This window comes from Xyrauchen texanus, chromosome 6, assembly GCF_025860055.1.
Source record: "Xyrauchen texanus isolate HMW12.3.18 chromosome 6, RBS_HiC_50CHRs, whole genome shotgun sequence".
Lineage (NCBI taxonomy): Eukaryota > Metazoa > Chordata > Actinopteri > Cypriniformes > Catostomidae > Xyrauchen > Xyrauchen texanus.
Genome location: NC_068281.1, coordinates 16,599,350 through 16,715,394, shown reverse-complemented (window position 1 = coordinate 16,715,394; position 116,045 = coordinate 16,599,350). Strand labels below are relative to the sequence as shown.

The 116,045-nt window shown below is 37.4% G+C and overlaps 1 protein-coding gene across 1 annotated transcript; it reads left to right on the top strand.

Annotated features, from left to right (window-relative positions):
- Positions 1–221: 221 nt before the first annotated feature.
- lamc1 (laminin, gamma 1) lies at positions 222–114,553 on the top strand. Its single transcript, XM_052128526.1, has 28 exons — positions 222–873; positions 61,435–61,739; positions 76,392–76,522; positions 81,223–81,389; positions 83,457–83,645; positions 85,475–85,592; positions 85,775–85,873; positions 88,864–89,000; positions 89,179–89,301; positions 91,657–91,846; positions 91,950–92,062; positions 92,444–92,665; positions 98,489–98,677; positions 99,000–99,245; positions 99,522–99,675; positions 99,767–99,909; positions 100,689–100,867; positions 100,978–101,134; positions 101,803–102,008; positions 102,111–102,190; positions 102,276–102,413; positions 102,612–102,756; positions 102,854–103,003; positions 107,343–107,457; positions 108,671–108,870; positions 109,022–109,180; positions 109,276–109,375; positions 113,009–114,553. The coding sequence occupies exons 1-28, from the start codon at positions 504–506 to the stop codon at positions 113,263–113,265; spliced, it is 4,782 nt and encodes a 1,593-aa protein (XP_051984486.1). The 5' UTR covers positions 222–503; the 3' UTR covers positions 113,266–114,553.
- Positions 114,554–116,045: the final 1,492 nt, after the last annotated feature.

Genomic DNA, 116,045 nt, shown 5'->3' with positions numbered 1-116,045 from the left:
GTTCGCTTCAAAACTGACCGTTTGGAAAAGGCTGAAACACGCACTTCGAAAACCACGCCCACAACCATTACGCCACGCCCTCTCACGTCTCCCTGTCCATTCGGAGTTGCCTTGTTTAGAGGGTCGGCGGGCCATCAGAGCATCTTCCTGGCGGAAGTAGACGTAGGGATTTTTTTTGGAAGTTCTTTGACTTGCGCACTGGCTGTCAGGGTGTAGTCGGATACAGTTCCTTTTCTCCCAAAAAGTTTTTCTTCCATGGTGGTGGTTTGAAAGCAGTAACAAAGTGGAAAGTTGCAAGAGAGAAATCGAGAACAGCGAGAGGATTAAGACATAACGGTCGCTTTTTTTTGCGGGAGAAGCGATTACAACGGGTTTCCGCATGATTTTATTTATAAATTCTCAATCACGGTAGCTGGCGAGTTACCGCAAACTTTTAAAGGCTGCAAGGATTTAAGGGATCAAGACAGTGAAGTTATTCAAAGTCGCATTAACAAAAGAACACAATGTCGCTACTTGTAAACTTGTTATTATTGACTTTGTGGGCAGCGTGCGGTCATGGAGCTATGGATGAATGTACAGACGAATCCAATCGGCCTCAGCGCTGCATGCCTGAGTTTGTTAACGCCGCCTTTAATGTAACCGTGGTGTCCACTAACACTTGTGGTTCACCGCCCGAAGAATACTGTGTACAGACCGGGGTTACAGGGGTCACAAAATCATGCCACATTTGCGACGCCGGGGACCCCAGACAGCATCACGGCGCAGCATATCTCACCGATTACAACAACCAAGCGGATACCACCTGGTGGCAAAGTCAGACCATGTTAGCTGGCATCCAGTACCCGCACGCCATCAATCTGACTCTTCACCTGGGTAAGAATATTTGTTCTTTGTTTGTTTTCGTGCTGCACGAGGAACCCGTTTTCTTTGCTGTCATGTTAACGGCGCACGAGCGCAATACTGTCATTACGACATAAGCTCTCGTGCATAATTTGATCAGCACTGAGGTGACACATCCGCCTGTTTTAGTTTCTCTTGTTATATTAATAAATCACAACACCATGCCCTGTAGGCTAAAGGCGTTTTCAAATCTGCATCTCTGAGGGAGAGCAACTCCGAATCGTCCTAATTGACATCTCTGCAACGTTTTGGGAAGGTTCGTTTATGGTTATAAAACCTGAAATGAACGTTTCCAGAACGTTAGGAATTGGTTCCCAAAAAGAAACCAAATGTGAACCATATTCTTCTGTGTTTCCTCGCATGGCTCAAAGCAGCTACTTGCATTTAATTTCCTTCTTATTCTTGAAAATAGTACATTTAAGTGCACTACTGCATATACAAATATATTAGATTTGATAGATTTTCAGAGGACATAATGGCAAAAGTATTTTAATCCAAATTGTTTATTTGATCACCCTGATGCATGAATTAAGAAATCACATAGAAAAGTAATTTTTACTTCAAAAAAGAAGAATAGATTAATTATTTTCTCCCAAAATGATGTATATTGAGGTAGTTATACATCTGTCTACTTCAATAGATAATGGTCCTAATATATATATATATATATATATATATATATATATATATATATATATATATATAATGCGTGTACACATTAAAACATTTTTGTCAACTATTCCTTAAAATATTTGCCCACTGTTGTGCACGTCATGCATAAAAGGGTTTTAGCCTGATGCATAAACGCACACACAAGCACAAACATTGAATGTAGTAATCAAACTGAAGAACAAGCAAAATAACTTTGATATTGTAATGTCCCTGGATGTCTTTTACACAATTATTCATACAAAATGAACCCTCTGTTACGGACTTGGCATGGACTGACCCCTCTACTGGTTTGCCTCTGTAGGCACGAGTTCACGGGTGAAGTTGTGCACATTACGCAAATCCTTGAATTTCTGTCAGCCCAAGCAAAAAGATTGGGTTGCTGTAGGTGGTTGTTCTGGCTGTGGGAAAAGAGGACTAACATAAACAATTAGTAGTGTCCCATCAAGCTGTGACCTATGAAACCTCTCATTCCTAAGTAAAAGACTACACTACCGATTAATAATCATCATAGTCAAATGGAAATAATAAGCATGTCCTTTTTTGTCAGTGTGTCAATAAGACGTTTGCATTTGGAGAATGGAGTAGGAAGTGATTTCCATTTTAATGTCCCTATCACACACTTGACTAATTAGAACCCATTTGTTAGCACATAGCCTATAACAGAATTGCCTTTACATTTGAATTGTCTCATTAAAATGGTGTAAAAAGTGTTTTCATACTCAGTTTCCAGCTCCCACAAAATGTTAGGTCTTCTTTGATTATGTGCTCCCAAACCCTGGTTGAGCCAATATTGATATGCCCAGGTCTGGTCACTCGAACATATTTCAATTCCATTTTGTTTTCAAGAAATTACATGCTTCACTAGGGCTGGGTAAAAATAAAATTTTTTCGGAATAATCTCAAACTTTATTTAAACCATCTATATACATCGATTCTTAAAATCCCATGATCAAAAACATTTTAATTCAGTTTTGGTTGTGTTGATTATTAATATATATATATATATATATATATATATATATATATATATATACACTGTATTTAAAATAAATTGCAATTGAACTGAATAATTTGGGCCCTGGTCTAAATGTTTAAATTAATATTTATTGTTATAATTAATATGTTTGCAAAATGGACAGTATAACTAAAATATACCCAAACAAATCAGAATCGGATTAAATCTGCAAATTTTACAGAATACCCAGCCCTACGTTTGACCTTTTAAATACTTTTCATTGCCTTATACAGTGTCTTGAGAATGTCCAGTGATTTTGCTTGAGAGAGCAAAGGCATCCTGAGTGACAGATACGCATCCTAAATCTGTAATTACCGTGCTTTGATGCTCACTGATGATGGTCTGAAGTGGATTTACATACATGCACACACTCGCACTCATCTCTTTTATACCCTTTACAAAGAACTATGGCCAAAATCTCACAATTGTTGGTTTTGATCGCAAAGTTCATTCTCTTTTTTTCCAAAGTTATTCAATAGGTGGGAACCCACAAGAAGTCTGGGTCCCAGCCATGAGCATTCATTTTATGTGCTCTGCCTTTTGATGGCTTTTATGTTTATTCTGCTTTCGTTGGAATGGTCGAGGTGGAAGCAGGCATGTCTTAACTTGATACTGCTCAGAGTTCAATGAGAGTGTGGAGATTTGACCTGGACCAGCAGAGAGATGAGGTGGTAAGGAGGGATGAGCAGGGAATATTTAGAATTGAGCAGTTCTATATGTCCCAGAGTTCAGATGTGATCCTTGATGTCTGCACTCTTTATTCATTAACCAGTTCTGGCTGACCTGTCACTCTTCAAGAATGTGATGACTCAAAAACGTAAATCGTTCTCCATACTCTGGCTTATAGTCTTACATTTTAAATTACATTTATTAATTTGGCAGATGCGTTTATCCAAACAACTTACAAAAGAGGAATACATTATAAGCTAATCATCTTAAGGAGACAGTGTTTTGAAACACATTTTCTTTATTATAATTTTTTTTCTTCACATTTTAGAATAATAGTAAAGTCATCAAATCTATGGAATAACATAAATAGAACTATGAGGATTATGTTGAAAACAAAATCTGTGTTATATTTTAGCATCTTCAAAGTAGTCACCCTTTGCCTAGACATGTACTCTTGACATTTTCTCAACCAACTTCTTGAGGTATCACCCTGGGATGCTTTTTAAACAGAATTGAAGGAGCTCCCATCTGTGTTGGACACTTATTGGCTGCTTTTCTTTATTGTTTGGTCCAAGTCATCATTTTCTAAAACTTTTCGTTTTTTTAATGAAATAAATTAATATGGTGGCACAATTACATTTTTGTTTACAAAAACATTTAAGCGTACGCCAGATCAAAAGATTTTTAAGATCATGAGAAACATTTCTGTCAAGTGTTTCAAAACTTTTGACTGGTAGTGTAGTTTCAGAATTTCAACACTCCACACAAATAGAGTAACTGTGCGTTTTCTCTGTGTCGCTGCAGGTCATTAACAAAGCGTGTATGAACCAAGAACATAAAATGAATCTGGAGCGCTTTGCGTTCGCTATAGTTTATACTTGTTTGTTTATATTTTCACAGGAGTTTGGCTAAAGTCTTTCTAGCAAGTCAGTCCACTGTCAGCCATCTTTGGACGCTCCTGTGAGGCTATTTCCAGTTATGCCAGTGCAACTCCTATCTACTTGAATGGGGGAAACACCGAAATCTTAAAACATTTTTGCCAAGCTTATGTTAAAATTACATATTTCAAATCAGCAGTTAAATCTGCCAACACTGGTATAGTAAATTGTGCTTATTTACCTCATATTAGTGTTGTGTTTGAGTCAAACCAAGACTGAGTCTCTAAACAATCATTGTCCGATTGAATCTGTTTATGAATCTGAATTAAAATTTTAACCGTAAACTCAATGTCAATATTTTAAGCTTATTTTAAACCGTCACAACTAAGAAAAACAATTTGTCAATATAAATGCAACAAAAACACCTGTTGGATTTAATTCAGATGTTATTAGTATCCTGCTGAACAAACTTCAAATTGCTTTAAGAATGAAAAAATATGCTTTATGTGTGCAAACTGCAAAGACAAAACTGTCCTTCAACACACTTCTTAATGTGTTCTGTTGACTTTTTCAATATTTTGTTGATTTTCCCCTCCACTCAAACATAGACTAAAGAAACTGAAAGCTTCATTAGTTATTACAACCAGTTATTATTATTTAAAATGTAAAAAAAAATTCTGCTTCATTTACAATTTATCCATTCAATTTAGTTTAGTTTTATCTAACATTATGGGTGAAATACATGTAATTTAATTAATTATATACATTTAATATGTTTAATGCATTTAATTGATGGTAATATTAAAACATTTAATAATGCCCATAAAATTAAGCAGAAAAAAAACCAGAAAAGTTCAGATACCATTAGAAATGTATTTTTATTCTACTACACTTCACACTTTTCAGTCCTCCTGCTGTGTCCAGGTGTAGCCTACTTCCCTAAAGTGGGAATGACAAACTCTCCTTGAGCTGATGTGTTGTTCTTTTCACATTATATTTAGTATGGATAATAGGTGAATAGAGACTTCACCCCCATTCTTCATTGTATTTTCTGACATGAAACTTTGTAGATAATAATTTGCAGAGTTGGGGAACGTACTTTTAAAAGTGTACTTGAGTTATTGCTATTTCTGGATGGGAGTGGCAATCTCTTTCGCACACACACATACAGCACGTGCGCAGGTGAAAGAGAAAGTACTTTGAAAGAGTGCATGCTGCCGCTCTCAGCCAGAATAATCACACGTAAGGACATATACGCGTGAAAACTGATGCGCTATATCAAATACACAGAATGTATGATAGTCAATCTGTGCATCTTATCATGTGGCCCACGCTATTCTCCACTGCAACCACGCACAACTCAACACATGCCCCACCGAGAGCGAGAACCACACATTATAAGAGACCACGAGAAGGTTACCCCATGTGACTCTACCCTCCCTAGCAACCGGGCCAGTTGGTTGCTTAGGAGACCTGGCTGGAGTCACTCAGCACGCCCTCTTATCTAATAAAAATAAAATAACAATGATTATAAAGTTCAGTAAACTTGCATTTTTGTGTATAGCTGTCCACATTTTATTTTTATTCTTGAAAAATATATATAAAAAAATATTTAAGCAGATCTGTATTTCAAACATGTAAAGATCATATATCAGCCCACCAAGAGACCAAATAGTTGGCCTAAATTAAAAGGTGGTGAAGGTAACAAGTACTTAAGCTTTTAGAAGTTGAGTCAAGTCCATAAATAAACTTTAGCAAAGCGAACACTGATCACTCTGATGGTGACTTTAAACAAAACAACTTTTTACTGCAAAACACAAAGCGCTAGAACATCTATTAATTCAAAACCGATTGTTTACAAATTATTTACATGTCTTCATAAGTCAGTTTGTTGCAACAGTTCATATTGCTCTGCCTTACAAGGTTCCCACAGAATTTGACCCATGACTTCAACAAATGGATAACATCCTTAATGATATGAGGCTAAATAAAACATTTTGATTCCCACATATTTCCTGATTTTCTGTGGTGGAGCCTAGATTTATAGACTTACAACAGTAAAATTGAAACTTCCATTTCATAGAGATGCACAGTTTCAACAGTAAATGGACCAATCATATGCAGTTATTTTGCACAAAACATTTTGTCAACATGTATGGTAAGGTCATTATATAATACTATACAATCCAACATCTGATAACAATATTGCTTATGTATTTATGATATGAAAATAATCCTTGTCAATGAATCGGGAGGGGGATTTGGTTGGAGGGTCAGTGATCAAACTGAGCATGCTCAAAAGCCTGTATGTTCTACCTTCACCACCAACCTTATATTGTATGTGCTCCCTGTTTAAAAATGTAAATTGCTCTGACTTAAATGGCATAAAAGTTGACTTGATTGTTTTAAGTAAACTCAGTTTAGTCCAATATTATGTAGTTCTATCAACTTTTAAAATTGAGCTTATCTGACAAAATTGAAGTTGGAATTTTTTTTTACAGTGTAGATCAATTAACTGCTTTCAGATGGTTATTTAATAATTGCAACAGGCCTAGCGAGAGACGTATTTAACACTACCTTAGCTGATGTCATACCTTTAAATATTCGATTACACAATGTGTCATGTATTCTTGGACTGACCGATGAAGATGGTAGCTTGCTTACTCAAAACCCAGTATCATGATTATAACTGTATTGTGTACAGCACAAAAAAGCTTGTGTCAAGCTTGAGTCAGTTTGGCAAAACTGTCTCATTGTTGTCTATATTATTGAGCAGGCATCGTGTCTAAGTTTATCTTCAGAAATTCTTGAAAGGGCCAAACGGATTTCAGAAGAAAGTTTGTGGAGTGTGAGAATTTCCTTTCAGCTGATAACCTGCAAAAGATGGTAATTCATTAACTTGAATTCGTGAATGGCCCTTATCGTGCCCTATTTCCTCCCTTTCTGATTGAAAGAAGGAATCTACAGTGCTTGATGTGAACTGTCAGTCTGTCTGGAAAAGCTTGTTTTACTTGGAGCTAATGGGTATTTAGCATACTCTAAATTAAATAAGCTGGCCAAATGACCCTGATTTACTTTACAAGAGCCAAACATTTTGAGTTTTCTTCCTCTCTTTGTCACTTTCCTGTCTCCTCACTCTTTCTCTCTCAATTACTCATATGAGAGGAGACGATGAGTGCTAGCAGTGTGGGAAAGGGAACAGCCGAATGTTTTCTGGGCTCTGGGGTCCTTGTCTCTCATCCCGCACAGGCTTTTTCCCAAACTCCCATCAAAGAACTTGTCATTTCTGAAGAGGGACCAGATGGTCCAAATTATACCAATCTGAGTTTAGGGGGGTTGAAGTAGAGCAAGCTATCTGCGTAGAACCCATTGTTATTCTCTGGAAGGTATGATCTCAGTGTGGGAAACTTGTGCTCATAACAACCTTTGTAGTCCTGCTGTTCATGTAACAGCAAGATTTTGTTTTACTCCAGTTGTCATCAGTCTATTGCTTTTTCCCTTTGAGAGGATATTGGCAGCTCATAGTGAATTGGTTTGGAATTGCATCATCATAACAAAGTTATGACAAAAACAAAGTTTTTCCCCTTAACTTGATAAAGTCTTGTTTTTTGTTGACTGGAATAGTGGAATGAGCCCTTGGGGGCCACTGTTTGCTGCTCTTGCCATCACTGGTTGGTGCTTGTAACAAATGACTTGACCCCATTAAAAGTTTAGCTCTGGAGATTTAACGCTAGTTTGGCATAAATAAGCCTGCCTGCGTAATGGCTGATGGTTTCTACATTCCACTGTGGTGCTTTGATTTTTTTGTGTTGGATGCTTCTTGGGAAACATTTAAGAGTTATTCAAATATCTGCTTTTTATCAGTTTCACAGAGAATTTTCCAAAGTATAATTTAGCATATAAACACCTTCACCGGCGTGCTTACCAGTTTGATGAATCAAAGTGTGCTCTGCTCTGCCATTCTGCAAAAGCCCCATTCCTGCCTGCTCTAAATATTGGATAATTTAATGCACAAGTTGTGTGCACATTACTTAATAAAATAAAAAAAGAGAGATCCACATCGGATTCCCATTCCCATTCACATCTCACGACAGAACCGTCCATTCCCCTCTTCAACTCGGAATGTTAGCTCCGAGGGAATGCAGACCTCTAGCCCACATCACTTATTTTTCATTAATATTTATTTAAAAAAATTAATGCACCCATAATCAAAATTTTGGACAACAATGAAAACATAGAAATGGATGACTGCTTTTGTAGTTTTGAAACCTGACATACAAAAATAAAAAAATTGTGTTTGAATTAGAAAAACCAAGGTTTGCCAGTTATGGTTGATACCGATATGGTGTTGTATTTCCTCCCATATAGAGAGGAGCAAATTAGTAATTAGTTGTATTGCTGCTTTGAAATGTGCTTCAAGGACACATGGATACTTTCCCATAGTTGACCCTCCTGTATTTAGTTCGCACCTTTTCACACACACTCTGTATGTACAGATTTTCCTTGGTCTTTCAATAGCTTGAGGCTTAACAGGCTCAATGCTCTCAGCTCAACCTGCAAGCAGTACTCATCTTGTTTGGATTTAGCCCTAATTAGATGTCTTTGATTGGGCGAGTTGGCACTTAGGTACCGATAGGCCACCTTATTTAAGTCTTTGCAGGTGACAACATGCATTTAAACTCCAGGCCGCAGTGACAGCATATGTTTGCAGAAGGCTTTAGTCTCCTGCCAGCACTGTATTGTGAGAATCAATCATATGCTCTCATATCTAATTGTTTTGCTGCTCCATCTGATCTAGGCTGGGAGTCTAAACCTGTAGGCTAATGAAATGTAATTTAAAGCATGAATGTGACGGCTCAAACACGTGCTTGTGCATGAGGTGAATGACACTGTGGAGTGGTTAATGTCACATCAGTGTTATCAGGAGCTTGAAAACACTCCCATGAACACTAGAAGTGCATCAGGTGGCCTTTGGGCTGATGCCAGTGTTGTTACCTGCTGCAGAGTTGCCAAAACGAAATGATATCTGCTGTCTGATATGACCTGATATCTCCTATTTTGGCGTTAACCAGTTCATGTAGCATTTCAGTCTGACATACCTTGTAAATAGATAAAACCTGCAGGTCTCTTCCTTGTTTTGGTTTTGCGTTTTTGTTTTTACACAAGATTTCTGATATATTTTTTAAAGCATCTTAAAAATATTTTCCATACATTTTGAACCACAGACATTCTGTGTCATACTCTATTTTCATCAATGAGTTGACTTTTGTTTTCATCATTGACTGAAGGCCACTTTGCTTTTACAGTAAAGCATGATTTGAAAGTAGATCAAACTATGTGTTCTTTTTTGTCTTGTTTTTATTTATATATAATTAAAAACTGAATGTAAATACTAAATATTGATATTTTCAGTGGAAGATATTATATTTAGAGATCAACCGATAATTGGATTTTCCGATATATATTTTTTCTGATATTCAAGCATTTTTCTTTAATCTGATATTGTTTTAGTAATTTCTGGTCCACCGACAAATGGCACCATCTAACAGGAGTTTCTGAAATTGCACGCAAGATGGCCATTGCAGCAGTGTGTGTGTGAGAGCAAACAGTGCTGGTGGTTGTCCACAGCAGGTAAATTGCTTTTGCAATGTATTGCTGAATTAATAAATTGTATTAAACATACTAGCCATTCATGTTGTAGTGAGATGTGTTACATAAATGCTTTATGTGTAGTGTAGTAAAAAACAGAGATGAACTTAGGTTAAGACAAATCCTGCGAAGTTTCAAAGACAGAACATTACTTCACATTAATGAACTCGAAGAGCCTTGGATGAGTGTATGTTAAAAATATGACTGTTTAATTTAATTCTTTGTTGACTGTTTATTAGTCTTGTAAATGTGCTGTTCAGGTAGATGCTCATGTTCCATTGGAATGCCACCGTATGTCAGCACAGCTCTGAACAAGATACACTTGTTTAAAATTCCTTTTAATTATATTAACATTTACAGGGCTTCAGACTGCGACTATAATGCATATGCGACAAAAAATAATTGTGACTATAATTCTAAACTGAATGCTTCTAAAATGTAGTCGCCTTTGGCGACAGTTGGGTTGTGTGCATTCATATGCGGTTTCGTCAGATAACATCTTGTGAGTTTTTGAATACATCTATAGAGTGTGCACTAGTCTGTCTCGCGCCACTTTTCACCTGTTCTGGTGTGATGAGCTCGCTACACGCAACAACAAACCCAAGGCCAGAGAGTCGTGATCAAATGAATCACATGAATTTCATGAATCACCCGAAAGAACTGAGATTTTGAACTCAGGCGCTCAAATCAGATTCACTTTCTCAGAATCAGATTCTGAATCAGATTCACTTTCTCAGCGAATCAGCCATCAGTTAGCTCACAACTGAGAGCGCAGACATTTCAAAGTAAGAGTGCCATTTGTATTTCGAGCTTCTTTATAATTAAAAGTCCTGTATTGTGTACCACTTTTGGTAAATGTAATCAATTAATTACCACTAATTATTGATTACATTTACATTTAAAACCAGTTTTCACAATTCCTGACATTTAAGTGTTGAAAACATTCCCTGTCTTAGGTCAGTTAGGATCACTACTTTATTTTAAGAATGTGAAATGTCAGAATAATAATAGAGAGATTTATTTATTTAAGCTTTTATTTTTTTCATCACATTCCCAGTGGGTCAGAAGTTTACATACACTTTGTTAGTATTTGGTAGCATTGCCTTTAAATTGTTTAACTTGGGTCAAACATTTTGAGTAGCCTTACACAAGCTTCTCACAATATGCTGCTGGAATTTTGGACCATTTCTCCAGACAGAACTGGTGTAACTGTGTCAGGTTTGTAGGCCTCCTTGTTTGCACATTTGTTTTTTCCAACTCCCTTTCATGGTGAAATCGTCAGGATTCGTATGACTTCACTAAATTTGGCTAATTCATATGATATTGTGTGACTGCACTAGTTTGAATTCCTATGATTTACACTACAGTCAATGACGTCCCTGGACATCGTTTCCATCTAATACGCAACAATTACTTGCTTTTGTCACACACAACAGCTTCCTATCATGTTTACACACGCTAATGATTGGTTAGGTTTGGATAAGTGGTTTGGGTAAGGGCATAATATTAATAAGTATGTCTTTAACGCATCGTGCATGAAACTCGCACTTACTTCCGCATTAGACATTCGGGAATTTGTACGAGTTTATGCATGCAAGACCATACTTATGTTGTAAATTATGTATTAATTTTCATGAGATCGGGTTGTGCTTTTCACTTTTCTGAGAATGTATAATTATTCCTGTGAACTTTTTGCCTTCATTTTATTAAACAACACCATAACCTTTAAATTGTAGGCCTAGTTTAAAATAGATTACATTCATGCAATGTTTATTTATATGCTCCAAATTGTTTCTCTGTTGAACTGTAAAATAAAGATGAAATAAAAAATGTATTATATTAATAAAAAAATCTCTTCTGCATACACTCTAAAAAATAAAACATTGGGTCAACAAAAAAAAATGTTAACCGTTTCCACTAGAATTTCTAAGTTAAGACTGCTGGCAGAATTACATTAATTCAAAGCAATGTTTTGAGTATGGTGAATTACCTTTTAGGCCACAATAAAACACATTTTTAAGTAACATGAACTTAAAACATTATGTTGAATCAACTTAATTACTTGCATTCATGTTGAAAATTATTAAGTTCATGTTACTTAAAAATGTGTTTTATTGTGGCCTAAAATCTTCTTCACCTTACTTAAAACATTATGTTGAATCAACTTACTTAATAATTTTCAACATGAATGCAATTAAGGTGAAGAAGATTAGTCCACAATAAAACACATTTCTGAACTGAGGCTAAGTTTTTATCAACTTAGCCTCCTGCGAAACACAGGCTATCGCAATGCAATGCCTCCTGAAGACATTTGGGTCTTTGATCAAGAGAGTTGGAGATTTTTGATGGGACAATTAGGACTTCAGAGAGGAATTCAATTTTTAAAATATAAACAGACAACATTAATGATCACTTTTTTCCACATGATATTCAGGCTTACCATGTGCTGTGTCTGCTCTTCTGTCATGACCTTGAGAAAACTTCTTTAGCCAAGCTGAGCTGGAATCCCCGTAGCTACAGAGCCTTGCTGTCTCTGTGAAGCAAGAAGCAGTTAAAATCAAATGATTACAACACAATCTGAGGAACATAAGGATGGTGTGTGTGTTTGTTTGTTTGTTTGTTTGAGGATGCCTGAGGGAAAACAGCAAGAAGATGACAAACACCTTCTGAAAGGTTGCTATAGTAGGTTTATTTAGAGGCATGAGGGGCTGTCAAAACCTGGCAACCGAACAGCAAAAAGAACAGAAATTCAGATTGTTTAAATTAACAGTAGCACTAAATCCTTAAAGGGATAGTTCACCCCAAAATGTAAATTCTGTCAGTAATTACTCTCCCTCATGTTGTTCCAACCCCGTTAGACTTTCGTTCTTCGGAACACAAATTAAGATATTTGTGATTAAATCTGAGAGCTGGATCACTCCTCCATAGGCTTCTAAGAGATTGAAACTTGCCAGCCCAGAAAAGTCATTAAAGACATCGTTAAAATAGTCCAAGTGACTACAGTGACTCAACCTTAAATTTATTAAGTGATGAGAATACTTATTGAGCGCAAAAAAAAAACAAACAAAAATAACGACTTTATTCAAGTATTCATTTCCTCTCTGTCGGCTTCGAGATTTCACGTAGTGTAACAGCGTAGAAGTGCAGTAGATAGATAGTAAAAGAAAGCTCGGCACACAGACTGTAGGCCTACTGTAGGCCCTTGCACAGAGTCCGACATTTTCGTAGCCTATACGTTTTTTCGGATTCGTAATTCGGTGGCTCTGAATTGTCAAAACACCACTCAAACACCATTCAAACTGCTATCTACCCGAAAATCGAACCCGATCCAATTTTTTTTAACGAGGGACTAAAGTTTCGGCGGTAGTGTGCAAGTGTGATTGACATAACGTCGTATTTTAACGTGCAAAAATTTCAGCCGCGAATTTCGGACTCAGTGTGCAAGGGCCTTTAAGGACTTCCAGATTTCGGTATTCGGTTACAGTAGGCTATCATCACAAACAGAATCCTGAGCGATTGCATATTAATTAAGCATAAAATTACTTACCATTCACCACGCGCTTCAATGCGTTTCAGCTGTAGTCACTCGTCTGGCCTTGAACATGCGCGCACATGCGGGAAACTGTGGGCCGTTTACACGTCATCAAATTGTATTTTACATTAACAGAACTTAAATTTAAATTATTTTTTATTAACTGAAAATGTTAAACTCTGACAACTCATGATTGTATATTTAATCAATAGGCACAATTTGTGTGTCATCCAAGCTCAATAAGATAACAATTACAAGTAAAAACTGTAACAGTATCTCAGAACTTGATTTTTTATTTCACAACAATATATATATTTAAGTAATGACTAAAGGGCCTCTCTGTTATCGGTTATGTAAATATAAAAATATTTGTTTATTAGTTTTAGTTATTAATTATATTACAGTAAAATACAATAATAATTATCTGCTAGCTATTATATAGCTGTCAATTAACTGCTTTCCTTTTAAAACTCTCATTAATTAAAGTTTGTTGGGCTCTAATTAAATTCCTATTGAAAGCAGGCAGTGAAACGGCGGTGTAGTTTACTGACAACTTTAAACAACTTTCAAAATATATCAGATAGCAGGCCCTTCGCTCGGTTATGTTACAACAAATAGATCTTCAAAAGCTTCAAAGCACTGCATCTAGGTATTGAAGTTTGAAACCGATCTATCTGCTTCCTTGCAGATTGTCATTTGCCAAATACAGCTGTTTTCATACATAAACAGAGCTTGACCAGATGGGCACAGAAATTTTATCCCAACACAATGAGAAACATCAATGCGCTCGTTTAGTCTCCAAATGTTCCTCCAGCAAATCATCACGCTTGCACAAAATGAATGGTTGAAAGAGCATGTTCATCCTTTATTATAATACCCTTCCTCAGGCATCAGTGATGGCTTTTACAGTGAAGCAAGATTTGAAACTAGAGCAAACTGCGGTTTACAAAGAGATCATGAACTACATTGGTTCCTGATTTCTGAAAGTGCATGGAACAAAAGGTCAATATATTACCTGGTTCATTCTAACTAACGTACAAAGCAAGTTAATTAGTTTAAATTGCACAAAAGAATTAATATGGAAACTTTGCTTCTTACATTTTTACATAATATTATGCCTATTTTTAACTTGAGTATGTAGATACGGTATTAAAAAAAATGTACTCACTCAAAGCTGATTTTAGGATTAACTAAAGGTTCAATACAGTGTCAACAGGGTAAAAAGTAATACTTTCCTTTGTTAAATCTGGATTACACTAGGATGCTCAAACAGCATGCCATTTGGGAAAATATCATGTTCTTGTAAAAACAACATCATGCTGTTTCCTCTGGTAGCTGGGCAAATAGTTGTTTTAGTACTCTATACCTTGAGTTACAGTATGGTTTCCTGTGCTATGGTAATCTGATGTGCAGGAAAAACAAGCTCAATCTTCTCTGTCAGAATATAAGCAAATAATCTTCTGGCAGCTTATTCCACAGGAGAAAAGTAGGTCGTTTTTGGCATGTAATACAGGGGTTTGACTTAAGTCTATTAAAACATTTAGCTTTGGATCATTTATTGGAATCATAATAGTAATCAAAAGATCGACTATTTTCTTTTATCTTTGATGGTGACCATATTTATATGCCCTTAGTTCACCCAAAAATGAAAATTCTCTCAAGATTTACTTACTTTTGAGCTTACCAGATGTGTATGACTTTCCTCCTTTGCAGAACCGAAATGAAGTGTTTTATAAGCCCATTTCAGCTCTGTTTGTCCATACAATTCAAGTAAACGGGTGTCATCAGGATGCTGGCTGTTTGACAGTCTAAAAGGCATATTTAGGCAACATACAAGTAATCCACATGTCTCCAGTCAATCAATTAATGTCTTCTGAAGCAAATATATAGATTTGTGTAAAACAAATTTAAATTAAAAAGTTTTTAACATTAAGTAGTTGCTTCCGGGCCAGCACTGGACATTCATTCCTAAATTGTATACAAATCACGCGTTTCCAACTTCTTGTGTAAACATGCCATTGTACTTGAATCACGTGACGGTGATGCGTCGACTGCTGGCAGGAAGCGATTTTTAAATGTTATTAAATGTTATTAAAGTTGAAATTATCAATTTATTTTTTACACAAATGTATCGATTTGGTTCAGAAGACATTAATTGATTGACTGGTGTCGTGTGGATTACTTTTATGCAGCCTAAATATGCTTTTGGACCTTCAAACAGCCAGCAGCCTGATGGCACCCATTTACTTGCAATGTATGGACAAACAGAGCTGCAATGGGCTTTTAAAAATCTTCAGTTCGGTTCTTCTGAAGAACTCAAACACATCTGGGGTTTCATAAACGTAAGTAAATCATGAGAGAATTAAAATCTTTGGGTGAACTAACAATTTAAGACCTTTGTGGCTTTATGGGCAATCACATCCTCTGAACAACATTGAATTATGAATCAGTAATGTGTTAAAGTTAGCAGTTGAAAGTCTTACCATATTTGACTATTATTATGCAGGTACATTATTTGACTTATTGAAGTGGACACTTATGTCATAAGGGCAAAAGCACATGGTGCATCTTGGCTGCATGTCAGAACTCTCCGTACTAATTTTGAATGATATGATCCATGTGATTGCTGCTTGCCATCATGGCTTGTCTAGCCAATTTAGAAACAAGTGGTGGAAATAATAGCAGCGCTTAAAAGTCTGTTGAATACAGCCTGTAAGACTTAATATTTTACCAAATATTCAGTTTTTTAATTATATTTGCTAGATTTCTGATATATTCTGCAACATATAGACAGAATACAGATATTCTGTGCCATTCTCTTTATGTTCATTGGAGTTGACCAAAGGTCACTTTGGTTACTGGTTAAGAGAAAAAAAGTCGAGCTGTAATTGTAATACGAAACTCTGCAGTCCTTGCTTTTGTCTCCCTTGTCCAAACACGATCTCCTCCTGAGGAATAACAAAGACATTTCTGCACTTTGTTGTGACATTCTTCCTGCCTTTGTGCTGTATAATTGTCCGGAATGCACGTTTGCTTGTTTCTCCAAATGCCCTCCTACACCGCTGCAGTTAAATGGTGTGAAGTGGTAGAGAAAGCTAAAAAACTCTATCTAGAAGTGCAAAGATAAAGTATAGGCCATTGTTCATTTATAATCCAGTTCAATCTTATTGGTGAGAGTGCTCTTGCATTTCTCTAATAGTCTGTATGGTCATATGTGCCGTATTGTACTTTAAGCAATCTCTGCTGCTTTATTTGTGCATAGTTTACACAACGGTTGTGCATGATTTGCTCCTTTTTCTCAGCTGATAACTGCTTTCCAGAAGAGAATGAAGTGTTATCTTTCTCGTTTTTTACCAGTTGCTAAGTGATTATTTATTTTTTTGTTTGTTTTGTTGTGGAACTCTTGCAAAAACTCTTTAAAATATGCAGTTTTTTTTTTATCATTGTATCTAAAAATATTTCAACCTAATATCATGGAAAAACTTTACTTTGCCTTCATTTTTGCAGACTGATTTTTACGTAGCTTGTGGAATGAATCACAGCATTTTCCTGGTGAAATAAACACACAAGGACACTTCCACACTAATCACAAGAAAAACGATAGATTATAATTTCATAAAAACATACTTTTCGCTCTGTTCCTCACACAATGCTATCTTATAACATCAAACACATTTACGATAGTGCATGACTTGTAAGTCAATACATTTTAAAGTTTGCATTACATAACCAATTACATTTACAAGCTTATTTAATTGTGATGAAGTTGGTCAAACTGATTTAGTTTAGGGATGTGCAAGACTAGTCGACTAAACAGTTCTGATGCTGCTAATCGACACTAGAATTACTAGTCGGTTAATATTTTTCCCCATTAATCTGTTCAACACTTATATGTTTGGCTTTATATTTTTACAGAGGCTGCACTTAAATTAGTCATATTAATGTTACACATTTTAAATATAATTAATAATACAAACATTATTAAAAAACGAGGATATCGGGAGCAGATATAAAGTTTCATTTCACCGCAGAGCTGCGTGTGCTCTCTCTCACTCGTGGACCGCAGAGGAAAATGTCCTCTCGCTAGACAAGAAAACAGCAAAGTAGCTATGAAAATCACTTCGGTGGTGGTGCGGGAAGCAGATTTCCAAAATGTTGGTTGAAATTCGGATGTTTTCACATTTGAGTCTTTCTCATTGTAAGTTATTTTCTCGCTGAGCAGGCTTTTTCAAGCGCAGGATAGCTGCCTCAGGTGAGTCAAGTCCCCTCTTTCACCAGACCGCGTTGACGTGTTAATTTTGCTCATCAAAAAATGCTTTTGAGTAAGTAGCTTAGAAAATGACATGTTTTAGGCAAGGAATGCCATTTTTATTTTTATCTGCTGATTAACAATGCTATTTTCAGTGTGGTGCCGACTGCTTAATGGGTTAAACTATCTTTTATTCTGTGTGCATGTCATGTTTAGAATACATTAGGTTTATGTAGGCTACATCACAGGCCTATGTTTCTATCCTATAGCTGTTTTTCTACATCGTAACTGTTATTGGTTAACGTTCTTTACAGAACTGCTGTCATATTAGATCAATGGCTAATGCACGACCCCATGTCGCAAAATACGCACAGCTTTCAGCACATTTTTTCTCTCTCTCATAGATTTGGCTTAGCCTACCCGGTCCTGCACTATTCATTCAATTGTTTTCAGTAAATAAACCTGTAATTGCTAAAGGTGAATGCATGTTATGTTCTATATTTAATGTATAATGCAAGATGAGCAAGTCGCAGATAAATGCCCCTTTTCAGCAGAATTTAGTGTTGGATTTGGAATAGATTAAGCGTTTTAAATAATCCACATTACATTTTATTTTTACTGTTTTCTGAAGTTTGGTTTCTATTTTTTTTTTTTAACTAGTTGACTAGTCGACTCCAAAATGTTCATTTAAACATCATTGAAATGAGTTCTGTACATCCCGAATTGCATTGCACTTGTAACGCGAAGTACCACGGTGCAAGTCCAGAAGAGCAAGCAAGTCGACTATTATATAGTTGCTTCAGCAGTTTGCTTTTTTTCTTCTCACATTTGCCTTTTATTACACTATCGGTTTGGTTGAAGTTTAGAGTTGGGGGGAGGTGATTGTGGACTGTCGTTTCTGGGTTGGTTTTTTTGTTACTCGATAGAGCATTAACCTTAATAATGTGTTTGGGAGAACATTTAACTCACTGCTAGTGCCAAACAGTGGATATTTCCCCATGGAACTGCCATGACACGTGTAATGAACCACATAATGTAATTTTGCAAAAATGTCATCATAGTCATGTCATTTTCATGATATCAGGCTAGAATATTTGTTCATAATCATAGCATCTTGAAAGCTGATTTACTCTGTCCTCCTGCTCTGATAAAGGCTACCTGAGTACATGTAAAAGTTTGTAAAGGCTAAAACCACCACTAACTCATTTGTCTTTTTATGGCAATCAGAAGCTGCATAGACCTGTCTTCAGCAATTTGAGGCCAGCAAGGATAAAAGGAACTCCACCAAGAAGCTTACTAATGAGAAATGTTATAGCTGCTTAAGGAATGTCTTTAATGGCGACTTACTCCTTAAACTTCTTCACCAGAGAAGCCTCCATCGTGTGTGCATGTGAGTGGATGTTAGGGTCCTATCTTTAGATCTGAGGCATGGGCCAGCGCTTCCTCTCTATCTCTATCCCACCCTCTTCAAGTTCTACTCCACAAAATCCCTTTGTCTTCTTTTCATTACATGGGGGAAGGGTTATCTAGTAACTGGATTAGTCTTTTTGCTTGGTTATTCCTACTTGTCTGTTCATACACCTCCACCGTTCTGTCTCCCTGTGTTCTCTGTCATTTTCCTCCATCGCTTATTTTCACTCTTCTCTTCCTGGCTTTGTCTTTCAATGGGAATATTCTTAATTAAAACTCACTCTCACACAAATCCTCTGACCTGTCTCAAAGAAGTCTTCTTAAAGATGAGATGTTAAACACCAAATTTACACTCTAAAAGCTTAACCATGGCCTGTGTTTGTAGTCCATTCATCACTGTTTACTTTTAAGTTTAAACTTAACATTCCTGCTTTTGAGAGTAAATTGAAATCCCTGTATTGGGATTGCTTCAGGTTAGGGCTACACAATTAATTGAGATTATAATTACGTCAACTGCAAATAAATAATCGTGACATTTAAAGCATTTTATTGAAGTTTACTTCCGTTGTCTTAAAGCTTTCTGTTTACAAAGTCTTTACAAAGTCTTTTTGCAGCACAAGTATTGTAATAAATCAAATTAGTCTATAGTCCTGTCATTAACGACAACTGATCCTAATGACTAAGTTTTAACAATTGCATGTTTAATGTTTCTATTCTGAGCAATGGTTTTGAGAAGACCAATATGAAGTTGAATCTGACAATTTAGGTACGGTCTTGATTTGTTGATGTATGAAACGACAGGAACACCGTTCTCAGCTCGTTTTGAATGTGTACACAAATATGGTTGCCAACACAAAATAATTAATGTGATATTTTAATCAAAAGGATTTCTCACAATTGGCCTACAATATCATGGGAAATAATCAGCATTTTCAGTATGATTTTTGCAATTCTACATCGCCACTTTTTTTTATCCCACTGGTTTAAAACTTGCCTCATAACTTCATTTTGTACATGTTTTTGCAGGTGTTCCTGGATTACCTGTGAAGCCACATAATTTGTTTTATTAACTCCTAACTAAAGTGAAATTGTCTTGGTTGGCTGTCTAGTTATGCATTATCTATTCTTCAGTTAGGGACGAGTCCACTCAGGATTGTCACTGACCTTAATGTGACCCATTAGATTTCATTACGTAGTTGCCTTTTTATCAGGTAGATGGCCTACATGCTGAAACATGCCATACCAGATGACATTTTGGAGTAAGTGACTTGACTTGGACCCATACTCCCCGTTTCACTGGCCTACCATTAACTCCTAACCACCTTTTAACTCCCCTCATTTTCCACTGAGATCATGAACCAGTATTGGCACTGTCAGTATGGACGGTATTGAATTGCTTTTGCAGAAAAGCTGAACAAAAAAGTTGTTTAAAATTGAAATTAGAGTAAATTAATCCAAGCTAAATTCAGTTATAGGGGATATTAAAGAACAGGGTTTCCATATGCTGCTGAAGGTAATTTTGATACTGTTGAAATCAGCGATCACTTGTCATGTGGAAATAAAGTTCAGCTCTTTGTAGTCTTTCTTGCTGATAATTACACGGATTGGTTCAAGATGGATTTAAGAGCTTTGTACAGCATGTCACCATGACATTGTAAAATACTGGGAGTTTCTTCAGGATAGAATACACAAACAGGTTACAAGTCCTAGATGCTAGAAGTGAATTACCAGTTTTTTACATCACTTTCTCTAGTGATTTCATTAACCATCAAATTCGTAAAGCGGAACATTTGAACATTCCATAATTTTGGTAGAAGAACAAAATCGACATTTAACCAACTTATTTACTTATAGTAGTGATAGAGGGGTATATCGTATATTTTAGATTATCGGTATTGGCGTCGGCCACTGAAAAACCCACATTTGTTGGTCTCCACACTTTTTTTTTTTTTGCTTCTTCTTTTTAACTTGGAGACATCTTTTGGTCTGAGAAACAATTGTCTTTGTCTAGAGATGCACCGATACCACTTTCTCTTCCGATTCCAATATCGGAAATCTCAGTATTGGCTGATTCCGATACAAGTGTTGTTTTTTTGAATAATCAGTTTAGAATATCTTTACATTATTGTGTGGAGCTAATAACAGAGCAGCGCCATTCTCTGATGTGCTGGAGCTGCGCATGCATTTTATATATTTACTTATTAAACACAGCATTTTGTGATTCACAGAGCTATTGCACGTCTTCAAGTGGCTTAAAATAAAAATAAAATGCACGAGTCATATGAACTACTTGAATTGTGTTTAAATGGTTTTTTAATGTAATTTTTTGAGCTTGACAGTAACAGACATGACAAACACACAGTATTGGATTTGGATCGGGCTTGACGGACCGGTACCCGATCCGTTTAAAAACGTCAGTATCGGAGCCTATACCGATCCAGGTATCGGATCCGTGTATCACTACATTTGTCCCTATCAGCTCCTATTCAGAAGCAAAACAAAGATAAGGAATTTGTAACTTGATCTTGGCTGTCAGGGGTTCGTAATTAACCTATTTGTGTCTGTCTGTTGGGAAGTGGTGAGAATGTCTAGTTTGGAAGTACCGGTTCACAGACATGAGGTGATTGTGTAATGGGAGTTCAGGGTTTTCCCCCATTGTAAGTATTCTAGATATGTTAGCGAAAGTCATCTATCTGAAGCAAATGGTGTAAGAAGCACAAGTACAGGGTTAACTGTCTCCAGATACAACCCCTGGGGAAAATTCTGGAATCACCTCTCTTAGGATGTTTTCTCAGCTTTTTTACTTTGTAGCAAATAAATAAATGACAGATATGACAGAATTGTCTTGTTTAATATCTGAACATTCTGGCTTTGTGACATCCCTCAAACCAATTAAATTACATTAATTAATGGCATATTTTTTTCCAGATCAAGTAGAGGAAAAAATTATGGAATCATCAACAAAAAAATGACAATTAGTACTTTGTTGCTCCTCTGGGTTTTATGATGGCCTGAATTATTTGAGGCATAGACTTCACTAATGAAAAACAAAATTCTCCATCAAACTATTTCCAACTTTCTCGAATAGCTGTTGACAGATCAGCTTTGCTGGATGGAGCCTTGTCACGGAGCAATTTTTAAAAAATTTCCTTAACACTCTGCTCTTTAACAAGATGCATTATCATCCTGAAAAATGACTTCATCACCAAACCTATTTTCTATAGATGGAATGAGAAATGTTTCCAAAATGTCAATGTACACCTGTGCATTGACTGTTGAGGTAATGACTGCCATCTCCCCTGGTCCTTTACCTGACTTGCAACCCCATATCATAAATGACTGAATAAATTGTATTGTTTTCTTCGGGCAGTCATCTTTATATGTTTCATTAGAACAGCACCAGAGAAAAGTTCCAGCATCATCGCCCTGGCCAATACAGATGTGTGATTCATCACTGTATATCTCTTTAATCCAATCATTCACACTCCATGATTGCTTTTCTCTAGCCCACTATAGCCTTGTTTTCTTCTGTTTAGGTGTTAGTGCTGGTTTTCGTTTGGCTTTTCCGTATGTAAATCCCATTTAATTCAGCCGATTTTTTTCACAGTTCTGTCACAAACATTAACTCCTGTTTGTGGTTTTTCATTTGTTTTGTTGTGCATTTTCTATCCTGATGCTTTGGTGTCTTCCTTGGTCTACCCATATTTTTTCCTTTTATAACCTTGCCATTTGTTTATACTTGCTCCAAATTTTAGGCACAACTGACTGGGAACAACCAACAACTTTTGCCCCACACTGTGTTGGATTTCCATTTGAAGGAGATATATAATCCTTTCCATTTGTTTCAATTGAAAACTCTCTTGTTGGGGCCATGTTTCCTTTCAATTAGCCAAGGGTTGTTACATCTTTTCTCAGGTGTATATTTCTGCTGCTGGTGATACAGGATGTCTTTTGCAAAAGACAGACACAGAGGGTTGTCATTTAGAATTCAAGACATTGCAAATATGAAAAGAATGTGGCTGCTGAAGCTGATTGTAAAAACTGTTATTTCTATTCTAGGGCTGCAACTAATGATTATTTTGATAATCGATTAATCTGATGATTATTGTAATAAAAAATGTTGGACTATTCGGCGATTATTGCAACGGTTAATCATTAGCACTTAACCAATTATTCAGCTTGTGCCCCGACTTAAAAGGTTGTATTAAACGTGCTTACTAACAATAAAGAGGACAAAATCATCTTTTAAAAATACCTCTAAATGACATTCACTGAATTAAAGTGGAAAAATCATTTTTATTAACTTTAAGCCAGTAAAGAAATTCACTGCAAAAAATCCTATTGTTATCAAGTGTTGTTTCTTGTAAATTCTTGTTTCTTTCCATTTAAAATTGTCTAAAAAAAATTACTTTTACTTAAGAAGCAACATATAAGATATTTAGATATGCTTTAAGAGAATGTAACTTAAATATAGTTTTATTTTGTATGCAAGTGTATTTTTTCACTTGGTTATATTTCTGAGAGTGCAGTAAAGACAAATATACTTATATTCAAGATCTATTCTTTAAAAGCAAGTCTAAATATCTTATATGCTGCTTCTCAGGTGAATGCATCTTTTTTTTGTTTTTTTTAAAATATTTGTATTTTTAATATTATATTCAACATTCTCGGTTAAAAAATGTTCTTCTGCAGTATAGCTTCTAAAAAGATGAACGTTGCTTTAAAGCTGTTTTAGATATTTATATTGGAAAACAAGTCAAAACAAAAAAAACTCAAAAACGTATTTTGTTGCAGTGTATAATGGGGTGAAGACTACACCTCTCTCACTATTTTGTTCACTTCAATCCATCTTTAACTCACAAAAAAAATAAATAAAGCCGCATATTGCCAATTTTCTAAATGATAAGAATTGCACATTGACACATATGTTATGATTCAATAAATTGCGAGCCATCGTGTTATATTCTAGCTGCATTAAGCGTGCACACTCAAGGGACGAGCGTCCTCGTGAAAGAGTGTGCATCAGCGGGGTGCAGTTTCAATCTCGCCCCCTTAGATCGGGACATTTGCGCTGCTCATGGAAGAGGTGCTGACCGTACAGAGAAATGCCAGTTTTGGTGTTTGTAGTTATTTACATAATCTGATTCAATATTATTTGAACTTTAATAAAGATGTAATGCATTAAATATAACTGCATTTAAGATGTAATGTAATGCCACGGTGTTTCCTTTAAAGTGCTCCGGCTCTGCTTATTTCACAATGAGAGTGTTTCTGTATTTACTTATTTTGTATTTTTGCAATCTACATCACCTGAAGCTGTTATTAAAGTTTAGAGTGCATTTGCACAGTGAGCTGTGTAATTCTTCCTCTCCTCAGTCAGGCGCGAACTGCAGTGCTGATCTTGTGCGTCATCATTAGAGTTTCATGTGATCTCTTTTTATGTTAAATGAGACGATGAAAAAAATGTTTTGATAATGCTGAATAATCATTTTAGCCCTAGCTGTAACTAATAATTATTTTGATAATCGATTAATCATCAATAATTTGTTTGATTAATCAGATTAAAAAAAAACATTTAGTTCCTGTATTTTATTCAAATGTGATTTATTTAAAAAATGAAATCATAAAGGGCGCGATTCAGTTCCATTTACGGTACTGAATTCTACTACATGATTCTAACAAAAGTACTCTTCATTAAAGAGTAAAATGATCCATCAGGTATGGAGTGGGACAAACAATCAGCCCAGCAGTGGGCAAAATGACAACAGAATAAAAATATAAATAATTCTGCCCAGCTGAAATACAAGTTTTAAAAAAGTATAGTAACTCATTACATGTTTCTAAACTATTCGAGAAGAAAAGAAAAAACACTTTTAATGGTAGTGTATGCTTATCCAGTAAAATAATGTTTGACATTTTCTGGTGAAATCAGACATTACATTTGGCATTATCAGGACTATCAAATATCACAAACCTTAACATTATTATACATTATATTCAGCATACAGTTTATATAGTACAATCATCAGATTCAATCTCGTGCTTAAAAGTATCATCCTAGACTGTTTTGTATAGACATAAGCTCATTTATTACATGCATTTACATGATGAGAAGAAACCATCTACTACACTTTAAATGCTGACACACTTGGACCTCTGAGACATTGTGACATCTATGAAAGCTGCTTATAATGATTGTGCACCCTTTCTCCATTCCAGTTGTTTTGATTAACGTGGATGTGTGCGCTCGCGTGCGCTGTAAAGTTGAGCGGAGACTCGCTTGTGGTAAAGACAAATGATACGTTCATAACATGTATACATTACAAAACAGAAAATAGCAGTAAAATATAAGTTATGCGCTGAAGAGAAACAAGTCTTAAGTGCATGAAACAGCACAAGCACTCTTTCAACGCACCTGATGCAGCAGTCGCTCAACTATAAACTGTGTGCTTATTATGACCTTCTTTGAAGTGGTTATAAAGTACTCTCGTGCGATGGGCATCTTGGGTCATGTTTTTTCCCGCTTCAACTTGTCTCTGTCAATTTTCATCCAAGTTATCATGTAACACATTATTCACTGGGCTGTAAAGTGACGTCACTTAGCTTATCCGTGCTCGCTGCAAATATCCATCTAATCGATAATGAAATTCATTGTCGATGATTTTAATTATCGATTTTAAAGATTAGTTTTTGCAGCCCTAGTTATTACAATTCATGTATGTTGTGGAACAATCAGGAATTGAGACAGCATGTTATTATCTGCCTGCCAATTTTCTATCCTGAGACTCCGTGTGCTTTTCCTGTGCTTTGCAGCCTTGTTTTAGTCATAGCAGCTGTCTTGTAACCCCCTTGTAATCTTTTTTTGTCCTGAGAGTTTGGTTGGCTAGGATCTACTCAACATTCTACCTGGCTCCAAACAGCATTTTCAAGTTTGTGCTGCTAATTAGGATGCCTAAGTAGGAGGCAACTGCCCACTCATAGAAAAATGTATGGGAAAAATTGCTATGATCAATCTGGCAATTTTTGGAAAGGAACACCATCTTTTTTTGGAACAGATGGCATGAAATCACTAGCCAAGTGCTGTTTTCTTTCATGAATTGACTCAATATAATTTAAAATATTAAAACGAATTAATGATGAGACATATCTAAGGGCTAATCCCATTTATTTTATAAGCAGTTGGTTCTAGTCATGTCATATCCATGAACCGTGATTTGTCACTTGCTAGTCAGTTCACAGTGTGTGTGAGTTAAAGCAGCGTTTCTCAACTGGTGGGTCACGACCCAAAAGTGGGTCGCCGGTCTATTTGGACTGGGTCGCGGACAGCTGGGAAAGAACAATGACATGGTTCTCCCATTGGACGAAATCTGCTCAAAGGCACTCACAGCACTAGGAGAGAGCTTGCTCCGCAACGCTGCCAATCCTACGATCCACCTTGCGAGCATGACGCTCTGCTTTCATAGGAATTAAATGAAAACGCTCTCAGCTTCGCTCACAACGCACCAGTGGTAACATAGTGTCAAACTGGATGAACTTGTTTATGCTAGCTGCCTTGCTAACAATTAGGTTACGTCAGACACTGGATTGATTCCATCAATTTTCATGACTTGACTTCACGACAACGGTTGAGCCCTCTCATCGTCTCTAGTGAAGAGCGCAACAGAACAACAGTGATGAGGACAACAGCTCTGATCGTTCTGCTTGGTTTCAAAGCACCTTTTAGACCATAAAGTTTTTCCCTTCTAAATGTATCTTTATTAATTAGCATGTTACAAGCCTTTAATAATAAACAAATAGATTTCTGTTCTAATTTTGTGAAAATTAATTAGATGTCTGGAATGGATAAGGAAAGACTAAAATCACTAGTTGGTAGACTAGTCTTTCACTTTAATGAAAATATACAAATATTTTTTACATTTTAAAAAATACGTTTTCTAAATTTTCTCTCAGGACACCCCTGAACCCACATTCAGCATTATTCCACAGTCACAAGGGCTTCTATGCACCATACTTGACTATCCGAATCTAAAGAAATGTAAAAAATATTTCATTTTAATGTAAAACATTTTCAACAAATACTGGACTGCTGTCACTATGCTTCAGAACAAACAGATGATCTTTTAACATTGATTTTCAATTAATAAACGGTAAAAGACGGTAAAATTGGTAAAAGATCCCGCAAACCCCACTGCTTTGGCCTTCTCTGGACCCCCTGTGCAGTTTTGTAGAGACTATTTTGACTGTTTAGAATTCATTTTTTCTTCCGTCAACTTTTAAATTAAAAAAAGTGCAATGTGTAAATGTTTATCGTGATAAATATCGATATCGAACAATATGAAAAAGATTATCGTGATAACAATTTTGGCCATATCGCCCAGCCCTAATTTTGACAAAATGTTTTAGTTTCATATGAAATAATCTAAAGGTAGAATCTATTTGACTTCATTTTATATCAACCGTGGCAGCTTGTATTTATTTTACATAAATACTATAGTTTGTTGTTGTTGTTATATATATATATATATATATATATATATATATATATATATATATATATATATATATATATATATATATATATATAAATAACAAAATCTTTGATAAATCTTCCAAACCCAGCAGCCAACAGGTACAGCTGTGATGAGAACGACCAATGGGTGACTGTGTGTGTGATTTTGTCTATTAAAGAAAGAGATGTCTCCTCTTTTATCAGGGACCCTTTGAAAAGGGCAGTTATCCCCTTTCGATCTGTGCTGTATCTTTTTTGTTCTTGTAATGGTTGTTATCAGCGGTCCTGCTCTTTGCTGTCTGTTTGCACTGCATTCTATAGAGGGAACAGCTGAGGGTATAGTTAACAGAGAGGAATTTGCCCAGATGGCTGTGAACACTATATAGTCCAATTGAAAAAACACTGGGATGTTTCTGGAGCTTTAAAGGGGTCATGACATACTCATGACTTTTTTCTTCTGTATTATTATATTCCACTTATAATGTCAGTAAAGTTTTTTGCACCAAAACAGTCATCATTTAATCATATATGATGATTTTCCATCCTTGTCCCTGGCCCTCTGTCTGAAACGATCTGTTTTAAGCTATCTTAACGCCCACTGTTCTGATTAACTTCATGCAGCCCCTCAAGTACATCTAGGTCCAATATGTGAAATTCAATTGGAAGAAAATGACCAAGCATCTAATTGTAATTTATAAAACTACATTTCAGGGTACATAAGGTACACCCAACACATTTCATCTGAATGTAGTGGTGGGTGATATACCGGTAGACATGATAAACCAGTAGAAATTTGGCAGCCGGTATACATTTTGGATTATCTTTTTTTGTCATGGTTACGCAAATCCGCCACCGGGTGGCAAGAAATTTGCACCTCATTCTGTTCATGTGACACGTATGCGGTACACATTCGGTCAGAAAAATGGAGGAAGACAGAGCTGCTTTATGCGAGACTGAGAGAATTGAAGAAAAAAAAATTCAGGTACTGACCATTTTTCATTTCTCATCATACACACGTAGCGGTGTTTAACGTGATTTTCACGCGTGTTATCTCTGAAGCATGAAAGTGCACGCGAGACTGGCAGGCTTCCAGAATGGGCTCCACAGACACTTGTGCTACTGAATCCAGATTCTCTCTATCTCGGAACAAATTATATGCTGAGAGAGCCTGAATTTCTAACCAACACTGAAGAGGAAAACAGCTAAAACAATGTGTCATGTGCCAACAATTGTGTCATCTGTCATGCAGATTTTTTAAACTACACATCATCACCCTCAATAAAATTCAGTTTGACTGATGTTAGATATTAGTAAACATATTCATATACTCAAATATTGTCTTCAGAAATTACTTAAACCAAAGAGCCAGATTTTTTGTAATAATAATATAGTCAACAACATCAGACTGAAATGTGAAGTTTAACATTGTGATAAGGTTTATTATCACTTTTTGAATACAACATTTTTGTTGTTGTTTTGTTTACTCTGACTATGTTTGTCAAATAAAGAGAAAATTATATGAGTAAGTTGTTTTTATTTATAAATTTATTCAATGACTTGATTTTTTTCAAAAATAGGCATTAAAATATGATTATTTAATAAATAAACCAATTTGTATTGGTTTTTATTTCTGTATTTTTTACTATATCGTGATATATATCGTTATCATGATATAACATTTGTGAAATGGGTGCTATGAAACTGTTTACTCAATGGTCTGTTAGTGTTTAGCCTAACTGCAGAATCTTTCAATAACAGTTCCTTTAAAGAAGAAGATGGTGCTCCCCTGCGTGCGACATCATGGAGCTCGCAGAGTCAAGCTTTGCTTAGTTTGCTATTCATTTTTGTCACTACTGTCTTTTCATGTACTGTCAGGGCTCATGGTAAGTATGATCGGGTGACTTTAAAACAACTTGAAGAACTGGGTCAGAGAGGATATTTTAACCTCAATGTGCTCGAATCCTTCCCGGAGTTACATTGCCATGGTCGAGTGATACCAAGCCAGGCCTCAGCAGGGGGTCTTCCCGGCAACCGGAGGCCGACATGGAAGCGTGGCAGGCGTGGAGGTGCCTGGCTAACAGAGGAAGGCTAACCCTCCTGGTAATACTTTTTGCCAGTGGCTCAGTCTTTGGAAAATAAAATGGATGACCTTTTCAGTCAGATGGCTACACAAAGGTATATTCTGGACTGTTCTGTGCTGTGCTTTTGTGAAACGTGGCTCGGACAGAGGACCCCCGATGAGTCCATATCACCGGCAGGTTAAACATTCTTCAGAGCTATATTAACTGGTGCACTTCCATCTGTGTTCCCTCCTAAACCTTTTGTGTTTTTCCCAATCAAAAACCCTGGTTCAACACGGATATACGTATGAAGATCAGAAACGGTGCGCAACTTTCAAGTTAGGGGACATTATAGAGTAGAAAAGGTTACATGATATGGAATATGAGCTACAAACCATCAGTGCTGCAAAAAGGGTATATTCCCAAAAACTTGAGAACTGCTACCTGGATATTAACACACATAGTATGTGGCAAGGAATTAAATCTGTCACTAATGATAAGAGAAACACAAACAGGATAGAGATCTGAGACATCACACTACCAGACAACCTGAACACCTTCTTTGCCATATTCGACAGACTGAACAGAGACATCCCTTCAAAATCCCTCTGTAACCCTGAGGAGACTGCTTTCCAGGTGACACACACTGGTTCTTTGGGCTCTGAAGTGGGTAAACCCCTGCAAAGCAGCACCAGTCACCAAGAGTCCTGAAGGTCTGTGCTGTACAGCTGGCAGGTGTGTACACAGATATTTTTAACACCTCTCTCTCATACAAGCAACAGTTCCACTGTCTTTTATGTCCTCCATTATAGTACCGGTCCCTAAAAAACCAAACACATCTACAACGAATGACTTTAGGCCCGTGTCCAGGGATGTAGTGGAGGCTAAACGCACGTAAACGCCGTTTACGCACCTCCCAAAATTCGGAAATAGCATTTACCCACCTCCAAAGCAGGTTTATCCACCTCTAAATTGCGTTTATCCACCTCTAAATAGATAGTTCCTAAGCCATTTTAAATTAAGCTTATGTCGTTTTAGTTTCATATTGTTCATTATTAGTTTCATAGGTTGTTAAACCTAAGACGAAGTCTTTCATAATGCGCTGCTGCCAGTGTTTCCCATGCGCGTGCATCGATATTGACTACTACCAGCTATATACAGCGTGCTGACCTCAAAAATCCAGCTGTATTCTAACAATAACTTAGCTCTCCTTATTAGCTAGGCTCCTTGCATGCTGGCTAATAAGTAATAACTGACAGTGCTGTGTTGGACAGATTTATGCAGCGGTGTTCCATGACGGAGAGAGAGCGCGAGAGGTACGGGTGAGAGAGAGAGAGAGAGAGAGAGAGAGAGAGAGAGAGAGAGGGATGAGCGAGAGGTAGCCTAGTGCTGCGCGAATGCGCTACAGCTCTCTGCAATCAAATACGATTTTAAATAGGCTTAGTAAAAAATAAATCGAAAATCAATGTGTGGCGGTCAGCGTTGATATTGTGGCGGGCCGCCACAAATAACTGAACGTATGGGAAACCCTGGCTGCATTACTGTCAGTGTTGACCAATCAGCAGGAAGCAGCAGACTGCATCAAGATTCATCCATCACTCACTAGCCCAAACGTCTCATGTAAAAATGGATATCCGGCAATTTTTTTTTAAATATGTGGCACCAGATTCATTCTTCTGTCGTTAATCTGCACTATTTTACTATCTAAACTATTTTGATAATCAATTAGTTGGGTTGAGTCATTTTTTAAGACAAAAGTAAAAAATTCTTTGATTCCAGCTTGTTAAATGTGAATATGTTCTAGTGTCTTCTCTCCTCTGTGACAGTAAACTGAATATCTTTGAGTTGTGGACAAAACGAGACATTTGAGGACGTCATCCTCCTGGGCTTTTGGGAAACACTGATCCACATTGTTCTGACATATTATAGACTAAACAAATAATTGATTAATCGAGAAAATATTCAACAGATTAATCGACTATGAAAATAATCCCAAATCCCTAATCATTATGTACAAGTGCATTGCATTGGAAGCCCTGGATATAAGCCTCCCTCTCTATCTCTCTTAAATATTTTTGTTCTCTCTGTTTTGTCATTTAGTAAACTTTATAGATTTCAATCATATTATTCCTTCTTGGGTCTCTTTAACAAGAACTTAGATTAATGTATGAATTGAATAGTGATTGTGTGACCTATGATGAGGGAACAACCAGTGATACCCTTGGTAGTACCATCAAATGATAGCCTATAGCGATGTCATCAGGATACACATACACCGGTAGGCAGTGGCCCACCTTACCGGGTGACCACGTCGTGGTCCACCAGAATTTATAGTTTACCCACCTCTTTTTTTACCAGTACACCTCTGCCCGTGTCACTTACACCAGTTGCCAATTAAGTGTTTAGAAAAGCTGGTTCTCCAATGCATAAACTCTATGGTTCCAGATATAGTGGACCCCTTTCAGTTTGCCTAAACTGATCAGATCACGGTGGCCTTGGCGCTTCACTCTACACTGGAACACTTAGACACTAAAAGAACATATGCACACAGGCTTTTTTGGATTACATCTCTGCCATTAGTAGGTTGACTTCACTGAAAAACACTGGCTCTGTGTCGCTATCAAAATATTGTATTGTTTGGTTTGTAATTCGCTTTGGCTAAAATGTATAAATGTAAATGTTTTTTTTTTAGCATTCCGACCAGCCAGACATTCCAACTTTGGTTCAACCAATGGCATGAGTTTAGGCTGGGACTATTTGTTTTGTCATCAAATGAATGGTGGGTGAGTGTTCGGGAAACATGTTAAACCCTGTTTATTGTGCAATTCCACTTGGTGACGCTAATAGGGAAGAATAGCTTTAATGTAATTAGCTACCTGTGGAATTGGCAATGGCACAGATTGCACATTCCCAAAACTGGAAAAATTTCATTTCCAAAACCACAGTCCCAGCTATGGTGAAACACCAGGCTGTGGGAATGGGAAAGAGATAGTGGTTTATGTCTAGAGATGACCTCCAGGGCAGCATAAAGGAAGTGCCCTGGACTGTGTGTGGGGGGTATGTGTGTGTCTTCCTCTGTCTATATCTCACATGCTTATTTGTATTGCACAGGAAATTATTAAATGCCTCAGGGAGACCTTTCTCCTAATTATAGACACAGGCTGTGTGTGAATGTGCCTGTGAAAGATGGAAAGAGATGCATTGTGCAGGCATGCAGATGATTGTAGTATAATTTTACCATTCGGTGTAAGGAAAGATCCTCTTATGGTTGAATGTAAGGGGGTAAAGGAATAAAAGGAGCTAAAATCATCCCGCAGAAGAAGCCATAAAACAGATAATTATGGAGAATGTGCCTGACACACAGAGTGTTTTACACACAGGAGACTGAAATTCTAAACTGAAGTCCACTTGTTTGTGCCACACTTAAAGACCTGTTCCTTTTGATAAGTTCCACTCACCAGACACACATTTGACTCTCATTCTCATATTACCTTGATCTATAATGTAAGCGGGTAACTCATTTAGCTTGGCTATGGTAACGCAAACAGGATGTTTGTTTATTCATCATCCTGCCATTTTACCATTTTGACGTTTTTCATGTATTAAAATCCAGTATCTGATCTTCCTTAAGTTCTTTAAGTGACAAACTGTGAAAATATTCCTTGATTAATTTGACAAGATTTTTACTGTATTTTACTTTATATTTTAATTTAGCAACAATGGCTGGGCAAGATGATGGTTCCTCTGATTGAAAAAAATAAAATAAAATTAAGCCTTTTCAGAGCAAATCATACATTTTGAAAGATAAATGTTGCATATTGTCAAAAAGATGTAAACTATATCTGTATATAGTCTGGTGGCCAAAAGTTTGGAATAATTTTCAGATTTTGCTGTTTCGGAAGGAAATTGGTACTTTAATTCACCAAAGTGGTATTGATGTAAAGAATAGCACCATCACTATTTAAAAAAATAGTGAATCTAGACAGGCCCCATTTCCATCAGCCATTACTCCAACACCTTATCCTTGAGTAATCATGCAAAATTGAAAATGTGGTACTAGAAAATCACTTGCCATTATATCAAACACAGATGTTAAATTAAATCGGTTCGTTAAATTAAGCTTAACTATATCTTTGTGTTTGTTTTTGAGTTGCCACAGTATTCAATAGACTGGCATGTCTTAAGGTCAATATTAGGTCAAAAAAGGCAAAAAAAAGAAACCGCTTTCTCTAGAAACTCATCAGTCAATCATTGTTTTGAGGAATGAAGGCTAAACAATTCTTGAAATTGCCAAAAAAATGAAGATTTCATACAAAGGTGTACAAGGAGGCCAGATGTACAAGAGGATAAGTACATCAGAGACTCTAGTTTGAGAAATAGATGCCTCACATGTCCTCAGCTGACAGCTTCATTGATTCTACCTGCTCAACACTAGTTACATGTACAACAGTAAAGAGAAGACTCAGGGGTGCAGGCCTTATGGGAAGAATTGCAAAGAAAATGCCACTTTTGAAACAGAAAAACTAAAAGAAAAGGTTAGCGTGGGCAAAGAAACATAGACATTAGAAAACAGATAGTTGGAAAAGAGTGTTATGGATCTTAACCCCATTGAGATTTTGTGGGAACTGCTAGACTGTAAGGTGCTTGAGAAGTGCCCGACAAGACAGTCACATCAATGGCAAGTGCTACAGGAAGCTTAGGGTGAAATGTCACCGGAGTATCTGGACAAACTGACAGCTAGAACCGACATTTTCTTTTGGGTAAAATCACCAATGCTAGTTACTAGTCTAAATGTTTGAGAGCTGGCTAATTGACCCCGGAGATGTCGGAAGTTTAAATAGAGGATGTAGTAAATAATATCTGGGATTGTTGTTTCTTTGACCCTTCACTCTGAGACAGTGATATGTTCCTTCTTGAGAAGGTCCTTAAAATATCACTTACCCCAGCACAGGGAGGATTATGTTAGGAGGAGGGCCAAACAAGAACTTTGGCAGGACTTCAGTAACAGTTTATGCAGCTGTTGCATGTCTTGCATCCATGTTTAAATATGCATCTTCGGACCAAACTGTTCAACACCTCCAAGCTCTAAAGCAGGGGTAGGCAAGGTTTTATGGTACAGGGATTTACTTTTGAGATATAATGTTCTGCATTGATTTTGTTCTTGTATCTTTATAAGCATATAGAAATTGTGTTTTCATTCTAATTCATGATGCACAATTTTTTTAAGTGTTTATGTGACTAATAGGACTATTTTGCAGTTGCCTAAATCCTTGCTCTTCAAAGGTAGATACTTTGCTATCATGCATTAGAAAAACTTGTTAAAGGCATAATTATAAATTGTTTATTTTATCACGTCTACTTAATTTATTATTTAAATTACCACACTATCTGCAATAGGTGTTTTTTTTAAATAAAGAATTATTGAAAATAAATCTGAAAGCTTCTTTTAATGTTTGATGCAAAGCAGACTTGTTTACTGTTCTGCCAATGGTTTGGCTTCCCATTCAGCACACAAATTAATAAAACTTATTGCATGATGGTGATTAATGATTATTGAAGAATTAGATTCACATACAGGTACATTTTTAAATTACACAATTATATACATATTCTTCTCTCACTTGCTTTTGCTCACGTGTCAATGATTGCCCCTCTGTGTGCCAATGGTGTCAAGAAGGTTTGCTCGCAGACTTCGTTGCACCAAACAGCACAAGCTGCCTCAAAAATGGACACTGAGTGGATGCATCATACTTATTCTCTGAGCAGAATATCACTTTAGAGATCACTGAGCTTTCTCAAATAGGAAAGAGAGCGAGTACACTCGCATGCGTTGTTGACCGATTGTGCAAATAAAATGTAACATTGCCGAAATAGTTCCAAACTTTATCTGTAAAAAGCTCTGATTGGGGGTTTGCATCTCTTAACTGGCAACCCTAAGCTTGATAAAAGCTTGTGGAGGCACATCAGGTCCCAATTCTAAATAATTGAAATATCCAATGAAAATACGTTTTCAGAATAAATGAGCTGTGGGCCAGATTAAACCAAGTGGATCTGGCCCACGGGCCGTTTTTTGCCCATGTCTTCTCTAAAGTATAATAAAGAATAAGATTAACCGGGCACATTCCTGAATTGGTTCTAATTTTATTTTACCCCTCATGTTTTCAAAGTTGAACATCTCTAAACATTTTCAAGATAAGTGTTGGTTTGGAACGAGGCCCTCAAATGACTGAAGTTATTGAACTGTAGAGTGAGTGCTGAGCCTAGACGTCCTGTGGAATACATTTTGTCAATGTCAAGTTTTGAGTTTTATGTAGTTTAACATTAACTTCTCTGAATAAATGTGCAGACCTGTAATGCCATCACGTCTTTTCTGATAAGTTTTGCATGTTGAAATGCTGTTTGTTTGTGACTGATTGGCTTAATGGTTCAAAGTCTGTATTAAGTGATTGCATATGAACTTTTAAGTTCATGTATATTCACATACTGATATTGCACATTAACTTTTACTATTTTTAACAGTAGACTGAACAAGACCAGACTAGCCAACACACCTTCTCTGGCTGTCTAGACCTCAACAAGCTACCACCATGTGTGGAGTTACAGAGCAGAAAAGCTCATTGTTATGACTAGTCAACCACAAAGACTTGTCTGCAAACGTTCTCTGATGTGGTTCCTGGGAGGCTGCAATGAGTGGTCGCAGTGCGTCTGCATTGTGATTTCGTTTAAAGCATGTCAGCACCTTAAAGCTTTGTCCTACAGCTTCCCATTTAACCAGTGATGACGGTTTGGATTCACACAATTGTATTAAAAGTAAGCCACATTTTTAGAGCTTGCTTAATGATCAATGATGAACAGTTACATTTAATTAGATTGATGCTTGTCAGTAAAGAAGACATTTTCTAGGTATTAGTGTTGCTAATTTTTAAGTTTTGTAACTTAAACTCATCTATTCTGTGCAGGAAAAAACTTCATGAGAAAAATATAGGATATATTTAGATATATAAAAAAAATTCAAGCCTTTCAAGATTATACTAAAGCTATATTTAGCTCTGAAAAGATGGATGCAATATATATATATATATATATATATATATATATATATATATATATATATATATATATATATATATTGTCTCCTGGTAAGAATTAGAGTAGTTTGCATGGCAACTTTATTTTAAAGCTAAGGTATGCATTTTATGCACCAGTAGTGTCACCAAAATGGAATTTAAAAATGATTGCTGACTTTTAATGAGATTCTAGAAAACTACAAGCGTATAGTCCCACCCCTACTGTCCACCATTGGTAAAGCCAATGATTGCATTTACATGTAAGATAACTACCAAAACCCAGCTTATTAAAGAAACATCCAACAGGGCAAGAAAACCGTGTTTACGTGACTTAAAATCATCAGGTTATTCTCTGCTTGATGTCAAAACATAAACCGTATACAATGCAAAATCAGGGTATTGGGCAAAAATGTACCTGTGTCAATAAAGGAAAACCTTTTAATTTACCATATCAAGCATAATCGGTGTAAGGTACATGCATGTAAAATTGCTTATTATTGGGCTGTTTTAAAAGATCCACAGTGTTAGCCTACACTTTAGGTGAAATAAACCTACAAATGGCATACTTATAGTTTGCTATGTATTCCCCATGACTCTTAACCTGGGATATAAAAAAGAAATTACTTATGCTTGTCTATATTTTGGTCAACAACCTGTAAACAAATCAACTGCTCTTCTAATATAGTTCAGTTAAACTGGGCCATTTTTTTTTTCACAGTCCTCCTCACAATTTCAAAAACTGGCTACATTTACCTTGATATATCAAGGCAGTTCATGCAACAAATCGCATTAAACAGTTTTTTTTTTTTTGTGAATGTTTATAGCATTCAATAAAATAACAGGACATCTACTGCAGTGCATATACTGCAGTTTCTTTTTGTTCCTTTTGACTTCTGGGTTTGCAGTCAGGGTGGCCTTATTTACCCCATTTTACTGTGTGTTTTCCCTGGGTTCTCACACTGTAACACTAATTCGTAGCCCCATGTGATCCTAGGTGGCCATTGCTATCAAAGCCCACAATAGCTCCTTTTGTTTTGCCACCCACTGTACTTTGTTTGGCTGGAACAGTTTGAAGCTAGTTACTCTGAATTGGTGTAAAAATCTGTCTGGATTGTAATTTAATTATTGGCTGTTTTGACTTAAGAGTTGGATTTTTCTAGTTTGGCTCTTGATTTAACCTGCCAAGTTTCGGTTGGTGGTTTCATTGTCGAAACGCACACTCCTAAGAGACTTTTAGGTGGTGTTGTCCATGCGGCTTCACCAACACACCTTTTCATGTCAACACCAGCCATTAGCGATTCACACACCAGTGGTCTCATGGTCTGTCTGCTCCATAACGAGTTAGGAGACCTCAGGCATTAAACTCCATCATTACTTCCCTCCCTCATCTCTGTTATTCATCCTCCCCCTTCCTGCCTCTTGTCCTCCTCCACCCTGTCCAGAGAACCCCCCTAGGGGTTCCTCCACACTCCCCTTTGAGCCTACACTCCCAGAGCTCAACACCTTAACACTGTTGACTTCTCAGTAAAGCGCAAGCAAATAATAATCCTGAATAGGCGCTTAAATTTAGGTGAAGATAGATAATGAATGCAGGTCGGCTTAAATATAACTTATCTGTATAAATTAATTAGTTGCTCTTGGGGTTTAGAACGTTAACTCCTAAATCCACAAACTTGAGTGAACAGGATCTTGTGGAAAATATATTTCCATTGGTATGATGGAAAACGCCTTTTGTTGAAGCTCCACATGAAATGTGGTTGTCTGATCTACTATTTTCTGGGCATTAATGCACATGTTTGTTAGAAGTTTAGTCCAATGAGAGAGCTTTTGTACCTGTGATCCTGGATGATGCTACAACACAACACAACAATTGTGCGCTTTGTTTACTATCCATACAAATCACGACTACAACGGCTTATGACATTAAACACTAAGACTATTTTTGCATTCTTACTCACACACTGCTATGTTATGATATCAAAACCATAACGCATTATTTGAAAAACTATTGTAATGTTTGAGTGTTAATACTTCCTCTGTAGCTCACCTGATAGACTGTTAGACTTTGGACTCCGCGGTTCAAGCCCAGCCAAACATGTAAGTTGAGATGTAACTCTGTGTCATAGAAGTGACACGAAATTACTTGATTGCTTCAGTAAATTAAAGGTTAAATTAAGGATAAAGTTTTAGATTTGGGAGGTATGATTTACCTTAAAAACCTTGTCTGATTACGACACAGTTTAATTTGCTTTTGCGCCCCCTGCTGGACATTTCACTGGGAAAATGCAGCCAATTTATTTTTAGTTCAGTCATAAAAACAGAAAAAGTACGGGTATGTCAGTGTTTGTGCAGACAAAAATGTTTCCATGGTCACAAAGTTCACGAGATCAGTCTGTTGAAAAGGGTAAAATTTACAGTATTCAGAAAGCTGTTTGAAAACAAACATTTATTTATCCGAGAATAAAGTTATTATTTAAATTAATTTCAAAGGTGTGTGATTATCTGCGATCTGAAATTATTCAAGATCGTTATCGGCATCCTACGTTGTCGTGCATCCCTAGTGTATATCTTAGATCCTGTTACTGTTCTAAATGTATTATTTATGTTTTAATTTTGCTTTGTTGTTCAGTGACAGTTTTAACAGTACAAATATTCCATGTAGTTTTTTTTCCATGTAAATATTCTCAATTACAGTAGGGGCTTCATGCATAATAATTATCAAAGAATTTGTAACATGCTGTATAAAATAGTCACGTCAAATTCCCTAAAGTATTTAATGTCAACTATCCAAAAATCCAGTCTAAATTATTATCAACAAAATTCACTGTACCTCTTGCAAAACTTTTTAGAAACACGTGAACTTGTTCAGTATGCTTCATGCATCAGGGTGATGGTGTTTTCTGTGGGAGTGTTGAGTCAAACAGATGTTCTGCATATCTCCCAGCAGGCTGATAGGCAGATGGTGAAAAATGATGTACAGGAAAAAACTGTTATGCCCACTCGTTAAAAACGTCAAAGCCGTCGTTGTTCATCCCACAATGGAAGAATGCAATGAGGTCATGAGAAGAAGTTTAATTGGCCTGTAGCTCTAGGCTGAGGCTCTCCCTCTGGACAACCCCCCTCTAATGTACCCCCTAATCCTTCTAATTCCCTTAGGGTCTCTCAATTTCAATTTAATGTATTTTATTAGTATGATTGTGTTTACATACAATGTTGCCAAAGCATTAATATACAAAACAGATAACTACAAGACATGTAATAATAAAACAGTAACAAATAACTATACAAATATAATTTTAATAAGGTGTCAGTTAGTGAATACAATTTTATTGAGTAATTTTCTTATTGAGAAAAAAAAAAAAAGCTAAAATGTTCTTCCATTTTCTCTATAAACTATCATCCTATTCAGTGAGGGGAAGATGAGTCCTCCAGATAAACATAGGGAAAAGAAGAACAAACTGAGTTGATGCTGTTTGTGATTGAAATGGCAAATGCGGTGATCATTTTTTTTCATTTGTAGATTTGACCGCACTCTACACAACTAAGCAATTTATATAAATACCATTAATTGAAAAAGACGCAATCGAATTCAAACCTAAACAGTGTGATCCATGTTTTGGCAAAGCAGTGTAACTAAACTACTTCCAGGAAAACTTAAACAAGCACTCTGGTCTGGAGTCTGGACAACTGATGACAGCTGAATGCTGTTGCACGCTCCGTTGAGTGTTTAACTCATCGCTGATTGCTGAGGTTCGCGCCTATGAACTGCGCAGAGAGTGCTCTTGTATATCAGACGGCGAGCCAATTTAATAGTTGGATCATTGAACAAGACCTCAGGCTGTGATTTGAGAGGGTTGGAAGAGTGCTAAATGAAGTCCAAGCTCTCAACCTGTAGTCTTTCTCCGGCAGCAAAAACATGCACACATTGAGATAGTAGCTAATAGTTGAAATATAAGAAATGGTCATTGGTGTGACAAAAATATATATATAGAAAAAATAAATCCTTGCCGTTTGTTTTATCAGTATATGATTGCGTTTTGAAAACGTCTGCAGATAACTCCACTTTCACCCATAATTCACATAAACCAATTTTAATGAAAATTAATCAAATTCACAACAAAATCTCTGTATAATTACATATTTGTAAAATTACACTACACTGCCATGTATAATTAAAACTTTACATTACAAATGCTCTTTACAGCTTAAATAATATATTTTTGCATCAGTAATGAGATTTTTATGCATTACAGAAGGCTACTTTGAATGGAAGTAGTAATTTTCTTGTAAATAATGTCACAATGCAAAAAGATGGTAATAATCATAAAAATAGGCCCTTTATGCAAAATATAGTGAATTTTGGAGTAAAATATGTCCCCCACATTTCTTGACTGTGTGTGAGACTTGCCCTCAATCTTCCGGTTTTCACGATTGAAGAAAAATATTGATGTTACACACTTGAGATTCCTTATCTGTACTGTGCTACTTTTTAGTACTACATTAGTGCAAAATTTGAGTTTAGGAAATATAAATGTTGTTGTGTTTTCATCAGCTGATGGGATATGTCTAATGTTAGAGCAAGTATGAAGAACAATGCCCTCCCTCAACCTGCCAAATAATCAGACTCCTTGTTCTCATGGAAAACACCAAACACAGCAAATCTCTTTATCTCCATCCACCACACCACATTTAGGACAGCTTGGTTAATGGCTAATTGTGTTTCATGACCATATACCACCATTTAGATGTTCACACATCTGTAAACCTTTCAGATTTGTTTAGATAATACAGGACATATTATCTCAGGCCCTGCAAACCAGCCAGACTGGGGCCTGAGGCTCCATTTGCTTGGTTGAATGAATGAATACTTCTTCCTTTGTTTAAACAGAACTGTTACTCGATTTTTGTCACCTCTAAACATCCCCAAAAGTGCCCAGAGGTATGCTAAAAGGTGTGAATGTTTAGTATGGCCAGTGGCAAAATGCTCCACCTTTTTCCTCCCCCAAGCCCAGGAATGTCAAAACTGAATGGAATGCCTGATTGCAAAGATGTGGATCTCATCTTTGAAACGTATGAATGGGCCAAACTCCCCCAAAAATGTGACTTCTGCATTAGTGTTTCATTTGAGTCTCATGATTATTCTGTGTTTGTTTTAAAAGGATTTAACTGGGGCCATGTGACAGTTGCATACCACCAAGATAAACCATGTTAATAGGATGTGATTTTCAGAGCTGGGCCTCTTTGGCATTGCCTTCTTTTCAAGGAGACTAGTTGGAGGTGTTTTGTTAGCTGAGACGGGCTCTCCATTTCAAAGGGCTTTTCAGTTTAGTCATCTCCTCCATAAAACTCTGCTTTACCTTTAGCACACAAATGAATGTGTTTGACACTTTTAAAGGCTACAACTTTGCCCTCTGCCTTGCCAAGCATGTATGCACAAGTCCCTGAAAACCAAGGCACTTTTTGAATACAGACATTCCTAACAAAGACATTGTTTTAGTGTTTGTGTGTTCTTATCCCTCGCTCTAATCAGGGTCCAGTAACTGTGTTTGAGGAGGAACTGCAGCATTCTGCTAATCAGCCATTGAAAACTCTAGTGGGAGAGACTCTTGTGAAATGCACACAAAAAATTCAAGGATGCAGGGGATCTCTTGCCTGATTTTTTTTTAATTTTTTTTTGTTTTTTTTTGTTTTTTAATCGTTTAGGGCTAATGTGTTCTCTTCTCAAGGTTTAGTCCCCCTTTTCCTGTCCACTCATGCACTACAGTAGATTTATGGAAAGGATTTGGCCTTTCCAGACAGCTGCTACTTTTCTTCACACACTTTGCCAGCCTTTTCTCGTGAAATTTAAGTGAGCGGTGCAACGTATTTGCAAAATTTAAATTACATGCTTCATTTCATTTTTGGCTGCAGTTTCCAAGTGAAATGTCCAGCGGGGGGTGCCAAAACCAAGTGAAATTAGGTTTTAATCAGATGAGGTTTTTAAGGTGAATTTTAGATGGAGGTTTTAATAAGTAAAACGTACCTCCCTAACCTGAAACTTTACCCTAAAACTAACCAATAGTGTCTGAAAAGATAAATGAGTTTAACAAAACAGGCATCCTTACCCTAACCAACACCTAACATTAACTGATAGTTTTTTGAAATGCAAATTCAAAATGTGTGAAATTTGCAAATTTACTGCAGCAACCATGCGATTTCACTTTTGTGTGCCTTTGGATGATATCATAACATGTATTTTCTTTGACAAAGCCATTGCCTAACTCCATGTATTTGCATGGCAGTTGTTTGTGGTAACAGTCTGTGCCCAACCAGGATGAATTGCTAATTTAGCCATTTCACACTGTCTTGCGTTCTTCCATTTAGTGACAAAACATTGATTCAACAAATGCACCTCTCCTCCATGGCCTTTCTGACCTTATCTTCAGCGTTTTATCTTTTTTCTGTCTCGTCTTTCATCCTAAACTGTCACTTGCTATCCCCTTTCTTTTGATCATTTACAGATGTTCTCTCCCTGTTTCTCTCCCTGTTTCTCTCTCTCTCTCTCTCTCTCTCTCTCTCTCTCTGTCTCTCTCTCTCTCTCTCTCTCTGTCTCTCTCTGTCTCTCTCTTTCTGCTTAACCCACCACACTGGTGTCACTGTTGTGTGGAAGCACATTCCAGTCAGTTCAGCCAGTTACCGTCCCACCTATACTCCTGCCCTTGTCACACAGTTCAAGCCATCAAAAATATTGATGTGGTTTTGTGAGAAAAATATTTACGATATATATTGATATATGGTTGTGTTGGCAGTCCTAGAGATGATTGCATAAGTCTGTCAGTGTGAGAGGAAGGCAGATTGTTAAAGACAGAGGAAGTGGAAAAAAAGGTCATTATCTGATAGCTTCAAAGCTGTGTTTAATATACAAAAATCTGGATGGTGGATATGCCGGAGGCATATTTTGATCTGAGCGGTACAGAAATGTACATTTTAGTTTTTCCATCATCTATCTTTTCATCTTTTCCTCAACAGGGAGCCCCAATGTTTTTTTCATCAATACCCTTATTGTTCTGTAAGGAGTGGTGGAATTCCTCTTGGGCTTCTGCTCAGGGCAGTCCTGAACTTGAAGGGCTGAGTAAACCCATGCAGTACTGTCATTCATGAGTCACCAAACACATGTTAATCTTCAAGTTCTTACAGCTTCTATTTTATTGAATATACTGTACTGTGGGGTCTCAAAGGTCTGAAAATCTGAAATTCAAAATCTGATTTAAACCTGAAGTTTTAGGATTGTGAAAAACTTGAATGAATATGCAATGTTATGTCGTACAACACTGAACAACTCCTTTGTGTGAAAGCTTAGATTTCCTTGCTTTCATTGAAGCACACAAGATGCTCTTTGTAACATTCTCAAATCATGTTGGGATAACATGAATCATCAAGTTTTGCGCAAACTTAAGGAGTTCAAACCAGCTCTTGTGCATGTTGTCATTAAAGTAAAAGGGGACATACCAATTAAATAAGACATTCTGAAATTCATGCAAATTTTGTAGTAAAGTTTTCTCAAATTTGAATGATAATAATATGATTGGAAATGCTAAATAGAAGCATTTTCTATATTGGACTCAGTCTTTTGGATCCTAGTGTATTTCTAGATTAGAGGCTGATTGACATCTGCATTTGGCTGTACCAATAATTAGTAAGTGATTAGGTACAGAGGAATGTCCCATTAATTTGAATGTGAATTTTGAGTATAAAAGTACCCCTTCAGTGTGCCTCCATATGCGCCTAATTAGGTTGAGTTTGTGAAAAGCTTTAACTTCTGGAGTAGATCTCAATACACCAGTCAGATTTACACTAGCAATAGTTCAGAGAGAGTAAAACATGTCTAGAAACCCCTGCATTTTCTTCCATTTTGTTGTGCTTCGTTGATCTGTTTTTTTAATCCAAGGAAGTCTTCATGTAAAACACGCTTCCGAATGGGGTCAGGTGAACCCAAAATCAGCCTAATTATACAAGGCTAAAGTAATGAGGAATTTCCCATTTTAATGGTCGATTGTGAGGCTAAAACAATATCTTCAATATGAGCCTAATTAGGTAGAGTTTGTTAGAAGCTTTAGCTCCTGGAGTAGGCCTTAATACTTCAGTTAGCTTTACACCAGCATTATTTTAAGGCAGAGGAAGTGACTTTTAGATTATCTAACTGATAATTCCTATGGTCAAATAAAATTAGAATCTGACAATATTTCATATAAAACATAATTACAATAATGCACATATAATGATTTGTTTCATATTCACTGTTGTATTCAGTGTTGCACTAATTCATGTGTCTACCTGTGATAGTCTTGTAAGACATGTTACATGTTAAATGTTATGCACTGTGGTCTCAGGAGACACTTTGTTTCATTTCTTGCCCTGTACACATAAGGAAATGACAATAAAACCTAACTTGATCAATGCCTAATTTGAGATAGTAAGTAATAAACAGTCAATTAAGACCATTACAAGCTTTGCATTTAACACCGTTGAATCAGACTATGAATGTTTTCATCAGTGGGTTGAATTTATGTTCTAGGGCAGGGGTGGGGAACATCAGGCCTCAGGGCCGTATAAGGCCAGCGAGACCATTTTACCCGGCCCGCAAGACCATTTGAGATATAAGTTGAAAAGCAAAAAATGGCCTTGATTCAATTAACCTGAAAAAAAAAAAATTCCTTTCAAATAATTTTTTAAAATATATTTAAATGATAACAACACAAAATATTGTATAATAGACTGACGTTTTAGGGTTTTTGGTGTGTGAGCACATAACTGAATGCATACATTAATTTCAACCAACAATCAGAAATGGCAAGCAATTGTATAGCCTGTGGATAATTTAGTAAATACTCATGTGGCCCTTAATGGAAAAAAGGTTCCCCACCCCTGTTCTAGCGCTACATCCTAGTATGCTATGTAGCCTCCCTGCTGGCATGCACCCTAAGAAAGATGCACTATCTTCTTATTACCACAATTTTTCTCAGCTTCAGCGCACTCCTTTGGCTTGTTCCTTCACAGCTGCAGTCGATGACTGCTTAAGTCTGTGTAATGTCTCCTTTGTTGACCAAAAGGAAATAATTTATTGCCCAGAGGATGTGCAATATTGTCGGATCACGAGAACATTAGATTCCCAAGGTTGACATTTTTTGGCTGGCTCTATCTGTCATATTAGGATTTTTTTCTCAGCCCTGATAAAACATTGTTGAGTCTTGTTGAATTTATGGACTATATTTTTCATTGCCTTATAATGTTTAATTGCAATATTACTGTTGCCATTTAGTTTACTTTAGGGATCAAATAAAATAAAATCACTTTTATTGTCACATGACCAAATACACAAGTGCAACAGTAGGTGAAAGTCTTGTGTGCAGTTCTGAACAACATGGCAGTCATGACAGTGACGAGACATATACCAATTTACAATAAACAACAGATTTACACAACACAATTTACATATCAAATGTACACATAATTACACAACACAATAATAATATTCAATACACAGTAAACAATACACACAATTTAGAGTGCACATACAATAAAAATAAAAAGTGTGTGTATGCATGTATGTGTGTGTGTGTGTGTGTGTGTATATATATATATATATATATATATATATATATATATATATATATATATATATATATATAAAATATATATGCCATAGTTCTATTGTGGAGAATAGAACCCTAAACCAACTTTTTTAGTTAATGATCTGTAAGCATGGGGCTTTATTAGTACTGGTCATTGATTCAAGTAATTTTTTTGACATTTGTGTATAAAGTGTTTTAATTCTGCAATATATGGTGTAAAAACGTCTGAGTGCTGCCCTCTTCAGGTTGAACGGTGGCTACTGCAGTTGAATTTTCCTATTGGCTGTTGCGGTACTTCGTGACGTAAGCGGTGACAGCTGACGTAAGCAGGTTCCAGCTCACCACGCCAGATTCATGTACATGTCGTCTTGCGACTGTGTGAGGAATAATAATGACATAGTCTGACAGCAGCTGTCAATTAATCCGTCACTACGAGTCTCAGGTGCGATGTCCTGGAGGGGAGGGAAGCTCACCTCCGATCATGTTTCTGGCAGTTCGCACCACCCTTTGCAGGTCTTTGCGGTTGTGGGCGGCACATAATTATTCAGATGATTAAACATTTAAAAAATATCTTTCCAAGCAATTTCAGTAGACAAAAAAACTTGAGAAAACATGAGTTTATTTGTGATCTGGGAGTTTTATTCAGTGCACCGATACATGAATCGGTACGACTCCAATACTGACATTTTAAGACAAATCTTGTATCGGTCCAACGAGCCCGATCCAAATCCGATACTGTGTGTTAGTCATGTTCGTTACTGTCAAGCTCCAAAAATGGTATAAAAGATGCCATTAAAGTAGTGCATTTGAATCAACGACATGCGATTTAGCTTTGTGAATCGCAAAATGCTGTGTTTAAAAAAGTAAACGTATAGTATGTGCAGCATATTAGCACTGTTATGATGACACACAAATTCAGGTCTATTTTTAGCCTTCACATCAGTGTGCAATATTTGAGCAGTACTCACAAACAACATCTCAGATGTAGATGCTCAATAGTTCGGTTCACTTATAATATGCATTTAGAACAGCACCGGAGGTGCATTTTACCAGAATTTGAATAAGAAGCAAATTAAAATACTGTGAACTTGCCTAGATAGAGACACACCTACCGGATTTCCGGAGAGTTTAGAATGTCAAAATAAAAGCCAGATAGTTTTAAAATTTAAAGCTCATGATTGAGTTAGTTGTATTTAAAATTCTAAAGGCCTATGATGATGATAATAATAATAATAACAATAATTATTTTTATTAGTATCATTGTCATTTTGTTTTGGGATCAGTTGAATGGGATACCAAAAATAGCTGTATGAATGAATAGCTGACTGATACCTTACAACTAAATTGAACAAAAAAAGAGATCATTTAAAGTCTAGATACAAGCTGAAAATATTTAGCAAAGAAAACTTATTTTCTTTTCTACTGGAGACTTTAATTTTGCTGCTACATTATTCAGTAAAGTAGTTAACAATAAAGTTTTTCTTAATATACTATACATTTTTATTGAAATTTTTCAAGGTTTTTGTTTCTTTACATATTAAAGAGTAGCCCCAATTAGTGTCACACAATAAGATAAAGATATTCTAAACTGATTATGCAAAAAAAAAACAAAAAAAAAACAGCCCTGTTATCAGATTGGGATCGGTATCGGCTGATACTAAGATTTCTGATATCGGATCGGAAGAGAAAAAGTGGTTTCAGTGCATCCCTTATTTACTCATTATTTTTATGGAAGAGTAACGATGGTTAACTAGTTGACTAGCCATCAAATAACTGTCTAGTCGATTAGTGAGGCTTGTTGGTTTTAGATAGGGACGCACCGAAATTAAAATTCTGGGCCGAAACCGAAAATCCAGGATGCACTTGGCCGGAAACCGAAACTGAAATTTATTTATTTATTTATTATTATTATTTTTTTTTTACCTATTTAAGAAAAAAAAAATTATAATTGTGTGTATAATTGTATTAATATTATACTTTTTCATTAATTTCATGAATTTAATGAATCTGAATTGAAAAACTACAAACCAATAAAATAAATCACACTTTTATTGAAAGTAACACACCAATATTGGACAAAAAATATATTAAAACATTATTAAATATTATTCTTCATTCAATTCTGTAAAAACAACAGTGCAAAACAGCAGTAATTGAACTCAACCTCAACTGTAAACGACAGATGTATCCTCAAGTGAAGAACAAGTGTAATGTTATTGCTATACACATCATATTGGACCGATTTCTATTTAAGTACAAGTGACAGGTTTCTCTTCAAAACAAAAGTTGCTAAACTTTCTGACAGTCTCTCCTATCAGAAAGCTCATCAAGAACATGAGATGCTGCACTGAACAGTCTCTCACTCTCTGTGCTAGTGCTTGGGCAGATAAATACCTGTGCGAAATCCGTGCAAGCAAAGGAAATCGGTCTTTGTTTATGCGACAGGTAGTCAAGGGGATTGTCGCTTCTGGCGTAGTTCAGCTAGATACGCCTCAAGTTGTGTTGTAGCTGCGCTAGTTGTGATACTTTCCTGTAGAATCTCTTGCTGTACTCTGTGTGTGTGTGTGTGTGTGTGTGTGTGTGTGTGTGTGTGTGTATATATATATATATATATATCTTGAAAGTTCTGCTGAACAAACACTGCAGATCGCAAATGTGATGTCCTTATCAGAAACTTTGAAGAATTTGACATGATCACACCACTGACATGATCGGCCTTTGTTTGGTAGCGCCGTGATAAGGGCTAGATCGATCCAGAGTGAAATCTGAGCACTGAGGGGCGGGGCGAGGAGGTATATATTTTCGGCGGCCGAAATTTCGGTGCATCCCTAGTTTTAGATTTTGTTTTTCTTGTATCATTTTTAGGTTTGATATTTTCAGTGGTGGTAATAATGTAATTTTAGCATGCTGACAGCGTGCTGTGCTTTAGCTGTTAAACAATGTTTGCACTATCTTTTGGAGAAGTTAAGTCTTTAAATTCTTTCTTTTTAAAGCATCATCGCTAATGGCATACACAACACATGCTAATGGCATACACATGCAGGCGGACATCTTTGACTGTTGCATTGCAACGTTTTAGCATTTTTCTGTGTTAAAAGAATATTCCAGATTCAATACAAGTTGAGTTCAATCAACAGAATTTGTGGCATAATATTGATTACCACAAAAATTATGTAATATAATGCGATGTCAACAAACCCTAAAGCGATTTATAAAAATTCAGATTTAAACAACTTTACAGCTTAACACGTGTTAGTGCTTTTATTTTCTCTGTTGCCTATGAGCATATGGATGTACTATAATTACTGTATATTTTATTCGTGATTTATCGTGCATGTTTTTGCAAGTGGTTATAGTTTTATCTTGTGTAAAGCACTTTGGTCAATGTATTTATTTTAAAATGTGCTATTAAAATAAACTTGATTGATTTTATGCAATTATAAGCTTCACACTTCTGTAAACCCCCCCAAAATTGGGCCCATTCCCTTCCAATGTAAGTGCCTTATTGTAACCTCGATTTTGCTTTTTTTAAAGAAAAGGAGGGACGATTCAATTATTTTTGTGGTTATCAACATTATGCCACAAATGCCATCGTTTGAGCTTAACTTGTATTGAACCCGGAATATTCAAAACCCACAAGCCATGGATGACTGCGGAGGTGCGTGCGCTGCTGAGGACCCGAGACTCCGCCTTCAGAGCAGGCGACAAGGCTGCCCTAAGAACAAACTGTCCCGGGCCATCAGAGAGGCAAAGCGCGCACACGCCCAGAGAATCCACAGTCACTTCCAGGACAGCGGCGACACGGCAGTGCATCCAGGCCATCACCAACTACAGGACAACATCAGTTGCCTATGACAAAGATGCCTCCCTTCCAGATGCACTGAACGACTTCTACGCTTGGTTTGAAGTAGTGCTGCACATTAATCGTGAGGTCAGCCTGTGCGATTATATGACAGCAGATGCTGCGATTTTATTAAATAAATAAGTGCATGTGTGGACGTCCATTCTCTCTGAGAGCTGTTTGCCCATTTTCTACACCGCTAATGATAAGATGACCAGACCAGTCAGTCTCAGTTTAGGGAGTGGCACGTGTGGTCATGTGAGTTTCCGGTGTGCAGCGTGGAATGCCGAGCAGGCCGACACTGAACTGGTGGTCAGAAAAAAGAACACCGATCTCAGCTTGGCGATATGTCTTTATTTCATCAATAATTAAAAATTCGAGACCGGGAGATTTGAAGTTCCGGCTGATGCACACTCTTAACACGGAGATGCTCGTCTCTAACCCCCGCTGTCTGCAGCTCGAGTGTCTGATAGAAACACTGTGCAGTCAGCGGTCAGAGCCACTTCAACCAGTCGTGGAAGAGACCCAATCTGAGCGGGAGTCAAGACTGGAAGATTTAAAGTTTCGCCGGCTGATGCACACTCTTAATGCGGAGACGCTCGTCTCTCACCCTCACTGTCTTCAACTTGCAACGTGTTGCATCATTAATGAGATAAACATAAGATCAATCTTATGTGAAAAATAACATGAAAATTACAACAACAATAAAGTGTGTATGTGTGTGTGTGTGTGTGTATATGTGTGTATATACACATATATATATATATATATATATATATATATATATGTATATACATATATATATATACATATATATATATATATATATATATATACATCCTGCTTAAATGTCCCTGTTTGTTTGGACAATCTTATTTTCTTGAAAATTGTAATGTTCTTATTTATTGTTCTATTTTATTTAGGTGTAATGTTGAAAAAAAATAACAAGTCCGCACGCAGTAATGCAAATATATTTAATTTTGAAAAAATATTTTAATTTGAAAACACTGTGCATTTATAATTGTTGTTGTTGCTAGTTTGTATGTTTTAGTTGAAAAATACACATTTCAGCATTATCAGTAATCTATTTGTGCATTTTCCTTGATAACCAAGCAAGTTGACTCATGATACTATTTGTTTATTATATCGCAATCGCATATCGAAATATTAACCTCAATAATCGCAAAAAAACATTTTCCCCAAATCGAGCAGCCCTAGTTTGAAGCACAGAAAGATGTGGTGGCGAGGAAGACCACCCCTCCTCCCAACAACCAGGTGCTCTGTCTTACCACGGGTGATGTGAGGAAAACTCTACGTAAAGTCAACCCACGGAAGGCTGCTGGACCAGACAACATTCCTGGCAGAGTACTCGGAGGATGTGCAGACCAGCTGGCAGATCTTCTTACCGACATCTTCAATATATCTCTGAGCAGTGCCGTCATTCCAACGTGCTTCGAGAGGCTCGTCATGAGGCACATTAAGACCCAGCTGCCCCACTCACTAGCCCCACTCACTAGCCCCACTCACTAGCCCCACTCACTAGCCCCACTCACTAGCCCCACTCACTAGCCCCACTCACTAGCCCCACTCACTAGACCCACTGCAGTTCACGTATTGTCCAAACCGTCAACAGATGACACCATTGCCACCACCCTCCATCTGGCCCTCACCCAACTAGATAAAAAGGACTCATACGTTTGAATGCTGTTTCATAGACTTCAGCTCAGCATTCAACACAATCATTCCTCAGCACCTGTTTGGAAGGCTGAACCTGCTGGGCCTTCTTCTCTGCAACTGGATCCTGGAATTCCTGACTGGGAGACCTCAGTCAGTCCGGATCGGGAACAGCATCTCCACCACCAACACACTGAGCACTGTGGCCCCTAGGGCTGTGTGCTCAGCCCACTGCTGTTCACTCTGCTGACTCACGACTGCGCAGCAATGCACAGCTTGAACCACATCATTAAGTTCACCGATGACACGACCGTGGTGGGTCTCATCAGCAAGAACGATGAGTCAGCATACAGAGAGGAGGTGCAGCGGCTAACGGACTGGTGTAGAGCCAACAACCTGTCTCTGAATGTGGACAAAACAAAAGAGATGGTTGTTGACTTTAGGAGAGCCCAGAGTGACCGCTCTCCAATGAACATTGACGGCTCCTCTGTGGAGATCATCAAGTGCACCAAATTCCCTGGTGTTTACCTGGCGGAGAACCTCACCTGGTCCCTCAACACCAGCTCTATTACCAAGAAAGCCCAGCAGCTTTCTTCGAAGGCTGAGGAAAGCACATCTCCCCCAAGCCATCAGACTCCTCAATACACAGAGACTGGTTTGACACACACACACACGTCCTGAGTTGCATTTTAATTATTGTCACTCTATACCTTGTTGCTACCTCAATAACTGCTATGTGCATAGAACACTCATCTCATAGTATGGTATGTTTACATTTGGCATTTTTAGAAACTGTCATCTTTTTGCACTACTGTGTACTGGTCGGCGCTGCACTGTTTCTCACTGTGCCTATTGTCCTGTTAATGTTTAGTAATTTATTGTACTGTCCCATACTTTTTGCACAGGTTTGCACGTGCACTTTATATAGGTATGTTATTTAGTCTGTGTAGTCTCATGTGGTTCTGTGTTTGTCCTATGTTATTTTATGTAGCACCATGGTCCTTGAGGAACATTGTCTCGTTTCACTGTGTACTGTACTAACTGTATATAGTTGAACGACAATAAAAACCACTTGACTTGACTTAAATATTCTTTTAAGTTAAAAATAGTTTGACTTTTTAGGCTAGGGTGTTAATTTTTTCATGTGCCATTCTGTTTTGCACACAGTCGAGTGTTCAGCCTTTCTAAGTATAGTCTTGATCCTATACGAGCCTATACGGATACATTCGATGCATGCACACTACAACTGCTTTATGAAACTCCAAGCACAGTTAATGTCAGAGGCATGCGCTGATTAATTGCCAAGATGCGAACTGTCTGCGTGCCTAAATGTATGTTGAACACAGATGGTCTGTGCGTACATTTGCGTTGTGGGGCTATGCGTAAAAGCTATACTTTTGACATTTAGAAACCTGTCTAGAAACCTTTGTCTATCCATTTTTACATGTAAAAATGTCTTTATTTAAAGCCTCCTAAAAACACACTTCCGATAGGGGTCTGGTGAACCCGAAATCAGCATAATTATACAAGGCTTCCTTAAGACTGGTTAGTCAACTTGATTTTCAGTCAACCCATCAACTAGTCAGTTTTGAAAATATGTAGTGTTGCACAATTATATTACCCCCATGTTGTTCACAGATGTTTAAAACAGGGCTTTACTTTAATTCTCTTCTAGTATGCTAGAGGCAGAGTTTTATACCACAGGCATGTAGACCCCAAAATCACACCCAGACTCAAATGGCTCTGTGACAAAGACACGATGTCATCAAGTCTAAGTTCAAAGACCGTCCAGTGCCTTGGTCCCCACATGGCCTGACCCTTTCCTCTTCATCTATGCCCTGGCTTCAGTCATGCCTTTGAGCTCCAGCAATACTCCAGTGAGTACTATGTGTCAGTGATCAACTGCTCTTTGTCTGTTCTCCTGAAGCACTCGCCGCCATGATGGCTACGTGAAGGGGCTTTTTGTTTTCCTCTCAGTCAGATTCTGGCTCCATTCTTCACGGACTCACCAACAGATTTGGTTTGTCTTGTTTTGCAAGGATGCTGGGGAGACATCAGAGATGAGACATCAATGGTGGCACACTGTTCGCAGCAGCACAGGATGTGTTCTTCCTTTCAAAAACAGATAGATGGAGTGCAGCTCAGTGGAACAGAATGAAGAAGTCTTGAGACTGTTTTTACTAAAAAAGCAGTTCAACCTTATATAACGGCCAAAGACATCCATATGACTAAAAACATCCCGCAAATTCCCATTCATTGTTGGAGCGTTGGCTTAGTAGCCACATGTTCTGATACCTTGAATGCGACTAAGTTCAACCCATTTAAGAATTCTGTTCCCTCATCTTCTCTCCACCATTAATGCTTTTACATGTAGCAGAAGTATTAACACTGACGGTACACTGAAGTTTGCATTTTTTTTTTTGCAAATCAGGCCCATATTTTGGCATTTAACAAGAGTGGTACTTATTGCATCCCTTCTCTTATATTCGTTTCAGTCGGCAGCCAAGGCTGTTCATTTCTGGCCACAATAGTGGGTCTGACTAGGGGAGGTGGTTTGATCAGAGACCTGTGTGGTCCTTTTTTCTTAAATTATGATACCATATTTTAAAGGTTGTGACAACGTACACGCTGATGCAACATTTTCTTAAACCACTTGATCAGCCCTGTGTATTAATGATCTACAGCTAGACTCAGAATCCATCATGGCGGACAAAATTAATTGCAAATGAAGGTTTTAAATCACAGGTTAAAAGAATAATCTATGATTTGTTAAACCGTATTTAAAATTAAGTGGTGTAACAACTCAAATTTAAATATAACTTGGATCAACAAACCCTGGATTAGTTCTAAACTCTACTTGATTTAATCTTTATTGGTGCAACCCACCCAAAGTCTTCTACAAAGACTCAAATGATTATTATTATTATTATTATTATTATTATTATACCAGTTATTTTCCATGGCAACATGGAATGTAAACAAAAGTTAGCCTAGGGGTGTGCTGTCTTGGATTTTGGTTTTAAATTAGACTGATCAAAATTTTTATGCAACTGACTGAAAAATTAAGACCAACATTTTAGATGACTAACTAGTAAGACTAGTCTAAAACAGTTTATGCAACCGACCCATGATCTGAAAACATCTGGTTAAGGGCTATGAGTCAGACTGTTGTTTCAGTTCCAGCAATACATGTAAACAGAGCCGGACTGGGACACAATCAGGCCGGGAAATCCTACACCCATCCAGGCCATCCTATGCATCCAAATAAAATTTAGAAACACCGACAACCTTGTTTTTTTTTTTCCCTCTAAATTACATTTATTTCACAGTATGACCATAACTTAAAAACATAAACAACCAACCTAGAAGTAAAGCAGTCCTAATATCAAATGGGTCTGCACATAACATCCTGTGCACTGCAATTACAACTGCAATAAATAATGTTATTTACATTTATGCATTTGGCAGACGCTTTTATCCAAAGCGACTTACAGTGCACTTATTACAGGGACAATCCCCCTGGAGCAACCTGGAGTTAAGTGGCTTGCTTAAGGACACAATGGTGGTGACTGTGGGGATCGAACCAGCGACATTCTGGTTACCAGATTACCAGTTATGTGCTTAGACCACTACACCACCACCACTCTGTTATGAGATTGATGTTTTAAATAAATGTTTATACAAAACACCAATAGGTGGCGGCAAGTGACCGTCTTAATTAGTGAGTCATTCATACAAAAGATTCGTTCAAAACGCTGCGCTGCTGTAGCTTTCCTTTGGAACTATTTTAGTCGGTGAAATAGAACAAAAACAGTTAATATGGTTTGTGTCTAAAATGTAAGTAACTTAATAATAAATATTAACTACGCTACTTGTTTATTGAACAATATATTCAATGTAACATTTTCAATCGTGATAATATTCAGCAAAACGGCTCCCTTAGTTGTGTTATGTTAAACTAAATCATATGTTATAAATAAAAAAAACAACAATTATAATTTTTACCTCAGTACATTTCTTCTGTGAGTTTTCTGTGTGCACTCATTTGTTTTGATTTCTCCAAGAATGTAACGTTAGACGGGCGCTACCGCTTACATTTGCTAGCAGTGCAATACTAAGTTAACGAAGAAAAAAGTACAGTATTTACAGATGAAACTGACCTGCACTTGAAGCCCTGAACAGGTCAGTAATTTTGCAACATTTTGCTGCTGCTGCTTCTTGGGAGTGCTTTCTATTTTTTGTCCTTTCCCTCTCTGCTCCACCTGGCCGTTTTCTCTCCATCATCGGGTGCTGTTTGCATTTTCTGTTTAACCGTTTGTCTGAGGCGTAAAGTCGAATCGTATCCTTGCCAGTCTAACAGATTCATGATTTAATTTTTTTTATTGTTATTAATATTAATAATAATTTTATTGAATGACGAATTCAAAAATGATCACTGGTAAAGGTAGTAATATAAAATAATAATAAATTTTTTTTTTTTAAAAAACGCTGGCTGGCAGCAGGCCAACTTAGTCGCTAGGCCAGCGGGAATTGTCCCGGTGCTCCCGATGGCCAGTCCGGGCCTGCATGTAAAGTAACATTTGAAAGCCTCTAGACATCTATTGGATTAAACGGTTTCGGGAAAATACCTTTGACTCACTGTTGTGCTCTCTGACATGGTGTTGTGGAAAAGACAATGTGCATAAGGGTATTGTGTTATTTCATGATCATAACAATCACTGCTTTTTGTATTTTTTCCCAAGAATCTGTAAAGGGATTTAAACACCATTTTGTTTTCCTTGTTGTGTTGTGGTTTGTGTGTCATATTTTACTGCTTTGTGCGTCTGTGCTTAGTGGACTGCTACTTTATAGTTTATAATAGCCTATTAGTCATATGGAGTACTATTCTAGTACTTTTTGGAGCTTGAGAGTTGCTGTTCAAAATGTACTTACATTATGTGGAAAATGTAATTCAATGTAACTCAAAAAATCATGATGGTGACTTGATGACAGATTAAAGCTCTGTTCACATTGTTAGCGATTTTGTACTGGATGTGACAGGAGACCAGTGACCGTTGGCGCTAGACAGAGTGGTTGATGTTGTCATCAATTTCACTGTTCCATATAATATTTCTGTAACCACTTACATGGATATAATAAAATCATCATGATGTGTGTAAAACCATGCCAGAAATTGTCAGCATTCTGAGTGAGTTTGATAGATACACTGAAAGATCGATCTTTGTGTTGATATAATGCATTGAGTATTGCTGCTGTTTATAACACTTTCCCATTCCAGAATGCACATTTTTAGCATCAAGTAAACTGTATTCTTATGAAATTGGATAATATGCCAGAAATTGTCAAAATTGTGAGTGAGTTTAATTAATCTTGTTCATGATAGGATGCACTCTCCCCAGAAGAATGTTCATTATTAGAGGCAAAAACAAATGAGAATTATATATTAGTTTTACTGGCAATCTAGCTCATCGTGATCAGATTTTCTAAAGCTATGGCCAGTTGTTCAGCCAAACAATAACGTTAGTGCGACAGCAGTAGGAACACCCACTAGCAACAAGAAATACAGAGAATAGCAACATCTAGCAACTGTTTGAATGGGGCTTAAGCTGTGTCCTTCATGATGCAATATACACTATACACTTACAAGAGGTAATTTTGCACTCAGCCATGTAGAATTTTCAAAGTGTTGTACTGTCCCAAATGGAACACTATAAAGTTTTTTTTTTGACAACTCCGAAGCACTCGCTGTTTTTTAACTGTTGGAAATTGTGTTCAGTTTTTATTCAAACTCAGTTTGACACTTATATCTTGAATAATGTTCATAGTCACACAGTGTTGTGGTCATTATAAAGCATTCAACTCATATTTGTAATGTGCTGTCTTCACAGAAGTTTAGCTTTTAATAACATTACAATTGTCAGGACAGCATTGCAGCCGCATAACTCCACCCCTTTTGCAATGTAAAGTGAGACGCAACTATTGAGTGCATATAGTGACCAACAATCCACACTCTATTTTTTCAGTTTATCTACCGGGTTCTCATAATTCACTTACTTTTGTTAACATACTACTCGCACTACTTGCACTTCAAAACGGCGTAGAAATATTGCTGAAGTGTGCGATTTGGGACACACCTTTAATTTTTGACAAACCATCCCTTGAAATTTTTTATTCACCCCTGAGTTTTTAGAAACTTCTTTGAGCACCAAATGAGGCTTTTTCCAACTCGTTCATGGAGTTATGTGAGTAGAAAGCCCACACTCTATGGTAAAAATGTCTCCCACCTCAGTTGAACTTTGACCTTGACAGCTTGTTGTTTGCAGGGGTCTCCTAAAAGTCATCAAGTTCATTTTCATGGCAACAGCCATAATGCAAAGACTGGTGCAAGGAACATGCCTTTTTATTATTGCTTTAAAAATGTCTGCAGCTTTAGCTGTAGGTTAACTTCTTGTTGCAATCTCTAGGTCTATTTACTTCACACACAGTTGTCCCTCTTTTTATTTTTTGCGGATTTGTTTGGAGAGCAAATTATTTGTTAAGCAAACATTGGTGTCCCTGTGACCCTGCTGAAAGATGGTGTAATTTTCTTCACATTAAATGTCTCTCCATACCATTTCCATTTAGCCCCTGGTTACAGTATCTAGTTCATCCTCCCAACACACATGCCTTGCACAGACATGTAAAAATATGTTTTTACACGCTCTGCAAAATTGCTGGAGGACCTTGAAAGCTGCTTAAATCCAGACTAGTAAAAAAACTAAGCTCCTTGTAAAAAATACTTGGAGGTTTTGTGTGATCATTCTCTTGTTTTTATTTTACAACACAATGTTTTATTGCATGTTGCACATTAAAAAAGTAGAAGGAAGAATTTTCAGGCTTGTTGATGCAGAAATAAATTTGGATGATTTTATTGTGGTTAGGGTTGCAGCGTTATACCGGTTTCACAGTATACCACCGGATAAAAATTGACGGTTATCATACCATGTTCATTTGCTTATCTACGGTATTAAGAAAAAATGCAGCTAGACGGAGTATCACACCTGCTCATCTCCTTTCCTCCTCGTCTGCTTCGTCAGACTCGTCAACTTGCCCCACACACACATGCAGCAGAGAAAATGTCAGAGAGAGGCGAGGTGAGGGGGGTTTGACATAAGTGTGTGTGTGTGTGTGTGTGTGTGTGTGTGTGTGTGTGTGTGTGTGTGTGTGTGTGAGAGAGTTAAAGCAGTGTTTCTCAACTGGTGGGTCGCAGGTCTATTCAGACTGGGTTTTTTCATAAATACTATAATTTGTTATGATTATTCTTATTCTTATTTAAGACTAGCTACACTGAATTAACCATAGTAATGAGGAGCCTTTCCTCCAGTGTAATATGTATGTTCTGTTTGAAATTAGGAAACAAACAGGATATTAATGGGCTCATGTGTAAATATGCGCTTCAATTTTTAAAAGGGGGGAGAGAAAACTTCCAAAAATAATGTCACTTGATGCATCTCCTTGTACTATGGTGGGTCGCCACTTGATTTCCAATGTAAAATCTGAGTCCTGAAGCAAAACCAGTTGAGAACTACTGAGTTAAAGGTTTCAGACAGGAGCAGTCTGGCTACACTGTCACACACCTAGAGTATATGTTAATTGTTAATAATCATAGGACATTACTTTAAAAGCTCACACAGCTGAAGTTAATTTAACATGCTTTAGTTATATAACATGTTATAGTTACGTGCTATTTTTTTTTAATCATGTTTATAATTCAGTTTATCGTTATAATTATAATTCTGTTAGCTTTCTTATTTATTCTATTTATTTATTTTATTTTATTTTATTTTATTTTATTTTATTTTTATTTTTTTTACACAAAAATTAAAAAAAAAAAATAAAAAAGGGTGCAAGTTTCAATTATTATAAAGCATTTGTTCAACCAAAAAAAAAACCTTCTGTTTTCACTCATTTAAGGGTCATTGTAACTGTTAATAATAATCTGGTAATACCGTATACCGTGATATCTTAATATTTTCTGAGACTGTTATCATACCGTGAAAATCTCATACCGTTGCAACCCTAATTGAGATTGTTGCCAAGGATGTATTCTGCATTGCGGTGGAGAGGACCATCCATCCATCCATCCATCGTCAACCGCTTATCCTGTGTACAGGGTCACGGGGGGCTGGAGCCTATCCCAGCTAACATTGGGCGAAAGGCGGGGACACCCTGGACAGGTCGCCAGTGTGGAGAGGACCATGATTAAGCTAAATATTAAAGGAATAGTTCACCAAAAAAATGTATTCTCTTATTTACAGGCAGTGACTGTAAATTTGGCATCTCCCATTTTACTTAATCCACTGCTCTCTATTTTTTTCTTCTTCTGGAAAGTCATTAAAACATAATAGTGGATTTTTTTCTTTTGCTCTTGGAATAAATGGGTAAGTGAAAATAATATTTGCTGTGATCTCCCATTCACTCCATTCACCGCTGTCGAAGTTTACCCTGCAAAAGTTTTCTTCTGTGTTCCAAAACCCAGAGTGTGAAAAAGGTCAATAAAACTCTACGTTTGAATATCTTCAATGAAAACTGATTAATAACAGCTACGCTGCAATGCACAACCTCGTTAAGGTGTTGCGGGTGATTGAGTCATAAATTTCCCAATGTTCAGTGGATCAGTACCCTTACCAGTGCCCGAATTCATGTTCACGATATACTGATTACTAAATAGGGAGCTGATTGAGACACAGGGTGCGTTTTCTTTGGCAGTGTGGACCAGCACTGTCTCCCTCTATGTTGCAGGAGGACTTGTTAGCGATTGGGGCCAGGTTTGTGTGCAGATGCAGAGGGAGAGTGGGGGTTCACTTTTTTTTGGAGTGAATTATCTCTTTAAGAATCAGTCAATGAAAACTCCATATTGACTGACCGCTATTATTAGGGACATTAAATGTCTATGGTGGTTACAGCGTACATTTTTTGCATAGTAGGAGTTGAACAGAACAATGAATATTTTATAGGCCAAGAATTTGCAGATCTTATCAGGCAGGAAGGAGCTGATGTATTTTGAGTAGAACAAGGTTATGTTTGTGTTGCGTTACACCAGCTTAATATTATATCAGTTTTTCTGTGCAATCTTTCAGAGTTCTGAAAATACTTAATTATATAAAAGTAGATGTTTAACCAGTAACCGATAAATCGGCACCAGAGGGCTCTTAAAGCCTCTAATGGACTGGCTCAGGATAGTCACTAGTGAAGGACTTAATTAAACGTAAACATAGACATAGGTACATATAAATTCTTCTTACTGACTTTTTCCAGTCCTTGGATCCAACTTTTTCTGCAAGTTGGGCATAATACAGCAGACGTGTTAAGAAAACAGAGCTCTTTCTATTATATTCTCTGTACAATATAGAGCATTCCTCACTGCTCTTCTCTACGGCTTGTATTTTTATGCAGTAGATATGTTCTGCATATCCTAGTTTTATAATATGATCGTATGCCTATCTGTGACTTTCTGATGCTATGCCTGGGGCATTACATCTCTGCTATTTCAGATTGGCTGGAGAGAACCTTCTCTTTATTTAAAGTCAAGTTAATGTTATTTCCTATCTTGATTATTATAACTTCCTTCTGATCCTATTGATCCGTCGATCTCCATTTTAACAATTAAGATAAGACTGCGGTGTTCAGTGCTCAATGTTGTCTTTTCTTGTTTTTAGGCAAGGCCTTTGACATCACCTATGTGCGACTGAAGTTCCACACCAGCCGTCCTGAGAGTTTTGTCATCTATAAGCGCACTAGTGAGGATGGGCCCTGGATTCCCTACCAGTACTACAGTGGCTCCTGCGAAAAGACCTACAACAAGATGAATCGTGGCTTCATCCGCACAGGAGAGGACGAGCAGCAGGCACTGTGCACGGACGAGTTCAGCGACATCTCGCCCCTCACCGGAGGGAACGTGGCCTTTTCTACACTCGAGGGTCGACCCAGTGCATATAATTTCGATAACAGTCCTGTACTACAGGTAATGAGAGTCTCCGCTCTTTCTGTCGCTGTCCCTTGATCACTGTAACTCACTCATGCAGTCACATATAAGTACTTTATTGACCACCTCTTAATTGAGATAAGAGTTATTAAGAATAAAAAAAACTCTTGTTTACAGATGTGTGGTTGTGCAGTAATGTTGACTGATGATTAATGAGCAACATTTTTAAAACAAACTATATGTGAAGTATTGGCAAAGCATTTGCCAAATTGTAATTTTCAGTTTAAGTTTCACACCTCAAGTGTAAGTTTATACACTGACAGCATTTCTGCTGCATAACGGGACTGTAGATCTGTGCAGAAAATAAATATATTTTTCCTTACATAATGGCCATATACATTTTTTATTGGGAATGGCCCATTATTACAATTACAACAAACTTTACTGTTGTGAAATCTAATTTTACGTGGGGGGTGGGATTACATTTATGTTCACTTTTATTATCAAATGGTACCAACTGGGAACCAAAGCCCCAAAGTGTAGACTATAAATTGTTTAATAATCTGGAACATGAATCAAACCCAACAGACTACCCAGGAACGTAATAAGGAATATTCCTACCATCTGAGCAATTCAAATTTGAAGCACCACCTGTTTTCAGCAGGGGGGCAGAAAGAGAATCTGCAGCTGTTTAGGCAATGTGCAGCTGTACAGAAAACAAATCACAGCAGACAGCACAACACATTTCAAATACAGGGATCTCAAAAAATACAGGGATCTCAAAACATTTTCTACATTTCAAACAATGTTTAAGTTGACACAGCGACCTAAAAATCAGTTTATGATGCAAATGCTCCAAGATGCATGAGTACATTGGCACAGCCTTAGAATGCCCTAAAAATAAATCTGTGTAAAGCATTTTTTGTTTTACATTATTCTGAATTATTCTATTTATAATACATATTCTATTTATAATTATTTAAATATAACTTATTATTATAGCTAATTACTTTCTCAGCAAATATTTATAAATGCAATTGAGTTGATCAATTAATCGGCATATCATTTAAATAATTTGATTACATTTTTTAATCGATTATTTAATGTTGTTGTGATTTCTTTTGCTGAGTTCAGTGCTCTACATAAATCAAAAATAGGCTAAGCAAAACTCTATCTGTAGCTACGCTGCTTACATTTTAATTGTAAATGAGTGCTGGAATAAATACTAGAGGTCGACCGATTAATCGGCCGGCCAATTAATCGGCCGATTTTTTTGCATTTTTTACATAATCGGCATCGGCCAATATCCACGCATTTCAAGCCGATTATTAGGCGGGCGCATCTGTGGGCAGCCTAGTGTTGTTGTGGAACACGTGTTCGACGCACGCTGCCCCTAGAGTCATTTTCCAGCAGAGTGAGCAGACCTCAAGGAAGGAGCTAAGTTCCTTGGAGAAAACAGTAAGGATTAAATTTGTATAACTTCTTTAGATTTAATTAAAAACTTTTGATATGTTACTGCCAACTTCAAGAAAAAACGTGACAAACGCGATAGTTGACATGACGTTGGGCTACTTTGGATATTGATAGCGTAGTTGAAGTTGCATTATCACAGCAGAAGGGTTGCTATCATGTCACAATAAGTAAGCAAGAATTTTGCAATTACAGACAGTGAATCTGACACTTTTATTTGTTCTGTTTGTGTGTCTTATATTTGAGAGGGTTGTCACTCAATGCAGATAAATAAGTAATAAAAATATACCAACGCAGTATAGGCTATTGAAGGACTGGCTTTGGTAAGCTCGGACGTTATCGGTTCTGCTGTCGGTACTGGAGAAATTAAGAAAATACATTCTTTATTGCTATAAAGAGAAAGTTATTTTATCTCGCCAGCCATTTCTATGTATAATAATAATATGAAACCATTTGTCTGTGATGCAATTTAGCTATTCGCAGTGAGAGAGATCTGCCATTTCCAGACTAAAGGGAATGTGTTAATGTGTGGCGATCTAAATGCCAGAACTGGAAATGAACCAGACTTTGTCAACACACAGGGAGACAAATATATCACAAACACCAGCCACACTCTGCCCTCATACCACCTAAGAAACAATTATGACAAATTAACAAACAAAAGTGGGAAAAGCCTACTAGAGCTCTGTCGATCACTGGGCCTGTATATAGTGAACGGCCGTATACGGGGAGACTCTTTTGGTTGTTACACTTTTAATTCCTTCTTGGGCAACAGTACTGTGGATTACTTCGTTACAGACATCGACCCAGTGCATCTCAGGGCATTCACAGTCAGTCCTCAAACACCTCTGTCAGACCACTGTAAAATTACACTATATTTAAGACGAACTCATAGCAATGAATCACACAGACAGCCCTCTGATTTACTGAAGCTGCAACCACCCAATAAGTGGACAAATAACAGCACAGAAAATTATCAAAATGCAATAGAAAGTCAAACGATCAAATTATTATTGGACAAATTCATAATGAACACATATTCACAAAATAAATTAGGCATAAATCTGGCACTTAGCGACATTACCAAAATATTCCACCAATCAGCATCCAAGTCAAGTGGTTTTTATTGTCGTTTCAACCATATACAGTTAGTACAGTACACAGCAAAACGAGACAACGTTCCTCCAGGACCATGGTGCTACATAAAAACAACAAAGGACCAACATAGGACCACATGAGACTACACAACGAAATAAAATACCTATATAAACTACCTATATATACCTATATAAAGTGCACGTGCAAACATGTGCAAAAAGTACAGGACAGTACAACAAATTACTGACAATGAACAGGACAATAGACAGTGCAGCCGACCAGTACTCAGTAGTGTAAAAAGATGACAGTTTCTAAAAATGTAAACATAACATACTATGAGATAATGTTCTATGCACATAGCAGTTATTGAGGTAGCAGACAGTTATAAAGTGACAGTTATTAAAGTGCAACTCAGGACACGTGTGTGTCAAACCAGTCTCTGAGTATTGAGAAGTCTGATGGCTTGGGGAAGAAGCTGTTACACAGTCTGGCCGTGAGGGCCCGAATGCTTCGGTACCTCTTGCCAGACGGGAGGAGGGTAAAGAGTTTGTGTGAGGGGTGTGTGGGGTCGTCCACAATGCTGGTTGCTTTGCGGATACAGTGTTTTTTGTAAATGTCTTTGATGGAGGGAAGAGAGACCCCAATGATCTTCTCAGCTGTCCTCACTATCCTCTGCAGGGCTTTGCGGTCCGAAACGGTGCAAGTCCCAAACCAGGCAGTGATGCAGCTGCTCAGGATGCTCTCAATAGTCCCTCTATAGAATGTAGTGAGGATGGGGGTTGGGAGATGTGCTTTCCTCAGCCTTCGAAGAAAGTAGAGACGCTGCTGGGCTTTCTTGGTGATAGAGCTGGTGTGCAATCCATGTGCAATTTGAAAAAGAAATCATCAAAAAGCAAACCAAAAAACACCAAAGAAATGTGGTTTGACAGTGAGTGCAAAAATATCCGAACAACAGTACGAAATCTTTCAAATCAAAAACACAGAGATCCTGACAATGAAGAACTCCGCCATCAAGATCACGAAGCCCTTAGACTGTACAAACAAACTCTAAGAGTAAAAAAGGAAGAACACACAGAACAATTATTTCAAGAAATGGAGGAGTCAATAAACACCAGTAACTTCTGGAACAATTGGAACTCTCTCTATAGGCCACAACAGGAAGAACTGGCCATTCAAAACGGGAACATATGGAGGACACACTTTGAAAATCTGTACAAAACAACTGAAACAAATCCTGCTCAAAATGAATTCAAAACCAAATTAGAAATCCTGAAAGAAAAAATTAAAGACAATCAGAACCCCCTGGATTTCCCAATCACAGTAAATGAGCTTACAGATAGACTGCATGCTTTAAAACCCAACAAGGCATGTGGCATTGATGGAATATTGAACGAAATGATCAAATACACCAACGACAAATTCAAAACCGCAATAACCAAATTATTCAACTTTGTTTTGAAAGTAGGATATTTCCCCGACACCTGGAACCAAGGCCTAATTACACCAATATTTAAACAAGGAGACAAATATGAGCCAAACTATTACAGAGGCATATGTGTCAATAGCAACCTGGGGAAAATATTCTGTTCAATTATTAACATAAGATTGCAGAACTTTCTCAAAACCCACAAAAGTCTGGACAAAAGTCAAATTGGATTTCTGCCCAAACACAAAACGTCGGACCACATTTACACTCTTCACACGATCATTGATAAACATGTATACCAAAATAAATCCAAAGTCTTCTCTTGCTTTATTGACTTTGAGAAGGCTTTCGACTCGATCTGGCACGAAGGACTCTTCCTAAAACTACTGGAAAATGGGATTGGAGGGAAAACGTTTGATTTGATAAGCACCATGTATAAAAACAATACATGTGCTGTAAAAATAGGAAATAAGCGAACAGAATTTTTCTCCCAACAACGAGGAGTCAGACAAGGTTGCCCATTGAGCCCCACTCTATTTAACATATATATAAACGAATTAGCCAAAGCCTTAAATAAGTCCACTGCCCCCGGCCCAACCCTGACTCAATCAGAAGTTAAATGTCTCCTCTTTGCAGGTGATCTAGTCATTCTGTCAAAAACAAAAGAGGGAATACAGCAGCTCCTCGATGTCGTAGAGACATTCAGTCAAACATGGGCTCTCAAAATTAACCTCGCAAAAACTAAAATAATGATTTTTCAAAATAGATCCAGGTGTAGGGAAAATAAATACATCTTTAGAGCAGGAAACCAAGTCCTCCAACACACCCACGAATACACATATCTGGGGCTAAAACTGAGTTCGACAGGGAACTTTAATCTGGCTGTGAATGAACTGAAGGCAAAAGCAATGAGGGTCTTCTACATGATCAAAAATACTATTCGACATGAAATTCCAATTCAAACCTGGCTAAAAATCCTACAAGCAATAATTGAACCCATTGCTCTGTATGGCAGCGAGATATGGGGACCTCTAAAAACCCAAGATTTTTCAAAATGGGAAAAAGAGGCAATCGAAACTCTGCACACCCAAATTTGTAAAAGCATCCTAAAAGTAAACAGAGCGACACCAAACAACTCTTGCAGAGCTGAATTAGGACAATACCCCCTATTGATCAATATCCAAAAAAGAGCTGTGAAATTCTACCAGCACCTGAAGCGCAGTGACCCGAGCTCTTACCAGGCCGAAGCCCTGCACGGTCAGGAGCAGAACCGGCCCCGGAGCGCACTCTCACAGCTGATGCTCAAACTACAGCCAGACCAGCACTATCTGGCCCAACCAAATTATAAAATTACAAAAACTAAATGACATTACCTATTGGAAAGATGCTACTTAATCACAAAAAAAGATGGAACTCTATTTAAACCTGAAAAGAGATTATAAACCAGCAGAATACCTGAGCTGTGTAAAAGAGCATAAAGTGAGAAAGACCCTGACCAGATACAGGCTGAGTGCCCACTGTCTGGCTGTAGAGAGAGGACGGCACCGGCAGAGGTGGCAGCCGAGAGAGCAGAGACTGTGTTCTCTGTGCTCTCAGAGAGAGGTGGAGACAGAAGAACACTTCCTCATACACTGTGATCACTATCACAGCATTAGATCGGACTATTTCACTAGATTCCAACAACTAGAACCAAATTTTATGGCATTACCAAATTCAGATAAATTAAATTATATTTTGGGAGAAAACTCCAGCTCAATCATAACAGCAGCAAAGTATGTAACAGCCTGCCACAAACTACTTTTTTGATATATTAATGTATTCATGCATTTGTTCACTGATTAATTTTATTGATTATTTGTTCATTGCCTGTGTAATGGCCAATGCTTTGGCAATACTGTACAAGTCATGCCAATAAAGCTCATTTGAATTTGAGAGAGAGAGAGAGAGAGAGAGAGAGAGATCTCGCTCACGCGGTGCCACAGCGAGCACAAAACGAGCCCAACACGAGCACAGCTTAATGAGTGACAGAACTAAACATTCAAACGTAGCCTGGTTTAGATCTGTGATTATTAGTCTGATTTTATTTTAGATTTCGCCTTCCAAAGATTATAAAAAGAATATTTATACATAAGCCGCATTCTGTCTAGCACAACTTTCTTCCCTTCACAGCGGTGCACTGACATTTCTCCCTAAAACTCAAACTTAACGTCAGAATCAGCACGATCGGTGATTGTTGTAAAATGCTACTGTTGCTAAATTAGCGGACGCGTTTAATAATAAAAAGAGCGCTAAGAGATACCGTTCCCAAGGCGTGCGCTCGAACACACCAAAACACAAGCAAGAGTATAGGCTACTTTGGGTTTCATGCGTCTAAACGATCAACTATACACAAAAATATGTCAAAACGACCGGCTTGGAGATTCACTTAAACACAGTTTATGTCTAAAATGGACGTAGTTATGGAAATAGTTGGGAGAAAATATGCTGCATCAGGAGTCTATTAGTATGGAATGATATTCCGGACATTATTCAAAAGGAATTGCAAATTGTATTTGCAATTGCGTTTTCAATTTGTGGACGCATAAAATGTGACATAATCCAAACGCAATTGCAAATCGCGCATTACGGTTTGCATTTTCGTTTAAGCGAACGCACACTGACTGCCAAATTTCAAATGGAAAAGCAAAGTCTGTTTGCAACTGTGTTTCCCATATCTTACGAGTTTTGGCCCTGTCATATTTAAATAGCAATTTCAATTACCACGTCTGCTTTTTCACTTTCTCAGCGTCGCGTATGTAGCCAGCCAAAACTCAAATGGAATACTATTTTTTTTATTTATTTATTTTTTTATTGCAATATTAACAAACAGAACAAGACGATACATACAAGAAATATAAAGAATCTTTCAAAACAAAAGAGAAATTATGGTTCAGAATACATTAAGAGAGGAAATGTGAAAGAAATTTAAATATATTCAACAACAGTCTAAAAACAAAAGAGAGTAAGAGAAGAAAGAAAAAAAAAGAAGAAGAGGGCACAAAAGAAAAAAACTTTAAGAGAGAATATTAAACATGGCACTAATTCTGGATGTTTTCATTGCTTTCTTGTTAACAGAAGTTGAAATTGTATTTAAATACATCTTCAATTCTTCTTTGAAAAAGCTAAAGTGGGGTTTACTTTTCATATATTTACATTTATGGATATGAAACTTTCCAATATATAAAAGAAGGTTTATACAAAAACATGCATTAATTAGATTGTTGTCTTTAACATAAAATCCAAAAAGAATGTGTCTATATGATAAAGAAAAGTTACATAAAACCTTTTGGACAATCAGAGCATCAGTATTGTTCCAGAAAGACTGAGTAAAAAGACATTCCCAAAACAAATGATCAACAGTTTCAGAGGAGGCTTCACAAAAGAGCAGGAAGTATCAATATCATTTCTAAATTTCTTTAAAAAGTATTTAACTGGATAAAATCTATGAATAATTTTATAGGATATTTCTTTAACTTTATTAGTTAGAAAGAATTTCTGAGGAAGTGACCAAACATATGACCATTTAATATCATCAAAAGGTTATTCCAATAAGAAATGGAGGAAGGAATTGAAGTAACAGGGTCCAAAAATAATGACCTAATTTTATAATTGGATTTATGTATTGAAAAACAAATAGAACCAACCACAGTAGATTCAAGGCTAGGGGAGAAACAGAAGTCACTGTAGCACTATTATTGTTTCTAAACAGCATACAGATTTCCAAAGAGATGGCCTTGAAAACTATATTAAATTCTTTACTAGATACTGGGAATTGGTATCCTGAAACAAAATCGAATAATTAAATAAATTACCTTCACTATCAAAGAGCTGGTTTACTAATATCACCCCATTATTAAACCAGTTTTCAAGAAATAAAGATTTCCTCTTATGAAGAATATTACAGTTGTTCCAAATTAAAAAATTGTGTGGCGAGAAATTATGCTTGTAAATAAGTTTCCAAGCCATAAGCATCTGCTGATGATAATTGGAAAGTTTGACAGGAAGTTTACTAATTGAATAATTGCACATTAAAAGAAAATGTATACCTCCTAATTGAGAAAAAATATCTTGGGATTGTACTCCAAATAGAAGATTGATTGTGAAGGAAACTTTTAAGCCAATTAATTTTCAAGGTATTGTTAAGAGAATCAAAATCAATGAAATTTAAGCCACCTTTATTATAAGAATTCAAAATAACTGATTTTCTAATACTCAAATGGAATACTAATTCCCTTAGTATTTCCATTTCCGATGCCTTACACAGAAACCTGTCAATCAGGGTCAAGGGTGGGATTATGCTATGGGGCGTGTTTGTCTTGGGAAGTGACGTCACTCACAGTCGACGGTAGGGCTGGGACGGTTACCGCATTACCGCAATACCGCGGTCACGTGACTCCAACCGCGGGTCTGAGCTTGTCACCGTCGTCACCGCAAAAAAACAAAAACAAAAAAAACATTGGCCTGCACATGTGTGCACGTTGTGTCTAATGACATGGATTCGTTGTGTCTAATGACATGGATTCATTGATTCTAATGATATGGATTATGTCTAATGATATTAGCCTACATGGATTCAAGGTTTTCTAAACAAAACTTATCAAAATATGGAGCAAATCCGACCTTTCGCGAGTTGGGGAGCGTAACGTTCCATGACACATAATAACATTCCATTTGTATTAGAGATGCGCGGATGGGCTATTATTATTTAATCCGCAACCGCATCACAAAACTCATCTGTCCGCACCAACGTTTTTTGATAAATTTTCAAAACCGCATCCATGGCGCTGACTGTTTTAAGGTCTGAGCGATGCAAGGCTGCTGCCGCGAGGCTAGAAAGCTCTTGGCTGTTCTAGAAAGGAGACTGATCCAATGCAGCAAAGATATTTTAAAGGCTAAAGTCCCTAGTAGGCTATAGCCTATTGGCTATGTTGTATCCCCAGAATATCAGCAGTGAAGTCTGTTTCGATTGACGCACAGGGATAAAAATAAATAAATAAATAGTAACGCACATCGGCAAACCTGACTACTAGGCTACTGTAGCCTAAGATTTTATCATTTTGTTTTGAATTTTGTTTAAAATGCATTTTAAGATTTCTATTTATTTCTCATGTCTGTGAGGCAGTAGGCCTAGCCGCCGAGTTTCGGTTCATTTATGAGAGAGCTCACGCGCAAGAGATCGCATCGGCGCTTCCACGTCCTGCTGCTGATTATATGTCTGCTATATTTGCTTCTTATTTATTAATTCCAGGCAATTAGTTAATGAAACAGTGATTAAAATTAAGATACAATTTATACAAAACGAAATTTTAAGTTAAAGAAAGGCTTTCTACAAAACAAAACTTAATAAAGTGGTCAAAATCATGTCTGACCCATCTTCAATGCGAATGTATCTGAGAATAATCTTAAATAAGGAAATCTATACAGTGATTAGTTCATGCCAAATTACTGCTTAATGAAAATTTGACTATTTAAAATTGTGCTCGTTTTTTTTCTTCGGACGTAGGTGACAATATTTAAAGTCTGTCTATCAAAAGCGACTTCTGATGTGTGCGCCAAAGTCTGTCGGGGGACTTCTCTGATCCAATGTAATGTATTTAATGCGGTTTACCGCTATACCGCGGGAATATCTTGCTTTTCAACCGCGGTTAGAAAAAATCCATACCGCCCCAGCCCTAGTCGACGGTCAAGAGGTGATGCCCTGAACAGACGCCGGTTTATCAAATCAAATCAAATCACTTTATTGTCACACTACCATGTACACAAGTGCAACAGTAGGTGAAATTCTTGTGTGCAGTTCCGAGCAACATAGCAGTCATGACAGTGACGAGACATATACCCATTACAATAAACAACATACTTACACAACACAATTTACAAATCAAATGTACACATACTTACACAACACAATAATTATACACAATGTACAGTAAACAATACACACAATATACAATACAATAAGTAAAGAGTATATGAAATATGTATATATCTATGAAGTAGTATATTGAGGACAATATGTTGACAGTCCAGTGTGAGATTATAGATGAATAAAGTGCAGTGCTAATTATTGATCCTGATAGACTGTGAGTGATGTCACTTCCCAAGACAAACACGCCCCATAGCATAATCCCACCCTTGACCCTGATTGACAGGTTTCCGTGTAAGGCATCTAGTAAGGGAATTAGTATTCCATTTGAGTTTTGGCTGGCTACATACGCGACGCTGAGAAAGTGAAAAAGCAGACGTGGTAATTGAAATTGCTATTTAAATATGACAGGGCCAAAACTCCTAAGATATGGGAAACACAGTTGCAAACAGACTTTGCTTTTCCATTTGAAATTTGGCAGTCAGTGTGCGTTCGCTTAAACGAAAATGCAAACCGTAATGCGCGATTTGCAATTGCGTTTGGATTGTCACATTTTATGCGTACACAAATTGAAAACGCAATTGCAAATACAATTTGCAATTCCTTTTGAATAATGTCCGGAATATCATTCCATATATTAGATCTGAACTCGGTCTTAAAGGGGAAGCGGTCTAATGAAAATGTTGACGATTGAGCCATTACTGCGAATCAAACAACAAAAGGCAAAGAGAAAATCACTTACAGCTCTTGAATGAATAACTTCTGCATTAATAAGCATTAATCTATCTATGATAAACTATGCAGTGTTATTTTACAATTGATTACTAGATTATTAGATTTCTTTTTAGACCACACCTGAACAGTAATGTTAGTAAACCTTCCTGAAATTAAATCACTGTGCCTATATAACGTTTATCTTTGTGTAAATGTTTATCTTTGTTTAATATATATATATATATATATATATATATATAAACAAAAAGAACCGTTAAGAATACAGTTAAAGTACCGGATCGATAAGCAGTATCGGTAAGATAGTAATACCATTAAAACCTTAACGATACCCATCCCTAGTTATGCCTGTGCTTCTCTTGGATGCTCTGAATATTGGATTACGTGTCTGGATTGCCCCTTAATTAAAGCTGCATTTGGATCTCAACCTTCGTGTCTCGGAGCAGTTCGTAACACCTACTTTGTTTATTTAATATATTTGTTATACATTATTTATACAATATGTTTTTACATTATACATTTTTAATTTTAAGTGTAAGAGTGCAGATTGGTCAAGTGTTCAATAAATGTATTTGTTGAGAAATTTTGTCTATCTTAAGTAATTATTTGTGTTACATTTTATCTTTCAAATAAAAGGTTCAAATAAGAGGTTAAAAACAAGCACATATCGGCCAAATAGCGGCCAAAATAAATCGGCAGCATTAATCGGCCGACCCGAATTTCAAAAGATCGGCATCGGCATCGGCCTGAAAAAAACAATATTGGTCGACCTCTAATAAATACGCATTGCTTATGCGTGTGGTGTGAAACAGGCCTGTTACATTATTTCAGTTCATCAGAACTTGATATCCTTCCACAAAGCACACAATTGTTCAGACTAATTAACTGAATGAAGAGACACCCAACATGAGCTGACTATGGAATTTGTTAGTCATCATTTTTGTCAGCCAAGGAAATCAGCCTGCACGCTAAGCCAAAGCAAGATGCTGCTATGGCTATGGGGTAGGTGAGAAGAGGTTAAAAGTGTGAGATGCGATAAGTGCAAGAGCCGGGGTGGGTGGATAATTTATGGCTCAATTAATGTATGGAAGTAGGCAGGAAGGCTGGATGGTGTGGAAGTCTTGTGGTGGTGGAGGCATTCATCCGTACATGTGATACGCAGCCTCCTGCTTGCTCAGCACAGCCAACAGTTGCAACATGTTACTGGTTGACGCCCCCAGATTTCCCACCCCATTCACATTTTGCTCTGCAACGTGTAGACCCAGCTGGAAAAGAGTGTGTTATTTCAGTTCATCAGAACTTTATATCCTTCCACGAAGCACACAATTGTTCAGACTAAAAGTTTGTGTTTGGATACTCTTAAATGGGCATACAATGTGTTCGAAAGAGCTATGGATCACTGTGACCTGAAGGGCGATAACACGTATGAAATGCAGGGTTCGGCAACCTATAGCATGCGTAGCAATGTTGGAGTAATCACTGTCCTGCCAGCAATGGCGAGAGATGAGTAGACTTATTTTATTTGTAGGTACATTCTGCACCTGCATTCCAATCTACATCATGATGTAATCTTTCCTCATGATCATGTAGCATATTTTCATGAGTTTAATGGGAGGCTAAACAAAAAGTTAAAATGTGACAAGACTGCAGTATACCCAGCAGACCAACAGACTGCAGCTCCTCACTTTGGGTTAATCGCGCGAGTAAACGCACCCGCTTTGCTTTGGCACAGCCATTGACCATGAAAATACAAAATGGCTCCATGTCAAAAGGTTTACCATCTTAAAGGGATAGTTACCCAAAAATTTTTATTCTTTCATCATTTACTCACCTGACTTTTTCATTTTCGGAACACAAAAGGATATGTTGGAAAGTGTGACAGCTCGTGTCGCTGGAAGTCGCCAGCTCTCATTGAAAATTAATGGGATTGTGTTGCTGTCTCGTGCAATGTCGCTGGCAGTGTGTACGCAGCTTTAGTATCGTTAGTTGAAAATTAGCTGTTACTTTCCAAGCAGTGCTTGCAGTTAGATATCGCATTTCTGAAAGGGATAGTTCACCCATTTATAACAATTCTGTCATCATGTTGCTTAATGGATCACAGTCCTGCTCGTTCTTTTTCCATACAGTGAAAGTGTGTCTAAACTCTTATTTAGCATTATATTTTCTCAATTTAACACAAAACTAAAAAATAATGTACTTTAAATTGTAGATAGCAGTTTCTTCAGATTTCTGTTTAGTCATCAAATTTTTGTCATTTATTTGCACATTAAATTGTTAATATACAGTATTTGGAAGAAGGAAATAATAGTACACACAGTAGTCCAGCAAACATGGATAGCATGTCCACATTAGCAGTTGTTTTTTCTCAAAAAATACAGAATCAAACCAATTGTACATACAGTGCATATTGAATAAGACATTTACTTATAGCACATGAAAAGCACTTTTACCTTGGGCTGCATGTGAAAACATAGACAGCTGACTTGCTACTTTGCTGCCTAATCAGTTAATGGCTTAAGAGTTCAATAAATTCAAAACAGCTCTCAGTTAAGGAAACTTGTCTCCGAACAGTTTGAAAAGCACCTTATTTTCATCCTACCTCCATATTCAACCCCCGGAGGCAGCATTTTCCTGGGTTCGAACGCAGCCTTGAAATTGCACTCACGCTTGTGCGGATCCAGCAATCTCCTGACAGTTTAAACGGCCTGGATCGCCTGCTTGGATTGTAGTCATGATTTCTGAACCAGAGGAACTTTTGGTCCTGATTCTGAAGTTTTTGATTCTGGCTGATAGAATACGCACTGCTGCGTAAGATATTAGATGAGTGCTCGATGGGAAGAAAACGTTGGATGTTCGTGAATGACATCTGTTTAAACTAGATATATTTCTATTTGCAAATGGTATATATAATCCAATTTTTATTGATTTTTGCCTTTTATTATTAGAAAAGTTACATTGAACAGTTGATGAGAGGCTGTTAGAATATGTGCTTTAGAGGTAAATAAATGAGCACTCCACAGGATGCTCGATGCTGAAGTTATGTGAGTTTAGTTTATTACATACGTTTAAATTAGATGTGCTCATATTTGCTGATGGTATATAATATTAGTTTTATTGATATTTGCGTTTTTATCATTAGACAAGACAGTTAAAAGTTACAGGGAACTTTTGAGGAGAGAGCGGTAGAATGAAACAGGTGAGCACTTTAACATTATGAGCTCAAACGCGACTGCAGCACACCGGTCGATTATTGTAGTAGCACAATGGCATGTAACAACAAAACGAACCGTGACTGGTAGTTTATATGTCTCAGTCACTTCACATGTAAGCAGGCGATCTTCGGTGCCCTCAAGAAAAAAGGAACATGCTCTGAATTACAACTGTCAGCTATGGAGAAGTTGTCGGGATGACTTAAGAACTTTGTCCTCATAGGTGCCAGCGGGGGTTTAGCCAACTGAAGATGTTCACCACTACTTTAATTGACTTATATTTGTCCAAGTTATCCTCCCATGTTGTTCTGTGAGCCCTGCTTGTAAAGTAACCACTCACAGTTTACAGAGAAGCTGGAGGAAATAATTTTAGAACGGTCATGTTTTGGTGGTTTCTGTGGCCCCCAGTGGTTTCCCACTGGCACTCCCAGCATGTGACCGCAAGCAGGTAAAGTTCAACAGCAAATAATGTGTGCCATCATGTTTCTAAGGACTCTAAATGGCAGTTACTGTTTAAACTTCAGACTTGTGTTTTTCTCTTCACATGAAACCATCTGCAGACATGCATGTTTCCTCTCCACATTATGCTGCCTACAGCAGGTTTGGTTTGGATTAGAGACCAGAGAATTTATTTTCTTTAAACATCTGCACACAGAACAGATGGGAATCCTTTACGGCAAAATGTTACCTTTATGTTTCTCCAATAAACATTCTAAAAAATACTTTTTAATGTTCTTTCTGTAGTTTGAATCCCATAATCTACTTTCTTTAATTTTAATGTCCTATGCCTCTTTATAATAGTGAATCATTTGTAACAACTGCTCTTGTGTTATTTATTTTTTTTCTGTGCTCAGGATTGGGTGACTGCCACAGATATTAAAGTGACCCTGAACAGATTAAACACATTCGGAGATGAAGTTTTCAATGATCCCAAAGTTCTCAAGTCCTACTACTACGCTATCTCAGACTTTGCAGTGGGAGGAAGGTAAGCTGTATTTTTTGTTGTTTGTTTGTTTCTGAACATCGGTAAATCTGTGTTTTTGTGAGGAGGTCATCTTCCAACTCCCCTTGCGAAATGTTATCATTATAGAATTTATTTGGTTCAATCTCCACCATAAATATGTCAATATATTTGTACATTTTTTTGTGAGACCAATTCAGGCCAGTTGACTGTGAGATATAGGCTTGTTTTAGTATTCTCTGAATTGCATGGCCAGTTTAAAGCGATAAAACAAAGTGAAACATAACAAAAAATTTGTAACCATTTTGTTTTTCACCAAAATTATTCATGCCAAATTATTTATTTTTGTTAGTCTCTGAAAACATATTGTAAACAAAAGCTAAATGCAATCCGTTACAATACATGATTTTACAGGAATAGTAACCCAAAAATGTTAATTCTCTCATCATTTACTCACCTTCATGCCATCCCAGATGTGTATGGCTTTTTTTCTTCTGCAGAAAGATTTTTAGAAGAATATCCAAGTAAGTGAATGGTGACCAAAATGTTATGCTGCCTTCATGTGCTTTTTGGAGCTTCAAAGTTTTGGTCACCATTCACTTGCATACCTGCAGAGCTGAGATATTCTTCTAAAAACTTTGCTTGTGTTCAGTAAAAAAAAGAAAGTCATACATCTGGCATGGCATATACAGTAAGATGACAGAGTTTTCTTTACTATTCTTTAATGCCAAATAGGAACATTAAAGTGTAGTTGATGCTGCCATGGTAAATATGCTTTCAAAACTTACAAAAAAATAAAAATAACATTTGTTTTGGTGTGACCAAAAAAATTTAAACCAACCAATGCACAGGAAAAAAAAGCCCATTGTACTGTGAATGTTTTCACTTCTGTTAAATATGAAATAGCTAATTAACAATGTTTCCTTTCATGTGTTCACATCATTATATACATTTACCAATGAACTCTTAATTCTCCAACCTGCCAGGCCAAGATACATCACTGAAAATCTTCCCTGCTCTTTACTACCTGTATGTTTTTATATTTTTTCCTGTCGTTGGAGTCAGTCATATATGCATTGAGCTGTAGAGAGAAAGGACATGCTAAATGAAGCCAGTATGATGGATCAGAGCAGTGTCAAACAAGTGTGAAGCATCTCCTGGTGCCTCCATTGCATGTCATTTTAAACAGTTGGAAATATGGAGCAGATTTCCATTACACAGTCAACATTCCCCGCATTCCTGCCTGGCAGTGCTGGATTACAGAGTGCAGAGGAACTGGAATGGGGCAGGCAGAGAGCCAGGACGTCTGCAGAGGGTAGGGAATGAGGCAGTGAGGCTGAGGCCAAGGGAATAATTTACACCTGCTGCCTCACGGGCATCACAGCTCCTGTCCTGCAGACACATCTGCATTGACTGACAGGCATAATTGAGTTACACGATTGCAGCAAAACTATTATTGTTGATTATTTCCCTTCATTTTTTTATCGCAATTTATTAATTTTCATTAATACAATTGACAAAATACGTATTTTGTGTAGGACAACTGCATGCCATATTCTTAATGTTGGCTACACATCTGAAATTGTGATAACTATCCATTATTGTTGATTGTTTCTCTTGATATTGTGATCACGATTTATTAATTTTGATTAATAGGCCTACAATTTACATTTAAAATGCTTATTTTGTGTATGCCATGTTTTTTATTTTGACTACACATCCAAATCAAGCTTAGAAATGAGTTTCTGAATTAATTTATTGCTGTTTTATATATCAGTAAATCAAGACATTAGCCTTTTGGTAGTGTGAAAAACGAATTATAGACAATGCGATGCAACGTCAAAGCTAAATGCGCCCATCCTATTATAATTAACATAGCTATCGACCTTTGACACAACAGGTGTAGACCTAAATGGAATGCTTTAATCAACACTTTTCACTATATTAAACGCTAAATCCGTAATTGTAATCTTGATTTATTTTTATCGTGCAGCCCTACTAGTTAAAGAAATAGTTCACCCAAAATGTTTCTCATCATTTACTCACCCTCACCCTCATGCCATTCCAGATGTGTATGACTTTCCTTCTCCTGCTGATTGACAAACAAAGATTTTTAGAAGAATTTCTCAGCTCTGTAGGTCCTCACAATAAGTGAATGAGTACCAACGTTTTGAAGCTCAAAAAAGCACAGAAAGGCAACATAAATTCATCCATAAGACTCAAGTGGTAAAATGTATATATTCAGAAGCGATAAGATAGGTGTGGATGAGAAACGAATCAATATTTAAGTCCTTTTTACTATAAATTATCCTCCCTGTCCAGTAGATGGCGATATGCACAAAGAATCCGAATCACCAAAAACAAAAGAAGCAGAATATGAAAGTGCAGATTGATAGTAAAAAAGGACTTAAATATTGTTTCTCATATACACTTATCATATCATTTCTGAATATATGTTTTTTTTAACTGTATTTGTATGGATGGATTACTCTTATGCTGACTTTAATGTGCTTTTGGAGCTTCAAAATTTTGGTCACCATTCACTTGCGTTGTATGGACCTACAAACCTGAGATATTCTTAAAAATCTATTTGTTTGTGTTCAGCAGAAGAAAAAAAGTCATTTATATTTGGGATGGCATAAGGGTGAGTAAACGAAGTGAGAATGTAATTTTTTGGTGAACTAATCCTTTAAAGGATTTTCACAATAAGACAAAAATTCTATGTGCATGTTCGTTCCAGTTGAGATTTTTAATTGAAAACAATTGACCTATTCGCACCTTTTTCAACAAGTCATCTGCCAACAAATTGAAGATTATTTATGGAGCCCTTCAGGCTGCAAAGAAAACTGACTATGACTGACTAATGAGAAATGGGCTTTTTGATTGCTGTATGAACACACCTAGACCCATAGATGTTAACTGTGGCTAGCGCCAGAAAGCCTACTGGGAGTTTTAATGCATCTCTGGTAAACATATATTTTAGTATCAGGAAATATGTACATCCGATGAGAGCACATCCATCACCAAGATATTATTTGTCACGTCACCTTTTCCATGAGACTTTGCCAAGAAACACCTGATACAGTATGCAAGAGATGGCTTCAGCTGTACAAGTCCTCTCTTGTTCTTAGAGGCCTCTATCACAGTGTCTATGCGGGAGAATATGCTTGCTGCTGTGTGCTCAGCCAGCTTTGAGGAATTAGTACAACTGAGGTTTTGTGCCCAAACATTGGCCCAGGCTCTGATTTCAATGGGTACTGAATAGATGTTAAATTGTTTTTGGTAATCTGGCAAGCGTTTACCTGACTCACAGCAGTGCTTTTGCTCCTGTTCTCTTGGCCTCTTATCCCTTTTATGAGCGCTTAAAAGAATAACTGACCCCAAAATAAAATAAGTTAATCATCATTTAGTCACACTCATGTTGTTCCAAGTCTATGACTTTCTTTCATCTGTAGAACAGAAAAAAGCAATCTTACAGAGGCTATGGCCTGTCAAGTTCCAAAAAGCACCAATAAAGTACCAAATGAGTAGTTTAAAGAACTAGTACACTAGATTACATGTGTTCTGATGCTTTGTGTGTAAAACAGACTGAAATTTGAATCATTATTCACTGATAATGTTTCTCCCCACTGTAGCTATTCTCTAATCTCATTCACATTTGTGTGTATTCAGATATTCTGTGTGAAGTCAGACATTGTATGCCATTGGTTGTCACATATTTGGAATAGCGAATGAGATTTCAGAACTACTGAGGAGGGGAAGGTTTTAATTAAAGGTTGATTTTAAGTGATTTTTTTTAACTCAGCAGCCAAACAAACACACCTCTCCCATCAGTGCTCCTTCAGAATCTCCGCCCCCCCAAATTCATGCATGCGCAATAGGGTTGTCTGGATCGGTCCGATCTACTTTGTTTATTTTCCCATTTACAGAGCCAGGGCTGTGTACAAACACCAGATTTTTTTTTCAGTCACACACAGAACAGACAGCTAGCAGACCGTGAAGAGATACTTGTGGAATTTGACAATAAGTTTATAGGATTAAAATTACTTGCTTCACCTTTAAATACTGACTTATATTTTGGTCTGCACACAGTGCTTTCGTAATTCTTTGAAAGAGTTTGACTGCTTTTGTGATGCTTTTTATTGTTATTATTTGGTTCTTTTATAAGTAGTGGTTCCTTTATGCTGACAATTTGAAAAATATTTCCACTGAAATAAGTAAATGGGTATGTAGCAACATGAGAGTGAGGAAATGATCACAGAGTGATGTTTTTTTGGAACTATTCCTTTTATTCTTTACATTAGACATTAGAAAAAAAACATAAATCAAAATAGACAATTGTTTTCGTAAATGCTATAATATGCAACATTTACTCGAGTTTAAAAGTCCTAGAAAAATTGCATTAATGTAACTTGGTTATTCGTTTTGGAACCACTGCATACTGTAGTCACTCTCGCAAACAGTTTCAAAGGACAGGCAGAATAAAGATAAATACATCATCCACTCAATCTGACAACAAAGGCATGGTGACGTTTCAGTGATAGGCTCAACAAACACTGTCAGAGCTCTGTGTTTGAACATCTTTGCAGAACGTTTGTGCTTGCTTGGCTTGTGTTCTACACAACAGCGACAGGATGTGTACATACATGGAGTAAGTGTGCCCTATCATTGTGTATTGGCCTTTTGCACCTGACCAATCTGTTACTTTTACCCTCCCCACCCAGGTGCAAGTGTAATGGCCATGCCAGTGAATGCATGAAGAATGAGTACAGCAAACTAGTGTGTAACTGCAAACACGAAACAGAGGGAGCAGACTGCAGTGTTTGCAAGCCCTTCTACAATGACCGTCCCTGGAGGAGAGCCACGGCTGACAACCCCAATGAATGCCTGCGTAAGTTTCGTCTTCCATGTCTCTCTTAATCACAGAGCAGACTAAAACTCTACAAGACTAACTTCTATTCCAGTGGATTTCCTCTTTGATTGTCCTCTCAGGAATTGCGTGTAATGTGTAGGAAGGTGCAGAATCTCACCAAAAAGGCAAAATAAATGTAGTCCATTTGTCTTGTGCACTGTAATTCTTCTAAAGCCATACAATTACACGGTTATTCACTAATAATCTTTATCTCCACTGAAGCTAGCTTCTAGCGGACAATCGCATCCATTTTCAAATATGTTGGATGTGAAATTGCACACAAGTCATATGGACAAATTTCTTTTGTGCTTTTTGGTGGATTTTCTTGTTGAAGCTAGACAGAAGTTGTTACTAAGAAATGATGTTGTATAGCAAAAGCTGCAATATGATTCTTTGACAATGCTCATTTTGGGTTCCATGGAAAATCATACAGTAACAGCATACTGGTTTGTAATGAATATAGAGGTGAGCTATTATTTAAAGGGATAGTTCACCCAAACATTATTTAATAATTTACTCACCCTGATGCCATCTCAGATGTGTTTGACTTTCTTTCTTCAGCAGAACACAAATTAAGATTTTTAGAAGAATATTTCATCTCTGTATGGTGTTCAGAACTTTGAATCTCCAAAAACTACATAAATCAGCATAAAAGTAGGAGTGGTGGTGGTGTAGTGGTCTAAAGCACATAACTGGTAATCTGGTAATCAGAAAGTTGCTGGTTCGATCCCCACAGCCACCACCATTGTGTCCTTGAGCAAGGCACTTAACTCCAGGTTGCTCCGGGGGGATTGGCCCTGTAATAAGGGCTCTGTAAGTCGCTTTGGATAAAAGCATCTGCCAAATGCATAAATGTAAATCTAAGTAATCCACAAGACTCTAGTGGATACATCCATGTCTTCTGAAGAGTTATGATAGGTGTGGGTGAGAAACAGATCAATACTTAATTCCTTTTTTACCAATTCCACTTTCACCTTTAAAGGTCAATTCACATTCTTCATGCATATCGCCACCAACTGGTCAGGGCTGGTCAAAGGTGTAGATTTAAATTTATACAAACAACTTGAATATTGATCTGTGTCTCACCCACACATATCATAGCACTTCAGATGATATGGATGAAACCACTGGAGTCTTATGGATTACCTTTTTTTTTTTTTTTTTGCCTTTGTGATTTTTTTTTTTAAGATTTCAAGTTCTGGTCACCAACAGAGCTGAGATATTCTTCTAAAAAATGTATTTGTGTTCTGCAGAAGAAAATAAGTCATACACATCTGGGATGGCATCATGGTGAGTAAATGATGAGAGTCTCTTTATGTCCATCAAGGGCTAGTGTTTTCCTACAGCCTAACCTCTACTAACCTAAACTAAGATCATAAAGAGTGAAAGGCAGCTTGTGCTGTCCTCCATCCCCCCTCTGGACAGGCATGCAAGCAGGCACTTCCTGGAAATGCATGACTAATGTGCACATCTGATGTAGAGCAGCCTGAGCCCCAGTGTTCTCACACCCACACAGCTCCTGCTCATCCATCCTCTTATTTCCACTGTGTCTCCTTTCCATTTCTCTCTCACAATAATGTATCCTCATAGTGTTCCAACAGAGGTCTTACTTTGCAATCCCAAATGACAACCAAACCCCATATGCGTAATTCAACTTAAATCGATTATTTTTCGGCATATCAGTTTGTCTGTTATCATTCAAGACTTTAGAATAATTTATCTTGCGTGCAAATTGGAATGCCTTCATAAGAGACAGACATTAAGGGAGCCAACACACTAGTGTTTACAATGCATTCTTACATTGACATTTGCATTTACGCATTTGGCAGACACTTTTATCCAAAGCGACTTACAGTGCAATTATTACAGGGACAATCCCCCTGGAACAACCTGGAGTTAAGTGCCTTGCCTTTGTGGTGGCCGTGGGGTTAGAACCTGTGACCTTCTGATTAACATCCCTGTACTTTAGCCACTACGCCACCACCACTCCATGGTGGCATTTTACATACATTGAAGTTCTAACTGAAATGTGTGTCTCTGTTTCAGCCTGTAATTGTAACGGCAAGAGCGCCGAGTGTTACTTCGACCCCGAGCTGTATCGCGCCACTGGTCATGGAGGTCACTGCCACAACTGTGCCGACAACACAGATGGGCCGAACTGTGAGCGATGCCTGGACAACTACTACAGAGACACTTCTGGCCAGCGCTGTCTCCATTGCAGCTGCAACCCAGTGGGTGAGTAACAACCACGCCGCAGTCCCAAGATATAAGATACAGACATATACATTGTAACAAAATACTCCTCACACAATGGATTTTGCACATTTGGCATATTCTAAACAAAAGCATCACAACAATGCCATCGCTGCTGAAAAACACAGATAAAAATAGGCTAAACTCTTCAAGGTAGCACTTTACAATAAAGTTCCATTTGTTAACATTAGTTAGATACATTAGTTAACATGAACTAAAAATTAGCAAGTATTTTTTACATACAGCATTTATTAATCTTAATTTCAACATATTCTTATAAAATGTTTTAATTCAAAGTTGAATACGTTGACAGTTAATGCACTATGAACTAATATGTTCTAATAAGAGGTGGTGGCGGCATAGTGGGCTAAAGCACATAACTATTAATCAGAAGGTCGCTGGTTCGATCCCCACAGCCACCACCATTGTGCCCTTGAGCAAGGCACTTAACTCCAGGCTGCTCCAGGGGGATTGTCCCTGTAATAAGTGCACTGTAAGTTGCTTTGAAAAAAATTCTGCTAAATGCATAAATGTAAATGTAATAATGAACAATTTTACTAAACCAACTTTAACGAAAATATTTTGTTCATTGTTAGTTCATGATACCTATTATATTAACTAATGTTAACAAATTGAACCTTATTGAAAAGTGTTATCAAATTCACAGAGCATAATGTTTTATGAAAAATTGCATATTTGAATGAAAATGCACTCTGGACATTCACGTTGTTTTGTACAACACCAAAACATGTCAAATTAATGTCCTCAGCAAATTTGTCTGTCTCCTTCAGTTGAGAGTTTTGAGTTGTGTTTAAAATCTCATCTTTTTACATTGGCCTTAGCAATGAAGATGGAGATAGAATAGATGCCTTGATGTGTTGTGAGTGTACTTTTAGTGAGTGTTTTGCAGTACTAGTTAATGTGTTTGGTGTCTTTTTTATTTTTTTTATGTATTTAAATTGTGAAGCACATTGGGTGACTTAGTTGTATTAACTGTGCTATATAAATATAGTTAATTTTGTTTATATAAATATAAACTAAATTAATTGTCCAGTTGGCTAGTTCAGTCACATTTTGTTTCGTCAGAAAAAATCAGTTTATAGGAAGCCTACATTTATTCTCAAACAGCAAAATAATTATTTTTATACATTTGCATCTGATGGGTCCCACTTTATTTTAGGTGTATTTAAATACTATGTAATAACATTAAAATGCATACAATACAGTGCACTTAATGTGTAACTACATGTTTTTCTGCAAAATTCTCACAAGATTCACATTGGCTGCTTCTGAGGTTGAGGGTATAGGTATGTTTAGGAGAGTTTGGGTTCGGTTTAGTTGTAAGGTTAGCAGTGTTTTTACAGATGTAATTACTTGCAGGTACTATAAGTGTAAATACAATGCAAACACAAATTGTATATAAGTATATTGTATGAAATGTTTAAGTACATAGTAGTAAAATAAATATTTATATAAAGTGGGTCCATCTGATGTAACTTCCTATATAAACTATATGTATAAATGTACTGGTTCTATTAGAGTTGAGCAGAGTGCATTGCCTTTTTATTGTGTGTTTTTTATGTTTATGTTCTCCGACAATATCAGCAGCTCCCACCACCCATTTTTTTTTTATATATATATATATATATATATATAAGTGTTTATCAGCCAAATAAACAACCTATGCTGCAAGGATTGTTTTGTTTAACATCTGTTTAAATATCCTGGACTGAACATCTATGTATAATTTGGCCTTCATGCTGTGTTTTCTGTGCAGGTCTTGTAACCGATTGTTTTATTTGGTACTACAGGTTCTCTCAGTACCCAGTGTGACAGCACTGGCCGATGTAGCTGTAAACCAGGAGTGATGGGTGATAAATGCGACAGATGCCAGTCAGGACACCACACACTGACTGAGGCAGGCTGCAGGTAGTGTGCTTTAAACCTCCACTGGTGTGACTTAAATCCCCAAAACTAAAACTTTAAGGATAAAACATTTTTATTTTCTAGAAGGTTATATTAGATTTGCAGTCCTGTTAGTCACTGACTTAAAAGTTTTCAGAGCTTTTCAAGTTAATTATTTTTCCCTCTCTCCCTGTTTCTCCCTTCAGGCCATGCTCTTGTAACACTGCCGGAAGCATACAGGAGTGTGATGTACAGACAGGACGCTGTCAGTGCAAGGACAATGTAGATGGCTTCAACTGTGACAGGTCAGATTCATTGCTTTTCAAAACATCCATGCACATGTTCACAAATATACACACACAGTGGCTATTAAAATGCTTCTGGTCTGTTAGTGTTGTTCATACTTGCCTTATTAACAAGGACAACAGTATAATCGTGGACCAAAAATATCACCCACCAAGTGCCAAATGTGAGAAAATGATTGCCTTTGTTGATTAAATCAAACCAGTTGTATGGTAACTTTATAAGGAAGTACACTGTTTAATGTTGACCCTTGCTGATGTACTGTAAGTAATGCAAGTAATTGTAATCAAAGACATACAAACTGTCAATAAGAACATTTGTTTGAAAACATTGTCGCAACTTCACGACTCAGTGAAAAATTTACCTTCAGAAGTTTATCTAGGATGCCTAAAGGACTTTTCTCCAGAAGTCAATTTGGTGATACATACAGTATGTGGAATATTCCTCTCGTAAGCCAACAAAACGAAAATATATTTGGAACAAAATCGATGTCTTATTGTGTGCAATTTTGGGACCAATCCAGTGACACAATGACTTGTGCTGTTTGTCACTAAAATACAAGAAGAATCAGCTTAACCCCATCTTCATAAGAAAAAAAAATTTATTTAAAAAAAGTATGCAAAATTACGGAAGAGGATTAGGGCCAAGCAATAATAAAAAAATAAAACCATCTCGAGATTAAAGTCATTATAATGCGAGATTAAACTCGTTAAATTTCGAGAAAAATGTCGAAATACAATCTTGAGAATAAACGCATTAAATATCGAGAATAAAGTCATTATAATCGAGATTAAACTCGTTAAATTTCGAGAAAAAAGTCGAAATACAATCTTGAGAATAAACTCATTAAATATCGAGAATAAAGTCATTATAATGTGAGATTAAACTTAACGAGTTTTTTCTCGAAACACAACGACTTTATTCTCGATATTTAATGATAGTTAATAATAATAATAGTTTCATGAGTTGTAGGTAATATTTATGGTCTTTACTCACCCACCATTGGCACGTGTGGAAAAAATGTCTGGCCCTGGGTATAAATACATTGCATTTATAGTTCTCAAATTAGTCATCAACATTTGTTTTACCAGAATTAACATTGACATCAACACAACGCCAAAAGCCCCATAAGCATTCAGCTTCTGTTCTGTTAAAAGGATGTCTCATCAAACAGCTGTTTATAATAAGCATCTGACGTTTGCACGCTTTTCCTTATGGAAAGTCCCTTCAGTATATGGGAGTTTGTCTGACAGACAGAGGGAGTGAGGGAGTGTATGTGTGTCTGAGAAAATTAGGAGCCTGGGTCTCTCAATGTCAGATGGAAGAGAAAATAGATCAGGGATGGCAAAGGTTTCCCTGCTGACAGCCCTCAGTCAGACCATGTAGGGCCTCCAGACTTGCAGTCACCATAAATGTTTGACTACCCTGTCTTTTGCCTATTGGCGCTGACTACTCATTGTCTATGCAGGAACGGGTCATGATGAGCAACTAGTCGCCCAACACTTGAGTTGTATATTTTGCTGTTTTTTTTAAATGTCCTGCTACAATTTTTGTGTTTTTAAAGGAATCCAAAAGGTTTTAATTCTCTCATAATTTATTCATGCCATCCCAGATATGTATGACATTCATTTTTCTTCAGAACACAAACTAAGATTTTTCGGAAAAATATCTCTGCTCTGGAGGTCCATACAATGCAAGTGAGTGTTAACTAAAGCTTTGAAGCTCCAAAAAGCACACAAAGTCAGCTCATAAAAAATCACTCCGTGATTTAATCCATGTCTTCTGAAGCGATTAAATTGTTTTTGAGTGAGAACAGACCAAAATGTAACTTCTTTTTAACTGTACATCTTGCCAATGCAATTTCTAGGCACGGTCATGATTTCAAGGTTGACTCTACTTTCTAGTGCTTGATGCTTGCACAGAGTACTAGATTGTGCCAGGAAGTGAAATCAAGATTCAAATCATGTTCGCCAAGGAAACTGCAGATGTCAAAATTTCTAGTGAAAAAGGAGTTATATTGTGGTCCGTTCTCACCCAAAACCGATTTGAAGCTTCAAAGTTTTGGTCACCATTCACTTACCATTGTATGGACCTACAGAGCTGAGATATTCTTCTAAAAATCTTTGTTTAAAAATGCATTCTGATCCTTTCCATTGCACGCTGTTTTGAAGGCAAGAACTTGTCTTTTCACATTCCTAGACTATGACAGGCCAACTCCACATTTTTCATGAATTGTCTTAAATGCATTCATCCCAAGCCTTTAGCTTTTCCATTGTGATTTTGCATAATCCCAGGTTTCCTGCCTGCCTTTACTGAGCACTTTTCACAAAATCTGTTCTCTCACCCCCCTCTCTGTTTCTCGGTCACACATACACACGCTCTCACACTTTCACTCACATGTCAGCTGTGACATTCCTTTCATTCACCCAGCTTGGCCACACATGGACTGGATTATCCCTGCAGTATATCCTCAAGAGAGATACACAGACTGTGAGAGATGGACTGAAGTGAAAAGACAGAGAGGTTTAAAATGGATGAAAGGAGAGTGGCTGAAACTACAGTTCTTGATTGATATGTAACTTGGTTTTGTGGTTTAAACACCTAATGATGATCTCACTGGTGTTAACTGATTATCCATTCCAAGACTTGATGGCTTTGGCGTGGGATCCACATACAATTACAAAAAATTTTATGTTAAATAAATCGCCTGGCAAAACAGCAATATTTAATTGTCAGATATTGAGATGCTAAGCGTAGCCCTTCATTAGGTATTTTAAAAGATATTCAACAAATAATTTAGCAATTTCTCACAAGCAAGAGATCCACAACTGCACGATTGCAAGAAATTATGATAATAATTAAAATATCTTAATATCAACTTTAACCACATAAATTAAAGCTAAAACACACTAAAGACAAATTCTTCAACAGCCAACTAGTTGACCTCCACTAATAGTGGTCCTATCCCTAATATATGTGTGTTTCCTCTCAGGTGTAAACTGGGCTACTTTAATCTGGACCCTCAGAATCCTCAGGGATGTACACCATGCTTCTGTTTCCAGCATTCCACTGTGTGTGACAGTGCCGATGGCTACAGCATACACCCCATCACCTCCACCTTTGACAGAGGTCAGTGTCCATCCATTAGTGCACACACAAACGTATCAACACCTGGCAGAAAAAGCCTTGTTTATACTTGTCATGAGTTTAATAACTTGGGCAATGTGGTTATTGAGAAATTGCTGCTAATGTTATACAGCTGCTCCAACCAGTAACGAGTCAACATGAGTTATTTCATATTATATAGACGATGAAGGCTGGAAGGGGCAGCAGAGAGAAGGCTCCAGCTTGCCTGTGCAGTGGTCTCCAAGCTTTCGAGAGGTCTCGCTCATCTCAGAAGACTACTTCCCCATCTACTTTATGGCTCCAGGTATATTACAACAACAAACATGTTTTTCTCTTTCTGAAATGGCTGAAGATTCAGCAATCTTATGAATGGACTTGAGGTCCTGGGTAGCTCAGCGAGTAAAGACGCTAACTACCACCCCTGGAGTCGCGAGTTTGAATGGTTGCCAGTCACATGGGGTAACCTCCTCGTGGTCGCTATAATGTGGTTCTCGGTGGGGCGCGTGGTGAGTTGTGCATGGATGCCGCGGAGAATAACGCAAATCCTCCACACGCGCTCTGCGGTAACACGCTGAACAAGCCACATGATGAGATGCTCGGATTGACGTCTCCGACATGAAACTTAGTGGTGTCTGATTTTCACAATATATGTATAATGATACTTATATTTATATTGCATTTAACATTATATTTAATATATATACTGTTTGTGTGTGTGTGTGTTTTTACAGTTGAAACCCATTTGGTTTGTTAAATGAAGTTTGTTTTTGAGTTGCCACAGTATGCAATAGACTGGGATATCTTAAGGTCAATATTAGGTAAAAAATGGCAACAAAACCAAACCCAGCTTTCTATACAAACTTATCAGTCAATCATTGTTTTGAGGATTGAAGGCTATACAATGCTTGAAATTCATTGTTTTGAGGATTGAAGGCTATACAATGCTTGAAATTGCCAAAAAAAACTGAACATTTCATACAAAGGTGTACACTACAGTCATCAAAGATAAAGGACAACTGGCTCTAATAAGGACAGAAAGAGATGTGGAAGGCCAGATGTGCAACTAAACAAGAGGATAAGTACATCAGAGTCTCTAGTTTGAGAAATAGATGCCTTGCATGTCCTCAGTTGACAGCTTCATTGAATTCTACCTGCACAACACTAGTTTCATGTACAACAGTAAAGAGAAGACTCAGGGGTGCAGGTCTTATGGGAAGAATTGTAAAGAAAATTCTATTTTTTTAAACAAAAACAAAAAGAAAAGGTTAGGGTGGGCAAAGAAACACAGACATTGGACTACAGATAATTGGAAAAGAGTGTTATGGATCTTAAACCCATTGAGCTTTTGTGCGATCAGCTAGACTGTAAGAAGTGCCCGACAAGACAGCCACATCAATGGCAAGTGCCAAGGATCTGCAAAGCTGTCATAGCTGCACGTGGAGAATTTTTTTATGAGAATTCTTTGAAATAGTTTAAATATTTCTGAAAATTTTCTCAAATTGTAATAGTAATTTTTTTAATTATCGATGTCCTGACTATACATTGTGATCAGTTGAATGCCACTTTGGTGAAATACAATAAATCTGTACATAATTCCAAACTTTTGGCCACCTGTGTGTGCGCACGTGTAACAAAATGCATGCATGCATGCGTGCGTGCATATATATATACACACACACACACACACACACACACACACACACACACACACACACACACACACACAGTATCTCACAAAAGTGAATACACCCCTCACATTTTTGTAAATATTTGATTACATCTTTTCTTGTGATAGCACTGAAGAAATGACACTTTGCTACAATGTAAAGTAGTGAGTGTACAGCTTGTATAACAGTGTACATTTTCTGTCCCCTCAAAACAACTCAACACACCGCCATTAATGTCTAAACCGCTGGCGACAACAGTGAGCACACCCCTAAGTAAAAATGTCCAAATTGGGTCCAAAAATATTGATTATGAATATATATTGTAAAATTTATAATTCCGATAATTGAAATGCATTACATTATTATGGCAGACGAGTAAAACATTAATAAGACAATACTAAAAGTGACTTTAGAATGCAATATTGTTTATTTCCATATCATTGAGCACAAGCCTATCATTGGCTTACAATCCACAACAATCCATTTTAGTATTGAATTTATCAATCTGTCAGATAGATGAATCCTTATTTTATTCTTATATTAATTATATTCGAAATTGGGCGCCAACCAGCTGTGTTTGAATGCAAAAACTCGTTTTCATCTTGTGCTGTGGATGGTGTCAAGCAAGCAAGAATGTCATTTGTTCTCTGTAAAGCTGTGCGTTGTCTACACAGCTGGAGTTTCGCTTACTACCTCCTGTTGAAAACAGGTGGTAGTTCAAGGCAAGCTTGAATTGTTCCGATGGTTGGAATCTTCCTTATTATATGGTCCGGGAATGACTAATTGTTTGAATTTTTTAGCGCATTAATTCAGTGCGATTAATTATATAAAAATGTATGCGTTAAATCAACAGCCCTAATAATATATTAATATTCATTTTTATTTTATATTTAATAATATATTAATATATTTATTATTTTCATAATAAATGTGTAAACAGGGTGGTATCTAAGAATGTTTTTCTAACAAACTGGGACGTTGTGTTTCAATAGAGAAATTTCTAGGTAATCAGTTGCTGAGCTATGGGCAGAACCTCACACTGAACTTCAGGATTCAGAGACATGATGCCCGACTGTCAGCAGAGGATGTTGTGCTGGAGGGGGCAGGGCTCCGGGTTGCTGTGCCACTTATTGCCCAAGGAAATTCCTATCCAGGAGAAGACATGCAAACCTTTGTGTTTAGGTGAGTTTCTTTTTGTTAAAAGAATAGTAGCCTTTCACTGATGTGCAGTTACTTTCAGTGCTAGGTTAAATTTCTTGATTTTAATATTATTATAATTATTCAGGCTCCATGACACCCCTGACTACCCTTGGAGACCCAACCTGAGTCATGCCAACTTCCAGAAACTTCTGCAAAATCTGACTTCCATCATGATTCGTGGAACCTACAGTGAGAGAAGTATGTGTGCTGATTCACTTTAGCAGAACACTTGTTTTTAGGCTCTTCATGAAGACAAAATATGGAGGTATTTTGATCTCTATTTGAACGATACTTTAGCTGCCCAATTATACTTATATGAATTGAATATCTACTCTTGTTATGTATTGCAATGAAGGCAATGACCTTGTTCTTCGCTGTGAGACTCTCAAGGTAATTTTAACCTCAACTGATAGCAAAGCGCTGCCATTGCCAAGGTCATGGGTACGCTTTTCATGGAATGCACAAACTGATAAATGGACAGTATAGCTTGAATCCACTGTAAGTCACTTTGTATAGAAGTGTCTGCCAAGTGTATGTAAGCTCAGTCCTTCAGACATAAAGGATTTATTTCTGCTGTAGATGCTGGTTATTTGGACAACGTGTCCCTCATGACTGCCCGTCGTGGTCCTGGAACTCCAGCACGTTGGGTGGAGAAGTGCGTGTGCCCTCAGGGCTATGTGGGGCAGCACTGTGAGAAGTGTGATCTGGGATACAGGAGGAGTCAACCTGAGCTGGGCCAGTTTAGCACCTGCGAACCCTGCAACTGCAACGGACACAGTGACACTTGTGACCCTGTGACAGGTTTGTCATCACAAATGGCTTATTACCATTGCATTGCCATAGTGTTTATATATGATTTATTATCTTCTCCCAGGAGACTCAAGATTTTATTCATTTACATTGAATGGAAGTGATATACTCTGGATTCAAACAAACACATTGTAATAAAATGTACTTATAATTAACAACATTATGTATATAATTAAGGGAAATCATTATTTAAGATCTTACCTATTTATTATTTTTACTGAAAAGGTTGGCAAAAAGTTCTAAATCATAAAGGCGCAAGGCACATAAGATTTTGCCTTAGTCCTAAACCCATGAGTTCAGAGGCAAGACTCATGTAGGCATATCTATGATCAAATAAATTAAGATTATTGTGCAATCGTCTGTTTAAGTGCTTGTGAACTGGGCAGGTAAAAGTTCTTGTGAACTGGGGAGTTAACATTTTATTATGTGGGAAATGGAAGACTAAAGGTTTTTATTAAGGAACGTGATTTGGTCAACAGCGCAGGGGCCAAGTCTATCTCTTTTTTTATGTACTACTTCACGTGCCATTGAGAATATTCTCTCTCATGGGACTGATGAACAGGAGTGCATAAAAATTCCAGGGCAAGATGATGAAGATGTGGATAGACAGCCTTTTGAATAGCCCAGAAATGCATGGGGATCTTCTGTGCATGGAATATGTGGGTCAATGAGGGACTGTTGAACCTCAGCTGTGGCATCTGCAGTTGCATTTTTCATCCTTCTGGTTTCTACGAAATGACTGTTCAGGAGTTCCCACAGACCTTATCCTGAAAAGGATAGAATAATAAAAAATAGTTTTTAATGGAATTCAGTTTCTCTGCAATACTTGCATGATCCATGCCAAATGTAATGAAACATACACAATATCACAAACAGTACCTGAGTGGGTTGCATGGCTGCCTGTGGCTCCTGCTGTCTCTGGTTGTGATGAGGAGATTTGAGAGGATGTGGATGGGGTGTTTTGGACTGCTTCAGCTCTTAATATTGTAGCACATTCTGCTGTGAGGCGTCTCACAGCAGTCTGTGCATTTGTCTGGCTGGAAAAGCCTACAGTTTTAAAACGTGGATCAAGCAGAGTTGCCAGGGTCATAACGCTCATAGTCTCATATGTAGACATCCTCTCTGAGAGAAGCCTCAGGAGATTGTTGCAAAGCCCTCTTATCGTCAACCTGTGAGCTCTTTGAGGTGATTGCATGCCTCAGTATTCATATAAGACAAATCACCTTTGACCCTGACACTCTCCTCCTCTGACAGTTCTATGGAAGCCTCATTGAAGTGGCACAGTACACCACTCCAAGACATTCATTAACTGTCTTGTTCTCTTATGAAGTCAAAGGTGTGAGGTTTGTCTTCAGAGTAACCAAAGCAGCACCTACTGGCTCCCTCTGAGCAAAGAGGCGCTCTAACATGGCATACCTGCTGTTCCGATTAGTATCCACCTCCTGAATTAATTTGTGATTTGGCTTGCCCATCTATTTTCAAGATGATTGATGAGGTCAAGATGGCGCAGCAGATGTCATCCACGGTGTGGAGCTCTCCAATTCTTTTGTTGTTTTGTTTGTTTGTCCTGTGTTTAATAATCTTTTTCCGATCAGTTTTACCAGGGACAAACTGCTGAACATTTGGCAGCATATACCAGACATTCTTTTCCCAGTTTTTGAATATTCTGACGTTTTGTTGGACATTTTAGTCAGAGGTGCAGCTGTGTTGTTTAAGAGATGCAGGTGAGGAAAACGGGCCGGCTCGCTGGTCAAGCTTCGTCAGAGCGGCTTTCAAACACCGCTGCTGAGTATTCATTTTGCAAATCTCTGCTCTCTTCCTAATAAAACGGATGAACTACATCATCTCACCCGTACAAACAAGGACTTTCCAAACTCTGCTGCCTGGTGCTTCACTGCAACTTGGCTGAGTGAAGCCATTCCAGACAGCGCATTACATTTGCCGGGCTTTCAGATGTTTAGAGCAGATCGTATTGCAGAGATATATAGGGAAAACGAGAGGCAGTGGAACATGCTTTTACATCAATGAAAGTTTGTGTACAGTTGTAACAAAATTAAAGAAGATGTGCTGTCCTAATTTGGAAGTGCTCTTTATTAACTGTAAGTTAATAAACAAGAGTTTTCCTCGTTTATTCTGGTGAGTGTTTATATTCCTCCACACGCATGCGTGAATGCAGCACTGCATCAGCTGGCTGATCAAATCACAGACATGGAACAACTATACCCAGATTTAGTTATTATTATTCTAGGGGTTTTTAACAAAGCAAACCTCACATGTGAACTGCCCAAATACAAACAGCACATTACATGCACAATGAGAGACTCTGTCCCTAGAGCAGCTTTAGGAATCTCCGATCACTGTCTGGTTTATCTTCCAACCTACAGGCAGAAACTAAAATCATCTAAACCTTTAGTAAAGACTGAAAGCAGGGCTGGAACTACAAGCCTGCTTTGACTGCACTGATTGGAGTGTTTTTGAGGCTGCAGACACCAATCAGGACAAGCTCACAGATGCTGTGACATCATATATCAGTTTATGTGAGGATATGTGCATTCCTACTAGGACTTAACAACAACAAACCGTGGTTTACAGCAGAACACAGGCAGCTTCATCAGGCAAAAGAGGATGTTTACAGAGGTGGGGATAAAATCTTGTACAATCAAGCCAGGAACTCACTGCATAAGGAAATAAGAGAGGCTAGAAGTAGCTATTCTGATAAGCTTAAAAACATTTTCAGCTAACGGACCTTCATCAGTGTGGAGTGGCTGGAAACAACTCACTAACTACAACTACTCCTACCCCCAGCACTGTAGTGGACCAAAAACTGTCTGACGACCTGAATGTGTTCTACTGTAGATTTGAAAGGCCCAATCTCACACTCCACACCCTTTACTTCACACAAACATCAACACCTCCTGCAACTCCCCTCCTCCCCCCTCCTGCTACTCAACCTGCACTTAAGATCTGTGAAGAGGAAGTGTGCCGTGTCTTCCAAAAACAAAAGGTAAAGAAAGCAAAGGGCCCAGATGGTGTTTGAGTCACCCACATGTCTCAAGTCCTGTGCTAACCAGCTGGCCCCTATCTTCACACTGATTTTCAATAGATCACTGGAGCAGTGTGAATTCCCATGCTGCTTCAAACGCTCAATCATCATTCCTGTCCCAAAATCACAGGACTTAATGACTACAGAACCATCACTCTGACGTCTGTGGTCTTGACATAATTTGAGAGACTGGTGTTGGCCCACCTGAAGGACACCACTGGACCCTTTCTAGATCCCTTTCAATTTGCTTAAGCAAACGTGTCTGTGGATGATGCAGTCAACATGGGATTGCATCATATCCTGCAACATCTGTACAGACCAGGGACATATGCAAGGATCCTTTTTGTAGAATTCAGTTCAGCTTTCAACACCATCATCCCAGCTATTCTCCTGACTAAATTAGTTTAACTTTGTTTCCACGTCTATCTGTCAGTGGATCACCAGCTTTCTGACAGACAGGCAGCAGCTAGTGAGACAGGAAGTTCCCTTCCAGCACATGTACAATCAACACTGGTTCCCCCCAGGGATGTGTGCTCTCCCCACTACTTTTCTCCCTGTATACAAATGACTGCACCACCAAGGACCGCTCTGTCAAGCTCCTGAAGTTTTCAGATGACACTAATGTCATCGGACTCATCCAAGATAACAATGAGTCTGTATACAGAAAGGAGGTTGAACGACTGGCTCACTGGAGTAGTCCAAACAACCTGGAGCTGAACATGCTTAAAACGGTGGAGATGATTGTGGACTTAAGGAGGAACACCCCAACATTTACCCCCCTTCAAGAACTGTACACTTCTAGGGTGAGGAAAAGGGCTGGAAAAATCACTCTGGACCCCACTCACCCAGTCCACTACCTTTTTGAACTGTTGTCTTCTGGCAGGCGCTACAGAGCACTGAGCACCAGAACCATCAGACACAGGAACAGTTTTTTCCCTCAGGCTATCCATCTCATGAACAGTTAAAACTGCCCCATTGAGCAATAATTAATGTGCAAATCACAGCTTAGTCTATTTATATTTATCCAACATACCATATCGCTTCTGCCATACATTCCCTTGCTTCTGTATATAACACATTTGTATTTGTATATTGTACATACTGAATATATATATATGTATATATATATATGTATGTATGTGTATATATATATATATATATATATATATATATATATATGTATGTATGTATATATATATGTATATATATATATATATATATATATATATATATATACACAGTATATGTATTATATTGTCTTATTGTGTATTTCTAATATATACTTTTATTTTTATTCAATTCTTGTTGTATTGTTTGTGCACTGGAAGCTTCAATCATCAAGACAAATTCCTTGTATGTGTAAGCATACTTTGCAATAAAGCTAATTCTTATTCTGATTCTGTTCTGGACTTGAAATGAGCCACAAGCTTTTGTGCCTTTATTCGAAAGTTCGGAAATATCCTCAAGTCCTGTTGTTTGTCCCCAAGTTTAGTTCATGTGCTATGTCGTTTGTGTGGCGGGGCTTCAGGATGCTGGCACATGCTACCCTATTGGCAGCGTCATCAGTTACAGGACATCACAATTTGTTCTGAATGCCCCACTCCACTCAGCTTCAAAGCTGTATTCACTTTAGCTATATTCTTGGAAGTTTGTCTATTTGAAAATGTTCTCACCCCAAGTTAAACTGTGGACAGCTTAACCTTTTCATTTATACTGCCAGATATGCATCCATATATAAAGTTGTCCACATGTTGGATGTGAGGCTTACAGCTTTGGCCTTTTTCACCTCTTCCTTTGCCTTCTCTTTGGCCTCCTTGTATTTATCCTCAACCATTTTGTTTTAATGACTGGCGAGATGGAATACTCTAAGTTGGGTCTAAAATTCCAACAAACTCCCTAAAGCCAGCATCTTCAACAATTGAAAATGGCTGGTAATAATTTACAATCATGTTGACCTAGGCCCCATCAATCATTTGTTTTCTGTTCCCCGCAATACAGTAAAGTATTTAAAATATAACTGCAGTAATACATAACAGCCTTTAAAACAAACATTTATACAGTTTAGCTTCCACTATTTAAGATACCTTATTATAAAGACTGCAACAGACAAACAAATAAATAACTGACCAGAAGTCTTATACCTTGGTTGCTTGTAGCTGTTGGTCCACTTCAAGAAGATGTGTTCTCATGTTTAGCTCTAAAATGTCTCAACATTGAGGATGGGTTGTTATTATATGGTAACTGCTGAGAACAAATTAAGCACTCAACCTACAGAAGACATGTATTACATTGAGTACATGTAATATTTTCATATAAATGATGTAATATTTTACATAATATATGCTTATTATTACACATTGAATATACATAATATACAGTTATTTTGGATGGTTAATCCAATTTTGTGTAAAAATATCCTACCAATTGGCAGTCAGAACAAGTAACTAGTTAAAGAAATGTAATAAATTGGAGCTAATATTAGTTCTGGTTTATTCATCACACTTGAAATGGAAAGTCAAACAAATCACGTTGCTTTGTCGGATACAGTAATCATTTTAGTAATCTGTTGTATACTGCACAAATGTAGTTGGACATATGGGTCTATGTAATATACTGCAGCAATTGTAAAAGCATAATGGTAGAATGCTATTTCTAACATAGTCCTATACAAATTGGGATTATGGGCTACTTTTAGCTTTGAGTTTGGATAATGTTGCCATCTTGTGGTGCTGTGTGGTATTATATGGTATATCCTCGTTGTCTGTTTGCAGGAATGTGTAACTGCCAGCACAACACTGTTGGCATGAGCTGTGAGAGGTGTAAGGACAGCTTCTATGGTGATTCAACGGTGGGCTCTCCTACAGACTGCAAATCCTGTCCCTGCCCTGCAGGTGCCACATGCGCTGTGGTGCCCAAGACTGAAGAGGTGGTCTGTACTAACTGCCCAACTGGCACCACAGGTACAATCAATCTTTTATTCGTAAATGCATAGTACATCCAAAAATGAAAATTCTGTCAACTTATAATCACCTTCATTCTGTTTCAAACCTGTATGACTTTCTTTCTTCTGAGGAACACTAAAGGAGATGTAAGGCAGAGTGTTAGCCTCCGTCACCATTCACTTTCATTGTGTGGAGAAAACAAAGATGCACTGAAAATGATTGGTTACTGAGGCTGTATTCATTTAGTGGTGATCTAAGATTGAAGAGCATTCATCCCATTAAAAGCTTATTTCATTGGATAAAGTAAATATTACCATATATGATGTCATCCTGTGTCCAGGTAAGCGATGTGAACTATGTGATGATGGATTTTTCGGTGACCCGCTGGGTGAGAAAGGTCCCGTGAGAATGTGCCATGCATGCAGTTGCAATAACAACATCGACCCAAATGCTGTGGGCAACTGTGACCGAGAGTCAGGCCAGTGCCTCAAGTGCATTTACAACACCGCTGGCAGCTTCTGCGACCGTTGCAAAGAGGGCTTCTATGGTGACGCACGTGCTGTAAATGTAGCCGACAAGTGCAAACGTGAGTGAAAAGTTTTTTGTAAACATTTGATTCCATTCTCAGCCTGTAGCCTGCTAGAACAACCAGATGATATCATTTTAAGTTTAATGTTTTTTTGGAACATGATATTTAATTTTTTTGCTGGTCCAAAGTGGTCTAGCAGTCCTAACCAGTAGTGCGATCAATCTAGATTTTCCAGCTGGGTAGAACGTTCTAGATCCACCCACACTTCTGTAATACCAAATAATTTATGCATGCAGTATTTATTTAACCTTATTGTAATTTTTACCTCTGCAGCATGCTCGTGCTCACCATACGGTACAATAGACCAGCAGACCACCTGCTTGCAGGTAACAGGCCAGTGTCAGTGCTTTCCCAACGTCATTAACAGAGACTGCAGTGCATGCGAGCCCGGCTTCTACAACCTACAAAGCGGCAAGGGCTGTGAAAGGTATTTGATTGAATTCTTTAACAATAATGCAGAATTTGGAACTTAAATGTTAGCAGACCTGCACAGTTTTAAATGTAATTTGTTTCCACAGATGCAACTGCAACCCTATTGGCTCTACAAACGGCCAGTGTGACATTGTCAGCGGTCAATGCGAATGTCAGCCTGGGGTCACAGGTCAACACTGTGAGCACTGTGAGGTCAACTTCTTTGGCTTCGGTTCCTCGGGGTGCAAACGTAAGATTTCCTACTATATTTATGTAACAGGACTCCTGAGAACTCATTGTAATAAATGCAGAATAAAGTTTAGAGGGCTGGAGTGTTATGATGCTATATTTGCGATGGTAGATATGTGTCAAGGTCTAGAGACTCTGCTTTACGTGTTTACTGCAGTAATTGTATTTCCGCATGGCTATCAGTGACCAGGACTACTTTACATTATTTACACAACTTGGAAGAATCCGAAAATACAGAGCATGACGTGTCTAAAAAAGTAAAGACAAGTAAGAACTTGTCATTTAAAGGAACAGCTGTTGTGTCGAGTCAACGTTGTTTAGATTTTAAAAAATGTAGCATCAAACAGAAAGCTGTGAACTGAAAACTGACACATGTCTAGTTTTGATCTAGCTTTGTCGTGTTGCACAGAGCCACTTGCAGTGTATACATGGCGAGCAGTGCCATGGGAGCCAAAAGATACATTCTGAATCCATCTGTCTATCAAGTTACTAATAAAAATGTAAATGATCTTTTATTTGTAAAGTATAAAATGTTCTGGGTTATCCAAAAATAGGCAAAACAACATGATTGTCTAATATATTAACCATTTTATTGATGGACTTTTGGGTGGGGGATCTATATTGTCATATATGGCTTATTTGTGATTTAAAATTACTAATTCTGAGAGATATAAGATTTTGTCCATACCACCCATTTTTGTACCCTATTTATACTATTCATGTTTTTATTTTGTTTTTTGTTTTTTTGTTTGTTTTTTTTTTTCATTTGTATTGTTTCAGCTTGTGACTGTGACCCAGAAGGCTCCCAGTCCACACAGTGCAGGGAGGACGGGCGTTGTCAGTGTCGTCCAGGCTTTGTGGGATCTCGCTGTGACATGTGTGAGGAGAATTACTTCTATAACCGCTCTACACCAGGCTGCCAGCAGTGCCCTAACTGTTACAGTCTGGTCAGGGACAAGGCAAGTGCTCAATCTTCTAAATGCATTTATAGGCAGCTGCTGTCCTTTCCTAAAGGACTTTTGTTGGTAAATGAGGAGACCAGTTCTGATACGTCTGTCTTTTTGTACAGGTGAACCAGCAGAGACGGAAGCTTCTCGACCTGCAGACTTTGATTGATAATCTGGACAACAGTCAGGATACAGTGAGTGACCAGGCCTTTGAGGACAGAGTTAAGGAAGCAGAAAAAACAATTATGGACTTACTGGAAGAGGCTCAGGCTAGCAAAGGTATTGTCTGTCAGCGTTTCAAAATATTATTCCTAAAATAAATATTTTTTAAATTGCCATTGTGCAGATATCTTATTGTATTGTTATTTGTACTTACTAGGGATACAAATGCTTGAAAATGCAATGCATCGATTTCATTACTGCAATAGCACACACTTACATGTATTACATGTTCATTTCTTTCCTAAAATGCAATTCTTAAGCCTATGAATGTAAAAGCTGGCGTAAATTCTGTCCCTCCAGTTTTGTATCCACAATTGTTTTAGCATTTTTTTTTTTTTATTAATTATAAATCATTCCAAAATCATGAACAAATTTCAGATGTTAGTATTCATTCTATCATATAACAAAGAATAGTAATTGAATCAAATCAAGTTATGCCATTTTTATTTCTATAGTGCTTTTCACAACATATAGCTCCAGAGCAGTTTTTCAGATAGTTATGTTGCAGCAGAAAATTAAGCTGTAATGTTTTGAAGTCCTCAATGTGTGGTTTAAATGAATAATGCAATTTGAAAATAATTATTAGAGCAAACATTTACACCCCTGATGTTTTTCACATCGGATATGAAAAGTCTATTCATTATTTCATGTTTTTTCTTGATAATAGAGCAGATAGTTTGCTTTAAATTAACTTTATCTTGTCATCTTTTATTATTACCACACAGAAGTGGATAAAGACCTTTTGGATCGTCTAAACAACATCAACAAGACCCTGAACACCCAGTGGAACAGACTGCAGAACATCAGAAACACCGTAGACAACACAAGCACTCAGGCAGATAGAGCTCGTAACCGAGTCCGTGATGCTGAGGACCTGATCAACACTGCTAGAGAGGAGCTGGACAAAGCCAAGGAGGCTATCAGTAAAGTGGTGAGCTTTCAACACCCAGCTAAGAGAGCATACCTTAATATCCCATGAATGTCTGTGAATTGGCAACTCTCTTAATTGTCATCCTTTTGGTTGTTCCCATAGGACATTAAAATACACACACCTTCTGGAGATCCAAACAATATGACACTTCTGGCAGAGGAAGCCCGTAAACTGGCAGAAAAGTTAGTTATTTTATTGAGAAAAAATGATATTGCTTTTTCACACCACAAACACTTTACTTAACATGTTCTGTTGATTTTTGTAAAGACATAAAACGGATGCAGATCAGATTGAGAAGATCGCAAAGGACGCAAATGACACCTCTACCAAAGCTTATAATATGCTGAAGAAGGCGCTGGATGGCGAGAACAAGACAAGCAGTGATATTGATGAACTCAACAGGAAGTATGTGTTAGATATTTCTTCCCAAAGTATATTTTATGATGTTTATTCAGTAGGTAGCTATGGATTCCATCAACATGCAAGTCCCCAAGTCTGCATGAAATATCAGTTTGTCCGTTTAGGGTCTAATTATTAGAGTTTGTACACTGAAGTTAAAAACAGTAGTGTTTTACAACTAATCCATTTTCCGTATGTTCTCAGGTACAATGAGTCAAAAGACTTGGCCAAGAGCCTAGAGAAACAGGCTGACAAGGTGCATGCCGAAGCAGAGGAGGCTGGGAACAAAGCTCTGAAGATCTATGCTAACCTGACCAGCTTGCCCCCACTTGATACCAAATCATTAGAGGTGCTGATTTTAGAACGTTTTACTTGTGTTGCTTACTTTGCACAGTCAACTCTTAATGGATCCATAATCAAATATGCGTGAATTCCTCTGATCTCAGGATGAGGCTAATAAGATTAAGAAGGAGGCATCAGACCTGGACAAACTGATAGATAAGACCGAGAAGGAGTACAATGACCTGAGGGAGGATCTGAGGGGCAAAGAGACAGAAGTCCGAAAACTACTAGAGAAAGGAAAGACCGAACAACAGGTATACAACATTTTTCCCCCTTTTATCATTTTTTAGGTCTTCACTCTTATGAAATCAGTTTCTTTAAATGGAAAACTGTGTAACCTCTGCGCCAATAGCATCACCAAACGGTATTGCAAAAATAATTACAGTTTTAAAACTGGATCCGAACACTTTCCAACACTGTTTTGATAGCAACACAATGTTTGGGGCATTGGTTAAGGCTCTGGGTTACTGACCAGAAGGTCAGGTGTTCAAGCCCCAGCACCGCCAAGTCCCTAACTGACCGCTCTGCTCAAGGGACACCGTATCATGGCTGACCCTGTGCTCTGACCCCAGCTTAGCTGGGCTATGCGGGAAAAAATATTTCACTGTATATGTTCAAAATGTATAATGTGTGACAAAAAAAATAAAAGCTTCTCTTTAAACTTTTTGGGGAAAATCAGCCCATGTATGGCGCTTAAAGGGATATTTCACCCAAAAATCTAAATCTAAAATTTTGTATGAATAAGCCCATAAAACAGCATAAAAGTAATCCATATGACTCCAGGTGGTTAAATCCATATCTTCAGCGGCAATATGATGGGATATGATTAAACATCGATTTTGTTTGAACTGTAAGATTAATGACCAATGTCTTTGAAGTCCATCCTGGATTAACTGCAGAAGTTCACATAGATGCAATTGTCCTTGTAAATTGGCTGATGAAGGCTTTTGTTGGCAATTGATAGTCTATGTATTCCATTTCAAGATCGTAGTCCATCAATAGACCGAGGTGATGCAGGCAGAGATCAGGGATGTGAAACGCATTTCATCCTGTCCGGTGAGGTTCGGTGTGGTCCATCCTAAATCCAAGGTTCAGACAATGGCATTTTTCCACATGTGCTCCATTTTCCAAGCTGCTCTCTTGAGAGCATGAGTGTGATAATTGTACCATGGTGCAGGGCTTATTTCTTTAATTTTCTTTAATCGAAGAGGGGCGACAAAATCAAGAGTGCTAGAGAAGACTGCATTTATATTTTTGGTTATTTAATCAAGTTCTTCTGGGCTTTGGGATTTATTCAGTGTATAAGATCTAAGATAGATCTGGAAGATTATTAGTAAAGCTGTCTTTAGTGGTCGAAAGAATAGTTCTACCTGAATGATAGCATGGTGTAGATTGAGTAACATTAGCTGATTGCAGCATACAAGAGATGAGGTAATGATACGAATTCTGCTGCAGTATTTCTATATTATCAACATCAACTCCATATGACCGAATTAAATCTAGCGTATGATTATGGCGATGAGTTGGTCCGGTTACATTTTGTTTGACTCCAAGAGAGTTGAGAATAACGATAAATGCTAATCCCAATGTATCATTTTCATTATCTATGTGAATGTTGAAGTCACCAACAATTAAAGCTCTATCTACAGTAACTACAAGATCTGATAAAAATGTGCAAATTCACCAAGGAAATCAGAATAAGGCCTGGGCAATCAATACATTGTAGCAAGGACAAAAGATGACCTTTTAAAAGATTTTCAAAAGATCTGACGGTGTCACATTAAGCGATATTAGTTCAAAAGACTTCCATTTATATCATGTCCTCTGAGTAACACCAAAAATGTCACTGTAAATTGTAGGAACACCACCTCCTCGACCCTTCAGACGAGGCTCATGTTTATAACAATAACCTGGGGGAGTAGATTCATTTATAATCAACCAGATAATATATTCATCTGGTTTAAATCAGGTTTCAGTCAAACAGAGTGCATCCAATCTATGATCTGTAATCATTTCATTAACAATTAGTGCTTTGTTAGAAAGAGATATAATGTTTAGAAGCCCTATTTTTATATGATGTGTATTTTTAATTTGTTTGTTTTGTTCAAGTTTGACCGTAATAAAATGTTTTCTAAATTATTTAGTGAGGGTATTGTGTTTGGTAGTTCGGGGAACAGACACAGTCTCTATGAGATATCTAGGAGATACTGTCTTTATGTGTTGTAGTTTTGTGACCTGTGTGATGTCTCAAGGCAGCTAGCAGATGTTCGGATTAACCAGTTTGTCTGCTTCCTGACCTGGGCCCCAGTTAGTCAAATACTATCATTATTAAGACTATGAGCCAAAAGTACTAGAGAGGAAAGCAGCACCTTACCTGGAGGGATGGAGTCCGTCTCTCTTTAGCAGGTCAAGTCTAGCCCAAAAACTCTTCCAATTGTCTATAAATCCTATTCTATTCTCCAGACACCACTCAGACATCCAGCCATTCAGTGACACTAATCTACTATAAACCGCATCACCACGACGAGCAGGGAGGGGACCAGAGCTTATTGCAGTGTCTGAAATCATTTTTGCAAATTCACACACCTCTTTAACTTTATCGTTAGTGATCTCCGACTGGCGAAGCCGGCATCATTAGTGCCGACATGAATAACAGTTTTAGAAAATCTACGTTTAGCATTAGCCAGCACTTGTAAATTTGATTTGATGTCAGACGCTCTGGCACCCAAAATGCATTTAACAACAGTGGCTGGAGTCTCTATTTCCACGTTCCTTACAATAGAATCGCCAATAACAAGGGCTCTTTCAACATGATTCTCAGTGGGTGCATCAAGAGTGGGGAGAATCGATTGGAAACCCTAACAGGAATGGGAGAGTGGGGTCTTCCATGCTGCAGGGGCTCTAAAGCCGGAACAAAAGTGTGTATGTTGCTCTCTGTACTACTTGCATCCGAAACAGTATCTACCGTTTTCTCTTTCTCACTGACCTCCACTAGCGCTCGGATGTGAGTCTCTAGCTCATTAACCTTCTCCATCAGCCTGACTAATTCCTTACATTTATCACATGTGAATCCCTCACTGCTGACGTTGGAGGCTATTGTAAACTTGTGACATGCAATGCAGGAAGAAATAACATGAGCGGATGCCATGACTTACCGCACATTTTTTGTTGTTGTTGGCTGTTCCTGAGCGGTGAGGGTTTCAGATTGAGGTGAATCTCTCACGCAATTGTTTGTTGTTGTTGGTTGTTCCTGAGCGGTGCTTTAAGACTGATGCAATAATCTGTGTACCGCAGAGTAGAAAATATTTAAATATTGATCTGTCACCCACACCTATCATATAGCTTCTGAAGATATTGATTTATCCGCTGGTGTCTTATGGATTACTTTTATGCTGCTTTGTTCTTTCTGGAGCTTCAAAGTTCTGGCCTCCATTCACTTGCAATTTGATGACCTACAGAGCTGAGATATTTTTCAAAAAATCTTCATTTGTGTTCTGTAGAATGACATGAGGTTGAGTAAATGATGAGAGAATTGTAATTATTTTGGGTGAACTATCCATTTAATATCATATGAGTATTAAACATTGTTCAACTTCACCTCAAAAATGTTTTATCATGTCATGGTGGCACTTGGTGAAAATTTTGAAGCATGAGAGATTTTTATCATAAATTTTTAGTAAAGCTGCTCTTTCACATGGTTGGAATGTAAGAGTTAACCATGTACCAAGAGAGCCAGGAACCACATAATGATAGTGATGAGAGATGAGTGATACTGCTGGTCATAGTCCATAGTCCCATCCTAATCTGACTGAGCTAAATGTCATGCTCTTAATGAAAGGACCGATCCATGAACTCAAACATTGTGCTTAGCTCAGAGTATAACTTATTTTTTAAGCTGCTTAAAGGCATAGTTCACCCAAAAATGAAAATTGTCATCCTTAGCCTAATGTCTTTCTAAACCTATTTGACTGTCGTTCTTCCATGGAACATGAAATAAAGATATTTTTAAGAATCTTTTCCATACTTTAAAAGCATATTGTGACCAGGGGCTGTTTATCTATCAAAAGGACGTGTACTTTTTTTAACTTTTATTTAAAGGTTAAGAAAGGGATAAAGTATAGTCAGCTGTCATCACAAAATTATCATGTGACAGGGTGATCTTGTATCATCCTGATGGGGTTTATTTTGCAATAATGACCGGAGAAGAAAGAGACCATGGAGTATGAAACACGAGAGACATGAAACTAGCACAATGTACGACATTGGTTACCAGGGACAACAGTCAAATAAACTGTTTAGCTGACATTATATCAAAAATATTTTACAGCAAAAAGCCATCATTGACAATTCAGAGTGAAGTATTTTAGACAGACATGCACAAATCTTGCATATTTTTTCCCCAAAACACTTGAAAACCTCCTCATGTTTGCTTCTCATATCTATATGTTCAAAATAGGAAATTGCTTGTATGTAGAAATTCCTCTTTCTGAATGTTAGTTACTCAAGATTTTGAAGACAACAGTGCAATTTAAGTAGTCCAACCTAACATTGTCTTTTTCTTACATTTTCTTCTTTCTCCTCGTTCCCACTCAGACAGCTGATCAGTTGTTGGCGCGGGCAGATGCAGCTAAGGCTTTGGCTGAGGAAGCAGCAAAAAAAGGCCGATCTACTTTCCAAGAAGCCCAGAACATACTAAACAACCTTAGAGGTGAGGGGACTATGGTCATCATGGTTTGGAATTTCAGATGGTGATTGTTGAAATACTGCCATATATCTTAGATATTAAATTTTTTTAATTAGATTTATATATTGGGAAAATACCTATTATAGACATCTATAATACTAGAGTTCTCACTGTCATGGAAAACCTGCACTATAAAAAAAAATCAGCTAAATTTACAGTAAAATACCGTCAGCTGTAATTGCCTGAGATATATTGTAAAAATACAGTGACTATGTTTCAGGCATTACACAATGTCATTTTGGTGCCTCTATACTGTATTTTACAGTTTACTACCATTATATTAAAAGATATGAACCTAACATGTCAGCCTTCTGGAGCTACACAAATCTGCTTTTTACTTTAAAATGTATGGTTAAACACTGTGGTAACAACAGGCCACATAATGGCCTTAAGATGATCAAGAGTGTCCTTTCCAGGAGCAATGAACAATATACATATAGTGACTGTGCAGAGTGTTACCCACACAAAACACCATCAGGGTAACGCACGACAACCCAATGGGCATAATAACTGTTATCAAAAATAAGAAGAAACAACAATTTCCATAAAATCTAATCAAATGTGATAGGTCACACAGGGACTTCTAGGATCTGTTTTACTGTAAATTTTAATAATTTACAGTAAAAGTATTTTAAAAGCATGTATTCTCTTGTTAAACATAAAATAAATATTTTACTATTAATTAGATAATCATATTTCTACATAAACATTTTTTCCATAAAATTACATGTATTGTCTTGTTAAACATGTTTTTACTTTTATTGTATATGTTAAGCTAACTACTTGTTAACCAACCAATGTTTTTACTGTAGCATTTTTACTTTTCCTCTTGTTAAAATTACAGACATTTCTTACAATGTGGAAAAGTCATGGAAATTAATAAAATCTGAAAGTCATGAATATTTCTATAGTGAATTTTTCAAGTTATGCTCTATAATATTTCAATACCTAAATATTGCTCTTGGTAAGATCTTGTGTAGAGTAGATATTGTTCATGAGCCATAGTGATGTTTGATTTGTGAGTCCTTCAGAATTTGATTAATTTGCAAGTCAAAATGAATTTAAAATGTTTCCAGAAATCACAAACAATTGAAAAAGTAATGGAAATGTAATATTTAAATGCATTATTACAAAAAATGCCCATGTAAAACCAATTCATATTTGTGTCTCACTTCAGACTTCGACAAGAGAGTCAATGACAACAAAACTGCTGCCGAGGAGGCCATGAAGCGAATCCCAGAAATCAATGCGACCATCAATGAAGCCAATGAGAAGACCCGACAGGCTGAAGCGGTGCTAGGAAATGCAGCAGCAGATGCTAAAGAGGCCAAGACCAAGGCAGAGGAAGCTGATAAAATCGCTAATGATGTGCAGAAGGTACATACTGAGTTTTAAATGGAGAACAAACTAGCAGACTCAATACTGTAAAGAGATTTTGGGGTGTCCTTTTATAGTTCAGAGAGTGTCTCTGTGAGGTGCATTTCTAAAGCTAGAACTACATACATGATTCGATGTGCTTGTTTCTCAGGGCTCAGCCAAGACAAAAGCAGATGCAGAAAAAGCCTTTGAGGACACCATGAAACTGGATGGAGAAGTAAACAACATGATGGACCAGCTGACTGCTGCTGAGAAAGAGCTAGAAAAGAAGAAAGCTGAGGCAGATGCAGACATGATGATGGCAAGCATGGTGTGTTATGGCTTCCTTTGACTTCTTGTCCAACACCTGAGTTTTAAAATCTCAAATTAGTCTTTGGGTTTTATTGACGGTTCTCTTCTTCACAGGCAACAGACAATGCTAAAGAAGCAGAGGGCAATGCTCGGAAAGCCAAAAATGCTGTCAAGACAGTGCTGAGCACAATCAATGACTTATTAAGTCAACTCGGTAAGAACAACATGCAGAAGAATAAGGGATGCACAGATATGGAACGTATGGGCTGATAATGATAACCAATATTCAACTGTGGTGGGGCTTGCTAATTAATTAAAAACTACTCACTTGACACAAAAACGTGCTTTTTAAAAGGTCAGAATTGCTCATAATTGTAATCTGATCAACGCTAAGCTAGTGCTGACAGAAGTGTGATGCTGAAAAAAGCAGCAAGATGACATAATGGACCAAGATGTCCTTTTGATATACATTGACAATAAAAAAAAACGCACAAATGTAAAGTGAGAACATGTTCTGTGTGAAGGTTCCTACATTCGTATACACATATGGCTTTTTGTTTTATCTTTACTTATTATATAATGAAAAATAAACCATACCGTTACTTAAATTAAATTAGAGTATTTAAATGATCCAATACTCGATGCATAACATCTTCAAACTTTGCTAAAAACGGTATGTCTTTCCAAGTAATGTATACATGCTCTGCGTGCGCGAACATACTGACACATTGGGATGGTAACCGACACCATGTTCTCATTCAGAATTGCTTCTATAAGTAAATATAAAATATATTTTAAAAATGCCAGAAGAAAATGATAGTCAAGTAATTTTTATTTGTATAGCACTTTTCACAACAGACATCATTTCAAAGCAGCCGTACAGGACATTATGCTATAACAGAAAATAAAACTTTAATGTCTTGGTCATCATTGTGTGATTTGATAAAAACTGAATAGTAGCTCGTGCCTTAAAAATGTTCATGACGTTCAATTCCATTAGCTGTTCTCGAACATTCCAAATGCCCAATGCCAATGCGGACAGAACACTAAAATACTCTGAAATAGATTATTTTGTGAATGTCTCTTAAGAGTAGGTTCTTTTGAATCTAGAACACAAAACATTCAGCATGTCTGCTTTCACTTGCCCAGTCAGTCTGTTCCCATGGTTTTCAATTTAGGAAGCGCCAGAGTATGTCAGGTGAGGGGTGGAGACTAATTATAAATTCACCAAGTAAAATCAAAAGATACATAAAAGCAGTAAAATTGTATTGTAAAGATAAATGAAAATAATTGGCTTAATGGACAATAGTCCAGCTTAATAGACCATAAATCTATGGCATTATAGTACTGTTAAATGTCATGAACACATGTAATTTCCATGTACCAGTTGGGCGAGCTCAAACCTCTCCGCTCGCAGGTTCTTTCGCTTTCACACAAAATTGGACCTGTGCTCTTATATACAGTGAGGAAAATAAGTATTTGAACACCCTGCTATTTTGCAAGTTCTCCCACTTAGAAATCATGGAGGGGTCTGAAATTGTCATCGTAGGTGCATGTCCACTGTGAGAGACATAATCTAAAAAAAAAAATCCAGAAATCACAATATATGATTTTTAACTATTTATTTGTATGATACAGCTGCAAATAAGTATTTGAACACCTGTCTATCAGCTAGAATTCTGACCCTCAAAGACCTGTTAGTCTGCCTTTAAAATGTCCACCTCCACTCCATTTATTATCCTAAATTAGATGCACCTGTTTGAGGTCGTTAGCTGCATAAAGACACCTGTCCACCCCATACAATCAGTAAGAATCCAACTACTAACATGGCCAAGACCAAAGAGCTGTCCAAAGACACTAGAGACAAAATTGTACACCTCCACAAGGCTGGAAAGGGCTACGGGAAATTGCCAAGCAGCTTGGTGAAAAAAGGTCCACTGTTGGAGCAATCATTAGAAAATGGAAGAAGCTAAACATGACTGTCAATCTCCCTCGGACTGGGGCTCCATGCAAGATCTCACCTCGTGGGGTCTCAATGATCCTAAGAAAAGTGAGAAATCAGCCCAGAACTACACGGGAGGAGCTGGTCAATGACCTGAAAAGAGCTGGGACCACCTTTTCCAAGGTTACTGTTGGTAATACACTAAGACGTCATGGTTTGAAATCATGCATGGCACGGAAGGTTCCCCTGCTTAAACCAGCACATGTCAAGGCCCGTCTTAAGTTTGCCAATGACCATTTGGATGATCCAGAGGAGTCATGGGTGAAAGTCATGTGGTCAGATGAGACAAAAATAGAACTTTTTGGTCATAATTCCACTAACCGTGTTTGGAGGAAGAAGAATGATGAGTACCATCCCAAGAACACCATCCCTACTGTGAAGCATGGGGGTGGTAGCATCATGCTTTGGGGGTGTTTTTCTGCACATGGGACAGGGCTGACTGCACTGTATTAAGGAGAGGATGACCGGGGCCATGTATTGCGAGATTTTGGGGAACAACCTCCTTCCCTCAGTTAGAGCATTGTAGATGGGTCGAGGCTGGGTCTTCCAACATGACAATGACCCGAAGCACACAGCCAGGATAACCAAGGAGTGGCTCTATAAGAAGCATATCAAGGTTCTGGCGTGGCCTAGCCAGTCTCCAGACCTAAACCCAATAGAGAATCTTTGGAGGGAGCTCAAACTCCGTGTTTCTCAGCGACAGCCCAGAAACCTGACTGATCTAGAGAAGATCTGTGTGGAGGAGTGGGCCAAAATCCCTCCTGCAGTGTGTGCAAACCTGGTGAAAAACTACAGGAAACGTTTGACCTCTGTAATTGCAAACAAAGGCTACTGTACCAAATATTAACACTGATCTTCTCAGGTGTTCAAATACTTATTTGCAGCTGTATCATACAAATAAATAGTTAAAAAATCATATATTGTGATTTCTGGATTTTTTTTTTTAGATTATGTCTCTCACAGTGGACATGCACCTACGATGACAATTTCAGACCCCTCCATGATTTCCAAGTGGGAGAACACTGTATATATATGTATATATATATATATATATACACACGATGTTCTATGAAATCTCCTTGCTCTCACTCAGAGAGTGAGTGTACGAGCTCAAAACATGCACTGTGCACTCACAAATCTATTATAAAGCCATATAGCTCTGCCTCTGTTCATTCGTCATGACATGTCCATTATTACAAGTTCAACATGATATTGGGTCGATGTGTCTTCATGTGTTTGTGACAAGTGCAGTTTCACATAGAGACAGACACTGGCTCATGTGATGGGAGTTCATCACAAATATAGGGTTAAAAAAAACAGCGCAGTAATGCCATTGTCATTAGGGCAAACATGTAATTTTAATAAAAAAATAATGCAGAAAACGGTTTCATACTATGAATATAAATATTTATAGCCGTTAATCACTCATTAGACTGAATGAGTTTGTCAGACTGAATAAAAGGTTATTGATCGTTATTGGTGAGTTGCTCCAACGCCTGAAATGGTATGCATTTTTCTAATATAATACTAGGGGAAAATACTTGATAAAACTTCAAATAAGTGGCCAGCATGTAGTTCAGTATTTTCAAATGTTTTTTTCTCAAAATGACAGAGTTGTTCAAGGAATCGTTATGGATCTGGAATCGTTAGATTTTTTTACGATTCCCTTCCTTACTGACACATAAATCCGGGTTGGTTTTACATACACATAAAAACCAAAAAAGCAAATACACTGTAACAAATGATCAGCTGTAATTTCACTATCGGCATTGATGATAATTATTGAATTTCCTGCTATTGGACAAAAATATTGATTAAAAAAAAACTCACCTTGTCCCTTTCCAGGTAACATCGATAAGGTGGACCTGAGCAAGCTGAATCAGATCGACAACGCTCTAAAAGAGGCCAAGGAGAAGATGGCTGGAAGTGAGCTCGATCGGAAGCTTAAGGAGCTGAATGACATAGCCAAGAGCCAGGAGGATATGATCACTGACTACGATCGGCAGATCAGAGAGATTAGAGCAGACATCGCTAATCTCAATGACATCAAGAACACTCTGCCAGAGGGCTGCTTCAACACTCCATCTCTAGAGCGGCCTTAACCTCCATGCTTCACTGCTGCATCTGCCTTACAATCCCTTCCCCTTGTCCATGCCATGGGCATCTACCATGTCTGAGATATGGGCAAGAAGCCACTCTCAACCAAAACAGGCTTTGTTTTGTTGCATATCTTTTTACTGTGTTTTTCTTTTCTTTTATAAGGTTTGTTCATTTGTATTCCTACAAGAAAAGCCACATTTTCTTTAAATCCAAGTTTTACAAACTGAAGACAAAAGCAGCTTTTAATTTTTGATGTGCAGAAACGTGAAGAACTCCAAGTAATGGCACTCATCACCTCTGTGTGTGTGCGTGTGTGTGTGTGTGTGTGTGCGCGTGTGTGCGCACGCGTGCGTGTGTGTTTGCGTGTGTGCTTGCGTGCGTGCTACAGCAAGTGCAAGTGGTGATATGAACCTCTTGAGTTGAACGTAAACCCACATGACTGCACCACCTCAAACCTTTCTGGTCTATACAGCAGAATTAAGGGAGGGCCATCATGTGCTTGTTTTTAAGTCAGGATTGTATGAACTAAACAGAAGCCAACCATATGCCGAGAGTTTGTTTGGGGAAGTTTGCTTCTTAAGCTAGTATATATCTGTAACACTTTGGTCGCCTATTACTACACGTTCAAAGCTAACAGTGAAGGAATCTTAATATGTTCATAATGCACATATACTTTTCTCAATGCCCCATGGTAGACCTGGTACTGACCTTGTCATACACATACAGTATTCTACTTTAGCTTATGCGTATTTAAATTGAGTACTAAAAGTTGAGATAAAGTGGACAAAATGTCCCTGCATGACTTGGTTGATTTCACATAGGCTCATACATTTCAATGCCCCATCATGGTTGTGATACATTTCATGTTGCTATGTGTTTAAACACTACAATTTTATGTTATATGTGTTTTTATTTTTTAAAGGCTGCTGCTTACTACAGGTGTACTGCAAAGAAATCACATTAACAGCTAAATTCAACACTATGCAACTTTGTACATTTGCGTAGCAAGACTGATACACTGGTGCTAATAATTATTTCAAATGTTCTATTTTTGTTGGATGTTGTTGTTTTCTTCTTTTTTTTAAATTAGAGTTGAGGAACTTTTATGTGTAAATATGCTTAAATGATTCAGGAATGGCTGATTTTAAACCAAGACTCAACAGCCACCTCATCAGTTCATTTACGAGGGGAAATAAAAAGATCAGCTAAAACTTCCACATAATATATAAACTGGCAGCCAAAAGTTTGGAATAATGTACAGATTTTGCTCTTATGGAGTAGGAAATTAGAATTACTTTTATTTACCATAGTGACATTCAACTGATCACAAAGTTTAGTCAGGGCAGTAATAACAAGAAAAATTACTATTACAAAAAATTATATGCATTTTATTTTTTTTTTTTGAACTTTTAACTATTTTTAAAGAGTTTTTATCATCAAAATCCTCCATGTGCAGCAATGACAGCTTTGCAGATCCTTGCCATTCTAGCTGTCGGTTTGTCCAGATACTCAGGTGGCATTTAACCCCACGCTTCCTGTAACACTTGCCATAGATGTGACTGTCTTGTCAGGCACTTCTCACACACCTTACAGTCTAGCGGTTCCCACAAAATCTCAATGGGGTTAAGATCATAACACTGTTTTACAATGATCTGTTTCTTTGCCTTATTAACCTTTTCTTTTTGTTTTTCTGTGACTTTTTCTTTGCAATTCTTCCCATAAGGCCTGCACCCCTGAGTCTTCTCTGTACTGTTGTACATGTAACTAGTGTTGAGCAGGTAGAATTCAATGAAGCTGCCAGCTGAGGAAATGTGTGGCATCTATCAAACTGGAGTCTCTGATGTACTTATTCTCTTGTTTAGTTGTACATCTGGCCATCCACATCTCTTTCTGTCTTTATTAGAGCCAGTTGTCCTTTGTCTTTGAAGACTGACAAGTTTCTAGAGAAAGTTGTCTATTTTTTGCAATTTTTGCCTAATATTGACCTTAAGACAAAGACAATGTTAAACTTAATTTAACAAACAAATAGCTTTCACCTGTGTTTGATATAATGGCAAGTGATTTTTCTAGTACCAAATTAGCAATTTAGTATGATTACTCAAGGATAAGGTGTTGGAGTGATGGCTGCTGGAAATGGGGCCTGTCTAGATTTGATGAAAAATAGTGATGGTGCTATTTTTTACATCAGTAATGTCCTAACTATACTTTGTGATCAGTTGAATGCAACTTTGATTAATTAAAGTACCAAGTTCTTTCCGAAACAACAAAATCTGTATATTATTCCACATTTTGGAAGCCAGTGTGTGTATATATACATTATGTGGAAAGTTTAGCTGATTTTTTTTATAAATAAAAATGTTCTGTGGGGTAGATTCTTTCCTGTATACGTGGATTAATGCTGCATCAGCTCTATCTTTTATTTGTGGTTAATTTTCAGCAGGTGTTGATGCGTAGTGAGAACCCTCTGTCTTGACCCTTAACTTGCACACCTCAAAACATGCCTGAACATACAGCATTGTCTCTAATATTTCATATTTATCAAAATTATTTACTTGAGACCGTAATCAAACGTTGTTAGTTAACCATCATTGTATTGTCTTGTGCTGAATTTATGGAAATAATCAATTTCACCTTCTTCTAAATGTGTTCTGCTTATGGACATCATATCTTAAAGAACACAGATGTCTTTTGATTTAAAAAAACGAAGTGATCTATTTACATTTCACTGTTTGTTTCTTACTATTATGATATCAGTAGTTCTTTAAACGAATAGTACACCCAA

Bases quoted from the DNA above. Each gene is read 5' to 3' on its own strand.
- lamc1 (XM_052128526.1), top strand. From the start codon at position 504: ATGTCGCTACTTGTAAACTTGTTATTATTGACTTTGTGGGCAGCGTGC. The intron at 92,666-98,488 runs GTTTGTCATCAC...GTCTGTTTGCAG, and splicing joins CACTTGTGACCCTGTGACAG to GAATGTGTAACTGCCAGCAC. The intron at 102,757-102,853 runs GTGCTGATTTTA...CTCTGATCTCAG, and splicing joins TTGATACCAAATCATTAGAG to GATGAGGCTAATAAGATTAA.